This window comes from Myodes glareolus, chromosome 2, assembly GCF_982192425.1.
Source record: "Myodes glareolus chromosome 2, mMyoGla1.1, whole genome shotgun sequence".
Classification (NCBI taxonomy): Eukaryota; Metazoa; Chordata; class Mammalia; order Rodentia; family Cricetidae; genus Myodes; species Myodes glareolus.
In genome coordinates this window covers 56957166-57101344 of record NC_142027.1, presented here as the reverse complement: position 1 = coordinate 57101344, position 144179 = coordinate 56957166, and the positions used below count along the sequence as shown (strand labels likewise).

Here is a 144179-nt window from a genome sequence, read left to right as displayed (position 1 = left end):
CTCACTGCTCAGCTCCTGCCAAGAAATCTGCCCACCTCTCTGTCCCCTCTGCCACCTCCATCCTATTTGCTTCTCTCTTCGTGGTGTGGATGTCCAATCCCCAGTGGAAACTGATAGTGAGGACAATAAAAAATGGAAGAGAGAAAAGGAGAAACTGAAAAGGTCTCAGGCCACTGTATGTAGAGACGTATGTGCGTGTGTGTGCGTGTGTGTGTGTGTGTGTGTGTGTGTGTGTGTGTGTGTGGTGTATGTGGGGTGCACTTTCTTAAAAACAAAGAAAGGAAATACAAAGATTAGAACAAATACATTATGAATATTCTTCAAGCCAGAAAAGAAAAACCACAAGTCTATTGAACATGTAATTTGAATCCCCAGTAGCCATGTGAAATGAAATGAGCAAAGGTAAATAATAATAAAATACATGATAAGATAATGAACAATAAATACAATCGTAAGCTTAACAAACCACGTAAAACAAAATCAAATCTGGGTGTGGGGGGTGCAAACCTACAATCCTAGTGCTGGGGAGGCAGAGGCAAGAGCATCCCTGGGGCTCATTGACCAGCTAGTCTTGTAGAACTGGTGAGGCTTAATGAGAGACTTACCTTAAAACATTAAACAGAAAGCAACACAGGAAGATATCAGCTCCTGGCCCCCACAGGCACATCTGCATGCCCGTGAGCATGCACGCCACCCACCCACCCACACAGGATAGTAAGCTTGTCACACATGAGGGCTTCCGTTACTCAGAACCCAAGCTGCTTCAGGAAGGCAGGAACGTATGGATCAGCGTTTATGAAAATAAATAATGCACATGTAAGATTTGATTTTTAGATTATAGATCAATTACTTGCTCATTATAGGAATGTCAATAAGTGGCAATATTAAAAAGCAAAGGAAATGAGATAAAAACGCAACCATAATCTTATCACACAGAGATAATTTTTCATTGGTTTCCCATTTCCATGCATAATATACACAGCTTTAGAGTTGAGAATTTATGTTGAACAGTAAAATTTACTAGCTTGCTTTTTTTCTTAAAAATTATAGATGGGTGTATCCCAATAACAGAAAATCCCCTTTACAATTATAACGTTAATAGTTCCACTGCAAACATAATGTAGATTTTTACTGTTTCAAGCTCCTGACAGAGTGCATGTAGACTGATAAACGCTTTTTTACCTTTGTAAGCCATATGCTGGGAAGCTTCTGCCTAGACGCTGCATTCAGTATTATTTCCTTCAAGGTGGGTTTGTAAGGCTGAAACTACTGGGCAAGAAGTAAAATTGAATTCAACATTCATGAGTTTTATATTGGCAACCTTTCCTCTCTAGAAATGATATTGCTTTATCTTTCCAACATTTTTGTATAGAAATGGATAACAGAACCAGATGATGTGGGCCCCGCCTGCAACCCCAGTCCTCACGAACCAGAGGCAGGAGGATTACTGCAAGTTTGAGGCTAGACTGGCCTACATACTGAATTTTAGGCTGACTATGTCTCCATAGGGAGACCATTGTAAAGGTGTCTAACAATATATTAAGGGGTGACAACCAACTGCAGACAGTTTGTGACTTATGCTGGCTTGATCTAATGTGTTTTTCCTTTATGGATTGTTCAGAAGTGACCTTCATTCTGGAAAGGCCGTACTTGGAGTATTTATCTTTTTCTAGTCCACTGATACACAGGAAGAAAATATCCTGTATGTAGGGAAAATGGGTTGCTACAGCCCCGGCCAGCTTCTTAATGATGAAGGGAAACGACCAACTGGCAATCTACAGTGGCGTGTGCCTAAAACATGCTTGACAGCCTAAGTAGATTAGATGTATTTTTGACTTACAGCTTTCTAATTTTATTTTATAATGGATTTATCACAATATAAGAGCAATGTAAGTCAAGCGAGTTTTCATAGGACTGGTTGAAAGGATGCTTGTCCAAGCCACACCACAATTCAGCTTTCCTTAGAGAAGTCATGAGGAGAAACTCCTTGAGTACTTGGCTTGGTCCCAGATAGCTCCCGAATCCCTAGCCATCTCTAGGGCCTACTAGACATACGAACCTACGGTGACATAGTGCTTGTGGAGAAGAAGTACACGATGTTACTGCCAAAGACGGCTCTTGTGCACCATCCCACTGGCCAGAGAATGAAGTCCTTGATGTACAGAGAGTCTCGGGAGCTTGTGTGGATCCATCTTCTACCCATCTCACTGGAAATGCTCCTTGTCTTCTAACCTGTGATCAATTTCTTCTCTCCATACCGAACACCTGCCTCTGACGTGAGAGACAGCAATTCCGCCCCAAGGTAGGCTGCCAGTTTCAGAGCAGTGATATTTTGTACCTGTGGGTGGCTTTGTGTCCCTTATTCCTGTTGTGACTATTACTTGTGCTGTTACACAGCCCTTCCCCTCTTTGTTAATGGAACCGGTTCCAATCAGGCCAACCTGGCATCTATTATTGAACTTCCGTGGTTAAGGAAGTTATCTCTTGCCTCAGTTGTTTCGCTCCTAATTGGAGGGGACATTGATTGCTCTATTGTGTAAATTGCAGAATCTAGAGGGAATGGAGGCATATGGAAGGAAACCTCGTCTGCATCTGAGGTCAGAGAGAGCCAGGGCTCAGTGTTCATCCTCAGAATTCACAGTCTTTTCCTTGCCTTTGAGGCTCCTTGGTCCCTGTGTGAATGACTGCTTAAGGTTTGTCGTCTTGGTATTCCAAGAGTTTTCAACATCAGCTCTTACTGGATCCTCTGTTACAGGCCACTTATCATAAAAGTATTGTTTAAATCCAGTCCGTTCTCTAAAAAAATTATCTTTTTCCTTCTCTTTTTGTGGAAGAATCAGCCTGATTCTCTATCTTTTGCTAATCCTTATGTTTAATTCAGATATCAGTCTGTGTCAAAACGGCCATTGCTTTAATCTTAGTAATTTTTTCATTAATTGAAAAAGAACCCTGAGTATGTATCTCTGAGTGCTAACACTTGGCATCTGGCAATATGCGAGAGTTTTGATTTCTCTGCCTTCAGTGGCCAGAACATGGTGACTTTAAGGCTCAAAGTCTGAAAAGCACAGTTGGAAAAGGTTGTGGGTGGATTTTAAAGTCTGAGCCACAGTGTCAGTCATTCCCATGGGGTACAGATCCTAAGAGGTTTGCTGTTTCACTAGGCTAATTCTCATGATCATGGGCCCCCTTCCCTGGTCTCAGACACTCTGGGTCCAAAGCCACAGCAATGAATAGAAATCACTCATCAAGATATCTTCTTGACTTTTTTTTTTTAATGAAACAAAAAGATGAAAGAAAAGAAAGTCCATCACCGAGGTAGCCCACATAGGTAAACAATCCACCTCAATGGACGTTTAGACTAAATTCAAATTATCTCTTTTAGAGGATTTTTTCCCTCATGTTATCAATATTATTAAATTTTATTATGAAATAATAAGCAAATGGTTTGCAAATAATAAAGTTTATTAAAAGTAACCCGCAACTCACCAAAGACAAGACATCTGATTTTTGGCATGTACCAAATTAAATCAAATCCAGCCCAATTAAATAGGATCAAAAGTCAAGTTTTTTGTTGGACACTACCTGGGAGGCAGAAGGAAAAAGGATTGCTTGAACCCTGGACTTTTAGACCAGCTAAGACAATTTAATAAACTCTTATCTTAAAAATAAAAAAAGGATGTTACCGTTTGACAGGGTTTTTTTTTTTTTTTTTTTTGTAATGAATGTCAGCATTGGTTTTGAACATTCAAATCAAAACGAGAAGTTAAAGGGTTTTTTTTTTTTTTCCATAGGGAAGTGATATTTGGGCTTCCTTGGGTGGGCAGGCAAGAGGCAACAGTCCTGCAATTCTGGGAGGGGAGGCATTGATAACGTGCCTCAGGCTGGAGTGTTTGGTTCAGTCCTGTAACTACTGCTCTGAGTATGCGCTGTCAAGACACGAGCAGTGGTAACAGAAGTGCCAAGCAGGTAGGCGTCCCAGTTGCTGACAAGACGACTTCACTAGCCCCTTTGTGTTAGAATCCAGGATTTCACAGACTCCTTTCAGTGATGTCATTTGAGTTAATGGGCCTCTCTGCCATCAACTTAGGCAGTTTATAGAAGTCAGCTTGTTATAACACCCTACTTTTCTAATCATTGCGATTTATGTTTAAAAATACTTCCATGGCTGTATTGTCTGAGACATGGCTCACTTTTAGTTTAAAGACTAGTACTTTTATATAGCTTAGATCATCATACTCAGGCAAATATCAAATGAACGAATGTCAAAGTTTTTATTTAACGCATTAATTAATGAGAAAGTCAGTGAGATGCTCTACTGGGTTCAAATGAGAATTCAAAGCAAGCGTGTATATAAGCAATCATGAGTGTTGAAATGAATAGATGAATACCCACAGGGCAATATTCAATTTCGTTGTATAATTTGATTTCCTTTTTATGCACAAGAGAACCTTGCATTATGATCAGTTTCTAGAAGTGATAGATTTGTAAAATGTCTTGAAGACAATAAAATACAGGGATATCTCTAGACAGGACACTTAGTAAGTTATGCTTTTTCTCATTTAAAAATTTTTCAGATTTGAGGTTTGTATATCCCTGCTTAGCTGCACGACTCTCTTCAACGTACCTGGGTGCCATTGAGCAATGTTGGTTTTTGCAACAGAATAACCAGTGTTGTCATTACAGGAACGATGGTGACAAGCCAGAGGCCTGAGGGCAAATGTATTCGCCATACCAGAAAAGATACAGAAAGAGAACACACTGCCATTAGAGGCAGAGAAATAGAGACAGAAAGACAGAGAAAGACAGACTCACACAAAGACAGGAAGACAGAGAGAGGCACACAGACAGACAGACAGACACATACACACACATATGCAGAGAGAGAGAGGGGGAGATGGGTAGAGAGAGTGAGTTGTCCCCACCCCTGCCTGGAAATAGTAGTTCTTTTACAACAGTTAAGAAAACTATTCTTTGGTCTTGTGCCAGTTGTTCATATTTAGATGGATAAGCTGGTATCTCACTATCTTGTTTAGCAGTGAATAAACTTTGATACTACTTGATTCTTTGTTTCTTTTCCTTCTTTGTTTTTTATATTTTGTTTTGTTTTGTTTTGAGGTTGGTCATTTGGAGTTGGGTACTATAATGGGTAATTAAGAATTAACCTTAAAATATTTGTATAAGACATCACAAGTCACTGGGGTGAGGCTCCATACAGTCAAGATGATTATCAACTCATGGAAATTCCAAATTTTATTTTTGCTTTCAATTTTTTTGTTGTCGTTTCTACAAGTATGCAATGAAGAAGCCACTTTGTACCAAATGTATTTTGATTAGCTGTAGATCATAAGCTAGTTGGTTCAGGCAAAGGTGGAGAAAGGAACTAGAAGAAGGCTGCCTTCCTGGGTCAGTTCCCTGAGTGACAGCCAAGGGCTCCAGGGAGCGCTGGAGGCAGAAATCCAAAGGCCACCCAACAATTTACAGCTTCTTCTTCCAGCTGCCTTTCCCAGCAGGATGGGGATCTGTTTCCATGCCATGACTTCTGAGGTCAGGAGGCTACACTTGGCAGAGCCAGGGGGATGAAACACAAGGCAGCTGAGGTCACGGGATTTGGATGTTGGTTTTGGTGTTGGTGGTGTTGGTATCAAAACCAGACCTTGCATGTGCTCCAAAATCAGTTTTATTTCACACACATTTCCAGCTTCGAGACTTGGACTATTCAAATCGTCCCTGTGAGTATCGGTTTCACTGAGTGTAATTCATTAGCCAACTTTAGCCAGTTTCGATAAAAAATTCAAATTGAGGCCCTGAATGCTCAGCAGACAGTGTGGATACAGATAGCAGCATCTGGAAAGTCTCGAGCTAAAGCATGGTGGCCTTTCTGGTCAGGAGCAGCCACCAAGCTGTCAAGAGGGTCCTGGTCTACTGGGGAAGATCAGCCCTCTTCGATGGAGGTGGGGTTCTCACAAAGTACGTCAGCTAGTTTTTGGTCAATCTCTGGGTAGTCGCTAGGACTCATTTCCTCTAAATCATTTTGATTCTAACTTGAATGAAGCAAAACACCTTCCCCTGCATTGTTTCCCTAACTGAGAGAGCTCTGTGTATCCAAGAAAGAGCCGGGCCAAAGCAAAGCTCTGTCATTCGGAGACCTAGGAATCTGTTTTCCTAGGAAGGCACAGGCTTCACAGAAGAATTGCACAAGGGCCATTGGGTAAATATTATACAACTTCCTGGCTGTTTGTGAGTCAGGTCGTTATTATGCAGCTTCATCATTTTGTTTAAAGGGGATTCCCAGGATTGCTCAAGTTCATATGTGAGTCTGAAAAGCCCTTCCAAACTAACAAACGCTGTCACTGAGACTTGAGACGTCCCATTTCCTCATTTCCATTAATAAATTTATGCATGCTGTATAAACACAATGTGTTAGGGTATACATTTGCATCTTGTATGTGGTCTGGTAGACACCCTCAAGTTGTATCTGTGGGCTCATAAGCCTTATAAGCCTTGTGATTATGGCAAGTTGCCCCCTGGCTTTGTGTCAGGGCACTCATCTGTTAACGAAGGGAAGGGGGACCAGATGGTCTTTCACCTCCCTCTGACTCCATGCATACACTTTCATCTTCAAACTAAGTGTGAATTCTAAAAGGAAGGGTTGCCAAGAACCCTGTGCCTGCCCAAACTCTTGGAGGACGATTGCATCGCACTTAATCCAGTCATTCAAGTAAAGACAAATATCACATACATTAGTATTTAATTAAGGCCCATCTCTTTTTGCTAGACACTAACCCCTGTGCAGACAGGGTTGATGTTTTTCTCACCCTGGGCTCTAACCACAGGATCTTGGGCTGGCCCAGTCATGTCAGTACCTCTGGAGTTCTGCCCACAGGTTAGATGATTCTCTACTCGCCCCTCACAGGGGTGGGTAGGCAACCCACTCCTCAACCACCAGCTCTGAGCCCTTTACAACTCTCCTATCCACGGGCTAAGCAGGCCTGACCCTGCCTAGCTTTTGAGACCACAGGAGATTAAGGTGCATTCAGAGGGGTATGGCCTTGGACCTTTCCTAATGCAGCTTCAGCAAGTCTAAGCCACTGCAAAGACATCCGGATGAACGCTAGTGGTGCCTGGAACCGCATCATATTCTCCTTACCAGGGTGAACCCTTCCAGGTGCTAAACATTTGGTCTTTGTCCTTTTTAAAGTTGTATTTTATTTTCATTTTCCTTGTATGTGTGAGTGTCTGCCCGTAGGTTTGTGTACCTATCACGTCTCAGATAGCCTGGCCCTGAAGTTACAAGTGGTTGCAAGCCTCCATGAGGATGCTGAGAACCAAGCCCAGGAACCCTGCAAGAGCAGCAAGGGTTCTTACCCACTGAACCATCTCTCCATCCCCCTGCTCTGGAGTTTACCTAGAGGAAAGAAAATTTTGAGTAGTTTTGTCAAACTAAAGTATACCAGGAGAGTAATGTACAAGATTTTGAATAAATGCAGCCCTGTCAGAAGTAGTCTATCTTTGTTTCCCTTTAATCTCCCCTTGTCTGATATGAGACAGTCCATTTATTTATTTCTTTTTTGAGACAAAGTCTTGCTCTATAGGTCTGGAACTCACTTAATAGCCCAGACAGACTTCTAACGCTCTCCTCGCTTCCCCAGTGTTGGAGTTACAGGTGTGTGTCATCATGCCTGACTTTTTTCTTTTTGTTTCTGTTTTTCCTCCCTTTTCCAGCCCTGGATTTTCGATTCCTCTCTTCTTTTGATATTTTTGGTTTTTTTGCATTTATTGCATGTGTGTGTAAGTGTGTGTGTGCGTGCGTGCGTGCGTGTGTGTGTGTGTGTGTGTGTGTATGTGTACACAGGAGTCTGTTCCCTCCTTCTGCCATGTGGATTCCAGAGATCAAACTTGCACCCTCAGTCTCGGCATCAGGCACCTTTACTCACTGAACTGATTTTTCGGCCCTCCTCTTCTCTTCTTTAGCACTGAAGAGCTTGGCCCATATATGCAGGAAACTCAATACATTTATATAAAAATGCAGAACCTGAGCATTTATATAAAGTGAAGGACTTGTTCTGTTTAGCTCTGCCTGGAGTAGCAGACCCAGCCACCCTTCCTGCTTCTTCATGGATCAACTCAGGGGTGGGAAGAAATTGGAAGAAGTTCCGTAAGAGGCTCCAGCGCTACTTGCACACTCAGCACCGTATCTGACAGGAGCGAGCCAGGCTTGATGAACATACGTATCCTCTCGCCAGCATGTGAACCAAGGTATTTCACCTGCCATGAAGCTAAACTTGAACGACAGTTTTAAGCTTAGAAACATCCCTTACGATTTCTACTGTGTTCTCTTTCATCCTGAAGTCTGTGATCTCCACCGGAGAGCTCTGAGAACATACAAAACTAGGAACAGCCACGGTCGGAGGTCACTTCTAGCAGTGTGATTGCCTGTGGCAGAGAGAGACTTCAGCTGTGTTTTGACAGACTCCCTTCATGCCTCTGGGGCTTACATGCTTCCTAGGACTAAACTATCTGGCTAATTTTTTTTAAATAAACACTGTCCACAAATTACGATCAAAGCCAGTGGGCTCGCAAAGACGTATGCTAATGAGCGCAGTTTCTTCCTCTTGCTCAGTACCCAGTCTTAGGGGCATACTTGGCCGTGTCAACATCCATTTTCAAATGCCTGCCCATTTATCTACATCACCAGGAAGGAATAAAAATGAACAGAATATGTCTCTTTTATAAATTGCTGAACAGAAGATTTGTAATCATAACAGGTATTTGAAGGTCACTTAGAAAAAAAAGCATTTACTCAAAATCTACAGGGAACAAAGACATTAGATTTGAAGAGCAAGAGAGAGTATGTGCAAATTCCACAAAATGGGGGAGGGAAGAATTACAGATGATAGTAAAAAATCCCTTCTATTTCTATTGATGGGTAGCAGAATGGAGAAGATTTGATCTGGGAATCCCCACTCGATTTTTTCTCTCAAAGCCCTTTGTATATTGCTAAGTCATTTGCATACTTACAGGGGCAGCCAGGTCCCTGCCCAGCCCTCCCCAGGCCTGTTTTCTAGTTCCTGCTTCTGCCTTCTTCTTCCACTAGGAATATAGGACTAATTAAGCTAGCAGGAAACACGGAGAAAAGACACAGGGATGGCTCTCAAAGTCACCTCCTCCTTTGAACTTCATAAAGATCTGGGGACAGATCTGCTCTGTCAGCTTCTCGGGAGAAGAGCCCGCCAACACTCTTTTCTCTCTTCTAGAAAGGAAACCCATTCGAGGGATTATGAATGCTATCCTGTGTCTCTGTCTGAAGTTTAAATCTTTTCAAGCATGTAGTTATTACGATGCCAAGCTACCTCACTTAATTACAACCTTCATTACAGTGTTGAATGCCTTAAACACACTATTTATCACACCTGAAGAGAAGAGTAGCTCTGCTTTAACGGACCACTCTCAGTGGGCCATCTACCTATTATCTTCTCTTCCGAATTAATTCCTAGTAATCACCCAGTGAGCAGTCATTACGGGAAGTGCTTGCTGTGTGCTCAGGGCTGGGTTGAAGGAATCTGATGGGCCTCTCAAATAACAGCAGTTTTGGTTTGAATGAAAATGGCCTCCATAGGCTCATGAGTCTGAATGTTTGGTCCTCAGTCAGTGGAACTGTTTGTGAAGGATTGGGAGGAATGGCCTTGTCAAGAGGAAGTGTGTCACTAGGGACAGTCTTTGAGATTTCAAAAGCCTGTACCTGTGGGAGAATTGTCTGTATTCTGTCAATCATATTTTAAATAAATGCTTATTGGCCAGGCAGGAAGTATAGACGAGAAAACCAGACAGGAAGTAGAGGTGGAGCAAAGAGAACGGGAGAATTCTGGGAAGCTGGAAGCTCCCTCCGCAGTTCCTGCCCAGACCACCAGAGAGGCAAGATGTAAGCTGCCCCACTGAGAAAGGTACTGAGATGTGTGGCTAACATAGATAAAAATAATGGGCTAACTTAAGTTATAAGAGCTAATAAGTAGCCTGAGCTAATGGGCCAATCAGTTTATAATCTTATGGAGTCCTCTGTGTGATTTTCTTTGGGACTTGCCGACTGTGGGACAGAAACCCCAATAAGCAGGCCCTCATATTACATGTACCATTCCCATTTGGAACTCTCTCTGCCTTGTGATGGCTGATCTTTCAGGATGTGAGCACTGAGCAGAAGCTCCAATGCAGCCATGATCCTCATCACAGTGGTCATGGATTTACCTTTGGAGATTGTAAGCCCCAAATAAAGCTGTGTTTCTTTTAGGCAGACTTGGTTATGGGGTTTGATCACTGCACTAGAAAAGTAACTAAGACAGCTTTCCTTGTGTTATCTGAACCCTTGCCCTTAGAGAACTGAAGAGTCCTAGGCCTGGGAGAAAAGCTCTGTCAAGAAAGTATTTGCCTTGCAGTCATGAATCCTTCTAGATAACAGATGGCAATGGTGTCATACACTTGTAATCCCAGCCCTGGAGAGTTGAAGACAGGATTCCCGGACCTAGCTAGGCAGCCAGCCTAGCCTATTCAGAGTGGTCCAAATCAGTGAGACCTCCTATCACAAAAAGCAAGGAGAGGAGGTGAATTTGGGGTAGTGGTTCAATTGATAAAACACTTGTCATTGCAGGCATGAGGGACTGAGTTCAGATCTCCAGAGCCCAGGAAAAACTAAACTTGACTAGGAGACTCCTAGCAGCTGCAACCCCAAGGGAGGGGCTGTAGAGCTCGACAGGTCCCTCTGGCCAGCCTAGTCATTTAGCCTAGTCATTCAAAAACCAAGGTGCAGAATGGGCAAAAAAGAAATTTTGAAATCAATTTCTGGCCTACACAGGCAAATACACAGGTGTGTGTACACATACACACACACACACACACACACACACACACACACGTATGTGAAAAATAAATAAATAAATAAATAATCCAAGTGGTTGGCTTCTGGTCTCTGCACAGACATGTGCACATGTGAATGTACACCTGCACACATGAACATGTGCACAAAGAATGGAATACCTTCATCTACAAGTAGCCCCACCAATACAGAGCAAACACTTCCTTAATGACTTTGTCTAACCAAGTCACCTGTGCTATTGTCCCTGGTGACAGATCCCTCTGACACTGAAGCAGAGACTGGAAATCTGGCCCCAGTTCAGCTAGTGGTTTTGGAATTTTCACCATGGCAAGGGGACAGGGGTGGAGCTTACAGGACATTGGCCTCATTTCATTGACTTTAATCCAGTCATTGAATGAGGCCCTTGCTCAAGACGCAGACTTCAAAGGGCTCAATATCAGTCCCGTTTTGCAAAAGAGCTCCCGGAGGGTCAGCATGGTGCTGTGTGATGTCGGCCAAGCAGATAGTAGCTGGTAGGTGGTAGCTCTGTCCTAGTTCAGAGGAGACTGATTTCGTAAAACAGCATGCCAATGAGAGAGACAGGAAGGTCAAGTCCACAGCTACTGTCCCTGCCTTTCCCCAGTGAAGGACAGGGGTCCCCACAGACCCAGGATCTCCCTGACGACCTGCATTCTCTTGTGCTTTTGTGTCTCCCATCCAGCAGCCACTGTGTAGGATTGTGTGGAACCTGCCCACCACAGGCACCCCAGCCTTTTATAAATGAACTGTCTCCTCTGATTAAATTCCAGTGCAGAGCCGGCAGCAGCCGGAGCAGAAACACATTTGCAAAGCTGAGTAAGGAGTTGTCTAGTTGGCTGTTTCTTTCAAATTTCTCTTTTTGCTTCGGAGAACCACACCCAGAAAGACCACTCCCTTCTTAGACTTCCTTTTCAGAGCTAAGTGGAAAAGAGTTTTGCAAAGAATGTCATTTGTTGGCCCAGCAGATTGCGATGTTTGCCCAGGGTTCTCAAGTCTTCCAGAGACCACATTCAGAAGAATGAAAAATTGGTGGACTTAAATGTCACCCCCCTGTAATGCTTCTCACTTCTTCCTCCCTGCAACCTCGCCTCTCCTTATGACATCGTACAATAGCAACAATGATGGCAATTTAAAAGGAAAAAGAAACCCCCCACTTATTAAACGTTTACTAATGTGTGAAGCCCAGAGCTTCACATATTATTTTATTTAATTCTGACAACTCCCTGAGTCAGGCATGGTCATCTCCTTACTAATGAGATTCTGTGTGTGTCAGTTGTTGCTGCATATTATAATCATCTGACTTTTAGCTGCCCAGCCACAGAGCCTAACAACCCATGGTTCCTAAGGGGAGCTGCCGTTGAAAGGCCAAAAATTCCATTTCTGTGCTGGGCCCGTTTGGGACCTTGAACTATACCCCAGTCCCCAGGATAAACTGAAGGCTGCAGAAGAGCTGAAGGCTGCTCCCAGCCCCCAGAATAAACTGAAGGCTATAGGACTCTCTCTTTAGGGGAAGTATTAGCTAATGGAGAAACCTAAGTTACATAAAGTTGCTGACTGCAGCCCATTTCCCCACCCAGCTTCCCCTATCAGCTGGGTGATATCGGCTGGGAAATATCGGCTGTGGGATTAGCACAGGGTCAGCAGATGTCTGGAGGACATCTCCAAGGGGGCTATGCTATCCCCCTTAGATACTAATAGCCTAACAGGAACTAATAGCTGAGCTTTACCTCACCCTTAGTGAATTGTGATATTGAATAAGTAATTTTGTATTTTGAGACTGTAACCTTGTATCTGCTTTGTGGTTTTTGTCTTTATAAAGCCTTACAAAAGTAGATGGGGGTCCTTCTTCCTCCATCCGCTGTGTCAGACTATGAGGCAGAGGACCTGTGCTAGCCTGTACTTAATAAACAAAATCTTGTTTCTGCATTTGGAAGTGTGGCTCCATGGTGGTCTTCACCGGGATCCTAGGACTCATACACCACATTTGGGGGCTCATCCGGGATCCCTGAAACCCCCAGACCCTCACCCAGAAGGTTTCTGGACCTCTAGTGAGTGATATTGTCAGATGTTTGTAGCTGTGATTTCTGTCTGACCTCTGTTCTGCGTGAGTCTGGTAGCCTGATAGAAGTCAGTTCCTGGGGTTCCCCTTGATTTGTGGGCTGAAAATCCTTTTTCCTTTCAAAGCATCCCGTGTTGGTGTCTGTAGTCGCATGATGTGTTTAAGCCTGTGAGGTGTCTGGTAATGGTTGATGTCTGGGACAGCTCAGAGACGTGTCAGTAGGTCCGAGGTCACGGGCATCCATTAGGACGTTCTGGAGACCACTGGGGGAGCAGGCCTCGTCTAGAGGAAATTGGGTCCTCCTCGTTGTCCAGAGCCCCAGCAAGGAGTCTGGAGTCTGTGCAGAGTAGAGAAGCAGGTTCTGACCAGGTTCCTCTGTAGGAGGGCTTGGAGCTCTGTCTGGAGGAGAGTAAGTCCTCAGTAACCCCGAGCCTCCACAGGGAGCCAGGGTCTGGAATGGTGAATGCACCCCAAGCCCGGGGAAGTAGCCACAGTTTCAGACCTCTAACTGAGTTTTTGAGGCCTCGCTGTTTTCTTCCTGTAGCTTTCGTTTGCTGTCTGATTGTTGTCTCTTTGTTTATTGTGTCTGAGACTGGGCTGATGAAGACTGAAAAAGTGGGACAGAGCTTAAATGTGGGGAGGAAAAAGGGAGCGCACAACAGAAACAATGGGCCCTCAGCTGCTGCTTCTGGCATGGCAGCAGCCCATCTAGGGTCTGCACCCCTAGCTCTGAGCCAGGTCTGATGCAGGAAACACACTGCCCGGGCGCCGAGAGCCAAGCCATGAGACTGCAGGAAGTACAATGTGGCAGTAGACCTGGAACTCAGTGGTGACAAACTGTGCATGCTGGAAGTACGCCCCAAAAGGCCCTGAGGTCCCTCAGGGGGTGGTGACTCAGGCAAGGCTGGGGTGGAGGTCGGCTTTCAGCTCTTCTGCAGCCTCCAAAAAGGCCCAGCACAGAAATGGAATCTTTTCTGGCCTTCATTTCAACATCGTGGAAAAGGGTAAGGTTGACCCCCTCATCCCACCCTCGCTGAACTTGATTTGATTTGTCTTGGTTGAAGTTCAGGTGTTGGCAACTACTTAAGTGTCTCTCGATGCATGAAAGGAACGGTATAAGCAGTGGGTTTGAATAATGTGCCTGAGATCTTCGGGAATCAGGAGGTGAGGTAGGAGCTGGTTAGCTCCGGCTTGTGAGCTCCTGCTATGCCTAACCCTTTTGCTATCCATCTAACACGGGTGGGGAAGCCATTCATTATTTATAACCGCATACTGGTGCGTTTGGTAGTGTTTAAAATTCCCCTTTACTGTTTGTAGAAGGGAAGCCTCTGCACACCATGAGAAGCATTTTAGGTCTCTGGAGGTTGGTGGAAGCGGTTATCAGAAACCAGGGCCCCGCTGCTTCATTGCCGGAGCTGCGTTTGTGCCTGACACCAAGGTCATAAATCCTAGGGGTGTCTTGGGGCTGGTAGGATTACAGTAGAGACTCTGAGTGTGTGTGTGTGTGTGTGCCGGGACCCAGGGCAAAACGCTGACCTCCTGAGTGACTCATCCTGATTAGCATAGCTGCTCTCATTTTGCAACTTAATCCTTAAAGGAAAAAAAATTACAGTAAATTTTTTTTAAATAAAAAGTGCTTCTATCTCAGTATTTTAGCCTTTTTGGGATTCCACTGCATAGTGGAGATCTACACTATTCCTCTTATCCCAAATCTGTCCCTGCCATTTGTTATTCCAGCCCTACCTGGGGGCTATCCTGCTGTGTGTGGATCCCTGAGTGTGCATGTTTGGTTCTTTGCAAGTTTTCCTTGGAGCATGCAACCTGTCTCTACCTGAAAACCCCATATTTTCTGAAAGGCTCACACGGTCTATGCTTCCTTGGCTGTTAGTCCCTGGGTGCAGGCATGCAGTTCCTATTCTCATGCATTTCCAGGAGCTTGAGGCATGTCCTGCATCCTCCAGCCAAGGCTTTAGTCAGTTTTGAAAATCTCTAACTCTTTTCTTCTCCCTGGGCAGTGGGCAAGGAGGTGTCACAGCTGGGTACTGCTCAGGGAGGAAAACCCACAAAGTTATTGGAATTATTAATTAAATGTGTTCATTTGGGCCTGGCAAGATAGCTTCGCAGTTAAGAGTGCATACTGTTCTTGCAGTGGCCCTGTTTGGTTCCTACACCCATATGGGGGTGGGGATGGCTAACAATCTTCAGTTTCACAGTGATCTGGAGCCTCTGGCCCCATGATCACATGTACTTATGTGCCCATATATTCATGCAAACACACACATACATATAATTTAAAAATAATCAAAATAAATCTTTAGATTTGTCCTTTGACGTTTTCACACACGTATAAAATGCATCCAAATTACTCTCATCTCCCACCCCTGTCAACACCCCATCACCCCTACAAATCCTTTTCCTGTGCTCATGTCTCTTTGTTTTGTGACCCATTGAGTTAAAGGTAGTTATTTTTTCTTATTGATTTTATTGAGCTCTATATTTTTCTCTGCTCCCCTCCCTGCCTCTGCCCTCCTCTTCAATCCTCTCCCATTGTCCTAATGCTCCCAATTTACTCAGAAGATCTTGTCTTTTTCTACTTCCCATGTAGACTAGATCCATGTATGTCTCTCTTAAGTTCCTCATTGTTGTCTAGGTTCTCTGGGATTGTGGTTTGTAGGCTTGTTGTCTTTGCTTTATGTTTTAAAACCACTTATAAGTGAGTACATATGATAATTGTCTTTCCGGGTCTGGTTACCTCACTAAAAATGATGTTTTCTAGCTCCATCCATCTGCCTGCAAATTTCAAGATGTTGTTATTTTTTTCTGCCTGTGTAATACTCCATTGTGTAAATGTACCACATTTTTCTTTTCCATTATTAGGCCGAGGGGCATTTAGGTTGTTTCCAGGTCCTGGCTATGACAAACACTGCTGCTCTGAACATAGTTCAGCACATGTCCTTGTGGCACCATTGAACATCCTTTGGATATATACCCAAAGGTGGTATTGCTGGGTTTTGAGGAAGGTTGTAATCATCTAATTAGATGCCGAAAAAGCTTTCAACAAAATGCAACATCCCTTCATGATAAAGGTCTTGAAGAGAGCAGGGATACCAGGAACATACCTAAACATAATAAAGGCAATATACAGTAAGCCAACAGCCACCATCAAACTAAATAGAGAGAAACTCACAGATGATAGGGGAGTTCAGCCACAATATCCATAAATGGATAAAAACAGGATTGTCTTATCTTGCCAAGACAGGGTAAGAGAATTCTAAAGGTTTCTTGCCTTTGAAAATGACATGTCAGTTACATCAGGTCTTAGCCAAAGTTGGTTGACTCAACATTGCATACGAGACTTTGGGTGATTGCCCAGGTAATCAGTTGTCTCTTTCATTTGTTGCACATTTCAGAAGTTTCTCGCTTGTACTTCCGGGCTGCTTGAGTAAAATTATTTCCCTTCTCAGATCTTTGATGGAGTTGAAGATTAGATAGTTGTAGTTACCCTCTACATTATTTAGACTCTTTGAAATAGAATGTTTAATAAAACTTTTGTTATATATTTCTTGCTTAATATTGTTTGTTGTTTGTAATTTTATATTTATTATTTGTTTCTATTATATACAGTTGTATTTGGTTTTGTTCTGTCTTATTTTAGAAAAAAAGGGGAGGTGATAGGGGAGTTCAGCCAATCACATTCTGTCCGTGGGGCGTGTTGCCCTAAGGCAAAAATTTACCTATAAACCTGGCAGGTGTGCTTCCCCAGGCTCGCTCTCTCTCTCTCTCTCTTTCTCTCTCTCTCTCTCTCTCTCTCTCTCTCTCGGCTCCTGCGTTTTGGACGGCCCATTGGGATTCTGGTGTAAGTCTTCCTTCTGTTTATTAAAGCTGTATCTTTTGTATTAAGCTAGTCTGGCTGATCTTTAATTAGCGATCGACCTCGCCCCATCACATAGCAATTCCACTGCAATCAGGAACAAGACAAGCTTTTCCACTCTCTCTATATCTATTCAAATAGTTCTTGAGGTCCTAGCTAGAGCATTAAGATAACAAAAGGAGATCAAGGGGATACAAATCAGAAAAGAAGAAGTCAAACTCTCACTATTTGCTGATATGATAGTTTACATAAGCAACCCCAAAATTTTTATTAAGAAGCTTCTACAACTCATAAACACTTTCAGTAATGTAGCAGTATACAATATTAACTCAAAAAAAGTCAGTAGCCCTTCTTTACACACATGATAAATGGGCCAAGAAAGAAATCAGAGAAACATCACCCTTCATAATAGCCACAAATAGCATAAAATATCTAAAAGTGACTCTAACCAAACAAGTGGAAGACTTATATGACAAGAGTTTTAAATCTTTGAAGAAAGAAATTGAAGAAGACACCGGAAAGTGGAAAGATCTCCCATGCTCTTGGGTAAGTAGAATTAACATAGTGAAAATGGCAATCTTACCAAAAGCAATCTATAGATTCAATGCAATGCCCATCAAAATTCCAGCAAAATTCTTCACAAACCTCGAAAGATCGGTACTCAACTTCATATGGAAAAGCAAAAAACCCAAGTCAAAATAATCCTGTACAATAAAAGAACTTCTGGAGACATCACAATCCTGACTTCAAACTCTACTGCAGAGCCACAGTACTGAAAACAGTCTGGTATTGGCATAAAAACAGACAGGAGGACCAATAGAACTGAATCAAAGACCCGGATATTAATCCACACACCTTCGAACATCTGATTTTTGACAAAGAGGTAAAAAAAAAATCAAATGGAAAAAAAGAAAGCATATTTAACAAGTGGTGTTCACATAACTGGATACCAAATGTAGATGAATAAAAATAGACCCATATCTATTACCATGCACAAAACTCAAGTCCAAATGGATCAAAGACCTCAACATAAAGCCAGCCACACTGAACCTGATAGAAGAGAAAGTGGGAAGTACACTTGAATGTGTTGGCACAGGAGACCACTTCCTAAATGTAACCCCAGAAGCACAGACACTGGGAGAAACAATTAATAAATGGGTCCTCCTGAAACTGAAAAGCTTCTATAAAGCAAAGGACATGATCAACAAGGCAAAATGACAGCCTACAGAATGGGAAAACATCTTCACTAACCCCACATCAGACAGAGGTCTGATTTCCAAAATATACAAAGAATTCAATAAATTGGTCATCAATAATAAATAATCAAATAAAAATGGGGTACAAACCTAAACAGAGAACTCTCAACAGAGGAATTTAAAATGTCTGAAAGACACTTAAGGAAATGCTCAACATCCTTAGGCATCAGAGAAATGCAAATCAAAACAACTCTGAGATTCGATCTTACACCTGTAAGAATGGCCAAGATCAAAAACACTGATGACAACTTATGCTGGAGAGGTTGTGGAGTAAAGGGAACACTTCTGCATTGCTGGCGGGAGTGCAAGTTGGTACAGCGCCTTTAGATATCAGTATGGCGATTTCTCAGACCCATTGAGTTTATCCAAGGTGAGTTGTTTCTGGGCATGTAACTATCCATAGTAGTTCAGTGGGCTCTACCAACGGGTCCACAGCTCAAGACAATGATTCCCCTTCTCTAGAATCTTTCTGTACCAGTAGTTCAGCAGGGTTAGGGCTGGAGAACAGTGCCATGGGTGGGCGTCTTCCTGTCTGTAAATGATCACTGGCAGGACCAGTATTGTGAGGCCCAGTGCAGGGAACCTGAGCTTCTGAGGTTGTAAGATTTCACTGGCTCTCACGGCCAGAAGACAGCGTTTTACAGCTCTTGTCCATGCCTTGCAGCTTTTGAGCTCTTGTTTCCTCCTCTCCCACAGTGTTCTCCGAGTGATTTGAATAGAACTTGCTCTCTTCCCGATGTTCTTCATGCCCTTCTCTCTGGGAGTCAGAGGTCAGTGGAGACTAGGGCTAAGGACAAACCAGACCTTGCACATGTTCACAGTGAAGTCCACTGGTGACTAACGTGACCCATCTGCTGACCCTTCCTTTGCTTCGGAAATGACTCGGTTTATTGGGCGCAAGTGGCAGGTGACTTCAGCGGAAGTATGCTCTGGACACAGCCTTCGAATTGACCTCAGCTATAAAGGCTGTCAGCCTTCAGAGTCCCCAAGCCTACAGCAGCACTGCTGGAAGAAAAGCATGCTGGAGTGTTAGCTAAAGGAGACTGAGTATACCAGCTGCGTATTTGCAGTTTCTTACCATCTCAGCCTGCCTTCCTTCCTCACCTCCCGCAAGGCACCTAATCCTGAGGGTTCAGCCTTCAGAGTCTGTTGGGAATAACACCATATCTCATCATCTCAACTCTTCCCCCATGGCCCAAAATATCATCTTCTTTTCTGCCAACACCAACACTTCTCTTTTGTCTTCCTTTTGTTGCTTTTGATCAAAATTGAATCAGATCACATCACCCCACTGCTCAGTAGCTTCCTACCACCGGCTTTCCAAGTCACCCGGAATGAAATCAAATCTGACCACTGAGGTAACCCTTTGAATGCCTCCCCTGCTTTCTCCAGTTAACTCTTCTTCAGGCGCAGGGCATCTGGAATCCTCTGTCAGCAGTGTTTCCCAAACTATTAATTTGAATAAGCACTCAATTGTTTTGCATTGAGTTCCAAATTCAGATTTATAACTTTAAGTCTTTGCTTTCTCATTTATCAACTGAAGCCATGTGAAAGATCACTGGCAACGACCCCAGAAGAAATCATCACAGGTAGTTCCCCTTTTGTATTTGGCTCAGGCAGGTTATAGATTATGATGAGTGGAAGAAACGTGTTCACTTGCTAATAAGAATATCTCAAAGGAATATCTAGATGAACCCTGGGCAAGGTTTGACAACCATTTATGACCACTAAGAAGCAACTGAAGTGTGAATTTACTTTGAAAAACGACTACTAGTAATGAAAATGTCAAGCAGACACTGACATTCTGTAACGGGAGTCGATAGATTCACCTTTTTGCCAGGCCACAGCACTCAAAATGAACAGGCTCTGCTCTTTCCCCAGGATTAAAGCCTATTTAAGACTGTGGCTGGAAGCCGGCATAGCAGTAGCCCAGAAAGGAGCTATGGTGCTATTTAAATTACGGCTCTAGATGTCTCTAAATTATTCTTAGAGTCTGAGCAGGGCCAGCCTGACCAGTTGAATGTACTTGTTTTTCTTGTGGGAATATTTCAGAGATTGGCTGTGATGGGGAGAAACAAAATTTGCATGCATACGTGAAGCATGCGCTTTGGTGCCATCCCCGTTAACTGTTTATATAGTATATGCTTATCTAGGATTAAGCAAGAAGACATTTAAGAATGCTGGCTTGGTGCCCGCTTGAATGATAGACCAGAGGTTAAGGCAGGGTTTACTACTCGTAGACTCTCAACCTCCTCTCGCGCTCTTGACCCATTGGTTGAGTGTCCCTGCGTATTTTCTTAATTATCTCGATTCCTTCAAGCTCGGCATTCTCTCAGACTTTGCTGCTGGAATTTAAATGTATCAAGTTTTATGAGCTGACTGACTTTTAAGAACTCCTGGCTCTATATTCTCAAAGTCTGAGGTGAGGAACAAACACTAACCCGTGTTTATCTCTACAGATGCGTATCCTACCCTTGACCAAATCCTCCCCAGCTTTCTCCGAGCTGCATATTCAAAAGGAAGAGAATGTTAAGAGTTTCCCCCTTCGCTTCGTGCCCTCGCTAGCACACACTCAGGATGTTCTTCCATACAGCAGCCAGGTTGCCAGCGGAGATGTCTTTGAGAAGGAAGGCATACTATACTCTTCAGGATAAACCATGTCAAAAGAAAGGGCCAGCTGCTTGCCCCTGGCTGAGCCAAAAGAGGAAATTAAACTGTAGCCATTTGTCTATTGGCAGCTGCCTCTCACCTCTGTTTTTACTCTTTGTTTGCGCCTTCTCCTCTCTCTCTTCCAAATGGGGGCTGAAAATTGAAAAAGATGGAAATAAACTGGGGGAAGAAAGGCCCTGAAACTCGTAGGGGGGTCTTCCTGGGTTATTTCTGAGTCACTCCTGTGCATATCTGCTAGCTTTCAAATTCAGTGAGTGCCATCACTTCCGCCACCTATGCTGTGCTAGGCCTAATGCTAATCTGTCGCTGAAGATGTTTAGGAAAGTAAGCAGAATATCCCTTCAGAGGGATTATTTGTAATATGGTGTCATTCACGGAAGCAATCATTTTCTATGACAAGTCACCGAAGCTACATGCAATTAAAACTCAGTCATATGCCCGTCGTACTATAAGAAAGGAAGAAGTGGTAATTTCAACTTGCTTCTAAGAATTAAACATCTTCAGTGTTCTAGACTTTTCCGGTGCATGTATAAATGCAGCTTATGTTCTAGAAGGACTTCAGTATATAGTTTTATTCCCCAGTTAAGATTTATTACAATGAAAAGATAGAACAAGATCAACCAAGGTAAAAGGCTCATGAGGCAAAGTCTGGAAGAGGCCAAGTACCAAGTTCCAGTGGAACTGTCCCAGCTCAATTCTCTAAGATGGCGCGGGGAATGCCATCTACTAGGAAAGCACTTTAGAGACTCGTTCAGTATTTGAGTTGGGGGTTGATATCGTGGGCAGTCCCGCTCTGACCAGTACATATCAAAGTTTTAGACTCCCAGAGGGAAAGCAGAGGGTCAACATAAAAACTCCCATTTTATCCATAGAAGCAGGCATAATGTGCCATTCTATCTGGTGGGAAGCATGCTCCTCAGTTTCAAGTTCTCTGACGCTATCCTAATTTATAAACCATGATGTCAGTAATGTGGATCTGGGATGTGGACCTTCCAGGGTATAGCAACAGAGCCTTCTGTATCGATTCTTTCCTGTACATTTCTCCAATTTATTTCACGCCATGCCATTGTGCTCCGTCTGCAACTTTTAAAAGATAACACCCAATTACGGACTCGTTTCCATGTCAGTTCCTGTAGCCTAGCTAATTCTCTGCCATGGTTTTAGCACGTTCCATTTCCTAGACACTCAATGCATTTGTCATTCTTGTATTATCAGAGATTTTTTTTGAAAATGGTAATATAATGACCAGTCCTATGCTTACATTCTTTATGGATATGTTTGTTACTTCTGTTACACAGACTTCTAGAAATAATATTCCTGGTGTGATTCAATGTGATGAGGAAGAAAAGTCACTGTGTTGGAATTTTAGTGGATATTTGAGAGTATAGGAAGAGTCTAGGAAAGAGGAGAGTCAGGAGGCAGATGACAAGGTCCAAACTAAACTGTGGAATGGAACTTTGAGCAGAAATGCTGTGGACTCCATTGGAAGGTTCTATGACAATCCCGAATGGTGGATGGAAAGGGAGAGTGAGCAGGGAGTAGCTGAAGGTGACTCTTAGTTATACGACCCCAAAGCCGACAAGCAAAAGGGCTGTAAGACCCTCAACTCTGGAGCAGTTACATGACTCAGAGGAACAATATGGGCATGCAGATTTTCAGTTGCTCACCCATCCATCCATTCATTCATACTTGATGGGCATCTGTGATGTGGCAGTCACTCTGTTTATACTTAACATTAGCACAATTTTTGTCTTTTCCTTTTTTTGTTTTGCTAAAAACACTGAGCTAGCAACGATATTCAATATAGATTCTAGATAACGTGGCCATTAATTAACTTCATTGCTATTCTTTTGTGACTGGCACAAAGCACAATGAAAGCTGTAGAGAGTGGTGATGAGTCGGGTCCCAGATGCTTGAATAATTTGCACACACTTGAGACTCAAAACATGAGAAGGGAAGGGGGAAATGAATTATGAAAACTGAGAAGATCTCTCTAGTGTCTGGGTTTCAATATAGGCTCTTTCCAGAGCTCCCATTTCAGACAAATGCCTTTCGTAAACATGCGCAGGTGATTGGCCTCCCTCCTGCCCACCAGAGTCTTCTTTCCTTCACACTTCCAAGTTTGCCTGTGAGCGCATCAGTATGATATGGAAGGGAGGACTGGTAGGCAGCTCTCTATTCTGTTCATTCATTTTCTCTCACTTTCATATTTGTCTCACCTCCCTGCCCTGGAAGCCGGAAATGCACCCATCACCTGAAGCCACGCACGACTTGAAGGATAAGGAAAAGGCTATCCTTGTAGGGCTTTATGCAGGAGTTAGTAGAAATCGAGCACCGTATGCTTTATATTTGGTGACTTGTTTGAGTTTGTATTGGAGTCTGTGTCTGGATGCAGTTTAGTTGACTGGGCAGAGTGCCTCCATTCTGTGTTCACTTGTACGCAGTATGTGTAGGGCATGGGATCGCATACCTTCTTTAGAAGAGACAATTTCCTTTCCTGAAATTCAAATTAGGGAAAAAGATATCTTTCTTTCTCCTCAGTTACATGAGTGTCTTTACTCTCCTTTTCATTCATGTTCAAAGCCACGTTACATTCTCCAAAGAAGATACATAAATAACCTGTAAATATTTGACAGGATGTTCAACATCATTGATTATTAGGGAAATGCAAATCAAAATCACAATGAGGTATCAATTCCCACCCACTAGGATAGCTCTTATCAAAACAGCGGACAACAGCAAGTTTAGGTAGGATGTGGAGAAATTGGAACGCTTGTACATTGCTGGCTGGAACATAAAAGAATCCTGTTGCTGTCGAAAACAGAGTAGTAGTTCCCTAAAATTAAACCTAGAGTCACCCTGGTTTATTCCAGATGAAACTAGTCTTGACCCCAAAGAAAAAGTACATCACAGTTCTGTTGTCTAGGTTCTTAGACTGTAAGATTCAGAGAGACGGGAGTAAGATGGAGACCACCAGGGGTAGGAATTGGAGGACACGGGTGGCTAGTTATTGTACAATTGGAAGAACATTTCAGTTTGCGGAAACAGGAAAAGTTCTGAGGTTGGACGTGGTGATCCCAGCTCCAGGAAAATTAAGACAGGAGAATTATGCCCTTGAGGTCAGTGGGCTACATGGTGAGAATTTATCTAAAGACTAAGGGGAGATGTCTGAAAGTGGGCCGTGATGACTGTACAACAATGTGAATGTGCTTAGTGCCACCAAACCATCCTCTGAAAAACGGTTAAAGTGGCTGTGAAGTGGGAGATAGCAAAGTAGTCGTTGTCATGCATGAGGACATGAGTTTGACCTTCAGTTAAAAGAAAAAAATCCGAGTGGTTGCGGGCACTTGGGAGGTGGAGAGAGACAGAGCTCAAAGACTAGACAGCCTAGTCCATGAATTCCAGATAAGGGAAAGATGGTCTCAGTAAACTGAGTAGTGCCTGATTGCTGACAACATATACTTTATTTCAAGGTGTTTTACTACTATGTTAAAAACTAAGTAAGTTGGTACAGTCAGGACTTGCCTAGTTATGGTTACCATTGCGGTGATGAAACACAATGACCAAAACCAACTTGGGTAGGAAAGGGATTATTTGACTTACATAATTGTAAGTCACAGTCCATTGAGAGAAACAAAGCAAGAACTCAAACCAGGAGTGAACCTAGAAACCGGAGCTCATGTGGAGGCCATGAAGGAGTGCTGCTTACTGGCTTGCTCCTCATGGCTTGCTTTTGTAGAACCCAAGACCACCAGCCTCAGGTGGGAACAGCCACAATGGGCTTTACCTTCCTACACCAACCACTAATTAAACCGTCCTACAGGCTTGCTTACAGCCCCACCTTACAGAGGCTTTTTCCCAATGAGGTTTCCTTCTCTCACGACAGCTCACATTGAGTTGACATAAAACTGGCCAGAACACTGAACAAGAGTGCTCTTTGTACAGATTCTTTCCTTTCCTCTTACCCCTAGGGGCACTTCCTCTAAGAACAAGCTCTGAAGCAATCACTGATCTCAAGAGAGGCTATGGGGGCCTAGATGCTAGGCCTTCCTGTGTTATCATTAAAGCTTATCTGTAATTTTACAGGTAAGGTTCTATTTCTTAATGAAGAACGTATCCTTGAGCTCATAAAACTCTGCTCCTGATACCCTCACACCTTCCCATGGAACTGATACCATGAACAAGACATCATAGTAGGTATCTCAAGTAAAGAAAAATTTAATTTAGAGATGAAGTTTGGAGTGGGGGCATCACCACAGACACTGGGTACTGAAGTCTTCCTTTCCAGCTGCCATAGGAACCGACATGCCTCTGAGCCCGTGGGACTCTACCCCTGTTGCCTACTCAGATGTTACCCAAGCCAGCAGTCACTGGCCTTGGCCCTGGACAGATATTCTACCCTTGGCACATCTGTGGAGACAGCAATTAATGTTTGCTTCCCAACGGAAGACTGAAAAAGAGCCCTTGCTACCCACGAGGGTATTTCTTGGGCATAGTTTATGCTGGAACCCACTGGCAGAGGAGGCTGAGAAACAAAATTTGCAGGTTTCTAGCCCTTGTGATTCCAGAGAGCACATAAAGGTGGCTGCTGCACACGGCAGGCCAATTTCCTGCAGGAACCCAATCCTGTGCAACAGGTAGAGGGATTGCTTTTCATAGCTGAGGCGGGCTGTGCTCTGCAAGGATCACGGATCCCCAGGCACACAGGCATGTCTTGTGATCCCGGTGTCCTTGGGCAACAGCAGCAGAAGCTATTTCCCCAGCTCCTCCAGGAAGACACACGTGCTCTGTGGCATGCTTTAAAGCTTATACCAGCCAGCCGGCCAGGGAAGGTTAGTATCTGCGTTTTAAAGATTTGGTTGGACAAGGAACAGAGTAACTGTTTGGTGAGGCTGGCGTCCAAATCCAAGCCTGATTGACTGCTATCGTATCTTCCTTTTTTGAGCTTCAGTTTTTAACTCCCAGGGCTCCTGGTTTTTCACCATGATCCTGGGTGGTCAGTTTAATGTTTAGACCCCAGGAATGTGCATTCACTCACTCTTCTATTGACTCCTGCTTCCTCCTTCCCTCCATTGTATATAGTATATATTATATAGATAGGGCATTCTGGTTATTGTCACCCCATATCTTTCTTCTCTGTCCCCACTTGTCCTGACATGTCCCTTTCCCACATCCATATCCATGTCTTTTTGTGACCCATTGAACTTAACCAAGGCCATCTGTGTGACCACAGAACAGTTTGGAAGTATCCACTGGAAGGTGGTGGGCTCATCAGTGGGAATGAAACTAAGGATTGTGACTGTCCCCTCTTTGAAACCATCAGTACTGGTTCTTATTTTCAATGGGTTCTTTTGTCAAGAACAAGCCCTGTAGGGTCTCATTTGGTTCTGAAACTCTACCCTCCTCTGAAGAGAAGATACAATCAACAGTACTGCCTCTTTGGTTCTTGGGAATGCACCCGGTCCTGGACATAAGAGAGAAACCAGGAAACTTCTCGCGATTTCTGCTACCAAGCAATGCTGTCATTATCACCTGTTTGTCATCAGTTGACAGTGTCTGCAGTAAGGAACAACCCTCTGCTTGGTAACTTCCCAAAGAGAAATACCTGCTCTTCTGATTCTTGGGGATAGGAGCCTGAAATGTAGGTCTCAGTACTCACTCTGGAGGACTATCTTCTGCCTTCATGGTGGCTCCAGGCATGGCTGTGGGTTCTCCCTTCCCCTGCACACCATCCTTTCTACTTGTCTAATCTCCTGTGTGCTCTGGTAAGGCTACTTCTGGTGATTTCTGGTCTTACCTGGATGATCCAGGATAATCTCTTCTCAAGATCTTTAACTTAATTCCACTTCCAAAGACCCTTTTAACAAGGTCCTAAGATTTGTTTGTGGTTATAGCTTCCGGGATGCCACTTAGCCTACTCTTCGTTCCTGGGGAACCTAGGAAGAAAGGCTGGCTGCTTCCTCCTCCCTGGATTGGTCTTGGATATGGGCCTATCTACTTTTTTTCTCTTTCTGTTTTGCTCAGTTATTTCTGTACAATACCACTGTAGGAGCCAGCCATGATAAGCTAAATGTGAAAGATCACCCAAAGGAAGTTTTTACTTCCAACTATTATCACCTGCCAGAGTAGGACTCAGCCATATATAAGTTTAATGGAGGCCTGAGTCTCAGTAGTTTACCCTGAGGCAATACCTGGTTGCAGGAAGGACCATAAACTAAGTTTACCCAGAGCAAGCACTGTCCAAGAACAGACCATCCAAAGGAAATGCCTAAGGACCAACAGCTGTAGATAGAGTCACCTGCCAGCACACACTCACCAGTCCTGGACCCTAGATAAAAGTCAGCCAATCAAGAGCCCTGAACCTCAGAAACCCCTCACTCCCACCTTTACTACTATAAAAACCCAACTCTAACTGAGCTTGGGGCTCTCCATTTATTCCAATACGTTGGGCATGCGGAGAGACCGAGTTTGCAAATTTGCATAAAATAAAGGCTCTTTGTTTTTACATATGGGACTCGGTCTCCTTGTTGATTTTTGTGGGGACTTCATGGATTTGGGCATAACACCACCAGGGAGAGAAAATCAACTCTCTTTAGGCACCCATTTGAATGTCTGGTGTTTATAAATGCAACATTGTTTTCCTGCTCAGTTATACAAAATTAAGCTCAATCCAACCTCATTTCCAGCCACTCAGTCATCAAGAAACTTCCAGATCGTCAGCGTGAGTCACTCCTGCACTGTCCCCACCCCTCACAGAAACTGCTCAGAAGACCTTCTTTGCTTGCGGCACACAAACACCACATTCCATGCTACTTCCCTCTTTCTGGACGGTATTTCACAACAGCCATTTCCCCATCATTCTCTCACCTGGTTCTGAATTACTTCACTGTTAACGCTCCGGGGTGAATACCCAGAGCCAAACTTCCTGGTTCCTCCGGCTCAGCCCAGCATAGTGCACCGTGTTGTCCTTTCTTGTTCCTTCCCAGACAGTCATCAGTGTGTAGTTAGGGCCCAGCACTGAAGTCGATGACGTCCTCCCACACAGGGGAGAAGAGCAGAGGTTACTCTTCCGTGAAGAATGTAGGAGAAGGGATTTCCGCTCTCCAGAATTTCAGAGCAAAGATGGCTTCCTATGTCCACCTCCAGAAACACCTGGTTACCCCTCTTTCGGTGGTCAGTTCCACAAGCCTCACAGGCTCTCACTGTCCAGCCTTTTATCCCACTTAGGGACTCATTTAGGAACTCGCCAAGTACCCCTCCTGCAACTAAATATAATGTTCTGGAGGGTCTGACTTTGTATCTTTACCCACACACGGGCCACTCGGCAAAGCTACTCTAAACTCCAAGCAATAGCTGCCATTTGTACATCTCCAGCTTCGGGGATTGAAAAGCATGGAGCAGCTGACCGGAGACCTCAACCTTCAGTTTGCAAACTGAGAATCCACGGGTAGATGATTGGTACCCTGGAAGTAGCAAAGCTGTAACCTAGGAATCTTGACTGCGTGTTGGGAGCCACCTGGAGGCACAGGTGGTCCTGCAGTTTGGAGGTAGCCACGTGGGGCTGAGCAACCCTGCCTGCACCCTTGCCTGCACATGCTCAGACCAGCAGAATGGCATTAACCAATCAGGACAGCGTTCAAGCCGCTCCACCGTTTAAAAGCAGCTGCCTCGGGGCCCAACGCTCTCTCTCTAAGCTTTCTCTCGTCCCTGCTCTATCTTCCCTTCCCCCAATTTTCCTCAAGGGAATGCTCCAAATAAAGATGTGACCAGAGAAGGAATTCTCGTTTTTGGTGGGGTTCATTCCTGCTGGACAGGATGGCGCCCCGCAACTGGTGCTCGAAACCCCGGGACGCTGAGGGACCCTGACAACTACGCCGGGGGACCCTGAGAAAGCCCGGGAGAAAAAGCCAAGATCAGACACCAGCACAGAGAGCCTTGAATTTCAGAACTCTGAGAACATGGAGCGGTGAGTGACGTCGGTTGAAATCCCCAGAAAGGGGAGGAAAAGAAATGTAAAAAGGAATTTCAAAGGATAGGCCTAAATAGAAAAGAAAATACAAAAAAAAAAAATCAAAGTTAAGGTATCTGAAAGAAGGTACAGAAAGCAACGGGGAAGAAAAATCCCTTAAGTTCAGTGCAGGAGGGATGTGAACAGCAGCAAAAAAGGCGAGGTAACTAAGGCGGGACTTTGAGGACGATGGGGTACGGGAGACCGCGGCTTCCGCTCCCTCTCCGTCCACCTGCGTACTCGCTGTTAGAGACTGGAGGCAACAGTCTCGTAGGGAGGCGAGCTTGATCACTGCCTTCCCTGTTCTTAAAGAGCCACAGAGTTTCTGAGGTGATTTTCGCCTAATTTTGATAAGAGAGCTCAGTCTCTGGCTCTCACGTACAAAAAACTTTAATTTTTGACTGAGAAAGACAAGCTGCTTGATCGTGCTGAGAGTGCTGGCGGCAGCCGGCCCGCCTTTGAGCGGTAATGCCTGATTAAAAACACGGAAGTGGGCCAGGCACGGTGGTGCACACCTGTAATCCCAGCTACTCAGGAGGGAGACGCAAAATTGCACTCTCCAGTGCTAGCTCGTTCGGGAGGCGTGGCCATGCTAACCAGTTGCTGGCGGGGAGTTTGCTGGAGGCCTACGAACAGCCTGCTGGCGGGGAGTTTGCTGGAGGCCTACGAACAGCCAGGTCCGACGGGCGGGCTAAAGTCCGTGTGACATCAGAGGCTATATGTCCCGGCCTTCTGGCGGGGCTATGGTTTTTGGAGGACTTTTTCAGCACCTGAGCGGACTCGCCTGACTGAGGCGGAAGCTGCGTGGTGAGCAGCGGCGCCATAGAAAGCAGAGAGGAGCTGAATCGGCTCTGCGGAAAAACTGTGTTTCCATAGCAACATGGGCGAGCGGGGAGGTGAGTTCCCAGAGAACGGGGCTCTGCGCGCGGGCGGACCGGGCAGGAGAAGCCCCTCCACGGGTGGGCGGATGACCCCCTCGCCGGAGCTTGGAAAAGGCTCACAGCCGGCGGTGCGAATTCAATGCCTGAGGTGAGGCTGAGGTACAGTTCGCAGTTACGGGATAACCGGCGAGCCCGCCCACGGCCCGGGGCGGAGCCATGCCTTCGGGCCATGCGGAGCGCGCCATAATGGGCTTCAGAGGCGGAGCTGTGGCAGCCGCCGCCTCCGCTGCTGCCGCCCTCAGCCAAGGTCGCTAAGAATTTAGTCAGATAAAAACATTTGTCGCCAAAAATTCAGTCAGATAAAAACATTTATCCCCCAAACATCGCCCCTTTGTCAGCAGGAAGTAGCCAGATGATCGACGTCCATTCTCCCTCAAAGAACTGGTCCTAATTATCATAATAAAGGCGCGTCAACCTGGTTATCATTACCTATTGCCCCTGGCAACGGGTGAAATAAACAATGTTACCTAGAGGTTTTTCCATCTGAATAGGGGAGCTGGAGAGATGGCTCAGAGGTTAAGAGCACTGACTGCTCTTCCAAAGGTCCTGAGTTCAATTCCCAGTGACAACTGCTTTGGTTTTTAAACAATAGAGGGGGACTACACTACCAGTGACAGCTTCCCCCAGAGAAAGGATTTCTCTTGCATTCTATACACTTAATTTTTAATTCAAAATTTTGCTGGTACAGGCAAACAAGATTTGCTTTTTGAAACAGAGACCTGCAGATCTCTAAGTTCAAAACCAGCCTACTTCCAGTACTGATTGTGCTGAATTTTTACACTGAGAGTTTTTAATACTCTTAAATGTTAATTTGGGAGGAGAGTTTTGTTTATGTTTTTCTAGGAATGCTGACATACATCTGGATGCCAGCGAGACCGACCAGAGAGATAAAGAAGATGACCCAGTGGATGCTGAGTGTCCTGCTGTGGAAGATTCATGCGGAGACAGCAGAGATGACCTTCTGGGCGGTGCCAAGAGCAGCTGTTTCACACCATCGACTTGAGCAACACCCTGTGCAACCTCTTATCTCTTACTCTACTTTGCCTTTTCCTTCCTTAGGAATGGGTGGGAGCAGAGATATCCTTGGCATGCTGCGTCTAGGTGGGGACCAGATTGGAAAATAGTTTTGCCTTATTGCTCTTAAAGACAATAATTAGGGGGAGATGTTGGGAGCCACCTGGAGGCACAGGTGGTCCTGCAGTTTGGAGGTAGCCACGTGGGGCTGAGCAACCCTGCCTGCACCCTTGCCTGCACATGCTCAGACCAGCAGAATGGCATTAACCAATCAGGACAGCGTTCAAGCCGCTCCACCGTTTAAAAGCAGCTGCCTCGGGGCCCAACGCTCTCTCTCTAAGCTTTCTCTCGTCCCTGCTCTATCTTCCCTTCCCCCAATTTTCCTCAAGGGAATGCTCCAAATAAAGATGTGACCAGAGAAGGAATTCTCGTTTTTGGTGGGGTTCATTCCTGCTGGACAGGATGGCGCCCCGCAACTGCGAAGCTAATTGACTTCCTATACTTGGACTATTCCTTGTAGTCTTGCTTCCTGTTTGGCCTTCTTTCTTTTCCATTGTGGTGATAAGCACTGACGAAAACCAGCTTGGGGACGGAAAGGGTTATTTTGTCTTCCAGGTTACAATCCATCATTGAGGGATTCCAAGGCAGGAGCTTAGAGGCTGGAACTGATGCAGAAGGCCTGGAGGAAAGCTGGCTTACACAGCTACTTTTAATGCATAGCACAGGTCAGTCTTCCTAGGGCTGGCACCTCCCAAAGCGATCTGGGCCCTCCCACATGAATTAACAATGAAGAAAATACCATCGACATATCCACAGGCCTTCCATAGGGACGATTCCTCAATTGGATGTTCCCTTTCCCCAGGTGACTGTAACTTATGTCAAGTTGACAAAAGGTAATCACCACACCCCTTTCTGTTATCCCTGCTCCCTTCTGAGCTCCGTTCTCTGCCATCCACCTCTCTCTGTTCTTGCTGCTACAACTCCCGGACCTCCTGTACGCTGACCTCACTAATACCTGTAGAGTCGGAGGCACATTTCCTAACATCTCTGAGTTTCAGTTTCTTGGTCTGAGAAGAGAAATATTATTAATGTATTAGATAAAAACATGAAGAGAGATGAGGAAAAAGAGGATTTAGAGAAACTACATGTGTGTAATTAAAGCTCATCGACCTGGTTGGAAATCAGCAGACATTGTTCTCCTCCATCTTTGACTCATAGCTAAGATGGTATATGTTTATCCCCCATTCACCTCAATCACCATCATCGTAGAACTCTTGTATCTGATTTATCAGGAGACCCCAGCTGTGCCGTTCTGACGATAAACTGTGACCAAATGAGAAAAGCCTCACAGATGCGGGCAGAGTGATTAATAGCAGCCAGGCTCTAGAGCTGTGGGAGCGGCCAGTGATCCACTGTGCCCTGACTCCCTTTCTAATTCTGTATCATCATTTGCAGTTGTTTGGCCGAGCAAAAGGCCCTCCATCTCAGCACCATGTCTGGCTGTGGGCCTTGGATTTCCTGGATCACCAAGATAGATTCTCTGGGCACTGGCATTTCCCAGAGCAGAGTATGAGCAAGGGGTGTGTGTGCAACTGCGTGTCTGCACTTGCCTGATGGCCTCTCGGGACAAAGTGCGGGTCAGAGGAGTCACGGCCGAGTCACGCCTGTGAATGCCCCGCCGCTGCTCCTGCAATGCCGCTGTCTGGAGCTTCTGTGATGAGCAATCCATCAGAAGCACCCATGCCAAGCCGTTTTGAGAGCCGAGTTAAGTCAGAGAAGAGACAGGTCTCATTTTCAGTTGTTGTAGTAGCTGACAGTGATACATCTTCTGAGAAATGAAATAATAGTCTCTTGCTGAGCCTGGTACTTACCAACTCCCCTTCTGCAGACCTTCAGATGCCTCTAGTCTGAGGTCAGGGGGATTAAACAGAAAACAGCAGCAACCCCAACAAACAAACAAACAAACCAAAATCCAACTCAGTGCCCTATTAAAGTTAGTGCGCACACACACACACACACACGCATCTTGACTGCTACCATTAGAGCACTGATTTTTATTCAAGGGGAAAGCAGCAGTGAAAATGGCTCTTTTTCTTCCCCAAGCCAGTTGTTAAATAAAAAACGGATTTTGTGGGGCTGCAGTCTGTCAGGAATGGGGAAGTTGAGGTCCTGCCCTGCTGGGCCAGCCTTCCTGATCTCACCCCCACCCCCAGAAGAGCTGGAAAAAACACAGCGGTTCCTATTTCAAATTACACAGTTGGATGATGTTTCTCTTGGCTTCAAGTAGAAAGGCTTGTGCCCAGAGCCATCTTTTTTGGCAAAAGATACAGTGTACGAAGTTTTTCTTCCCTTCTGACATTCTCAGCATCACTCTTAATCACTTTTCTTTGGATCTCTATCCAAGTTTCCCTAGACTGTTTTTTTTTTCTCTTTTCCTCGTTGCCTCATCTGCTTGTGAACTCTGAGGGAGCCGAAACAGTCTCTCCCTCTCTACAGTGTGGAGCAGTGTTTCACAACTGTCGTGTGTGTGTGTGTGTGTGTGTGTGTGTGTGTGAACCTGCTCTACTTAGTCCTGTTTTGAGAACAAAATTCTTGAGACTCAATAACTTAAATAAGTTAGGAAGAGATGTTGCTCTAACCTAGTTGCAGTGTGGAAGGCTGATAGTTCAAAGAGTATTGTACCAGTTCTGGGGAAGGGCCCTCCTGGCTACATTGTATCATAGTGATAGTAACAGCAGGGATCTCTTCTATGAGAGGAAGCCAGAGGGCAGAGAGGGACCAGGATTGCTTTGTTATGTCAATTTCTTCCCAGAGCTAACCCAGTGTTCATAGAGAGGCGTTATTTCCTTCCATTCCTTTTATATCCTTTATATATCTTTTATATCTTGGTTACCTAATTTCTCGCTATTAGACTCCACTACCTCCCAGTGGTATGGCATCCTGGCTAGACATACACAAAACAACAGCCAAACTATAGATTTACTAAAACGAAAACTTTATCCAGTAGTTCTGGAGGTGAGTCTGAGTTTGTATCTCTAACAACCTCTTGGCCAGGGTGATGTTGCCGGTCTAAGATCTGTACTTTGAACATAAGATCTGTACTTTGAACAGCAAAGCCATAAACCAAGGCCAGATGAAGGCACCTAGAATAGCTGTGGCAATATTTAAGACAGGGAAGAGGAAGTTGAGACAGGTGCTGAAATCACTGGTAAAAGTGACAATGGCCAAGGCCTGGGCTCTTGCAGGTTATTCGAGTCCGGGAATTAAGAAGTGGCTGCTCACACTTCTAGCTTCGCGAGGCTCACACTCGGGAAACATCACCAGCTGGACACCTCCATTCTGAACGTCCCCGGGGAAGGAGGACGAGATCAGACCTCATTCCACCGTGATTGAAATGCTTCAGGAATGGGATTTCTGAATAAATTAGCTATTCATCATGAACAAGGTATTATAGATAAATATCATACCTCATTGCTATTCTAAGGTGCCCACCAGCCATCTCTGTTAAGAAGAAAAATAGAAGAATTAATGTGATTCTGAACAGCGATCTGCTTAATGATTTCAAGGTTTTTTATCTGAAGAGGATTTCAATAAACTACTTTAAAAGAAGTGGAAGAAAAAAAAATGTGTGAAGGGCTCATATAATTGCTAAAAGGTTGGTTCTCTAGGACGAGAAATCAAGAAAACAGGTGAATGTTATAGGAAGATATTTAAGTACTTATTCAGGAAAACTAAATAGAAAATCAATCAGAAAAAAATAAAAAATTCATAAATCCAATTGCTTCTAATTGGCTTAGCACATAGTACAGAATTTCAAATGTTTGCCTGTGAACGACTCACTCTCTTGAAATGATGCCTCTTAGCACAGGAGAGACTATTTGGGTCACACTTCTTTTCCTGTCAAAGAACCCTCATCAAGCCCATAGCAGTCCTTCAAAGGCCTGAAAAACTCCTTGTGGTCGCTATTTATGGAGAAATTCCCACTAAGATTTACTTAAGTCAGAGAAGAACACATTTTCATTTCTGGTCTTTTATACATTTATTAATTTCCTAGTTTCTACACAGCTCTAGACTCGGTCCCTCAGGAGAGACACCATATTGAGCAATGATTCTTAGAAATTTGTGATTTTATTTTTGAAGGGGGAAGAGATGGAAGCCTAATTAACTGAGAAATGAGATTGATGTAAGCGATTACTAACAGAGATCGCACACACTGTGTGAGGAGAGATGGGGATGATTTCTGAGAAAGGGAGTTGCAAAGGTCATTTGAAGGACGTGAAACTGACTTCAGTAGGTATGAAGATATTTCACAGTGGAGAAAACCATACATCTCCTTGAACAAATGTGCGGTAGAAACGTGAGGTAGGCTCGGAGAATGCAGACAGACTTGTGACTTAGCAAACTATATCGTGAAAGCCTGAAGAAATGTCATCAATTTCCAACCTCCGTGCCTGCCTCTCCATCTCTAACTTGCGTGGACATTCAGACTTTTCCCACTTCCTTAGTTTCTTTCTCTTGTCAAAACAAAAGCCTCCCACTATGACTGGAGAGACAGTGGGCAGAGCACAAACTGCTATTTTAAAGGACTAGAGTGGGATTGCTGGTACCCACATCTGGTAGTTCACAGCCCCCTAAAACCCCAGTTCTGCTGTAGTCAACAATTTTGGCCTCTGTGTACATCTGCATTATATGCGCAAATCCCCATACAGACACTTACACATACAAATAATTAAAAAGAAAAGTAAACATTTTAATGAAATATCCCAGCAAGCACCCTTGTTGTTGACAAAGTAAGGCTGTCCTTTCCAAGGAGTATTTGTTTTACTTAAAAAAAAAAAAAGAAGAAAGAAAGAAAAGTATTTTTTCACTCTGTGTTTGTTTAAGAAACAGAAGAATTCAAGATAGAGGAGTATTTATAATGTAAACAGTAAAAACAACTTTATGAAGCTTCTGGCTCTCCCCACTCCATCCCCTTTTTGTCTTGAGCATTTTTATTATTCCAGACCTTGCTCAGTGTCTGTTTTTATAGTGGAGACATGGGAAAGCTGTAGATGGAAGTTTCTGTCCTGCCAGGTCCCACAGCTGTTAAGTCCCAAAAAAACACACAGAGGCTTATATTAATTATAAACTATTTGACCTGTTGCTCAGACTTATTACTAACTAGCTCTTACAACTTAAATTAACCCATAATTCTTATCTATGTTTAACCACGTGGCTAGGTACCTTTTCTCAGTTAGGCATTCTCATCTTGCTTCCTCTGCATCTGACTTGTGACTATGTCTTTGCTGTTCTTTCCTCTTTCCAGAATTCTCCGAGACTGGTTACCCTGCCTAAACTTCCTGCTTGGTGTTTTATTAAACCAATATGAGTGAAAAAAATCTTTACAGTGTACAAGGGCATTATTCCACAACATTAAACAGTCACACTGTTTACTAAGTTACAAACTTTGCCTACTCGAGGAATTTCTGGCCACTGTGTGATGGTCCCATTTTCAGATCAGAAGATTTACCAAAGGCCATCCTCAGAGTACTTTCAAAGAGCATGCATTTTAGAAATGGAAGTCCCCAGATTTGATTCTAACCCCACCATTCAGAGCTCTGACTCTGGGTCAAAGTGCTCTGCTTCTCAGTGCTGAGACATCTTTCCATGCAAACTGGAAGTGTTTAGTTATGACCAAGGCCAGGGTACAACACAAGGCCCCCTCCGATCATGACAGGAGATGGCAGGTGTAATATTACCCACAAGCAGGGTGATCTTCAGCATGAATGCAGTAGAAATGGCTTACCAGAGGGCTGCAGGCAGCTGGAATGTAGGTTCTGGGGTCCTCTGTTGGCCTCTAGCTCAGAAGAGCTTCACATGCCCCTGACACAGCTCTTGATAACTCCACACCACTCTCCTTGTCCAGTTACTGCAGGGTGGAGTGGTCATCTCTTGCCTCTCAGGGGAAGATTGCTTCTTCCAGGAGATCAACCCACACAGAGCAGGCAGGGGCTGATCTCCTCTTACTCCTATGGCAACTTCTAATTTACCAACATCAGTGTCTTTGCTCTTTAGAACATTCTCATGGTTAAGTACTAGCCTGGTCTGTAGTGGATGAGCACAAACATTCTTGAGTGAGTTAAAAGATAAAAGGAGAAGATTAGGGAGAGAGGGGGGGATGAAGGGAGGGAGGAAGAAAGAGCCTGTTAAAATTCACTGCGCTACAACCAAATAGACCAGTGTTGGGGAGTGAAGGACGGTGTGTTCAAACTCAGTTGGCAGCCACCAAGGAAGAATCAGAGGCAGCCCCCATTAACATGCTATGATCTTTCTGAAAACAACAGAAAGACAGCACAGGGGCTCGCTCATTCCTACAGGCGTTAGCTTTGCTTTTCACACGGTTCTCGCTAATATTTAACCGCCATCACCACAATCCCGGGGCCTCATGAACTTCACGCAATAAAGTTTCACAGACTGACATTCTTCTGTGGCTCAAGAGAGAGCTTCATAGGCTCATTCCCCTGCTTTACGAACTGGTCGCCTTTTACTAAGTAGAGTAGATGAATATTTTAGAGTAGTCTTTCAGGAAAATACAATAGAATATTCTATCATAGGGCATTCTGCTTCTGTTTGCAATGCAAAATATTTGATGGTCTCTGAGATGGGGATTTTGAAAGGCTCTTCTCATTTTTATCTTGGTTGCATACTGGAAGTCCTGGCAAGAAGGGGATGAGGTTACAGAGAGGTGAAGACGCTCAGCAGGGATTTAGAGCTCAATGTCAGGAACACCTATGAAGCATTTAATATACGAGCAGCTCAAAATAATGCCAAGCATCAGATACCTACCATGTTAATAATTAAAACACATTACGCAATTGTGGTGCTGGGTATTAAATTGTCTCACTCAATCCTGTCACCTCTACCCTTGCTAGCATTCTGCTCTTGTTCTAGATTTACCAGACACAGCAATCGATTTAAAGCGTGTACAAACAAACATACTGAAGGGGCTCCTAGTACTTAAATGGCAAATTCAAGAACTAAGAAGGACAGCTGCTTCCCCTGCGCTGGGCAATGCAGGTTAGGAGGCAGGACTGGAGGGAGAGAGGAGTGGATAGGCAGTACTCATCTTGGAGAAGCTTGAGCCAGCCGAGTCCATGGCAAGAAGAACTCACACTTTGATGGTTTCATCCTCCTCAAGACACAGAACCTCCCTTTTGGAGTTAGAGAGCAGCCTGTGGTTTGCTTTGCACCAGCTGGTTCGATAATCCTTCCTTGTCCCTCCAATCCAGCGGCTACAGTTGACTGGCCTGCCAATACTGAGGAAAGAAAACATTTTCTAGGCAAAGGTGCCTGTTGCAATAATGCCTCAGACCTCACAAGGCAGATACAGAAAGAAGGCAAAAGAAGAGACAGAGCTAAGGCCAGACTCAAGCGCTGTCTAGTCCTGCAGCCCAACAGCTCGGCAAACTTTAGAATGCTATCCTTTAAATATTTATTCAGCATTTGTTTAAACGGGAGGCTGAGATCTGCCGGGTAAAAGGGCAGAAGGAGGTCATACCCATCTGTCCCACAGTTCTGGCTTAGCTCTGATCTCAAACAACGTGTTAACCCATCAAGGCTGAGGCTCTATGCTAGAGAAGATCAGCTGCTCCATATCTCCCCACCCCTTCCTCATTTCTTACCCTTCCCTGTCATCACATCCGGAGGGGCTGATCCTCCACCCACTTCCAAGTGCCTTAAGCTTTCAAACGCCTGTGGTGCTCTCTGAGAAGAGTTGCTTCTTTGTAACCATTTGGTACCAAACTACATTGAGATTTTCTCCTCCAACAGTGTTTCTCAACCTGTGACTCCCACCCCCACGGGGGTCACATATTAGGTATTCTGCATATCAAATATTTACATTATGATTCATAATGGTAGCAAAATTACAATTATAAAGTACCAAGAAAATAATTTTAGGGTTGAAGGTCACTACACCATGAGGAACTGTATAAAAGGATCTTATCATTAGGCAGGTTGAAAAACACTCTAGAACATTCTCTACTAGAATTGACCCAAGTCTGTTGCTCATCTCTGAGAGAAGGAGCTGTACATTAAAAAAGTGAGTTGGTGACTGCACAGGGCCTTGGCCTAAGGACAATGGGAGCCACTGGAAGTTTTAAAGGGAACTAATGAAGTTTGTGTTCTACCGAGACTGCTGGAAACAGGACGCTGCGCTGGCTGGGATCGGAGGCTCTGAAACACTGAGGCTTGCAATGCTAAAAACTCTCCATCCCCTCAGAGACATGACTTTGGCATTTCTCTTTTTAGTAGCAGTCATTGTCATAGTGGTCACTTTGGTCTTTCTAATTCGGAGGGCCCAGAACAAAATGGAAATTCAGGCTCTCTTAAGAATTTGAATATAGAGGGCTCAGGGGTTAAGAATACTGGCTGTTCTTCCAGAGGTCCCTGGTTCAGTTCCCTGGCAGTTCACAACTGTCTGCAACTCCAGTTCCAGGGACCCGGCACTCTCACACAGATATACATGCAGGGAAAATTCCAATGCACATAAAATAAATAAATCTTAAAGAATTCCAAGACAAATATCGGCTAGGCGAGAGCTGGTTTGAGCTCAGAGCCCATGAAGCCTGCCATGTTTTTTGTTCTAAAATGTACAGTTGCAATCCAGCTGTTTCCTGCTTCAACATCTCCATTCTATACTCGCTGACTTTACTGTGCCCTTTTCTGCCTCATCATCTGCGTCCTGCTCTTCTGAATGTCACTGTCCTACTGGTGATTGTGTCTCAATAATTCATGCTCAGCCCCCGCACAAGACAGAGCTTGAAAAAAACTCAAATAGATAGCATCCAATAGGGATTGCTTTTTGCTAAATGAATACGAGCAATAATTAATCTCAAAGTCATAGGTTGACCTCGACTCATCCATTCACTACTGGCCAGGCTGGCAGGAGCATATGGCAGAGAGGAGCTGGGTGTGTGTGTGTGAAATGCAGGCATGCTTGTGTAATAGACTACGCTCTTATTAAAGCAGGATAGAGATGAGCCCTCCTCCAGACTCTAAAACCCACAAAGAATAGTAAGAAAGACAATAGAGGGGCCACCAATGATTAAAGTAAGTGCTTGCTGCTCTCTTGAATGAAGTGGGTTTGTTTCCTGGCACCCACTTGGTGGTTCACAGCTATCCATGACACAAGTTCCAGGGGATTTGACTCCCTCTTCTGATCTCTATGGGTACCATATGGTATATATGTATGTGTGTGTGTGTATGTATGTATATACCATATGTAGATATACCATATATATATATGTATGTGTGTATGTATGTTCAGGTAAAAGACTGGTACACAAGAAAAAGAAAATAAATACATCTCTCAAAAGAAAGGAGAAATATAATAGACTCCTTGAACTCCGAAAGGCTTGGAAAATTACAGGGATTAACTGCTTTTTCTAACTGTAACACTGTATCTGAGACTGACTGATTTACAGAGAAACTTAGTTTCTTTGGTTCAGTGCCTCAGAAGTCCAAGGGTATGATGAGGGCATCTGGTTAGATCTGTAATAAACTTTGTTTTCACCTCAGAACTCTCTGTGTCTACTGGCTACCCATGAGGAAAAGACCCACCCAGCTACTGACAGGAAGACAGGCCTCCCACTACTCTCATGCCCATCTCTTGCCCTCCTGGTACAGGCTGGGAGGTCACCTTGCCCACACTGTCACCTGGCCTATCACCTGCTGTGCTGTCTCAGGCGTGCATGTTTCTTCATCTCTGGGGGCCTCCGCTTTTCTCAAGTTATACCATTGGTACAGTAGTTGTGAGCCCTAAAGTCACAGAGTTTTGTGGGATGGAACGAGAGAGCACGACCTCCTGGCTCAGTAAATGATTTAACTTAAGGCTTTTTACCATAAACTGCCCCCTCTTTTGTCACCAAGTTTCTGAGCCTCTGTTGAATAGGCAGTCTGATGTCTTTCTCTTGGGAAGAGTCATACTCCTTTTCAGCTCTTGGGGTTCACAGTTTCCTCACCACGCAGGTATTCTCCTTTCTCTTCACCCATTGTGGCCTTCATGAAACTATCTTTGACTGTTTTAACCTCAAGACAGATTCAGAAGGCAGCGTCGAGCACCACAGCCCACAGACCTCGGAGTGCAAACTCTCCGCCATCAAGGAATTTGATGTTGGCCAACTCCAAAGTCGAATGCTTCTTTCCCAACCTCCTGCTTACATCCTTCTTGTAATCACACATCACGACACTTAATCACCATTGCCTCTGCTCTTCCTGCTTCCTGTTTTAAAAGCTGCTCAGCCTTCAGTGCTCAGATCAAAGGGATCTTTCAACTTTTCTTTTGTGCCCCAGAACAGACTAATCTCGACAGCTAGCCTCTCTCAGGCTACCAGTTCTTCTTATTGGCGGACTTCTCCAAAGAGCACTGGGGAGTGAGGGCTGCAGTTAGACAGCTAATGCCCATCTCCCTCCATCCCTGGAATGAGAGCTGCTACTTTTAAAGATCAAATGTTTCCTGAGTGCCTACTGCATGTACTGTGCTGACTACTAATGATTCAATGGTCACCCAAGCGATTTGCTGCCTGTCTTCATGAATTCTATATAAAACTACACAACTGAAAATTGGGAACAAGTTCCTAAGATTTATGGGCTCTCTCGCAAGCTGCAAGTACCTCTTAAAAAATAAAAAGAGATCTGGGGATTCCCCCCTCTAAATTGAAGTGAAACAGTGATGGAATTTCTACAGTCAAACAAAAACTGAACGAAATATCTCATGCTTCTTTTTTTTTTTTTTTTAAAAAATGGAAATACCCCATTCTTTACAAAAGGTTTTGGGTTTGGGGCTCAAGAGGGATACTGAAGTTGGCTGTCCGTTTATATAAGAGATTTACTCCAAGAGTTATCTGTGCAATAGACAAGCAGACAGTAGCAAGCACAGTGAGGACTCTGGGAAGTGTGGCATCCTCCTTTATAAGTGTCAGGGAAAGGGGGCTTCTATGCACTATGATTGTTAGCAGTCCATAGTACACCATCACAGTCAGACTGTCTCTAATCAGCTATGAGGGTGGGGAGGGCAGGAATCGGAAAACTGTCACATTTTGACCAAAATGGAGGCTTACAAAATAGCATGTGATATAAGACGAATACTTTGCATTGATATGGATCTTGGTCTATTGATACAAATTTAAGGTCGATTTCGTTACACTGTGTGTGTGTGTGTGTGTTTAAGGTAGTATGTTTATATAAATCTTTTAAAAATGTAATATATAATTAAAAATTACGAATTGGTAATCATTTACAACAGTCAAACTTGTAGTCATGTTAGATTTTTCTAGATAAACAGTTATATTTCAGTTAGATAGATAATCTTTATTACTTCAAAGATCTATGAAATATTGCATTTAAAAATGTTTTAAGAACTTAGTCTTTTCTCAACAATGAGACATGTCTGCTTCTGGCAGCACCAATTACTTCAGAGAGATTGATGGGCATTGAAGAATTTCGTTATGGAATTTGTCTTCAATATAACAAGGCTAGACAGTTGGGCAAGAAAGTGCTCTTGCCTGGACTACTTGATGGTATGTTGTATGAACTGGACATGCAGGATCCACAGGAAAAAAAAAACTACTAAACTTTTTAAAAGATGGGACGGTCTTTTCAGGATTCCTGCTTCATGAAAGAGTCTGCCAGACATTCTGCAGGAGACAAGAAACTGCCAATATAGGTGAAACACTCTTCCAAATTTCCTGCTTCATGAGAAAATCTGCCAGATACTATAGGTCTGTAGGCTGAAGATGGATGCCCTAATGTTGGAGAGGAACTTTGGGTGACTGTCCAGGCAGCATGATGTCTCTGTCAATTCTAGAGTTTTGGAAGTTGCTTACAATGCACTTCCTGTTTACTTAGATAATAAAAGACCTTCTGGGGTCTTTGAAGAGTTGAAGACAAATAGTTATAGTTATAGTTTTCCTTAGTTATGATAAATGATAAATTAGATATAGGACTTTAGACTCACAACGATAGGATAGATGGTAGAGTATTTTCCTTATTTTGCCAAATACAAACAGACTAAATATTGTAACTATAATTCTTGCTTGATAACTGTTTTGTATATGTAATTTTATGTTAAAGTTAAAGCCTTCCTTTTTATTTAGACAGAAAAGGGGAGATGATGTGGGATGGTCTTCTGTATGTGTGTGGCTTTTATTGGTAGATGAATAAAGATGTTTGGGCCAATGGCTTAGCAGAGTAAAGTCAGGTAGGAAATCATAACAGAGAGGGGGGTAGGTGGAGTCAAGGAGAAACCATGTAGCTGCTGAAGAAGAAGCCAGGAATGCCAGAACCTTACTGGTGAGGCCATAGCCTTGTGGTGACACATAGATTAATAGAAATTAGTTAATTTCTATTAATTTCTCAGGAAATATGCCTGAGTCATTGGCCAGACAGCCTTGTAATTAGTATAGTTTTTATGTGATTATTCAGGTCTGAGCAACTGGGAAATGAACAAGCAGTCACTGCTTACAGGCATGGCCCTGTCTCACACATGGGGAGTCTACAAGTGAGGGTCCTTTTCTGAAGAATGAGACTCAATGTTTGTTTTCACTTTAGCTTAGTGCCACTCTCTTCCCCCTATACTGCTTGTTCTGTGAGGCACAGCCTGGTGCTCTGTGAGGAAGACGGTTGTACGGAGCATCTGAGCCTTAATCTTCCTTTGTTAACTGACATGAAGGTAAACAAAGTTCCTCGCTGAAGTTCCAGAGTTTCCTTTTCTGACTTGTTAAAACATCTACAGTCTTGGTATACGACACCCATTTATGAGCATCCTACCCACCAAAAGTAGAGTTTTCTAGGCTCCAGATTGTGCACTTAAGGAAGCTTCCTTCATCTGGTGAGCTTGTTTGGAAATGTTCTCTCTAGGGCTTAGGATGTTTGCAACATCTCCAACTAGAGGTTCTGGTGGCCTAGTGGTCGGTTCTGCTTAGCTCTGGGCAGAGAGCTCTGTATCAATAGTGCCGAATGGAAAATGATCTTTTCTCTTATTTTCAGCACTTCTGAATGACTCCTCCGCATTAGAAATCTGAGACCTGTTCCTCACTCCCTATTCAAAGGTAGAAGCTGCCGTTTTGACCTAAATACTGTTAGAATGACTTTGACCTGTTTTCCACTCCTCTTTTTCCCTCCTTCCTCACTCACCTAGACTGACGACCGATGCCATTATGCTGCTATTACAGGAAAAGGCACTTGGTCTTCCTTGCTTTCTGGATGTCATGGTGCCTGTTTGTTTTGCCTGGTTTTTTGTTTGTTTTTTTCCTGAATCCCATCTACTTAGGTCAGCTCTCTTTGCAGTTACTGCTCTGCCACTTCCCAGTCACACTCAGCACTTTCTTTCAAGAGGATGGGGTCCTTTGAAGCATCAGGAGGGTCATGTTTCTGGCATGTCTATCACACTGTAAAACATTAAGCCCCGCCCACTCCGGGCCATGCTGAAAATCAGTGCATGTAGACCCATTTCCAAATATGCCTTGGTATCACTTTTTCTTTGCATCAGGTTCTTGCTTCTCAACCACAAGGGCATGGGGCACATGAATGGGGAGCAAGAGGGATTTTTATCAAGAGAAAGAACACTCTCAGAAAGATAAGTTGTGGCAAAGAAACTGTATGTGTCTAGCGCTGTGGTTCTCAACCTTCCTAATGCCATGACCTTTTTATACAGCTCCCCATGTTATGGTGATCCCCAACCATAAAATTATTTTTATTGCTACCTTATAACTGTAATTTTGCTACTGAAATATAATGTAAATATCTGATATGCAGGATATCTGATATGTGACCTCTGTAAAACGGTTGTTTTACTCCCTAAAGGGTTGCGACCCACAGGCTGCGAAGTCCTGGTCTAGTGCCCACGTGAGGGAATAGGCCTGATTGGTTTGTATATATGCAACTTAGGTAAAAGTAAGGATCAAGCAAGAGATAGCTTACCAAACCAGTAAGGGTTCTTCATGAAATCCACAGAGGGTTCCATTCCTCCCCATCTCTTGATATTACAGTGTTTGTGAGGGAACCTGAAGAAAGAAGCGGGTCTTTGATTGTCTTAAGGCCTGGAGTGCAGAGTAAAACACCTTGTATCCCATGGTTCTTATAAAGGCCCCAAAGTTGAAGTTTCCACGTTTAGAGAGCTGAATGTTTCTGATCATCTGCCAACAGCACAGAGAAAGGAAGTCATCCTGACTAGCCAGGAGCCCTTTCCATCTGTTTTATTTAAAGGGTCCATCTACCCCTTACTTCTATCGTTATCCAGTTGGTAATTTCCTCTAAGAGAAAAATCAGACCATTTATTGGACTCCAACACCCTCTAACAGCTGGCCCCTGGATTTCACATGCTGTGCCCTAGCGCACATTTGATTACTGTCCACAGTGAACTGCTGTGCTCTTCTGCACCCCGGCATCACCTCCTTCTTCCTCACTTAAATAGCTCCTCATTCTTCGAGGCACAGGTCAGGATCTTCTTCCAGAAGTCTTCCTTCTTGCCTTCATTTCTTGTTCCTACTTTGTTTCCCCGAGTGTCAGCCTGCACCCTTCCTGACTCCAGTAATGATGGGAAAAGTGTTTCTCCGGGCACATTCAACAGCACAGTGCCGCTCACAATGCCGAGCTTTAGCAGGTTACAGCGACCTGTTTTGGCCTGATAACACGCCATCAGTATTTTTGGGACAGATGTATCTTCCAGACTTTATTTCAAGGGGGCCTTTGGTGTCTATATTAGTTTTCTATAGCTGGCATAACAAAGTGTAACCACTGATGTGAATTTCAGAACCGTTATGGAGATCTGAAGTTCACAATCAAGGTTTCGACAGGGCTCTTCTCCTGCTGACAGCTCTAAGGGAGCATCCTTCTTCGTTTCGTTCAGCCCCTGCTGACTCCAGGGGTTTCCCGGCTGGTGGCCACATGATGCTAATCGTTGCTTCGTTTCTTTTATGTCCTTTCTGTCCTCACAAGTCCCCTTGTCATTGGGCTTAGGGACTTCTGGTCAGTTCAAAATAATCTTATCTCAAGGGTATTACCTGTGGTTAGAACCTGAGTTGGATGTTCCTGGGTTTATATCCAAAGAGTTGAAATAAAGTTTCATAAATATTAAAAAGTAGCAAGGAAACTTTACTCAAAGAAAAGTGTACAGATAGAGCATCTCAAAAAAAAAAAAACAAAAAACAAAAACATGCTGTCATGGAGTAAAAGAAGACCACATGAGTGAAACTATTCTAAGACCCAATTTTTGTTTGGAAATGTCTTTAATTGAATATATATTAGTTGCTTTGCTATTACTATGATGAATCACCAGGATCAAGGCAACTTATAAAATGAAAAGTTTATTCTTAACGTACAATTCCACAGGGTAATAGTCCATGCATGATGGTGGAGTGGATGCAGCAGGGGGCCGGTGTCTGAAGAGCAGCTGATACATCTCACATCTCCAGTCACAAAGAGGAGGCAGAGACTGCAATGGTCATGGTGCATGGCTTTTCAAACAGCAAAGCCTGCCCCCAGTGACACATCTTGTTCAATAAGTTCACACATCCTAATTCTTCCCAAACAGCATCACCAACCTGGTGACCAAGTATTCAAATACATAAGTCTGTGAGACTTATTCTTGTTCATACCAGCACAGGGTCTGAGTTTAGTTTTTAAGGGGTGTGATAATAGTGTGCTTGGTCCTCTGTTTTGGTTGATATGTTTGGATTATGTAAGCCTTGGTGTACATGCATGGGACTTTCCACAAAGCATCTGATTGTTTTGTTTTGTTTTTTTCCTTTGGGAACATAGTTTTGTGTTACATAGTTTTTATAAGCTCTTTGTGAGTTCATGCAATGTGTTTGATCTTATTCATTCCTCATTTCCCAACTCTTTCCAGATGGCCCCTTCCTTACCCACCCAAGCTAGTATCATATGGTTTTAATCCTTCAAGATCAATTTATGCTGCTCAAACACTCTTAGACGTATAGCTTTCAAATGGAGAGTGGTCAACTTACTACTACGTCTATCTCTACCTCTCTCAGCAGCTAACAGTGAGGCCACCTGGTTTCAATCGTATGCATACCCAATCATAAGTAGGGTTCTCTCCAAAGGGTCACTCAGAGGACATAGTTTACCTCATTGATATGCATCCAAAACTGGTGCAGCCTGGATTGACCCATTGCTCATAGGTCCCATATGTGTTCCCGGATGTGTTTGAGTAGAAATGGGCATCACCTAGGGAGCACTAAGGGAAATAGCTTACTTACATTTTTTAAAGCAGGTATATACAGCCTGGTGCAGGTGAGAGTCCCAGGTTGCCATCATGTTTCTATACACATTGTTAGAAGAGGGCTATGCCTCTCTCTGTGCTTGCCTGCCTCAAAGGCTTAGCTTAATTACATTTTCAACTATTCCTTTTACAGAAGAAAGAAAGAAGAAAGAAAGAAAGAAAGAAAGAAAGAAAGAAAGAAAGAAAGAAGGAAGGAAGGAAGGAAGAAGGACAAACAAACAACTACAAAATAAGCTAAAAACTATCACAATGTCAGGTCCCAAAGAGTAGGAGAAGGTATATTTTGAGAGGGTCCATTACCCAACTGTGCAGACCAGGCTGTGCCCTGCTGTGAGTTACTGTCTTTCTCTAAGTTGTGAGAGGCAGTGGCTTTCATACTGTGCCTTGCCCTGAGAGACTCCATTTTACAAAGCATCATTTGACTCCATGTTGGGTCTGAATGAATCCGCATCTCATTTATGCATATATTTGCCATCTGTCCAGCAGCAACCACGAGGAACTAATAACTGATAACTTTTTACTACAAACAAAAAGTTATTGCCTATAAACTTAACAAAATAGATCAGAAACACATGGGTATATGGGCATATGAAAGCCACGTGAGCCAAACCAGGCTTCTGAACTTACCAAACACACTAGACCGACAGAGAATATAACATCCTGAAGGAAAAGTCTGTAAAAAGAAAGACAGCAAACATAGCTGTCCTGGTTGATTTTGTCATCTTGATACAAACCTACACATACCTGGGCACAGGATCTTAACTGAGACTGGGCTGTAGGAAAGTCTGTGGAATATTGTCTTGGTTAATGATTGATGTAGGAAGGCACTGTGGGCAGTACCACCCTCGACAGATGGTCCTGGGTTGTATAAGAAAGTAAGGTAAGCAAGCCATGGGGTTCAAGCCAGTTAGTTATTGTGACGGTTTGAATGAGAATGGCCTTGGCCTCCATAGGCTCATATGTTTGAACGCTTGGTCCCCATTTGGTGGGACTGTTTGACAAGGATTAGAAAGGGTAGCTTTGTTGGAGGTGTGTCCTGGGGAAGGGCTTTGAGATTTCAAAAGACTTGTGCCATTCCCAGTGTGCACTCTGTCTTCTGCTTGCTGTCTGAGATCCGAGCTCTCAGCCAAGCCTGCCGCCATGTATTGACTCCACCATCACGAAGTCTAACCCTCTGGAACTATAAACCCAACTGAGCACATTCTTTTATAAATTGCCTCGATCGTGATGTTTTAGCGCAGCCATAGAAAAGCAACTCATACAGCAGGGTTCCTCCATGGCCCCTTCTTCCAGGCTCCTGCCTTGGTTTCTTGCCAGGCTTCTGTCAGTGAGAGACCACAAGTTGTAGGCTGAAATAAACCCTTTCCTCCCTGAGTTGCTTCTGGTCATGCTGTTTCTCATGGTAGTAGGCAGCAAATGAACACAGCTGCAATCATGATGGGCACAATGACCCGTCATGATTCTGCCTGCTGTGCTGTGCTGTGCTGTCTGTGTGGTCAGCGGACTGATGGGCAGAAATCCTGCCTCTGAGGAGTCAGCTTAGTAGTTCCCATTGTCTGACATAGTTCGCTCTAGCATCTATCAAATATCCTTCCTTTCAGTCCTGGCCTCCATTGCAAATCTCTGAAGCTTTGGTTTAATTCCCCCAACCTCTAGCAGAACTCCAACTGACTTCATTAATACCCCAACCACTTGCAGTGACTTTTTCTGTATCTTCTTCAACCAGCTTCCTCCCTCCAGCTTTAAGTAATCTTTAATTTTTTTTGTGGCCATTCCACAGTGTGTGTGAAGAGCTGATATTAGGATTTAAGATTGAAAAAGAAGAGCCAGGCGGTAGTGACGTGCACTCCCAGAACTCGGGACGCAGAGGCAGGTGGAGCTCTGTGAGTCTGAGGTTAGCCTGGTCTACAAGAGCTAGTTCTAGGACAGGCTCCAAAGCTACAGAGAAACCCTGTCTCAAAAAAAACCAAAAAAGAAAGAAAGAAAGAAAGAAAGAAAGAAAGAAAGAAAGAAAGAAAGAAAGAGGGAGGGAGGAAGGGAGGGAGGGAGGAAAGAAGAGAAGAGAAGAAAAGAAAAGAAAAGAAAAGAAAAGAAAAGAAAAGAAAGAAAATAAAGAAAGTGTGATTGTGGATAGCCACAGTGTCAAGGGAAATTGTGATTAGCTGGTACATTGTAACTAGTGAAACCAACATGAACTTATTGTTATCCAATAAATTCTGATATTCTGTAGAGACACAGACGGGCCTATGCTTCTGGGAGAGAGTACTCCTGATCCCAGGATACTTTCCGATGGCAGGGTATTCCTGTTATCAGTTCCGGAAAATTCATGTCAGTCTGGATCACCTGATGGTTATTAGGATGAGTCACTGAGAGCTAGTCAGTCTCCTTCTGTCTGAGAAATGACTGGGAATACCCAGGGCCAAACACATTCTCGTCTGTTTTGCTTCCTTATGCCTGCATGACTCACTTTCTCTGAGCTCCTTTCAGTGTAAAATTTCTTGAAATCCTTTAAGTCTCTCATCTGAGGTGCTGTGGTTGCCAGGGGAGGCAGCAGGTAATAGGTTTCCTGCTCCTTCCGGGCCAACCCTCAGGATGGGAAAGCCTTGATTACTTATGACGAGCAGTAAAGTATGGCTTTAGGGAGGGAGAAAGGTGAAGTTCTTTGGGGTTCAGTTTCCAGGACAGTGAAGTCAGATTGTCCTTTGATGTCTCAAAGTTTTCAGCACCAGCTTCGTCTCTACATGTGTGTAGGCTGAATTCACGAAGAAAAGTTTCCTGTGTGCTGTGGGCCCCCACAGGCCTCTACAGCGAGAAGGACCTTCAGCAGAGATGGGGTGGGGTGGGGGTGGGTGGGGGTAGAAGGAATCCTCTAGCTTGGCAATCTAGGGGGCAGAGGAGACTGGCATCTAGATGAAGAGGGATGGGGCTTCCCTGCATAGAACAGAAAGAATCGTCCTTGAGAACGGAAGAGCAGGAGCAGCCTGTGTGAGGCAGAGCCTGGAGGAGTTCCCAAAGCAGTGGGAGAAGTCAGAGCTGAACTTTTAAATTATCTTTTTTTTTTTTTTCGTTTTTAGGACAGAGAGGAGTATGTCTTATGGCAGAGCTTTTGTCTGACCTACACAAGGTCCTGGGTTTGACCCCAACCATAACAAAACAAAAACTGTTTTGCTTTTAGGGAGATTGTTGAAAACACTATGAAAAAAGAGGAAGCCACTGGGCAGTAGTGGTGCAGGCCTTTAATACCAGCACTCAGGAAGTAGAGGCGGGGTGGGTCTCTGTGAGTTCAAGGTCAACCTGGTCTACAGAGTTAGTTCCAGGACTTCTAGGGCAGTCAACTACACAGAAAAACCCTATTTCAAAAAAAAAAAAGTGTGAAAAAAACAAAACAAAAGCAAGAGAGGGAAAGAGGGAGGGGGAGAGAGAGAGGGGGTGTGTGAGAAGCCACCCCTGCAGTACTCAGATATTAGACGGGCCAGGACTCAGAGGTGCCATTGCTGTTAGAAATCCCTGTGGGTTGTTGATTTATTAACCGATGTGAACTTTAAAGGAAGAGAAACCTCAGATCACTCCAAACTGAAGCGCCTGGGAGACATTTGAAAGTACAGCCTTTCTTTTTTTTCAAGATGCATTTGCTTTGGGACATGTTGACCTGCCTTAATGTCATGAAATTCAAATAGAAATGCCCAGCTGTTTGTTAGAGACGCCTCGTGGCTGCCCTGTCACTGCTGCGGGTTTGTCCTGTCACAGGCTGGCCTAACGGGCTGTCTCTCGGGGAGACAGCTTCCTGTTAACTCCACAAAAGCTTCCTCTGTCTTATCTTGAATGTGACCTTTTCTTAATTTATAATATCTACTCTGGAATCTTTCATTACGGTAGTATCCATTTTCTGCCCTCTTGTAGCAGGAAGAAGGTCAGGACAACACACATTATTTGTTCAGCAGAATGTTTCTCAACCCTTTTTGAGCCAGGCACTGTGTTAGGACTAGATGGGCAAGAATGAATACAGCAAACATGATCCCTATACGGTGGGGCAGGTAAAAGACAGATAAGGGTGACAGGCATGAAAGGGAAGGGCAGGATCCTTAACTGTGCAATGGGAAACATGGAGAACCCAAATGTTCAGTATGCATCGTAGTCAGGTCTTGCAGGAATCTGTGAGCCAGTCAGAAATGATTTCCCCTCCTTCTAACTTAGCTTAGGAGACATTAATAATCATACACCCACTTATCTGTTTGTTAATTTTCTTGTGGAATTAGAGTATCAGTCACGAAGACCAAAGATTGACAACCTAGAGGTGCTGACTCATGCTAAGTAAATTCCCTAGGCATAAATATATGCAAGCCAGCATGCCCATATGCTAATTTTCGATGAGAACCAGAGCCTGTCTGTCAAGCAGACCTGAGATTGACAGTCTGCCCTCTTTCTGTATGGAGGGCTCCCCGGGAAGCTTAATTATCCTAGCGCTTCGTGGTGAGGCTGGAATCAGAATCAAGAACAAATAGTTACATGACCTGCAGATTTATGGACCTCAGCCTCTCTGTCAGATGCGCTGGTCTCTCGCGGGGACAGGCTCAGTGGGCTTGTCAAGAAGAGCAGCAATCTGGGGGCACAGGGCGACCTCCACATCGGTGTTGCCGAGCTCATTAGCCCGCCTGGTTCCTACACGCCTCTTCCTGGGCTTAATGTGCTTATTACATAATTTAATCAAATCAATAGTGTGTTGATTTAGTGGTTTAGTCCTATTGGTCACGTTCTTGTGTGGCTTTCCTGCTGTCCTTAGGCCTCCCCATATCTAGACGCTCATTTGAAACCTTAGTGTTTGGTTCCCCAAAGCTCACACGTTTAGTCTTCAACGTAACTGTTGAGAAATGAGACCTAAAGGAAGGTGGCTGGGCCATGAGAATTTGACCCTCAGAAAAGGAATTAATGCTGTTCTAACAGGAGGTGGGTAGTTGTTGCCAGAGCGGGTAGCAGTGAATCTGTGCTCCGTCCGCCTTCGTAAATACAAGACGTCCCATCCTTCTGTGCTCTGTCACGGTATGTCGCAGTCAGGTGATCCTCTATAGGCGTGGGCCCTTACCCTGGGCTGCTAGTCCCTCTCTTCTTCATAAATTTCTCATCCTCAGACTTTCTGTGAGAACACTGCAAAACAGGCTAAGCAGCCGCAGGGATTGTGTGGGAAGCTGAATGGGAAGCCACCCACAACCAGGGGAAAGGCAAGAGTCACCTTGGGATGTCAATTAAGTCATCTTGTCAGAGAAGAACTCACACCTCCAGACCTCCTGCGAGGACCAGTGTAGGCCTGGTACACACCACCAGGCTCTGGCCTTCTGTGTACTCAGTCCTGCTCAGCCACAGACTTAGTCTGGTAGGATGAATAAGGCCTTTCTCTTATTCTGTTTTGAGTTGCTATAACAAACCACAATAAGTTATGAGCACCTCGAGTCTGTTCATTTCATGGTTCTCGAGGCTGGGAAGTCCAAGAGTCAGGGGCCACATCTGGTGCTGCATCCTAAAGTGGCACAAAGCATCCACAGAGGAGAGCACACAGACCCTGTGATAGTTCATATTGATTCCTGACTTGGCATGATCAAGAATCAAGTTGGAGACAGACGTGGGCATATTTGTGAGAGTCTCTAGATCAACTTAACTGAGGTAGGAGGACCCATTCTGCAAATGAGCACAACATTCCAGGGTTGTCCCAAACTGATCTGGACATCAGGATCTGATACTTCCTGCTTCCCAACTGTGGATTCAGTGTGGTTAGGGCCCCATACTCCTGTTACCAAACCTTCTCTGCCATGGTGGACTCTAAACTGTGAGCCCAATCAACCCTTCTTTCCTTAAGTTGTGTATGTCAGGGTTCTTATTAGAGCAACAAGAAAAGTGACCAGTGCCTACACTTGAATCACCAACTGATACCTCCCAAGGCCTCAACGTCACCTCGGCCATTGCATTTCAAGATGATGAGATCTGGAGGAGATGCGCAAGCCACCACGTGACCCCCAAACATACACACCCAAATCCCTACAATCTGCAAACGTAATCTTACCTTATAAAGGGGCCTTGCCCTGGGGATTAAGCTAAGAAAAGTTGAGTAGGGGAGCAGGTTGTGAACCCAGTGGAATCCCAGTGGAATCCCAGTGGTCCCTGGAAGGAAAGGATTCAATAATAGGAAGAGCTGAGGGTTTAAAAGCTCAGGTCAAAGATTTAAAAATGCTGTTCTGCTGGCTTGGAAGATGCATAAAAGGATCATGCTCCCGGGAGCATGACAGCATTTAGAAGCCAGAAGAGGCAGGAAAACAGATTCAGTCCTGGAGTCTATGGAAGGAATGCAAACCTGTTGACATCTTGGTTTTGGCACAGCTAACACGGAACTGCCAGACAATATGTTTGTATTGTTTTATGCCATGTTTGGGGTTGTTACAACTACTGGAGGAAATGTGTACTGGTAGCATCTCTCGTCTTCCGGACTCGCATGGCACTGTCCACTGTACCGCCCAAGTCTCTGATCACTGTACCCACTGGAGGTCAGTTTGGTGGGAGACAAATCATCAGTGTCTGTACAGGGCAGAGCCTTATTTCTTATGAATGGTGCAGCAGCGCTAAACCACCAGCTCACTGTTGCCTGGGTGTAAGGGGCGACTCCATGCCCTGGACCATGAGTACAGGGTGGTCCACCTGTGTCTGACACAGTTCCCCTGGAGTGCTGATGAAGTTGTGGGCTTCCTTTGAAGCTACTTGTTTGGTTCAGCACTATGGGGCGCCTGAAGCAAGATGAGAAATAGGTCCCTGATCCTCATCATGATGCGGGTTTCATATCAAAATGCACAATCAACTGACTGGAACAGGAAATAATTAATCAGGACATTACAAAGTAGTTAAGTATAATTAATTCATACAAAAGAATGTGAGTGTATGCAGTTTTAGCTGCCAGAGTGACTTTATTTCCCTGCAAATTTAACTCAAGATAAATAAACATCAGAATAATCTTCTCACTTTTTTCATGACTCATGCGTTATTACTTCCTTTTTAGTTACCCAGAATATTAGCAAACTCATATACAAACAAATACCTTAAGGTTGGCCATACAGTCCTAAACAGCTCTCTGTTCTAGGCATGGGAAGCTAATTCTGTAAAAGAAATCATGTTTTAGTTATATTAATGCCCTTTTGTGTGTGTGGGGTGTGTGCGTGTGTGCATGTGTGGGGTGTGTGTGTGTGTGTGTGCGCGCACGCGCGCACGTGTGGGTATGTGTGTGGGGGGGGGTATGTGTGTGTGCGTGTGTGAGGGGGTATTGTGTGTGTGTGCGTGTGTTGGATGGAAGCTATGCTGTGGGTGCTGAATAAAATCCAGAGGGAAGTTTTTATTTCTGCACAAACAACTTAAAATCTGAGCAAAAATGCATAAAAATTTATGCTGTGAAAACATCATCTGAGAAAGAGACTTGATCCCAAGGGTAAACTTGCTGATAGTATGTGGATTTTCCTTCCTCTTATCTTTTTTTTCTCCCTTTCCCCAGAGCTGGGAGCTCTTTATAAAGAAAGAGGTGAAGAATGGGGGGCATCCTGAGTTGGCTGCAGCAGCAATATTATCGGTCTTCAACACGGCCCTCTTGTCACAGTACGGACTCCAGCAGCCAAAAAGCCACGCCCCGTACAGAGGCTTTTATGTAGAGGTGGCAAAATTCATCATGCATGAGTGTTTGTGGGGATGATTTCCTCCCCTTTGCGACTTCAGAGAGCCACAGTGAGCTCTCCCGAGCTGGAGCTGGAGAAATAGAACCGGTTTGGGGTGATGAACAGTTACTGTGTGGAGGTGCAGATCCATCAAGGCCTGAAAGGGAAAGGCAGGGTGCAGACAGTTAGCAATGGACCAGTGGGCACCTCTCTCCCTGGCGGATGTCTGCAGGGTCTTGATCTACTTCCCTGATTCACCTGATCACAAGTTATACACAAAGGGCTTCTCTGATCACCGGGGTCACACAGGAGTGTCCTGTCATGTGGCAAATATAGTGGTGTTCCAGTTTCTGGCCCCCACCCACAGCGCACGATGCTCATTTCTTTCCTGGCTTACTTCTTGCAGCTGGAATCCCTCTGGTACCCAAGGACTTTGCTTTGATATCTTCAGTCTCTACCTTCACTGTTGGATGTGCCTTTCAAGATGAAAGTTATGACCCACCTGAGCGTTTTAAAATACATTTAGTGGGTCACAACCAGCATTTTTATTTTATTTTATTTTTTTTGTACAAAGAAGTAGAACAGAAAAGACAGTGTCAGATATGTCGCACCTCACAGCAATGATAGTGTTTAAACCTTAGTTTCAAAGAAAATGTGTGCTCTTATCTGTCTATGCCACCTTATACACATGTGCTTACACACTTACAGGTCGCATTTACATAATGAAAACTAACTTGTGATGAGCCAAACATTATTAGAAAGTTCCCGCTCTATTTGTGTAGCCCTACTGTATCTCCTGCAGTAGGAGGTTTGTAGTATGCAGACCAAATGTGATGAAATTAGTTATATAAATAGGGGAAATCGTGGGTACAGACAAAAGGATGGGAATGTTCAGAGACACAGTCAAGGCCTCTACAACTGCCTCTGACCCTGCTGAGGTTTCTATATCTGCTCACAGACACGACTCTCTCCCTAAATGCCTAGGACAAGCCTTTCACACTTTTTACTATACATATACATGGCATGTATGAGTTTTAACTTGCCAAATGGGATATAATGGTAAGTTAGGGAGGTGTGTACAGGCTCTCTCAAGATGAACACAGAAGGAGATTGTGTCTGGAGAAGGAGGAGCCTGATGCTTCCATACGACAACTCCTTTGTTGTGTTAAAAATAATGAAACCCTACGAGATGTGCTATACCACTGACGGCCTTGCGCATGACTGCTGACCGGGGGCTACTTGCAGTCACTCACTGTATCTTTGTTTTATGTGTTCAGGTATTCGCTCGTCTTGTACACTCAGAACGGTGAGCAAAGGTTTTGTTACAGAAATTCTTGCAGTCTCTGCCACCTCTTTATTTCTGGTTACCTGAAATAAAGGTTCGCATGATGTTGTTTGGCTTAAATGTGGTTCTGTGAACCCACTATGCTTGTCACCGCAGAGCATGCTGAGGTGTGAACAGAAGGTATCATTCTCCCTTGTAATTGAAAGCATCAAATTCCGAACGGAAGGCATAGCTAGCATCTCGACCTCACCATTGTAAGGGATATCTGGGGTAGTTTTAGAATGTAGGTAGCCATATCAAAAGTACTGATTATGAGGAAAGCTAAGAAATCAGCAATACCGAACAACAACCAGGCATTACACACCTCCTGTCAGATGCATGGTGTGCGCACACAGACGTGGACACACACACACACACACACACACACACAGTTAGCCATGCATATCCTTACAACAGCCGATACTCACATACAGGAACCATGGGGGAAGAGGACATGTATTTGCTAATGTTGCACAGGTTCAAGGAAGTGAAGCCGCAACGTGGGACTCTCTCCTCATCATAAGACCTGGCTTCTTTAACAACAACGAACAGGGAAACGAGTGTGGGACTTATTTGGATCTCAAAAAAAAAAATAACTTCAAAAAGGAAAAATGATAGAGGTTAGGAATAGGCGAAAAAGGGCAATATTACAGTGCTATGGAAGGATTTATTAATATCCATTTTAGGGACCGGTGATGATGTTATGGTTGTATGTTAATGTTGCAACAGCATTTTTAAAATTACTTTTTACAGATACAGCCCCAAATATTTATTAACGAGAGGCCCTGACAGCTGGGATTTGCTTCAAAATTTATCTGGAGCAGAGAGGTTGTGGATGGGGACAGGGGAGGTGAGCCAGCCCATGCATTCAGAATACAAGAGCTGCACAAAGCACACATCCAATTCTTCAGAACCTGTTTGACAGTTTTTCTAATGAAAAACTTGGGTGTCTATTTTGCTGAGGTATTTGTTCTTCTAACAAGCATATTTTGAAATCATATTGCACGCCAGGTATTGATGTTCTGGTCAGACATTGCTTCAGTTTCTCTTCCTAAGATGTCATTGATCTTTGGGATATACAATTATTTTAATTGCAATTTTTTAATTCTCCTGACCTGAAACTGAATGATTCTTCATGGAGAAAAAGAGATAGGGAGAAAGGAAAAAAATAAAAAAAAATAATATAAAATAAACCACCACATTGAAATTATACACTGACTTTTAAGGTACATGCTGGGTTTAGTAGATGCCTCTTTTTGTCCCCCTTTGACCCTATAGTAAATTTCACTGTTTATGTATTCGTTTTTCAATGTGTCAGAATGTAGCTGTCAAGTCTAAATGGGTCAATCTGCTCTTACTGCCACCAGGTCTGTCCGTCCGTCCTCCGGAAGATGAGGCCGCAGGAAGTCACTCTGGTACACTCTCCAAGCAGACAACTGTAGAAAGCATGCTTGCAGCTGGTGTAAACTGCTTCCCAGAAGCCAAGGGAGATTGAGTGGTCTGAAATCCAGGCAGCTTTCCTTGGCACTGCGGGGAACAGAGTGGAGCTCTGAGTCAGAGGAACTGACTTGAAGTCTGCCACCGTCTGCTATCAACAGGGTGACCTTGGATAGCGTTTTTCCCTCCTCTCCAAATCCTGTCTGACTCGTGGATAAAATGTGTCTGAAAGAATCTTCCAGTGTGCTGTGAGCCATAAAGGAACGATACAAATTCCAAGCACTCAACAGAACGTTAGGATCCGGTAGAAGCTTTAGGAACTATTGCAAACAACTTCTGGAGCCAGGAGTGAGCTTCCATCAGCCTACACGCTGGGTAGAAATTTTGTCTCGGATTTCTAAAGGGCACTTTCAATTACTGGTCATTCTATTGGGCTATTGCTATGTGAATTCATTCCCATAGAATGCCTATGGGTCATATTAACTCAGGCTGCTGAATCAGTGTCATGTGAACTATGGAGCTCAAAGCACACACATTTATTTCTCACTTTTGGGATGTTGGGAAGACACAGGTGCAATAGTTCTTGTGTCTGGTTATTCCTCCTTCCTGATTTGTAGACAGCTGTCAGAAAGGCCCCACCCTTACGACCCAGTCTAACTCCCCATCGCTGAGACCACAGGCCCAGCGTCATCATAGTGGGGGTTTGGTTTCAATCTGACTTTGGAAGAGGGATGCAAACGTTCAGCTGATAGTAGGATGTTTCCACCTGACTTAGGGCTGCAGGCACTGAAGCCTTGAGACACCTTCAGATCGTCTTCCTGATAGGATTCACACACCCACACCCACACACCCACACCCACACACCCACACCCACACACACACACACAGCAAAGAAGCATCTGTGGCCTGAATGGCCATAGACAGGGGCTGTGGATTGTCTGTGTTTGTCGAAGAACCTAACACATAGTATGTGCTCGTCAAATAGACCTGGTGACGGTGACTAGTGAGAAAAATCCCAGAGTTCTCTGCTTGCCCTGTACTTCATCACTACTAGTAACAATCGTGTGGGTTTTCTTTTTTTCTGAGGATGTGTGCACACTATTAGCATCTCATCCCCAGGGGATGCACTAAGTCCCAGATAGTACTCAATCATGTATGGGTTTTCTTCTCACTGAAACCCACCTAGGAGAAAGTTTATAAAGAAGGCATAGTAAGAGACTAATAGATAATAACAGAGCAACACAGCGGTCAAACCTTGTGTGCTTACGTGAGAGGAGAGGACGAGGGTAGTGCAGTACGTGAGCGAGGCTGCCCACAGTAAGATTCGTTGAACAAAACACTGTAATACCATAGCCCTTAGTCAAGCAACACAAGTAGCTACTAAGCAACGGGAGGTAATGTGTATAGCTTGGAAACCCTGGACAAAGGGGTCATTCAGTCACGAGCAGGATATTGCAAGATGTCATTACGCTACTCAGGACCGTGAGCAATTTCAAGCCTTTGAATTTTTGTTATTTCTGAAGTTTCCCATCTAGCATTTTCAGACTAGAGTTGCCCAGGGGCAACTGAAACCGTGGAAATTGGGACCATACCTAAGAGTGGGCAGGGGCTACTGCACACCCTCCACGTGCTGTGATATTACTAATTCAGTAAATTGGTCTAAGCCACACGGCAGCTCCAGAAAGTGTATTCATTTCCGTCTCCAGCCCTTCCTGCTGGGATCCAGGCAGAACAGCGGAGCCGGAAGCAGAAAAGGGAGGTGGCTTCTAGTTGTTCCTGTTCCCAGGCAACTGGTGTTCTCCTCAGGACTTTCAGACCTGGCTTGCATGGTCAGGCTGTGCTAGCGGTGCTAGCGGTGGCCACCTCATCAGGCTGCAGCCACCTGGCTCCTCTGTGTGCCTCGCTCCACCCGCTAGATGGAGGAGCTAGCTGGTGCACACACTGCAGGCAGACTGGGAGAAGAGGGAAGGGGACCACTAGGGAATCTCCTTGTCCTTCCCAGGAAAGGAAGCAAGGACAAGTTCACATCGAGAGCAGCAGGTGCTCCACTTCCACCCTTTGGGCAAATTGTTTGCCTGTCTGAGCCTGTATTTCCTTATGTCTGTGAACGAGGGGAAGAGACAGAAATAGCTACGCATGCTCTTATCCTTCCAAGCAAACAAGCTAAAGGTTAGCTTCCCAAATCCCACCCCTTGGAGCACCAATGGCTGAGGTTGGCTAAGTTTGCTGCAGGCAATGAAGCAAGCAAGGGCTGAGGAGGATTCTAGAACTGCTGCTACACCGATGCCAATGTAATCCCACCATGACCCACGGAGGAGGAAGGGTTTGGAGGAACAATTGCAGACTGTCTGCCGATTTCTACCCTCCAACTTTCCCAGAGAGAAGCAAAAAACAGAACCAGTAGAAGCCAGTGTAGGTAATGTAAATGAGCCTAGAGTGCTGGGGGTTTGTTCAGTAAGCATTAGCATTATTCTTGCTTCCAAAATGATGCTGGCTGGGAGAGCCCCTGTGGGTATGTGCTTTGTTTTCTCAAATTTTGTAGATTCAGAGGCACAGAGTAATACTTCTGTACTTAGGATAAGCACAACACTGAAATATGTGCTCAAATTGCAACTGTGAGGAAGGACCCATGGAGATCATCACTTTTACCAACCGGCCAAGCTATGCAACTACCGCTGAGCACTGGGGGAGGGGTCATGCAGGCCCAGTACAGCCAAGTCTTGCATTTTTGTTGTTGGTTTAATTTTTCATAGAAGTTTGAAATTAGGAATTGTTTTAAAATGCAGGATCTTCTCTTTTTTGCTACTTGTTTTTCAACTTCACTTCTTTTAATATTCAAATATATACATATGAATGAATGTATATATGTATGTATGTATATATATATATTAATTCAAACAACTTTGCATGCCTATACCCTATTTGCATGCCATCTTGTACACAGTCCTCCAAATGTCAAAGAGTCTTTGCTGAGTCTTTCTGAAGCTATTCTGGCCTCTTCAAACTGACCCTGAATGATCAGGAAGGCATGCCTTTGCACTTGATTAAGCCTGATTTCCTCTGGGCAAAAGCAGCCTGGGTGGAAGCGATATCTGCTTTATCCACCAGACTTCCCCTCCTCCTTTTTTGTGTCAACTGAGGTAGGGCTGGGACCCTGGTTTCTTCCTAAACCACTCCTGACCTCTACCTGAGGTCATGAGAAGGAAAGGCCTGCAGCCCTGGAGTACTGAGCACACGGCAGAGGTGACTGATGAGCAGAGTTGGATGAGACAGATGCAGGAAGCCCTACGCCTATTACAGGCCTGCAGCTCATCAACTAGCGATGGAACGAGACACTGGATGGTACATTGAGTGGCCCCTGCCAACACCATGGATATTCAGGGTCTGCCAGCCTTCCCTGGAGTACAGTCATGATTCAAACAGAGTAAACAGCTGAACTTCAGAGCTGAAGTCGGGGGAAATGCCCTAAGACCTTGAAGATCTGGGGTGACTGGGGTGTAGTGGTGAGGGTTTAAACAGATTTTGAGAGATTTGTTTCTCTTTCCATCTAGCCAAAACAAAACCATTCTGTTCCTGAGTTTGTTTGCTGTGAGCAATATGTGCCCATGGTGTCTATGAGACGTGAGGACCTGGCTTGGGCATGACCGTGCCTGTCTTTCTGTTTGCTGAGTGGCTGTCATTGGCAACAAGGAAGGTCATTGCCAGGAATCCAGATTGTGGGTTCCACTTCCCAAAGACTTTTCCTCCTTCTCAGAGCCTAGAGGTCTTTGGGTTTCTGGGGATTCGAATGGGCCCATTGTTCACTGTTGGTGAAGCATTTACCCAAGAAAGCTGCCCTTGAACTCATCTTGGTTCTGGGATCTCTGGACTGTGAACAGTTGTTTGGAGCTGAATAAGTCATCTTTCCTTTTTCTAATATTAGAAAGTTCGACTTCTATCCAACATGACCCGTAAAATAATTAAGAAATGGGAGGGGCTACAGAGACGGCTCAGCATTTAAGAGCTTTTGTTACTTTTGTAGAAGACCTGGGTTTGGTTCTCAAGATCCACATGGTGGGCTCACAAGCATCCAGAACTTCAATTTCAGGAGAGCTCTTTTGACCTCTGAATGACCTCTTTTGACCTCTGAATGCACCAGGCATGCACTTGGCACACACACATACATGCAGGTGAAAACACATACACGTTAAATAAAAGTAAGTATAAAAACATTAAGAAATGGGAGAAGGTGTGGATGTAGGTTTTTCTTCTCTTCCTCTTTGTGAGTGGTAGGGGAAGTGAGTACAATTTGTTGAGTTCCCCATTATGTCTCATTAGACACTTTTATGTGTAAACGAATTACCTGAAGTACAATAAAACCGTAGAGTTCATTTGAATAGGAAGCAGTTTATGAACTGGGGAATGCCAAAGTGAGAGAGAGGTTTGCTGTTCTGCTAGATTAGCAGAGGCAAGAATTTACAAGGAAAATTAGAAGCAGAACGAAGACATCATTTGATTAACTGAATCCAAAATTCCCTTTGCCCCTTGCCTGTCGGAAATTCCCTGGCCACATCATCTGACATCGGCTCCCATGCATGGGTGTGCCTGAGTTTTATTTCCATCTGACATTTCGAAGCGATGACTAACAATTGCCCAAATGAAGAGCTGCTTCTCTTTGCAGTTTAACCAAGAGCAAAGTTATGTTTGAGGCCTAGTTGTGTTTGCGTAAGAATTTTCTAGTCCTTGTTTACATTTTGTTTTTGCCATAACCGCACCTTACAAAATTCAAAGCATGGCTACAAAAGGAAAAAGGATGTTATCCCTTTATTTGTTTTTTTTTATGTGTTAAAAAATGAGGGGTTTAGTGTATACAGAAGGTATGAAAACCCTCTAAAGTTTTACATTCTGTCTTGGAAGAACCCCAATTTTGCCTGTATTTTCAGTCTCTTTTAGTCTATCCAACACAGGGCACGATTGCTGATAATGTCATTTCCAGGGAGAGTGAGTCGCTCAATGGAGGAGGGGAATGCGTGGGATAAAGATGACAGGAATGAAGTCGATGCAATTAACAGCGACATATGAGGTGACACTGATTTCTGTCTCGCCCCACCTTTCTGGGATTTTACGGTATTCGGCAGGCCATCTCGCCTCTCTATCCACCAGTGCGGGAAATAGCCCTGAAAAGGGGAAACACACGTGGAATGATTTGGTGAGGGCCAAACATGTGACTCTCTAGGGCTAAGCAGTATCCCCTCCTGCTCCTGGTCTTGTTCGTCTCCTGCTCTGAGCTTTCCAGGATGGAAGGAAGAGGGAGGTCTACGTCTCCCCACCTCGTCCTGCCACCTACTCACCTTTCTGTCATTTTGCAAAGGTCAACACGGGTATCACCCTTGGTGCTTAAGTTCACGAAGGAGACGGAAAGGAAGCAGCCTAGAAAATGAATCACGGTAAGACAAGTAGACAAAGCAGCTGGGGGGAAACTCTGGAGTCTGATGCTGAACGAATGCGCACTGCAGCACTAAGATTATCACAAAACTCTAAGCAAAAGCAAAGGTATCAAGTGAATTCTTTGCTGGGCATTCCCAGGGTGTGCCTACTGGCAGAGAAACGCCATGCTAATCATTTTAGCTGCAGTTGTAGCTCAAAAGGGTGCTTTTCTTCATCAGAGCCACAGACTGAAGGGTACAGAAGAGATAGCTTACATTTTTTTTTCTTTTGCTGTGTTTGTATGCAGGTGGATGTACGTGTGTTTGCATGTGTATATCAGAATATGTGGAGGCTGGAAGCCAAATCAGTGTCGTCCTCTGGAGAACTCCACTTCATCGGCTTTGAGAGACCTGGAATCCGCAAGTTGCTTTTCAGTGATCTTCAAGGATCAGCCCATGTCTGTGTCCCCTCCTGTTGTACCCGGATGTCATGTGGGTGCTGGTCCTCACTGTGGCACAGTAAGCACTCTCCCCACTGAGCCACCTCTTCACTCCAGAAACAGTGTCACAGTCACAGCTCTGGACACTTTATCCAGAGCGGAGATCAACAGGCCTGGGCACCGACACACAGAGGACGTCTGCAGGAGAGTCCAGCCCCACTACCACCTGTTTTAAGAGCCCGAGATGACGAATCTTGATTAAATGCAGAAGATAAAAAGCTCTGAGTTGATTTTTTTCTCATTTCACATGAGACTCCCTTGATTTAAACAGCTCAGAAGGAGTATAACATAATTCAGACTCACTTTTAACTATGCATATAGATATTTATTTACTAATTCCAGTGAGATATTGCTTAATTCTCATTAATGCCGTTGACTTCTATCTTCCTGTAGAACATTCTTGCTAATGTTGCTTGAATGCAGTTAGTTCCGTGTTTATCTAGATGGTTCCGTCATTAGTTCCGCTTGGAACCAGTGCTTTTATATTCTTGCTGATGGGCACATCCCTCTCGCTGTGAATTCCCTGATAAAGCCACTTTATCACAGTCCACTCCTGTTTCTGGGAGGAAAGGAATGAGTGATAGGTTTGGAGGAAGACACGAGAGGGAAATGTGTGTAACACTCCATTTGGAACATTAGAACTGCCATGTTCCCAACAGAGGACACAAGAGGCCACCCTTTGTTATGACTACGGTACTGTGGTTGGCTCTCTGCATCACTCTCTGTTCTACGAAGCATCTCTTAGCGTACCATGAGCCACAGACTCTTCCTAACAGCCTGTCCAAACCGGGAGCTAGGGGCCAAACACTGACATAGGGCAGTTCAGCTTCTTCTCAACGGGCGGTACACAGTGCTGTAAGCCTCGAGCGCGCAACAGAAAACCATGCTGCACATGGAATGTGGGCCTATGAGTCAAGCACTCTTCTAAAACAAGTTCTATGCTGTGCTGAGGGACGCTGCCAACATGATGCCTTAGTCCTACTTGACCTGGGCACCACCCCTGGCCATAGAAATAGGCAGAAAAAAAGTAAACAGAAGCCACTTCCAGCCCACGGCAGCTCCCTAGGTGCCTTTCCTCGCTCCCCGATGCACTCGAGAGGGTGGATGGAGCAAAGGTGTCAGTCATTTTCGGAGAAGGGAGCAGGCTGATTTCTGTGTAACTGAAACCTCAGCAAAACTTGCAGCCATAAATGCTTCCATTTGTGAAGTAGTATAATGAGGCTTCAATTTCTTCAATATGTAGCTCCACTCCCATACACTCTGATTTGGTTTCTGCTGGTTATTAGGCTAAGACAGCTCCGTGTTCTTAATCACATTCTGTCTAGCATGATTGGAGGATCCGCTCTTCACATATTTTTCAGAAGTCTTGAGAATCAGTCACTGGTGTGAAGGAATAAATTAGGTTGAGTGCTGCTGGCGGAAGTGGAGGCCCAAGTACTCTCCCTGTATCACAGCAATGGGCCTCTCCTTCCTCAGTTCTTTGCATTCAAGTATAAGAAGAATTATCTGCTGCCTAATGTTCCTTCCGGCCGCTGGGTTCACTAGCCAGCATATTGGGGTTGGGACTGGTGTTTAAGTTAAGCCGTGACGGTGGTTTATCCCGACGGTCACTCCTGTCCTACTTGGTTCTTCGCCAGTAACAGCAAAGCCATACAGACTTCAGTGTATGTGTGCTCATTGCTAGATTCGGCCATGGCCGATAAACAAGAAGAGGAAGAAAGGAAATTGCTTCCACTTTTGGGGGGTTTACATGGAGCCTGGTAGTGTGTAAACTATACCGCTTCTCACCGAACCTCATATTTAATCTTCACTTGTAAATGGAGAGGCACAGAGAAGATAACTGTACAAGGTGACACAGCTGGGGGGATACAGGGCCCTGGAACCCTCACTGTGCATGTCACACCCACACAGCAAGGACTCCCATGAGATGCTCAGGAGATGGGAACATAGGAAGCATCCGTCTTCCACACATAAAGCAACTATTATCGGAGACACTGAAGCTGCCGTGGCCTTCCTCCAAGGGCAGTAACGTATGCGATGAACCATCCTTTATGGCACTAATAACTGGGCTTCTGTGCACCACCATGGCTATTACTGTTTTCTATTTGACACTTGGCCAGGTCTTTCTCTTCTTTACTTCCAGGCTAATAATTAGATTTAAATCCCTGACAGAACTCTAAACATCACCACAGGGAGTTCTACGTTTCCTTACTATTGCCTACAAAGATTTCATTTTAAAAAGGTCCTTTGAAATTATCAGTCAGTTAGTCCAGGCAATAGCTTTTTAAGAAATCTGTTCTCTTACCAAGTCTTTTGAAAAACACATGCTGCTCTCTCCCATTTTGCCAAGAGAGACCATCCCTTCTTTTTAATTTCCAGCTGGAAGAATTAAAATGCCCCTGAGGAACAAGGTGGATTGATCTAGACAGCATCTATGGTCCTAGAAAGTGTGAATTCAGGAAGCCTGTCCTCATTTCATTACAAAACAAATTTCTTTTCTATACCTAGTGAAACTGTGCTGGTTTTGTCTCTTAGGGGAAACACGAAAAACAAACTGTTCATTACAAATGAATTTCTCAACCTCTGGATCTCAGTTGTATGGAGCGTAGCTGGAGAAGACTGTGCACAGGGGTGTCAGCCTGGCACCATTCTGTTCTCTCTGTACCCACCTATCCATCTCCAGTGAGGCTATGATCACGGGAAGTCACTTTCCAGTCCTTTGAGGAACAAGACAGAGTCATATGAGGAAACCAGGAGTGGCAACATGGGCCTCATTAAGACATACACAGGCAGATGAGTGTCCTCCCTGGAGACTCACCAGTCGAAGAAGATTCTCCTCTAAGTCCTTCTTAGTAGGACTGAGTGCTTATGAGGAAACTAGTTGCTCTTTCGAGGCTTGCTACTAAGTCTAGTAGTGCTGGCTAGTTTTATGTCAACTTGACACAAGCCGGGGTCACTGGAAAAAAAGGGAGCCTCAATTGAGAAAATGTTTCTATAAGATCTGGCTGAAGACATTTTCTTAATTTGTGATTGATAGGGGAGGGTCGAGCCCATTGTGGGTGGGGTCATCCCTAGGCTGGAGTTCCTGGATTCTATATAAAGCAAGTTAAGCAAGCCATAGGGAGCAAGGCAGTAAGCAGCACCCCTCCTTGGCTTCTACGTCAGCTCCTGTTTCCAGGCTCCTGTCCTTTGATGATGAACTGTGCTATGGAAGCTAAGTTGAATAAACCCTTTCCTCCCCAAGGTGCTTTGGTCATTGTGTTTTTATCACAGCAATAGTAACCCTAAGATACCAGTCTATCCACACAACAACAACAACAACAAAATATTGTATCCAGAAGCCCAAGGATGGAATGTGGTTTATTATTCCAGTCAAATCCTTTAGTCAGATGTTTCTCTTGAAGAATGTAAATACATATTTAACATTTTTTCAAGGCAGACAAATACAAGAACATTTAATTTTACTAAGTCCGGCTTTAAAAAACATATATGTGGAAAAACTGTATAATTTTAATGCACATATTTTTTTAGGCAATTCAATGTCCCACTGTCAGTTGACTTAAAGCATAAGACTTCTATAGTTTGTTGGACAGCTTTCTTTGAGCAGAAACGTGAAGCTTTGCAAAAGTATTATCTTTGGATGCTTCAAGTATTTTCAACTAGGAGGCTTTTAATTCGAACCTAGGACTTTGCACATGTAGGGGAGAAGTACACTGGATTGGCATCTGCAGCCTGACCCAGGATAATCTGTTCTGTGACGTTAGCAATAGTTGCTACTAGAACCACTTCCATCAACCGGCAGATGAAGGACATTGGTACTACTGAATCCATGATTCTCAAACGAAAGATTATATATCTATCCAGCCCATGCAACCGTGAGAGGAGCACAATAACACTGGGGTGAGTAAAGGTTTCTTTAGGTATCAAATATACGCCTCTGCAAACTTGCAAATGGGAGGATTATGAACATCACCTTCTAAAATCTCCTAAGTGAGCTGGGGGTGGAACTCCTGGGAGAGCATGAGAAGCCTTCCTAGAAAGGGTTGTCTAGGAAGTAGGGTTCAAGGTTAGTCCATGTAGGACTCTCACCTAAGGTGATCTGGAAGCTATTCCTACAGAGAGGTGTTGGAGGTCAAGTTAGGGGACTGACAAGCTGCTCTTAGCAAGACTGAGTTCTCCTACCCTTTACTAAGAAAGCTTGCTAGTGTCTAGGTTGTCCCTTCAACCTGGAGGAATTTCTCAGGTACTTGAGACAACTTGAAAGCATTCTATAGTAATCAGCTGGGTGTGGGTCCTCAATTTTAGCACATGAGAGACTGAAGCAGGTTTGAGCTAAGCCTGGTCTAAACAGCAAGTTTGATGGGGAATCTGTTTCAAAGAACAAAGTGGTGTGTGTGTGTGTGTGTGTGTGTGTGTATGTGTGTGGTGTTTGAAAGCAAACACCACCAAGTGGGCAACCTCAGCTATTACCCCAGCCCATTGTTTTGTAAAGTTGTCAAACTCAAGGCCTTGGGTGGGAAGGTGCCACACAAAAGTGAAACCCAGTTCCACTTGAAGCCTACACCTCAGTGGGAGTTCTAATCAGGTTGAGTACAGTTCTGTACTTCGTGGGGCAGCTTTCAGTGCAGGAGGTAGGCCATTAAATGCTTTCTGAATTCCATTAGTTACTCCTGCTGAGAATGAAAACGTCCTCCTAAGTACATAAAAATTAAATTGCCTATGATGTAGGGAACAAGACGGTACTTTGCTGCCAAATATTATTTTCCATTTAAATGGCCGACAATCACACATGTAATGTAGACTTGTAAGAAGGACCTGAAGGGATGTGGCACTGACTGGGGACCTGTGCCTCGAATCTAATCACTTTAATTGTCTGGTAACGACCCAGTTCTGCTTCAAGAGAATTTACCCTCTGTTCTCCAACTCCCAACTGGGCTAATGCACTGTGGACACAGCCTACGACCTCTGTTTCAGGCTGGATGTGGACGTGAGTCTGGCCAAATCAGAACAAGAAATGCTTGGCCTCCGTGACTCAGAGACGTACACTGTGGCAGGTTAATAACACCAGTGTGACAGGATCTAACTGCACCCAGGAGGTAAGACTCGGGCATGTCTGTTCTGAGAGGGATTATTTAGATTAGGCTGTGACAGGAAGACCCATCCTAACTACTGAGAAGAATGGGGAGAAAAGGAAATGGAGCAATAGCTTTCACCCGCAACTCTGCTTCCCGACTACGGAGGTAAGCCGCCAGCTTCCTCAAGACCTGGATGCCATGACTTCCTCACCCGATGGACTGTCAACCTTGAACTGTGAGTCAAGGACAACCCTCTCTTCCTTCAGTTGAGTTTGTCAAAGTATTTCATCATGGGGACGAGACCCGCAACTGATACGTCCATCCTGTTCTCCTAGCTGTTGGGTCCTTTAGTGTTACATGGAATGGGGCAGATGGAGTTCACAAAGGGAAAAGCTGAAAGATGGCAGAATCCCAGCTCCTTGACTGTCTCAGAGGTCCAGACTCCAGCTGTAATAGCTGAATTTTCAGGTTACACTGGCCAAAAGATCTGCACCTCCTACTAAAGTTTGAGTTTTTTTTTTAATTGCAATAAAATAACTCAACTGAGGAAAAGTTAAAATGGAAAACCATACATTTCAGTTTGGGCAGGGGCTAGCCTCATCTTGCTTCAGAGGTACAGGCTAAGTGCTTTGCCGGGGTCTTTCGCTTGGAAGCAGTCCTGCCAGTACTAGAACCCAGGACCCGTTTCTCCTGATGTTTACACCCCATTGTGGGAAAGTAACCAATAACACACACTGCATATGTCTCAAACTTCTGATTAAAACTCAGAAGATTCCTATATTGATTATACTTAAACAGTTAAGTTCTTTTTAAAAAAAAATCATCCTTTCTATGACATAGAATTTTGAAAACTAGAAAAATGTATTAAACAGAAAATGTCTCAGAAATGTGCTTGCAGTCTGCCGTCGCAGCAACATAAATAGCCCAACAAAATAGCTTAAAATGTTTTATTAAGTATATATAATATTACAGGGTAATATTTACACAGTTATTTTTTTAAATAAAAAAGTATCTTGGTAAAGATTGCAGGTATTCAAAGCTTCAAACAGTGATAAATTGATTTAATACATATAAAAAAAAACCTTTAAGGGTAACACAGCTGTAAAAGAACTTTGGTCTTTAAATTACTGCAAAAAAATGGCTACTGACAAATAGCACACCTTTAATTGCTATGCAGAAAGGCCCCAGGAGAGTGCCTTGCGCATAGCAACACTGGAGTCCTCTTACAATTTAGAATGGTTAATGGATATTTATATGATGTGGGAACTAATTCTCAACAATGGCTTTCTGTAAATAATGCTCTGTTTAATAAAAATCAGGCCTGTTTTCCTCCATCATCCATCACGACGACAACTCTCTGAAGACTCCACGGACACCACACGCACACCATCTTACAGAGATGCTTCCTAAAAACGCCCGTTCTTTTCCAGATTCATGGGAAACTCAGCATTCAACAGTCAGAATTCAGGGCAATCAAAGCCAAAGGCAGGACGACTGCCTGGGCACTGCTCATCTCTACAAAGTTAGCGCATCGTTTCAGCCACAGAAAATGACTTAACAAGACCCCTGGTGGGCATGGCGATTGAGAGATTTTAAAAATGCTCTCTACATAAACCCTCTGTTAAATACAGTGAAAAGACAAAGCGTTGCCAGACACTTTCTTTTCTCTAGTTCCCAACACCAGGCAAAGGCAGGCGCCTGTATTTACACAGCCTCTGGCGGCCATCTTTGAATACCCATTGTAAGGCAAGATAAACCTAGACAATGATACACAGCTGAATTCTCATGAATGAGATGACAACAGAGTGAATGCTTCACTTTTTGAGCTTTATTAACTCGGATACAATTTGGCCACTATATGGACCACAACAGCTTGAAAGAAAGCCTCTTATGTATGATACAGCCCCATGACTTTTAGTCTGATACTCTCAATGGTTTAAACAGACCAGACCTGGAATTTTCAGGTGAATCACCACCTCTTATAATTTTCAAAGCATGTGAATTCTGACAAAAAAAAAAAAAGAAAGAAAGAAAGAAAAGAAGGAGAAAAACTCTCTAGCTCACCCTATTAAGAAGAGAAATCTAAGTGCAGGCAACTCTTGCCATCAAAATTCTGTACTGAGTGTCTACTAATGTACGCAGAACACTGCGGGAAGAAAAGGAGAAAGGGAAGCCACGCGTTTGCTGTGGGAGGAATTTCTTTAAAGAAGTCCAGTGAGAAGACAGAAAACCCAACAGAGCTAGGCGGAGACACATGAAGCACCAGAAAGGGTAAGGGAGAGATGAAAGGGGCCCCAGACAGACGGGGACGGACTGCAAAGTACAGTCAGTGATGGATGAGCTGGAGCACATCCGTTTGAGAGAGAAGAAAAATGGGACTCAGCCATAAAGGCTGGGAAAGTGTTGCGGAAAATGACAAATGGCATCCCTCCGTACTGTTGTATAAATGGCGAGCAGACAATAAACAAAAGCCGAATAGAGGATATGACGGCGGAAATTGGGATCAGGAAGAAGAGAGCACTCTGGGGGGGCAAAACAGACGCATGCTGCCCACGACGCCGTTAGCAATTTAAATCTGCTACGATGAGAGCCAGGTTTGATTTCAAGAGGGTGAACTGGCCCAATGATGCCCAGGCAGGAGGACTCTTTGCCGCTGCGGTCCCTCATACAGAGAAGCTGATAACTAAGAACACCAGTGAGTTCGTCTTGTGTTTCCCTGGCCATCACCACCTAGTGGCATTGTCTAGGGTACGCAACGCCTCAAACGGCAGGCAGCAAAGAGAGCATGGCAGCTGGTTAAGACTGAACCCCGAGCGGAGGGGCACTGACTACATATTAAAAGGTACAACTTTAGTTCATTAAAAAAAAAAATTGACTATAAAGATTTTCACACCTGACTCTCTTAATAGAGAATAGGAAAATTTGGATCGGTTCCAAGTCTGTCTGCTTTTTACTCTCTTCATCAAAACTGATTTCAAAGTAACCAACAAAATGAGCAAGGTATAAATATTTTCAAAAGGAAACAGAAAAACATCAGGAGCCATCAGTTTTGTATAAAGGCATCTAGCTCCCTCTCTGTACAAAGACTATTTTGAACAGCTACGGGATCAGGGAGGAAGCCTACTTTTCTTTAGAAGCACTATCTTGGCAGCATGGTCAGTTTTCTGAGAGGCCTCAGCAGGTCATAGGTTTAGGTTTGCCATGGACAAACCAATTGGTCCCCACATGAAAGATGACAGTAAGTTTGGCATACAAGAGGCACACGGAAATGTTCAGTGGACTAAGGAGAAATGACCATTAGTAATGCAAACACAAAATACGAATGCCTTCTTACACAAACAGGGAAAATTACTGGTGTTTTTTTTTTTTTTGCTTTTTGTTTTTTTTTAAAGAGGGCATTGGTGAGCAGTCAAAAAAGCTTGGCACATTACCTAGTTTTAAAGTGATCAAACATTTGCATCAAATATAATTCCACCGAATAAGGACCTTTGTTTTTAAATGTATTTACTAAAAGCACAAAGTTAGCATTTGCTCTTCTGTAGGATGCCTCCCTTTTGTTGGTACAGAAGACGCATGTGCCTATCTTATACATGTGCACATACAAACACGCCCACAAACGGGATAAAAAACAAGTGCTAATAATCTAAAAGTACTCCATGCGATCACAACTGTCAGGACGTTGGTTTCTTCTAACCAGGTAGGGAACGTGGTGGTTTTGTTTTACTTTTCAAACTTAGGGGAAGAGGAGGAGGCAGAGGCGGGATACAGGAGGAAGGTGATGAGTGTTCATCATGCAACAAAGAGACAACAGGCGTAAAACCTCCTCCCCCTGGCCTTGCTAGGGCCTGATGGAGACACATGTTGCCATGCAGGAGACGCATAGTTCAGATCTCAGTCTTGCTTGGTCATGCCTCCGGATCAGAAAACACGGGAAGAAACACTGTAGCTTTTTTGCCTTCAAACCAGAGGTCTTGAATACATATGTTACAACCAGAGCTATTTTTTGCTGAAGAGCGTGAGTGAGCACAGTGCTTTGAGAGTAAGTCTGGCTCCCTTCTGCGACTGACACTACCGTGCCACAGGACCATGTCCGAAGAGGAGAAAAGGTACTGCATCTTGTACCGCAAACGCAAGTAGCAGGACAGGACAGGGGGCAAAGAAATCCACATTTATAAAGAAAAAAAAAAAAGAATCCAAAATCTGGGTGCACATTATATCGAAGCGGGGGGGGGGGGATTGTGGATGGAGGCAAGCCCCAAGAATGAAGACACTAGTGCTATCGATATCATAGCACACATAGCGGGCATACAGGATTCGCCCCGCCAAATTCACTTTTCTCCTTTAGTCTCTGTCCCTATGATCTGGAAGTGGCAGTCACATGATACAGCTAGCAGCACGAATGACAAAGCTGCTGGGAACCTGAGTTTACTAAGGCTTGCTGGATACCACTGTTGGTCACGGGTATCTCTGGATAACCATCAGGTTAATGCTAGGCAAGTCTCATACAGAATTGATTTAAACCCAGTGTCCAGAGACTCGAGGATCTAGCAAACATCATTCTTGGAAGTTGCCCCTGATTCTTTTGCCCCAAGTTGAGTAGAAACAATAGAAAAATGGATTTCAATTGGTTACACAACACAATCATGATTCTTTTATTAAGTAAATTACAGCTGCTTTGATTATCATCTATGGGCCAACGCGTCTTCCATAGATGAAAGTCAGTTACTGCTGTTTACGTTTTCTTCTCAGAGTCAGCAGGGCCGTGGTGCTTAGACACACTGTGTTCCTTCGCATCTGACTCTCCAGGCACAGTCCATCACTGCCCCTCACTTATTCTGGAAAATAGAAACATCGATATTTTGTCACCACTCATGCCTACTTCCTACGCATTAAGACATGATCTGTTTCTAAACGTGGAACTGTTTCAGATATATTATATCAAAAATAATGAGAACGGATCTGTAAAGGTCACAGGGAGAAATCAGGCAAATCACTACTCTTTTCAGTTTGCTAAGCAAAATGCCAATGACAAATGAAAATACAGTGAACACAGACTGATCATCTCGGCTTGCTGGGTTGGCTCCACAAAAGGCGAGCGAGGGATGGTGGTTTTTCAAAGCAGAAGTTATTGATCCAAGAATAGTATTCTATCACATTCACTTTCGATTTACACCATTCAGTTAACAGAAGTGAAACAGACTTGTGATCTGGCGTAGGTAAAGGGATGGCACCTTGAACCTCATCCAGTGTGACAAGGCACCCAGAGAGGATGTTAGAAGACTGGGCCTATCAACAGATATTTGAAAAGGAAATTGTGATCAGCTCAATGTGGCCAAAATTCAGGGCATTTCCAAGATCGTCACAGATCTCACGTGCTATACAAACAAACAAAAATCAAAACATTAGTTCTTTAAGCTATCTGCTGATACAGTGACTTAAAAAAAAGTCACATTTTAAAGAAAACTAACCAAGAGGCCCTGGAGGATTTTTACACTGGTTCTCTGTAAATGGGGAAAGGTTTATTTCTTTACTTTTTAGTCTACTTACAGAAAAATTACACCATGGTAGGTAAAAGCCAGATGAGAATATTTGAAAACAGGACACAGAGGGTAAACATGATAAAAACCAGGCCTGGCATTCTTTACACTTACTCCCACTAAAACCACCATATTTAGGTAGCAGTGGCTTGTGTAGCAAAACACACATTTAAAAGCTACGACAAAAGCCTGTAACTATGGGACCATTCTGGACTTCCCGTTAAACACACGCCTGAGCACCGTTTTAAATTTAGCTCACCCAACACGATGGAAGTGTTTTTTTAATCTTATGCAGAAGTTAATTGTGCTCTGGGGAAGATGGCCTCCTGTGTTACTGGCACCTCTTTGTTATAGAGGTGAACTGGAAGGTCACAGGCTTTACAACAGCAACGTCTGGAGTATGGAGTGGTTTCAAGGACCAATGGCGTGAAGACATTTTTGAAAACAGGATAAATATAAATGTAGTTCCCAAATACTCATGGAGCTAGAGAATCACAGTATATGAAGGATACATTAGGGGCAAGAGTCAGACTTCTTAGGTTAGAATTATAACAAGCACATGTGTTGGTCATATTCAGGAAACATGCTGCTATTGAGCTGATGTTCAGAGAAAAGGGAAAGGCTTGGGGGAGTAAGGAAGTCTCTCTCTCTCTCTTTGGTCCTTTCCTACAAGATTGGGGTTAAGTTCTTGCTTAGGAAAGCAGATATATCACCCCCAGTGTCACATGCAACGAAATCATCTCCATGAATATAGGAGCAACCCCACCAGAGTATCTGCACACGTCATAAAAAAAATGTTAAAAGTTCAACAAAGGGACGCATGACCTGAAACACGCTTATCAAAGGTGGCAACTGCTCTGCGAGGAACCACGAGGTTCCAATGTCTGATACCCCACAGGGTTTTATTCTTATCCACCTACAGAAAAATGACACCATGGCAGGCAGAAGAAAAGAATCTAAAACTAGATCTGTTTTAAACATCAAGAAACGTGGGCATTCATGGCGGACAGTGCCCCTTTTATTTTCTAAAGAAGCTGTCATTTCAAGGAGCTCTCTGCTTTCTTTTTAATGTCCAGGAATCAATCAGCATACAACGACGAGAGAATTTCAGACTTACCATCATTCATCATTCCTTTTGATTCTTTAAATGCTAAGGATTAGTAACAAGCAGGCAATTAGTAAAAAGTTAGTATGACTTCATAGAAATAATCTCAAGATAAACAAATATGCAACAACACAACTATCCCTCGGCTAGACAGCTAGACTCATTTGAGGCTATCATTCTTTGGGATGCATTTCTCGGGCTCACATCCACAGCATCCACAAAAAGCAAACAAACTTACTGGGGAATCCAGGTCTAGATTTACATAGGAAGCAAGTGAGACATTTTTGGTATTACGCCAGGTGGCAACCTGTATGTTTCTAAAATTGACAAATTAGAAATTGGAAGCCACCATGATTTTTCTCTATACTGAGGGTGAAACACTTCACCTTGACCAAGGTCAATGGTCTCCTTGCCCAATGTCACTTTGCAAAAGTAAGCAACTACTATAGCACAGGACAGTGAGAACATTACAAAAGCAACACTATCAATTTCTGATGAATAATCAAGGAAGAATCAAGAGATTAAGGCAAGAGAGCATACGGACCAAAAATTAAGCAAACAAACAATACTCCCAAACCAGATTCTTCCCAAGGCATGCATGGGTATTCTAATGCCTTTAACGATCAGTTCAAATTATGATCTGCTAATGGACCAAGACTACTAAGTTTATAATAATCACATACCGTTAAGGGGTTCCTCTACAGCTTTCTGGAAAATATTTAAAATATTTATATAAAATACATGTTATTTTATAGTTTTTATGTTAAAACTTACACTATCATTAAACCTGTATTATAAACAGAGACTCCTAGGGTCTAAAAGCAAAATAAGACAAGAAAAGCTAATGAAACAAGGCTTCCCAAGGCTACTTAATAGTTTAATAACAACCACATGATTCTCTTAGTATTTTTTTCTGTGCAAAATTTCCCACTCCACCCATCACTCTCAGTTCAAGAAATCTCATGAAAGTATTAATGTACAAACATGCAAATTGCAGCAAGAGATAGAAAATACAGTTAAATAAGAGATGGCAGCGAAGCAGAATCATCTTCACATCATGCAAATTGAACTTAGTAGCAGCAAGAAATTGTTAGGATTTAATGGTCCATTGATCAGGTTATCTCCACGAGGCACCAGGAAAGCCGCGGGCTGCTTGTGAGGAACACAGCTACGACACTACTCAGAGGAAAACGCTGAGGTAAATGAACACATTCTGCCCTGGCCTGCCCTTTGGGTGTGTCCTGTGAGGAGGCCAGATTTATCTGTCAGCCGTTATTTACAGGAAGCTGAGTACAACTTGTGAGAACTCTCAGGCCTGTCACTATGCTGACTCAAAACGGTAGTTTGTGCTTCTTCTCCCCCTCGTAATCTTCTCCAGAATTTGCTCCTTTTCTTAGAAACACCCCCCACCCCCAAAGAGCTTATGGAAGCAGGAAAACACAATGAGGCCTCTAGCGCACTTAGGGGAAGAAGAGTGCTGATAAAACGGGGAGTCGTTATTTGGAACAGATTTCTTTTCCGACAGCATACACTTTATATCTTTAAATGAAGTCAGCTTAGCACAAACTTCTCTTCCTGAAGATCATGCTTGAAACTGTCACGTCAAGCAACACCAACAGTTGGGGAGACATATTGCAATCAGCTTCCTTCTGATGGAAGCGATGACCACACTCCTTCTCAGAGACTTTCCAATTCTGGATATATAAACTGAGCACAATCTTACAGGGTCATTTCTCCTAACTCATAGGTGTATAAAGGCCCCAAGAGAAGTTTTACAATAGAATCAGCCCCACTCACTCATGCACAGGCCCTGAACTTCAGCATTGTCTTCATTGGATGTCACATTAAGCGGAAAACAAAACAGTTCAATATTCCAATTATCAACCTCTCATTTTAATTCATCAAGCAATCATTCTTAATTCATTTAACAAATTTGAACTTACCCTAGGAGGTTGTATAGTCCTCTGGTTGGAAGCTGGTATAAATAAAAATATAAATTCAATAAATAAAATAAATGAAGCAATGCAATACTTAATTTTAAGATAACAAGTTCAGGGCTAAAACTAGAAGGTGCTAGATGCTCCAGAGAAGGAGTCCTAGCTTTGGTGGTCTGTACGAAAACTAGAGGACTCTTGATTATATACATTAACAGGAGAAAAGGAAGCAAATAAGATGCTTACAGCAACTTATAAACACAGAGTCGGTTGTGTGCACACTCTCTCTCTTGTCAGTTACCCGTTACACATCATGGTGAAAGATTTTGTCAACTACTCTCTCCTAACAGGGTCCCATCTCTGCCTACTCCTCAGTCAGGAGGGACAGAACATGGCAATGAGGAACTTTCCCTGGAGACTATCTCCCATAACACACTGTTCTTGTTCCTAGTCTAGGGGCCTTCTCTTCCTTTCTCTCCTTTCCAGTCTTCAAAGTTCTAGAAACCTAACAAAAAACCAAAGAATACATGATGATCCTGCCAAGCTTAGAGCTATCCCAGACAGTCAGTGTCAGACCAACCAGGTCCTCTTCTGTGTATTCCTCCTTGGCATTCTGAGTTGCTCCCTTCTGACCAGCTTAGCTAAAGAAGGTGCAAGACTAGGGGGCAAGACACGAGGGAAAAGAACAACTCTGGATTGGTGGGAAAGAAAACTTCCTTATAAAATCAGGCAAGGAAACCCTAGAACAACTACAGCTATCCTGTCACACATGTCTGTGTCCCCAAGACAGGAGAACATGACCAGCATCAGTCTTTCAATGACTCAACATTCTTTTACTAGCCATAATTTCCTACCACACCCCTCTATCTCAGTTCAAGAAATCCAAACTTCTCAAGATAATTTTTACAGTACAAACATTCAAGAGCAACAGCAGAATGCACAATGTAGTTTTAAGATGGGGGTGAAGCAGAATCATTTCCAAGTCATGTGGCCTGCTGGAAAACAGGGTTAGGGCTTGTAAGGTTCTACTGAAACCCTACTGGCTACCAGACAAAGGTGGGCCCGGGACAGCCAAGATCCCCCACCCTGCCCTTGCAAATTCAGTAAGCTCCTAAAGCTGACTGGGACCAGGCTTTCTCAAACAGAGAAACTACAGCTGACAGGCCACTAAATATCACATTACCACTAGATTAGAGAAGGATAAATAAAACCAACTAGAAACTTGGTGGTGGGAAGGAGAGGTAAAAATAAACAAGTAAACAAGGAAGAGGTTGGAATACAGAGCTACAGGTAGGAAAAGTACCTACAGGAAGAGAGCAGCTATGGAATGTATCACACAGTTAAGTAGGAAATGGGAGCAAAACATGATCATTCTTAAATTATATAAATTGAACTCAGTCACAGGAATAAGTAAGTGTTCAGCTATAAAAGGCATCCGCACACCCTCTACCAAGGTTCAGGGGACCCTGGGAAGAGAGGCAGAAAGAATATAGGAGCTGGAAGACAGGAGGCAGAGCTACAGAATGCTGTTCTGGACATGATATACACATTTTGATCAGGAACTCAATACAACTACACTTGCCTGCAATGTACTTAAATAAGAATGAGCCTGTCAGAAGCCAGGCACTGATGGTGGTGGGACTCAAGGGGCCTAAGTCCCCACCATCAAACCAATGACCAATATTAGATTCTGAGAACTGGAAAATTACTTCCTCGGTTTAGTTAATACACACGAACCCACCAGGCTCCAAAAGAGAGTTCCAAAATCATGGTCAGACAGAGGGCCCTGGTTAAACTCACTAGGTCTTCAAACAAAACAGTAACTCATGAATATGGCACAGAGACTTTCAGGGGTCTGATGGGGGCGGGTGATAGGAATGAGAATGTGTGTGCGTGTGTATGTGTTTGTGTGTGTGTGTGTGTGTGAAAATGTCAAAATACACATTTAATAATAAAATGTAAAAGAGATTGAGATAGCACTCTAGTGTACGCATATATTAAAAAACAATCGAAAAAGGATGTATAACAGAGAGTATGTGTGGAAGGCAGATTTGTGCCACTCTGAACCTTGGTCAGAGAAGATTCTTTCTGCAGTTGTTTGGTTAGCACGTAACTGACTCACAACTAGTCAGAGCACCGAGAATCAGGGACTGAGAAAGCCCAGCCACGGATGGACTCACTACATCAGCATCTCTGCTCACTGAACATACTGGAAGAGAGACTAGGAAGAATTTAAGAGTTGGAGGATGGGAAGGAGGGCTGTGAAATGCTGCCTTCTGGACATGACGTCACTGACAGGCACACCGACTCACAGCACAGGCAGTTGCTTATACAAGAACCGTGCAAAGCTCAGGCCAACCAGAATTCCAGCATGGTTGGGCAGGGGCTCATAGGCCCTCCACCCCTAGATGAAGAGTTACTGGAAAGTATGGTCACCGAGGGACAGGGAAACCAGTTTTCTCCGGGGACATGGCTCTACTAATTGAACTCAGGAGACTATCATTATCATTATTATTATTATTATTATTATTATTATTATTATTATTATTATTATTGGCAAAAATATTGCCCATGCATATGGTCAGCACTAACTGGACTTGGGAGACTACTACTACTACTACTACTACTACTACTACTACTATTTTTAAAATTATTTTTAAAAAGGACATGGAGACAGGAAGAAAATAGGTTAATAGGTCCCAGGGATGGTGGGGGGGGGGGATAGTTGGGGACTTATATGATCAACATACATTTGAATACATATACAAAAATTTCAAAGCATATATAGGGATCAATAACCATAAAGATTTTTGGAAAAGTCATAGGGAATTATTATTTTATGTTTATTACAATTATGTGTGTATATGCACACATAAAGTTTAAAGGAAGCCATGCCACTTGGGGTGACAATGTTCCCCTAAAGCCATACTATGTACTCAAAACATCACTACCAGGCACGGGAGACCTCCTTCCAAGTTGATCATTAGGGGAGTTCAAGGATTCCCAAAACATTATAGGCTGTTGAGGTTACGTCTTCAAAATTGAAGTTAAGATGCTATAGCTGAAGACAGACACACTTTGGATAGAGACTTGGAGGAATCAAGCTCGACCAACCTAGAAGCCTCTTTCTTATGAATCACAATGACCATAACAGCACGATACAGCCACAGGTGTGATCCTGGTACTTCTATACTGGGGATAATCAGCAGCTATCACATTGAACTTCAGGCCTGCTCAACAGAAGGGAATTCACACTTTACATTGTTAAACCTAGTCAATGGCTTGTGGCTAGGGAGGTGGAGGACCCAGAAGTGAACTGACTACTGTCACTTCCCCTAAAGTACAACAGTGTTCTAAATGATTATCCTTACACCCAAAGATAAATGAGGCTCCCACCCCTCATTAAAAAAAAAACTCCTTTCTGAAGCAAATGGAGGTGATTACAGAAATATCTGGTCAGTATGCAGAGAACAACTCACCATTGACTGCTCAACCTCAACTACTTCATCTGTAACATAATCCCTATGCCAACAGTTCAGCAGAGAACAATTTAGCTTACTCCTTATACCTACATCATGATCCCTATACCTACATCTTAGCAGAGAGCATTGGGTGCTCAAAAACCCAATGCCTACAGCTTAGTATACAGTTCAGCAATCATTGAAGAGGAGGGGGCAGAAAGACTGTGAAAGCCAGGTGACTAGGATGTTTGCTGCCACATTTTGTATAATGACACTTAGAGAGTCTTTTACATGATAGGGTAGTAGCACCCATGAAATCTCAACAGTATGGTTGCCTAAACAGGACCTGCAGAATGACACCTATCAGTTGACATGACAATGTAGAAGGGGAAAATCTCATAAGGCTCTGCCCCCAAAATTAAGAGCAACAGGCAAGCCATGACTGCTGAGAGAAGGCAGATCAATCTTCTCTGGGGATAAGGCTTGTAAGATGATCGAATCCCAAGGAGTCAGTCATAAACACATAGACGTATGAGCAACACTTAATGAATTCAGTAGGTTGTGCTTATAAATTTACACTTACATCAATATGTGTGTGTACTGTGTGTGTAACAATAATAATTAAAGAGTATGAGGCTATGAATTTGAGGAGGGGTGCCAGAAGAGCTGGAGAAAGAAGAGGTAGGGCAGAAATGTGAATACGGTACTCAAAATACAAGAGTACTACTTAAAGACAGAGAGGAACGAGCTATATCCTAAAGATAACTCCTCAGCTTTTGCTGGTGTGTACCGCTAAGATGATAATGCTAAAATATTCGGACCTGAGGACGACTAAATAGCATGAATCTTTCCTACTAGTAAGTAAACATCTTTGAGAATGAAATCAATTAAAACTTCCGTTTCTTAAAAAGAAGTCACTGGCACCTGCAAGATTTTGGAGTAACTGTCAATTCTCAAGAAGAAATTTGTTTGTTGATTTAAGAAGGACCATTGAATTAAAGCTCTTTATTTAGAAAAAGGAAGAGAAGCTAGACACACACATCACATAAACACACACATACTGCATACAAACTTCACACACAGTGAACACATACATCACACACACACACACACACACACACATTCACATACGCAGTGTTTCACTCTGATTACCATATAAATATCTCAGAAGAGATTCTTTCCAAGCTGCTCTAACTTAATTCACTCACCACGAGCAAAGGATACCATAAATTACTGCTGACTTCTAAGTTTTGTGTAATGTACATGCCTGACTACTAAAAGTGAAACATAAATCAAATTTTGGAAAACAAAACAGGAACCTTTAATGGTGAAGATAAGATAGCTGCTAACAATGAAGAATGCAGGGCAGGGTGCCAGTGACCGTTAAGGACAAAAGAGCAGCCACCACTGCTATTTGCTGAAAGCAATGGGGTGGTGCAACTGTGCTGTGTTCTGCCAATACCGAAGCCACATTCTGGCCTACTCCATGAAAGCATCTATGCACCTGCCCTAATGAGCCCTACGTCTCTGTGAAAAGTCATGGGTGGCTTTAAATAAAAGACCCTCATGATGGCGGTCCTCGGGGTATGCTTATTCCTCACATTCAAGCAAAAAGGTAACCTCTTTTCTAAGTGGTAGAGAGTGAAGCAGCCGCCCCAGCAAACTAAGCCGAGTTAGAACGTTGTGAATGACCAACAAGACACTGAATCTACAACGTACAAGTACCAACCCCTATATTTATGCTTTATAAAGCAAAGGTGCTGTCTACATTTCTGGTTGGTAATATGAAGGATTGTTGCTTAGCAGTTTTCTCTGAGGTGAAAACCTCCACCATCCTGAGAAGAAGTTGCTTTAGTTCAAGGGGTAAAGAATCAAAATTGCTTCTGGAAGTCCACGAAACTGGTCAGATTCATGAGGCGCCTCCCTCTGCACACTTACATGAGCAGTAAAGACTGCAGCGAGTCTCTCTCAGACAAGCTGAGGGCAGATGAGCTACCTGGAGGAAGCATCGTCTGGAAGAAGCAGCTCAGACCCACTGAGCTCTCTCAGAGGACTCTCCAACCCACCATGCTGCCTGTGGGCTGAGTAGGGTTTCAGCTTTCATGTGCTGTTTGCCACCCCAGGCTGGAGAGGGTTTTTGGTTTTGAGACATTCATTCCTGCTCCTGAAAGTAACCCCAATAAACTCACTGGTTCACCAAACTGGATTCTGGGATTATTCATGTTTTGATCTGACACTTTTTTCTAATTGGGAAGAGGAGATTTTTCATCTCCCCAAGAATACTGCAAACTATTTTAAAGTTACATTCAAGCTCATAAATATGTTCACCGTAATGAATACCAAGAAGAGATCTTCTGTGCTTCCACTGTCCTTAGCAGCACAAGACGGCTGCTAAGTTCTCACTGCCCGGTCTGACTTGCCCAGCTCATTCTGAAACAAAACTACAGGACCATCGTACACTATGAAGGACACTAGTCAGTCACGTCCTCGGGCATTGTAGAACTAGTTGCACAGGAGTTAATTTTACCTGACTTAATTCTCTCCAGTGGGGATATAAGCCATGTGAGGGAGAGTGGGGATGACTGGTCAGTTGCTGTCGTGTGTCATGAGCGTGGGCAATGGTAGTCATCTTTTTTTTTTTTTTTATCAAAATCCATACTTGCAATGATTCTTGCTACGTTGCTCACTCTGAAATACCTGACTACATGTCATCAATATATTTTCAGGCTTTCAACTCCTCACGATCAGTTTTTCTAGCGATTTGTACATAGCTTGTACACAATGGACAAGAAAATACATCTGAACAAATACACACAATATATGTGTGTTTCTGTATCATTTCAGAACCCCGAGATGTTGTGCCAGGCCTGGTTCTGACCACCACCAAGTTGATTTGAACCAGAGCGGTTGTATCTGTCCTAACACTGCATGAAAAGGTGATGGCTTTAAAAACAACTCTTGTGCCACCTAAAATAATGACATCAGGCGTCCTACACAAAACCAGGCTCTGCTGTAGGGGGTAAAGTTAGTTCCCTTTCATCTTTCTTATGTGCTCATATTAAGTTATTATAATTTTTTGACTTCATAAAATTAAAATACTTCTCATAAGAAAACATATAATTCAGAAATTATATTTGTCATAGAAAGCAAAAGTTAAAATCACATCCCTTAAAACTGCAATTAAGGTTACAAATTTAAACTCAGAAATAATGAAAAATATAAATGTTATCGTTCTCACAGGGATATTAACTCCCTTTAGAAAGAGAGCTTTTTTTTTTTAAAGTAAGGGTTTTACTGCATTAAAATCAAAAGTCACCCATTTCTACAATGGTGTCTGCAATGAGCAGAAATTATTTTGGAAACACAACTTTCACTTCCTGATAGAGATGCTCAAATTTGCAACCTTAATGCTACATATGTTCAGATTTACACAGTCAGAACACATAGCAAAACATTCATTGTCCTAGTCTACCACAGTATCTAGAAAGCGGCCATCCTGTACCTTTTCTTCTTGCCCTTCAACTGACCGAAGGTGTCTCTCTCCACTCTGGGGTCAGAGAAGTTGATGTAAAAAGTTAATTTAGGATAGTCTCAAAGTGTCAATAAAACTGGAAGAAATTCTTAACTTAGAGTGTATTTATCTAGTAAGTCATCACAAAGAAAGAATCTTTGGGTGCTCTGATTTCACTTTTACCACAACAATGTACAACTCGAGTGGCTTTACAGGCTCCATGAGGACATGAGCCATGGAGAAAAGGCGGGAGCAGAGGCACAAATGTCAGGGCAGCTATACTGAGCATCGCTCATGATCAGTTACGGGAGCCTCGGAACAAAAGGATGCAGCCCAGATAGAAAGTGGGAAATAAGAGCTGAGAGCTATCCCATTGCATCCTTATGTGAATCCTGCAGGTCACATACTGTTCTTAGCATTCATGGGAGCAACCAAATCAGCACTGTCAGCCTTCAAGTCCAGACACAGGCTGATTAGAAGACTAACAAAAATAGACTATGCATCAGAATTCAAGGCATCAGAGTCAGCTCCTGAGTGCCAGCCTGCTACAGATGTCTTAGTTGTGTTTAATGGGTTTATGTGGCATAGTGTCAGGAAAATTCAGTAAGCAACAACTAATACTTCTCAACATAAAAACTAAAAGTAAGTAGACTTTGGAGTATTTTAGTTGTTTACATTAAAACACTAACTAAAGAGAAAAGAATATATATATATATATATATATATATATATATATATATATATATATGTAATAGATCAACTTTCATGATCAGAGGTTAAGCAATGAAGTTCAAAATTAAAGGCAAAATTTCTTTGAGTCTTGGGTAAATAGTATGAAAAATTTATTGACTATAATAACTATCTTTTGTATTAATTTTCAGAAAATGTCCACCTGATACCATATTGAAAATACTGATTTGTTTCGATGAGTTTTAACTTTGGATTTTCTTGTTATGCAGTGAGGACTTTGCTGTAGTACAGAGAAATATCAAACTGCTTCTTTTAAGGGAGACAGTCATAGATCAGATGGCTGGGGACAGGTGTGGCTTAGGTAAGGCACATTCTAGTTCAGACACCATGAAAAACACCTGTCTATGTGTATACACATCCATAAAATGAAGAAACCACAGAGCTGAGATTGGCAGGTTAGACACCAAATGGCAAGAGCAAGTACCAAAAACCAGCCAAAAATGGATTTAAAGGCCCAAACATCTCGAATTTAAAGATCTCTTTTACTATACTGATTTTTCACTAGAAGTGTCTTACAGTAGTGCATTGGAAGTCACTGCACATTAAATTATAGATGTGACACGTTTAATTTTCAGTTTCTGTCTCTTCAGGGTTGTCTGTATGTACAAGCAGCATACACAAAGGACAGAGGGACAAAGAGCTCCACAAGAGGACCCTGGAACAAGGAATGAACCTTTTATACCAATTTAAAATGGAACCTTCAAAGCTGTCTTCTTTTGCTTATAAAAATAAAGTCTAAACTTTATAATACACAAAACCATTCTCTTCCTTAATTTGCAATTCAAACCGCGTGAGCACACAAGCCTCCTCCCTCTTTAACTGCCATCTCTCCAATTATATTTTCTCGTTTTTGGAGACACCAGGAGATGTCTACCCTCAGCTGGAGGAACTGGCTATACTACCTTTCTAAGCTATATATCTGGAATTCTTTGCAGAGGCTTAAGAAGTAAGATCAACTTACCAACAAATTTCATATAAACTAGGCCAAGTAGTTCTGCTAGAGCTATGATACCCAGACCTGAAATCAAAAGGGGGCCATGCACTGGCTCACAAGCTGTAAAACAAACGAAATTTTGTTAGAAATGCATATAAAGTAAACAGATTTTAATTTCAAAGAATCAATAATAACTAATAATATAAGGTTTTTTTTTTTTGGTGTATTTGGTGGATCTAGGTTCCCGACTCTGTAGATTTATATACTATGCAAATAGTGCTCTCACTGAGCTATACTCCAGTCTATGCCAGCTTTAAAGATAGCATTTTCTGTTCTGATGATTAGTAAAAACATTACCTACATGCATACAGTATAAGAATGTCTTTATAAATAACTCAATAAAATAGCTTAATTCTTTTAAAAAAATTTTTACGTAGTGTGCTGCTATATCAAGATTAGTGAAAAAGAGCGTGTAAAGGCCAAGGTGTCGCTCAAGTACATCCTGGTTATTCAACAAGTTCTCCCACAGATACGGGCACTATAGTTGGACTATTTGAACAGTCATGCCACAAGCCATATAGAGGCAACGTTCTTTTAGCAAAGGGGAAAACGCTATTTACACTGGTGTGTGTGTGTGTGTGTGTGTGTGTGTGTGTGTGTGTGAGAGAGAGAGAGAGAGAGAGAGAGAGAGAGAGAGAGAGAGAGAGAGAGCGTATTTGTGGGGGGGGGGGTGAAAAAGAACGGCTCACAACTCCAAATGCTGAAAAATGGGCTGAGACGCAAAATCACCGCTCCCTGATGGTGTTACCAAACAGAGTTTGCCAGTTTGCTACAAAAATTAACTGTACCTTCACCACACAATGCAAAAATTACAGCCCTTGGTATTTAGCCAACTAGAGCTGGAAATTTATATCCACACAAACACATGCTCATTGATGTTTACAGTAGCTCTATGCGTCTGTCACAAAAAGAGGAAAAGAACCAGGATGGCCCCTCAGTAGGTGAATGCAAAATACTAAACACATTATGGCAACAGTATTTTTTTCTGCACTAATGAGCTATCAAGCTATAAAAAAAGACATGGATGAAACTTAAGACACAGTTAAAAAGGAAGGAAGCCTGCATGAGAAAGCACAATGTAAGCTCTGTGCTGTGTGTGGACACGATCTGTGCTTTTCACACAGTATAAATCTAGCTCTAAGGCATTTTGGAAAATGCAAAGCTGTGTGGAAAGTTAAAAGGCCAGGGATGACAGGGGTTATGGAGAGGGACAGATGAACAAGCAGAACACGGAGATTATTCCATGTGATACCACAATGGGCATACGTGTCGGCTGCACATTCATCACAGCCACAGAATGTCCTGTGCAGCACCAGTAACCAACCATGATGTAAGCTCTTAATTTGGGTTGGTAAGGATGCCATGTGGGTTCACCCACTATATGGGTGTGAAATGCTGAGGAAAGCTGTGGGTGGACAGGAACAGAAAAGACTGGGGTCTATGGTAAGTCTCTGTACTTTTCACTAGGTTTTCCTATGAATCCACGATTGGTATAAGAAAAGCCCATACAGTTTAAAAAAGAAGAAGACGAAGAAGATAAAGACAACAAAAGGGAAGAGGAAGTAAGAGCTCTAACCTGACTGAAATGAAACCACACACACAAGAGAATATGACTCACCCATGATGCAGAGACACAGTCCAACCAGAGCAAGGACGTAGCCCAGCACTTGAGTGATCAATATGGCAATGGTGAAAGAGGCCATTCCAAACGCTGAGGGAGGAGAAGGACACAATAGGAGCGTGCCGAGAACACAGAAGAAGCGATTACTCCTGCTGGCATTTGACACATTCAGAGCTGGACTGCAGTTCCTCATCAGATGTCACGTTCTCCAGCTAACCTTTCCACAGGACTGCCAGCTCCAGAATCACACATTCTGCAAGCTTATATTGCCGGTCATCTGAGAGGGACTGGCAGTTTTTACCAAACTCTCAAAACAATGTCGTTGTTACATTTATAAACTGTAGAGTCTGAATGACTTGTTATGCATGGCTTATCCACATGCACACAACTGTTCTGGGGATAACATGTGTGTGTGTGTGTGTAAGATCTGTGCTTTCCTAACTAACCTTTAAATATAGCGTAAGGACCTAAGCCTCAGTGCTACATAAGACTCTTAACAATAACAAAAATCTGACCCAACAATAACAAAAACATAACCTAAATGCATAAAAACAGTACTGATTATAGTTGGAATAGCCATACCTTTCAGGGTCACCAACAATAAGAAACTGTGTTTCTAAAATCTGTGACTTATAACCCCATCTGATAGAACCTGTCTTCTTATTGCAAAGGGGTTAGTAAAAGAGGAAAAAGAATGCTTTGAATACTGACTTATAGCTACAAAAAACTAAAATTAGAATATGCAATTAACCATTTAAAATTATACAGCGCACTTTAAAATTACAACAATTCCATCAAATATGCAAGAAAATTTCTTTTCATAAAATAATTGTTGAGAAGACCTGGCAACCTGAAAATCAATCTGTATAGGAATGTCACTAAATATACAATGGACAGTCTAATAAACCAATTTCTATTGAACTTTTAAAACCACACAAGAGTATTTTCATCAAAGTACTGGTTGTTTTTTAAGGGAAATGGCAACAATCAGACTGTAAGAATAAACACTCACCTGTCATAAACACATTGTACTGAAGCGGTATTAATATTCCTATAGAGATGACAATGAGGCCAAGTCCAGAAGCACTTTTTACAGGGTTTTCTCCTGTTATAAATAAATACATTTAAAATATTTTCTTATATACTTCGGTGTGAAGTTATATACTTATTCTACTAAATGTTTTAATCTTAATGCTACCTTATACACTGAAAAAGGCTTAAGATGTTTTCCCCAAGTTCACACAAAATAAGTAATTCTTATTTTAACATTTAAGGCCAAGCTAAAGGATCTATATCTTAACATGTTGAATGCTTTCTTTGGTTTTAACTCTTTAGCTGCCGTAAATCTTCCAGGTGATGAACTTAACCTCGCTCTCCACCGTTCATTCATTCTCAGTGTTCAGCCTGTCCCCAAGCCAAATCACCCGCTCTTTCACATCGCCTTCTGAGTTCATCAGCTCCTCAGGCCCATACCAGTCCTGGATGCAAACCCGGCTGCCAAATCTGTGTTCTAAAGATCTGCCTGTGCCTCAGTCTCCCTAACAGAGGTAGTGGTGTTCTGCGGTCTGCCGTGGTAAATCCCAATCTTCGCTTTTCTTCCCATCTGCCCCCTGCCACAATTTCCCATTCGTATTTCCACCTCTCATTGGCAATGCCCACTTCAGAAGGACATGGCTCCTATGTGTATGCCTATTTCCACATCTCCGCCAGTGAAGTCTACCTCCATAGTAGATTGAATGGGTGCCCTAGTTAAATATTCCACCATCCTGGTCCTAGAAACTATGAGTACTACCCCAAGTGGCAGAATAAATATTGAATGGGTAAAAAAATATGCTACTAAGTCAAGGATGTAGAAGGAAGACCTTACCCAAACTGAGTGAGCGCCTGAATACTTCCTGATGAGTGTCAGGGCAGAGAGGAGAAGGGAGAGGGACCTCGCACAGACACAGTGGACACAGGGCAGGAGGAGGCAGTGATGGGGCCGCTCTACTAGCTGGGCAGTTCTAAGCACTGCCTGTAAACAGGAAAGCTAGTAGAGGTATGGCAAGGGTTCTTCCCCAGAGGGAACTACAGCCCTTGAGAGAGACTTCAAGTCCTCCAGAGAATTTCTATTGCTTGAGATCACATCATTTGCCACAATGGGTCACAAGAGCCCTGCAAGCCGATACATGACCCCCCGGGACGCCTCTCCCATCAGTCCCACAGCCCTGATCCCGGTACCCATGCAGCCTACCTGGTATGAGAAGAATGGCTCCAACAATGACGATGACAGTGAGCACCGACCCGGCGACGAGCAGCAGAATGATCTTCTTATTCGTTCGAGTGGATTTATATTTAAGTGCTTGAAAGAAAAACAAAGAATTGCATAACTCAGTCACAAGTGATGCCATTTTGGTAATCCACGAGTGAGGGAAACGGCCAACTCCGCATATGTGAGTAGCCTCAGAAGCATAACTCCTTATCAAGTCACCTCCTACCCCCTGCGTTTCTGTAAGCCATGGCCATGTAAATGTGCATTCTGAAGGTGTAGGAGACATTTTATTCCCTGCGCTTGATACAATAAAACTACATATAATAGGCTTTCTAAATTGAAGCATCATTAAGTCTTTTTCACATTTTCACCTTAGCACTGGATCTGTGCAAAGAAAATTGCAGAATCCCTGCACTCCACATACTAGACGCCAGTAAGGGTTCCCCACTTCCCTAGCTATCAATAAAAGTGTTTTCAGACCTTTTCAGTGTTCCCAGAGGAGCAAAATCATCCCAAATAACACAGCAGAGGACACACAATGCTGATAAGGCATAACTATTTAAAGAGCAACACTGAGAAAATGAATACACATTTTTAAAACTTAGTAGGACATCTAAAAGTCGGGGTCATTTAACTTGAAAATGGAGATAAAAGAACATTAAGCAAATCATATCCTTGCAAAACTCCTATGGAATTAAATGCCTAAAACTTTCAACTAAGATACGGAAATAGAAAACAATGCCAGGGTTCAAGGGGATTCATGGCAGACATCACTGGTCCTGATGCAGGTTCCTTAGGTGCCACTATCCTCCCTGAGAACACAGGCTGTGATAGAGCATCACAACATTGTCTTTTGATCTCTTTTAGCCTTTTTGTTTGGTTAATGTTGAAATTATTTTTTCACCAGAGAGGGAGAGAGAGAGAGAGAGAGAGAGAGAGAGAGAGAGAGAGAAAATTCAAGGCCACCTGAGATCAGTCTGAAGAGAAGAGAGTCCCCAGAGGTGAGGCAGGCACGCTGCTGGTGCCACCTACACACTGATGCTCTGCTTGCTGGCATCCTGCAGTTTGTGCTGGTTTGAATGAGAAATGCCTCCCGGAAGCTCATACATTAGAACACTTAGTGGTGCTGTTTGGGGGAGGTAATGACACTTTTAGGGCACAGAGTCTTGTTGGAGGATACAGGTCATTAAAAGCAGGCTTTGGGAATTTATCTCCCTATTTCCAGTTCTCTCTCTCTCTCTCTCTCTCTCTCTCTCTCTCTCTCTCTCTCTCTGCTTTGCGTTGGACGTTGAAGATAGGATCTCTCTGCTTCATGGCCGCCATGTATTTCTGCCATTCTGGACTTTCCCTTTAGAACCATAAGCCAAGATAAACATCTCTTTTTTAAATTGCTTTTGGTCATGATATTTTATCACAGCAACAGAAAAGTAGCTAATACAGTGGGGAATTATTTTTAAATGTTGTATTTGCTTTTAATTTTCTTCTACGGAGATGATGAACAGATTAAACATAGCGGAATTGGAAAAGTACTTAATGACCATAATAAAAATCTATCATGAAGACACCTGAAGACTTTTATTGCTCTACTGTTCTAGCTCATTTTCTGGTGTGATAAAACACTCTTTCCAAAAACATGGCTTAGGAGAGGGAAGGGCTTATTTTACCTTACTGATCACAGCCTTTCACTGGGGAACCTCAGGGCAGGCACTCAAGCAGGAACCACGGAGAACATGGCTTGCCGGCTCATGCTTAGCTACATTTCTTCCAAAGCCCAGGAGCACCTATCTGTACACGGAATAGTGCTGCCCATAGTGGGCTGGGCCCTCCTAAATGAATTATCAATCAAGACAATTCACCACAGGCCAATCTGATCTGGGCAACCCTTCAAGTGTCCCTTCTCAGATGTCTCTAGGCTGTGTGTTCAGCTGACAGTGAAAGCTAATGAGGACAGCCTCCTACCCACTCTTTTGATGACAACCCCAGTTCTAGCCACCTCAGGAGGAGACAGTGGTCTAAACAATGACAAGCCACAAAGCTGAGTAGCTGACACTCCTAGGAAGCAGAGTGTATTGTGTAGCAAGATCCTGGGCTTTGGTTTGGTTGGTTACCTCTATCCACCCTTGCATCCTCAGAAGGAGGAGTTTTTACAGCTTCCCTACTTTCAAATCTCGACTATCAGCTAGGAAAAAACTGAGCGTTTGAGTCACAAAAGACAAAGACCTATTTCAGAAATGTAGAAACACGCATTTCTCTAGGCATATGGTTCATTTTCCACTTAATCCCATATATATCGCTCTCTAAATAGAGCATGAAAAGTCTGCAAAAGTTACAACATAAAAGCCGCTTCAAACGTACCACACAATCAATCAAGCATTCATTAGAGACACTTCCAGGTTTAATACAAAAAAAAAAAAAAGAGTCATTAAAAGTAAAAATAAGAGTCTGAACAACACATAAACTCCATCCTGTTCAGGCTAAGCAGGCAGAGCTTCTGAAAGGGAAATAAATTCAACAATAGCAATAAAAATAGAACACCACAAAATATTACAACAAAAGGTCTTGTAAGTAACCTATGTGCTGGAGGTAGGCTCAGTTCGTGGTGACCGTTTCAGCTCCTATTTTCCAGGCTACCTATGTTGCTCTTAAACAGCTACTGAAGCACATATATTAATGGGCCTTAAGTAATCCCAGGCAATGGAAGAACATCTGTGGGTTCCTGAGCAAACACCCAGAGGGAATCTCTTCTGCCCCACATTCTTTGCTCACAATGGTTACATTCAGCCAGGCCCCACAGCAGGGAGAGAAGGTATCTGGCTGGCCCAGTTATCAGTGTCCTCAGCGACAATGAGATTCCACAGAACTCAACAATTTCAAGGGTTTTTGCTGGTGATTTCTTCTTGTTACTTAATAAGTGGGTTTACCCTTATTTACCCAATTTATCAAGTCATTAGACACAACAAAGACAACATAGATGCAAGTAATTTCTAGAACACTTGGGATGAAAATAAATAATTTTAGGGTTTCCTTCCTTCCTTCCTTCCTTCTTTCCTTCCTTCTTTCCTTCCTTCCTTCCTTCCTTCCTTCCTTCCTTTCTTTCTTTTTTGAGACAAGGTCTCACTATGTAGCCCTGGCTGTCCTGGAATTCTCTATGTAGACCAAGCTGGCCTTACATTCACTAAGATCCACCTGTCTCTGCCTCCTGAGTACTAAGATTAAAGGCCTGCACCACTACACCCAGGTTAATTTAATATATTCTTAACAACAGGGCTTTTATCAAACTTCGTAGTATAATTTTATAGCTTAGCAAAATAATCCACATGATTTTAATAACGTGCACACTTTAAAAGACTCCCCTCAGCTAAAATACTGAAACCAATACTTACAATACACAAGAAATAAAAACACTTACATTCTTTCGTTTTGTTTTTGGAGACAGAGTCTCACCACATAGGCCTGGATGGTCTGGGACTCACTTTGCAGACCGGTCTGGGATTAGCGTGTGCTACCATGCCCCACCCAGAATTTACAGTTTTACCAAAAAGTTTCTAACTTTACTGCTACTGGATACAGGAAAACCAAGCATCGGGGGAAACCATATGGCGGCATTTTGTTTTGTGATACAGACCCACAATGTATCCTACGAATCCGCATCCCTCCTGCCCCTGTCTCTCAAGTGCTGGCATTGCAGGAGTGCACCACAGTGCCTGGTACAATGTGACAGTATTAAGCATGACATTAGGTATTCTTCTAATTCAAATATATATTGTATAATTTCACGTCACATGTAATATAAAACTAGTGACTCTTTCAGATTATCAAGTGTTAGGTGGGCTTATTCACAAATGTTTACCATGTGTGTACTCTGCAACATACCCTTTTAAGAGTCCAAATCAAGGAATAAAGAGCGGATAGCTCTATTTGACAAGAATCGAGTGATTCCAACCCAAACAACCCATGGAAAGCACAGGTCTAGCCTAGTCTTAGTTTCCTGTGTACTAAACCTTCCAGCGAGCAGAGAAGCTGCATGCTCTTCCCGAGACCTGCACAAGGAGCTAATGTTATGAACAGACACAGTGTTTCTGGTCTCTGCCACTGACACAGAGCTCATATTAAGATGGCATCTGAGTTGTGGCTGATGAAACCTCGTAAAATAATCAGGCCAATTTGATCTGAAACATAAAATCTATCATGTTAAACTTTTATGATCCTCTAAAAATGAGATACAGAATACCCACAAAAGCCCACACAGACTGTATGCTACCTAGAAAAACCCAACGCTTGCTCAGACGTGACATTCAGACAATCCCTAGCCACAAGACTACGGTGAAGAGACAGAAGGTAGACTATTGAGATAGAATTGATATCAGATTGAGAGTAAATGATAAAGGGAGATAAAACCATCAATTCAATTTTTATAGTGTTTTTATTCTGATAACTCTGTCAGAGTAATTTAGAATCCTTTGGCGTCTGTCGGGCTCTAAACCAATATTATTTTCAACATAATCTGATAAAGTACATGTGATAACTTTTAAAAATCAAAGAGAAATTTGATTTTTAAAACACACACACAGATGAAGGCCTTGTGGAGATGGTGCTGGAGAAAACTTAACTGCCAAGTACAAAGTGTTTTACTGGCTATGCGTGTGGAAGATGACTGTAAGAGTCCACGTCCTAGCCGCCTTCTCTGAGGAAGAAAGTTTTCCAGGATGAATACTACCAAAGAGCACACTCCCTGTCCAGAGGGCACAACCGAGGGGAATGCCCAGCAGACGTCTACGTCTACTGACTACTGACGACAAATTACTCTGGCTCGATGGAAGGCTCCAGAATTCTAGAGTACATTCAAGAGTAGTGATGTCTGGAGTTTGACACCAGAAAGGAACTGGTGCCTCCATCCCCATAAGAGTAAAATGCTGGGCCACAGCTTGGCCCGATTGCTCTCCCAGTAAAGCTAGTGAACAACATGGCGGAGGAATCAGAAGAGCACTACAGGGTAAGGCTCAAGCGCAGCACTATTGGATACAATTACACTTAGCATTTATGATTAGGGCCACCGAGCAGGCCACAGGCTGACTTTCTGCAATAATATTTATCAGAATGATATTCTGTTTTCTTGCTTGAATAGAACGTAGTGCTTGTCCTCGTTTCTTCAGAGTTATTTTTCCTATTCACTGAGAAAAATCCCCGTACCATCACTTCTTTTCCATGTGCTCCCAAGGCCTTGCTGCTTTCATTAAGCTAGGCCCCAGGGACTTAGTGAGACCTCAAGGTTCTTGTCAATGACAACAGTTTTCTTGGAATTTCCCAGCAATGGCCTTCATAGCAACACTTGCCCCAATACCACTAAGTAATAACCAAAATATCCACGAGGGATTCTTAAATGGGGATGAGAAAGAAAAGGAAATGAAGATGTTTAGAATACACAGAAATAAATTCCAGAAGCCCTCACTTTACACAGTTCTGACACAGTTCCATGGTTTACTTACATAACTCAAGTCCTCCAAACACAGGTGGAAGATTCATTACCAAAATGCAACATGAGAGTAGTAACCAAAATATGTTTCATGCTATATCTATAATCCAAAAATCACAACATAATATATATATAGAAGAATCATCATGCCACAACTACTGAAGAATGGTCCTGACAGTCGCCTCATGCTGCTTCTCCAGTTCATGCCCAGACAGCCAAGTGTGTAGTTCTCGCTCCCCGTCTCCCAGTGATAAACCCACAGGCCACTCTACAACGCATTACCAAAAACGAAAACTGGTCAAGAGATGTGGAGGAGGCAGGATATGACAAGTGTGAGTGCTGGCTGTGACATCCAGACCATAGCGGAGTTCCGGGAGAGCCACTGTGGCGATGGTGACACTATCACAGTGGAGGCCGCTCAAGAGACAGCCCAGCAGCTCAGGGAAGGTGAACTCTGGGACATGAATGAAAAGGTAAGGGCCGTGTAACAGTGAGAATGTCCCCGAGGATGGGACTCTGGTAAGCAAACAAATAAAACAAGAAACGACAACAAAAACATCATATAAAAACTACACCACAGAACTCTGAGATGTTTCACTGAAAGTACGAAGATGAAACGTTGCAGGCTGACATGTACTAAGAAGGGAGCCTGATGATTTGCTTGCTCTATTCCCGTTACAGGGCAACACCAAAAGCGTCACTCAAACCTCACTATGACACTTTAAATACCGACTTTTTAATCGTCTGACTCGCCATGCAGCAATTACTAACTTTACTATTATTTCCATGTTCCAAAAACTAGGAAAGTTTTTCTATTTTCAAGGACTTTTGCATAAGACAGGTTCTTGCAACGTCGCTCTGTTTTGTCTGTACTTGCTCTGCAGTGCTAGGATCGCAGGACTGCGCCGCCAAGCCAGCTTGTTTTGACAACAGGTTTTGAAGGCCACTGCATGACAGTAATTTTCCTTCCTATTATCAAGACTGTTTTGCAGAGCTCAGCTTCCATGGTCAGGTTCATGGTCACGCAGCTGAGTGCAAAGCAAAAGATCAGCTGTCTAGGACAAGGGTTAAAGGAAAGGAAAACAAAGAAGAGATATGTCTGTACAGAGAACCCGAGACAACAGCCAGATCTTTCTAAACAGCTGGGCCTCAAGCCTGGCAGAACCACAGCACCGTGTGCAGCACCTGAGGGCACCCACCAGCCAGCTGAATGTAGGAACTTTTGTTACCTCTGGGTACATGAAGAACCCTGAAAATCAGCCAGGAGCCTGTGAACAACAGGACTGACTGGGTTGGGATCTGCCTTGCGGTTTCTACTACTGTGAACAAAACAACTAAGCAGCTTAGAAGTCTCAGGTTCCACCCTGTCTTCTGAGACTTGGGCTTCTTCTCACAGCAGAACAGATTTGCATGCAGTGCCAGAGAGACCACTAGGAGACATGTCCTGTGATCGAGTATGGACCAGGGTGCAAAGGTAAGAAGAACCAGAAAACCAGAACAGAAATTTTTTGGGTCTGTGTTACCATTAACGCACGACCTCACAGGTGGGACAGCAGGTGAGAACCAAGGAGCCTTTTACAGGGTGGAAGGGACTGATTGACTGATTGATTGATTGACTCAGGTGAAGTACAAGGCAGGCAACCATCTTGCTTGCACTGACTGGCATGCTGTGGCCTCAGAGCCAGCAAACATGGACACTCACTTCCACGCCTCAAACCTTTAGGTCAGTGCCCCACAGTTACCAGGCATCCCGCCAGGAGGTCCGGGACGGGGTGGGAGCGATCAACATGAGCCCAACATTCTGCTCTAGCACTAACAGTGGCACAGGTCAAAGTGGTACACTAGATACGCATCCATCCTTCTTGCATATAAACTCAAAACAGACAATCTAGTGGCTAACAGCACTGTCCAAAGCCAGGCTTACCCAGAAACCACTGGGTGACTGTGGACAAACTGCCTGTTTTTTATCTTCAAAACAGGAACAGCAACAGTCAGGGCACTGACAGAAGCCCTGTGGGAAATAAATGGTGGAGAGCACTTGGCACAGTGAGTGGTCGCTCCTCAGAGCAAGAGTTCCACAAATATTCAGCCGCTACTATAACAACTCAACTTTAAGTGTGAGGCCTGTCTGGCTGAGTCAAATACAGAGGTTTGTCTTCCACACGCCCACTCTTATGCTCCTTCAGGCTCCCCCTTTGTTTCAGATGGACCCAAATCAAATATTCCCCTTAAATATAAGTTCATACATATACTCTTTGAAATGCAACTGGCATAATAAAAACATTAAAAAGAAGGTCCAAGCTCACTAACACAACACTGACAATTCTGTTTTCTTTCACATATCAAATTAGCAAAGGTTTCTGGGACTGTACAATAACACCGTCAGGACCCTGAGATGAACAGGGGACATTCTCGTCAGTGGGAGCAGTAATTGAGGGGGTGGATCTGGAACACACGGTGGTGGAATTTATCTGTAGGCTTAAAATATCACTGCCGCCCCAAAGCTCATATACTTCCATCCGGTTCACAGTATCTCCTAATTCCCATTAAGGTGAAAGTTCAATAGGACACGACCCAGCTGTAACAGGAGAACACAAGCAGTCATGGCAACACTCTGAAGACATCAGGACACGGGGATGCACAAATACATAAGCTGTATGAGCACATTTACAGCTTCCTTTTATAGAAGGAAAACAGGAAAAAACAGAGAAAGACAGAAAGGGAAGCTGGAAGGTTACTAGAACCAAACACAAAAAACAAAACAATCCTTCCTTCTAGCCTTCTAGATATAGAGTCAACAGATGGCTTATTTTCTTGATAGCTTCTTTATTAATGCATTCCATAGTCAGGAAAGAAATCATTTATTTTCTTCTGTACAAATATGGGTGATCATAAAGAGAATCATTTCTGAACCATTCCACTGAAAATGGTGTTGCTAATGATAACATCACAACCAGGAAACTTCTGTCAACCCAACTTCAACAGCACTGCTGTGAAAACACTGTCTGATCCTTAAAAGGCTGTTTTCTCCCTGAGTCACGTGACTCGGTCCTGCCTGCCTGGCTCTGCCAATGCGGCTGAAAGCTTTCCTTAATGCCAGTGATTACGGGGCAGGGCCCGAGGCCGCATCAGTTCTTTCCTTACAATAAGAGGCTTTCTGGAAGTCTGAGACAACTTCCAATAGCACCTCACTGTCTTGGAGGAACGGGCTTGGGTGTCTCCTTGGTCTCCTCTTTTCCATTTACACACAACCTGGGAACGTTTCTGCAGTCACTAAGCACTTCCAGAGCCCCATGCACTGGGCAAAGCTCCTCAAATAAACCGCTCGTCACGTCACATCTGTTTTCATACCTCACTGAGGACACACACAGCCTCGCCCTTCCTGGGAAAGAACTTCCTTCCTGGGAAAGAACTTCCTTCCTGGGAAAGAACTTCCTTCCTGGGAAAGAACTTCCTTCCTGGGAAAGAACTTCCTTCCTGGGAAAGAACTTCATGAACGACCCAGCAGGCATCCTCTGGAGTGCATCACTAGCCTGGACCTCTCTAAAGGCTGCACAGCAAATTTAATGAGCAGCGTTTTTCTCCTCACCAGAAGAGGTGTTCCCTGGTCTTCAGTGGCTATGTCAGGAGGCACAGGGGGTGAGTAGATCGTACAGGTCTTACAGGTCTGAAAGTTTAGTCTATCACCTCAGAACTTCACAAATGTAGCTGATCTCTCTGACTACATTGGGATGGAGATACTGAGGAGAGACTGGAACATTCCTAATGGAATGGCTATAGTATGTGGGTACTACTGAGTGTAAACCTGATGTAGAACGCATTAGCAGATTACCCTGTGGTAATAATCCTACGCTACTGAGGCAGATCAGACACAGCACCAGGTTTGGCCTTCAGAGGTTTGGTTACGTGGCTGTCAAAGCAAGATCACAGAGTACAACCCCCATCGGGACTGCAGAGCGGTACAACGCACACAAACAGGCCTTTTGTCTACAGAAGACAAGCTTACACCGCAGAAATGGGGCAGAGCATCCCAGGGCCCCAGAGCAGAGCAATCTGTCTTCACACTTAAGTAGTCTACGACCATCTCTTTACCAAATACATAAGGTGTTGTAACCAACATTTCTACTCCTCCCTCCCACAGAGGTCTCAAAACTCCACTCAGAACCAAACACCTTAAACTTAAATCCGAGCTGTAGCACAATATGGGAAGCAGTAGACGCTTTAACAAAACTGTACATAAACTGGTTATTCTTATACAATACCAACATGTTTCCAATGCAGGCTAGTCAGATAGACTATTATTCCACGGTCAATGCCCTAGAAATAACCATCGCATCACTAAAGCATACATGAGAAAAATCCATTTGAATACTTACTTAAAATACCGAACTTTCCCCAGAACAGGAGTATAGCCAAAATTGGGAAAATAACAATGAGGATCTTTTCATTTGGAGAAAACCATGACGCTGTGGAGAAAGAAAACAAAAACCATAATTAGTGTTTACCATACTCAGTGCTAATGCTCTCAAACACATCCTTGTTACTCTAGTAGAAGAGAGAAACAATTAAACCTGTGGGCCATAGTTTGCACACACACGCATGCGCACACACACACACGCACACGCACATTAACAAAAAAACCACAGTTCCTACGTGCAATTGTGTGGAGTCAAGGCTAAGGTCTGCTGCCTTCCTCAACAGCTTTCCATCTTCTCTGAGTCAGGGTCTCTCCCAAACCTGGGGATCACTGGGTCGTGGACACTGAGCTCCAGGGGCAGAGCCGGCTCCATGTCTCCAGTGCTGTGCTGTGGCCTTCTGTGTGGATGCTGGGGATCACTTGTGGTGCAAGGCCTTTACCCACTGATCGAGTCACCCGGTCCCATAGAACACACATGTTATTTAGGAAGCTCCAGCTCTGGACTTGGACACATATCACTGCACTCCCCTGTCCTGGGCTCTGCGGAAGGGCAGGTGGCAGTGGAGAACGGGCTCTGGCCACACTACCACGTGGGAAAGTCAATTCTGACTCAAAGCTATGTGACGGCAGACGGTGGCTGAAAACCTCCATGCTTGAATGACACAGGCTTTATTTGTTGGACAATTTCTATAACTAATGAAAATTAAATATGTAAAGGGCTTAAGGCACATGCTCAGGAACTGTGAACTGCAGTTATCGTATGTTTGTTTGTTGAATACCTGTGTGTGCATAGTGCCAAAATCACCACTGAGGAACAGAACACGTTCTTGTAAAGTCTGACTGGGAGACCAGGTGAAGGAGCTCTGGGGACTACCAGACCCTTCTGCTGACTAAGAAAAACACAGGTGTCCCTGGCCTTTTCTCAAACTGACTCTCGAAGAGAAGACTTAACTCACAAACCACAGACTTCAAAAGGACAGTTGTGTATAAACAGGAGGGACCTTAGGTCATGAAGGAAGCTGTTCAGGTGCATACTAAGACCCCAAATAACACCCGTTCAGAAGTTTTAAAGCGTTACGTCTGACTGCCATTGATAATCTCATACACTGGAATTGTATGCATGAGATCTGTGTGTTTTTCTCACAGCGAAGCCAAGTACACGTACTGGAAGAATTTCAAAGTTGCCTGCATGGGGATGTGTGCTAGTTAAAGGGCCCCTTTGCTCCTGGCTTCTGTCCTAAGCAAGCACTGACACTCTTCTGAGGTCAACCCCACGTAGCCCTTCTGCCCTTGGTGTCAATGTGGAAGTTCATGGGCTTTCACTCAGAATGACAGTTATGTGCTTCTTACTAAGCTTACAAACTAAATACTGCTAAAATGTTTATATTAATCTCCATAATGCAACAACAAATTGTAAATTCTGTCTTGGAGATATCAGTGTTTCAGAATCTAATGTTCTAACTGTATTCACAGTAGATTCAACATATTTGCTGTTGAAGATAACACATATTCCAAATCAGCAAGTGAAAATAACCCGATTTTCTTAAAAATGTAATGTAATTAATTAATCAGTTCCCTGCGCACGTGCATGTGTGTGGGGGAAATAACATCTTTCAGAATTGGATTCTCTCCTTCTACCATGTGTCCCAGGGATTGGGTTCATGTAGTTGGCTCTGGCAGTTTCTTTACCTGCTGAGCCATCTCCATACCCTACACTAAATTAAAATGTCTGTCAGTGCTGCAGGATGGAGTACAGGATCACAGGGAAGCTGACTTGTCAGAAGGTCACAGCCTCAATGATGCATGAGAGAGAACCATGTGACCGACAATCACTACCCTGGGTTCAGTTTCACTTGTCACATTTGAAGTCGAAACAGAGAACTGACCAAAGGAAGGGCCCAGAGTAAGAATCTAGCAGCATCAGCAATGGCTGAGTGAACCCAGCCACAGACAAGAAGTTGGGAGAACAGTGACAGCCCTCCCAGCAGAGGAGAAATCCCAGCACAGCAAGTCCCAGCTGGACGGAAGGAAGACCTGAACTGTGACCTCAGCAGATCCCTGGGAAGTAAGGTGACTCTGTGCACCGAGCAGTTAGGCAGCAAGCTGGAATGGCCACAAGAAGCAAGCAGCCTGGCACAAGAGGAATCGGGAATGAGCTGCTGTGACAGTCAGTGACTACTCAAGGACTGGAAGATTCTATGAAGAAGTAATGAAAAATGAAAGAGGACAGTTCAATGACAGAAAGAAAGCAATACACGGGAAAAAATAGAACGATCTAAGAGTCTCAGTCGGAACATGGAAGACTCTCCCGGGGGTTGATACAAACCTCACACACTTTGCCCTCATTACCACACCAACATGTTAGCATGTTCCCTGGTGGTAAGGATGGGGGGTGGTGGCGGGGAGGATGCCTACTGTTGCTGGATTTCTGCTGGAGTCTAGCTCCTGTTGCTGACACGAAAGTGTCATCTTTCTCTAATCTGTGATGCTCGGGAAATGCTGAGTCACTGAACTGGACGTTTAAAAATCAATGGAGCTGACTCAATTGAGCCAGGCATGGTGGTGGTACACTTCAATAGGTTGAGGTAGGAGAATCATGAGTTCAAGGCCAGCCTGAACTATATAGCTAGAGCCTGTCAAAAGAATGCTAGGGGAAAACCTCCAATGTTTTATATAAACCCACTTAGATGTCCATTAAGCTACTGATTTACAGGAGTGTCAGGTGCCATTAACTCTTCCTCCCTAAAGGGAGTGAAAGACTAGGCACTTCTCTAAGATCCATTTCAGCTCTGACTTTCTATGGCATTAAGGAAATTAATTAAGCATAAAATGATCTAAGAACAGTATCTCAGTATTAGGAAAGATACTCCAAGGGCATTCACTTTGATTCCGCCCAAGCCCCGACTGACAACTCGCCCCTCACGCTCGCAAGCTCCCATTCCTCATCAGGAAGATGACACCCAGGAAAATGAACTTATTACTAAAAAGACAGAAATGATACTGAGGAAGGTGCGGAAAGTGTTTAACCCTTGCTTCCTGTTACTGACACCCAGGATGCCACTTCTGCAAAAAGGACCTGGCTAAAGGGGTGAAGGGACCGCTCCTCTTCTTCAAATACATTTGCAACATACATACACATATACTTTGAGTGAAATTTCCCTTCCGGCCTGATAATGCTCTCACAAAGGCCACAGACTATGTATCAAAAGCACCAACACCCCTTTTGAGTTGTTGGTAAAAGCTGTTCAAGAGATTCCCCACCACATTATGGGCTACTGCTGTTGTACGTGGTTACCTCCCAGAGGCAGAAGGTGAGACCCTATTGCTGAAGACATTATGAACTTCAGACACAGGACTTAGAGAACCTGAGCTGGATCTGGCCTGGAAGCCTCCTCCCTGAGGATAACTACCATGGTACTAGAAGGTGCTTGCGAGCTTCCAAAGGAGGAAAGCAATCGATCCTTGATACCCATGAACCACTACAACAACCAGCATGGCAAATAATCCTAGGGGTACAATAGGGGCATGTATAACTTGGTGGTAAACAAAAGCTCTTTAAATGTAGCTCAGAAAGAGGGAAATGCTGCCTGGTACTGGAAGCCTAGCCAACTACACAGGGCTAGTGGAGCCCTGGATCTTGTGGTGAATCTACAATCCACTTTACTAACCTAGTGTAAGCCCTGAAAGCATTCTAATATTTATCCTTATGTGCACAAATAAGGGATCTCACTTCTCAATAAAGAAACTTTCTTTGCAACAGCGATCACCACGAAAATCACAGCTGGTCAAAAATGCAGAAAACAAGAAGTCGTGTGATGGATGCCCAGTCCCAAGAGATGCATCTGCGACACAGTTCCTGCATGTAAGCCTCGTATTACTGCTAAAGTGGGTATGGAAAGATTTTTAAAAGCCAGAGAAACAGGAAGTTTTCTGTGAGAGTGTGTTTCATAGAAACTATAAAGAGACTACACCCATGAAGTCTCATCAACATGGCTGCCTAAACAATGACAACACCATTGGACATGCTAACCCCAAAGTTAAAGTTCATAGAAAAGCTCACGGAACTGGTGTAGGAGGTCCTTCTGTATTTGTGTTGTTTTCGTTGGTTTTTAAAGAAATTGCCTTGGTCTAGTTGATAGGGTGGATCTCAGGTAGGCAAAGAAGACAGAACAGAATTCTGGGAGAAAGAAGGCAGTGTGGCAGACGCCTTGGTTTTCCTGCTCGAGACGGACGCTGGTTAGACTCATACCGGTAAGCCACAGTCAAGTGGCAATACACATTAATGAAGATGGGTTAAACTAATATGTGAGAGCTAGCCAATAAGGGGCTGGAAATAATGGGCCAGGTAGTGTTTGAATTAATATAATTTCTGTGTGGTTATTTTGGGAATTTAAGCTAGCCGGGTGGCAGGATGCGGCCCGCTCCCTTCTTGTTGTATGGAACCACAGCTGCAGACGAAGAACTGGCAACTAGAGAATGCTGAGGGTGAGTGGGAGAAATAGAGTTCCTCAATTGGTCATATTCTATAAATAAGTTCTATATATTAGAACTATATAATAAAAGAATTCAATAAGATAAAGAGTCCCTTTTCCTGACTTTGCAAATGAGCAGGGCCACATTGCAAAGATTAGGTGAACCTGCAAGAGTAGAGGAAAGACCCTCCTGGCAGACACCCAGAAAAATCAGGACCTCAGTCTTGCTATATCAAGGAGCTGAATTCTGTATTAGTTATGTGAGCTTGCAACAGGATCACAAAATCTCAATGAAACACACTGTGGTCAATATCTTGTTTTAGTCCTAGAGCTGAGAGCGAACTGAGCATGGGGCAATAGTCACATTATGATCAGAACTAATAGATATGTAAGCTTGAAACTTCAGAGCCTATGGCGATTTGCTATCCAGCACCACAAAACTAACAAAAGAACCCTGCAGAACCTTCATGGCATCACTGTGAACCGAGTTTATAGCAGGATGATGACTAGAGAATTGACAACAGTGTTAAGCTGATCTTTAAACACAAAATCCTAATAGCTTAAGTCCTTAGAATAAATTAATTTTTCTAACTTTTCTGTACCACTGATAACAGAAGTATTAATAACTAATTTTAAGTATTACCATTTACATATTTATATAATATTTTCATAGAAATCACAGATTATGCTATTTTTTTCAAACCAGGGAAATCTAGGTTAAAACCCAAAAGTGTGATTGACCTTGAACACATTACTTGACTCTCATTTGTTTTCCGTACTGAGAAGAGATAACACCTACATCTGTGTCCTAGAGTTCTGAGAAAAGTGCAGCACATGACATTAATAATGCATCTGGGATGCACTCAGGGAAGTGGGAGGTCACTCCACTCTAGCTGTCTGTCCTGCAAGCACTTCCTATAACTTTGGAGCAGCATCTTTCTCATTATGGAATCCACACTGCTCGCCTCAGCACCCGACCAACAGTCAGTGCCCAACAAATCTTCGTGAAGGAGAAACCTTACTTCTAACTCCGACAATCCTGGGACGGAGATGGTAGCCTCGTTTTTTTCTGATAAAAATTTAAGAACCAAAGATTCCGAGAGTATGTGACTACTGAATGCTCAGCAGTAAATGGGGTGCTGTATCACCATCTCCAAAGCTCAGTAACTATCACTGAAGAGGGAACAAAGGTAATGTACAAGTCTGAGGACAGGGCCTGGTATTGTGGCATGCTGTCTTCTATGCATGACAGGGCCATTGTTCTATTGAACTCACAGCAGCTCTAATTCCATGCACAAGATCGGCACAAGATTGGAGTGTCGGAGAATGTGCAGGTAGGTAACAGCTGCTGGAGTTAAGGGAGAGACTCTTCTGTGGTACTGTGTCACATCCTTGCATGACCTCAGGGACTTTACTGGACTGAGGTGGCAGGAGAACGAAGAAAACACAAACACACGGAGACAGACAGACAGACAAAGACATTGGGGTTGGGTGGAATGGGCTCTCTGGCGGAGAAACCTCAGGACTCTGGAAGCTCAGAATGTTTGCTTTATGCAGTTGAATAAGAAGGCAAAGATATAATCTACAACTAAGAAGGAGGCAAGCATATTACATACAACGAAACAAGGAATCTGTGCCATTACATACAGATAAACAAGGGGTAGGTTAGCTAATCTGGGTAGGAGCGGTTTCCATAAGGGGAGCAATCTTCAGGCTGCGATACACTAGGGGGAGGGCCGAAAGTTATGGTGGACATTTTCTGCACACACTTTCAGCGTCCGCACATGCCAGATGAAGGTTTTGCCATTACTGAGCTTCACATCCCCTCCCCCAGGGCTGAAGGAAGGCTTTGTCATTGTCCTATGGGTCTGAGGCTATGACCATGTCAACAGCACACCTTCACTCAAGGCTTCATCACTCAGGTGTGCACGACACCTCACAGTGTAGTCACTGGCACGGTTTTCCTGCTCTCGAAAATAACCCATCAGGAACATTTCCATAAGCAAACCTAATAAAAGTCATTGGATCACATACACATAACTAAAAAAGGCCATGAACGTGGATGGGAGACTACTCGGGACGGAGAATGGAGATCAGTGGGAACGGGAGGACAGGGAGGGTAATGGGGGTGAATATACATGACTGAGAACATCAGAATGAAACCCACTATTACAATATATATAATAAATATATAAATAGTATATATATTTAGTATATATTAAAGAGAGAGATATAGATAGACAAATAGACAGACAGACAGACGATCTTGAAGACCAGAAGCTGATTCTCTTAAGTTTTTTTTTGGGGGGGGGGAAATGATATATAAAACATGATATATAATGATATATAAAAATGATATATAAAATGACATATAAAACAAGAATCAAAACAAAAAGCTCTCTCTAAAGTCAAGTCCTGAGGCGCTGGCCTAGAAACACATGAATGTCATACAGTGTTTACAGATAGTCAGGCCCCTTGTTCCAAAGCAACAAATAGTCATCATTCCCTGTGTTCTACTGAGTGGAATTCAATTACATCCTGGACAATTTCTATTTCTCATTTATGCTTACATTTCCAAAACAAACACAACACAGTAAAAATGATTTCTGATACCTAAATCTCCAAATCCACAAAATAAGTTATCACTGTAATAACAAACATATATTCTCCCCCAAATAATTTTGTATGCCAAGGTTTATTTTATTGACTTCTCCCTGCACTCAAAAACAGCTCCATGAACAAAGAAACAACCTACAAGATGGGAGAATATCTTTTGCAAATATACACTGGACAGGGAATTATCACCTAGAACCTATAAATAATTCCAAAAATTAAACATTAAAAAGTTCCCAATTTATCTAGTCAAGAAATGGGCTAGCGAACTGAACAGAGAGTTCTCGGAAAGAGAAATCACCCAATCAACAAATCATTCAAACCAACCACTTAGCAAATGAGCTTCTGACCCGAATAGTTTTCAGAGGAAGAGCAACAAAAAAAGTCAAAGAACATTTGAAGCAATGCTAAATATCCTTAGCTTTGAGATTCCATCTCCATTCTGGCAGAATGGCTACCATTAGGAAAACAAACAATAACGTTGGTAAGGATGTAAGGAAAATGGAGCCTTTATACATGGTGGGAGAATACAATGTTGTCACAGGCACAATGGAAACCAGTAAACATGTCCCTCCAGAAACTAAAAGTGGAACTACTATAAGATCTATCTATACCAGCCCTAAGTAAACCTGAAGGATTCATGTATTGTTGCACTACTCACAATAACCAAGCTGAGGAAATAGCCTACATGTTCATCAATGGATATAAACATGTGTGTATGTGTGTGTCTGTACACAGAAAATGAAGTTTTATTCAGCTGTAAGGAAGAATAAAATTATGACATCTGTGGGAAATTAGATAGGCCTGGGGATCATTATGTTAAGTGAAAAAAGCCATACTCTTTTGTTTTACACAAATCATACATATTTGAAAATAAATATGTATATATAAAACATGACAACAGAAGACTATGGGGAGAGAGAAACAGGTCTTAAGGGAGGGAGAGGCAGGAGAATGAGGTTATGATGAACTATATGTGACGTGAAAGCAGAGATGGAGACCAACTGCGGGGAAGAAATGGACCAGCAAGAGGAGATTGAGATCAGAGGAGAACAGTAAGGGGGCAAATAAGAACAAAATTAAAGGTAAAGATCCTCCTGCCTCTGTCTCCTGAGGGGTGGGATTAAAGGTGTGTGCCACCACCATTTGGTTAACATAAAAAGCTTTATAGAAGAAACCTTGTGAAACGTAGAGAATGAAATAGACATTCAAACCCAAGAGGCATGTAGAATTCCAAGCAGATGTGACCAGAGAACAGCTTCTCCATGATACATCATAGTCAAGATATCAAAAGTACGAGTGATGACACAATACTAAAAGTGGTACGAAAAAAACACCACCTAGCATCCAATGATGGGAATACTGGAATAACCTCAGACCTTTCCTCAGAAACCCTAATAGTCAAAGCTGCAAAAATGATCAATTTTAAGTTGTAGAAATAACTATGAACCAAGAATCATATACCCAGCAAACTTATCTTTTAAATTGATGGATAAAGAGATTTCAAGACAAACACTAACTAAGATTATTGACAAAGAAGTCAGTACTGCTAAATATTCTTTATTTTTTTTTGGGGGGGGGAGCGGGGTTGAGATAGCGTTTCTCTGTAGATTTGAAGCCTGTCCTGAAACTAGCTCTTGTAGACCAGGCTGGCCCTGCTAAATGTTCTTAAAGGAAGACTACATAGGGAGAAATTGAAAGGCAGCCTCCCTTTAAAAGAACACTGAAAATACATGCTCTATGAAAGGAAAAGAACAAAGACGAGGGAGGAAAGAATTAACTACATGCAACACAGCAAACTCACAACACTAAGAGGAGGAAGGAAAAGAAACTCCAACAACAGAGCACTACAGAAAATCACCTAACAAAAATCTTAGGAAACAGAAAACTCCTTTCAGTAATAACGTTAACTATAAATGACCTTAACTCATTAATAAAAAGAAGCAGACTAACAAAGTAGATTAAAAAGCAAGAACTACTATCTGTTGTATCCGAAGGGAGGGACACCACAGAGAAACAAACAAACAAACAAACAAACAACCCTCAGAAACTGATTACTAGAGTATGGAGAACAAACAAACTACCAGGCAGACAGGATCCATTAACAAGCAAGCATATCCTCATACATGATAAAGAAGACTCCAAACGAAGACTAATCAGAAGTGAAAAAGAAAAAAAAATACATATTAATAAAGGGAACAATCCATCAAGAACTTCTAACAACTATAAACATTTATGTATCGAAAATTAGAACCCCCAGTTTTACAAACCAAACACTAGAAGACATAAAAGGCCATGTAATTCCTGACATAATAACAGTGGGAGACTTCAATAGATACTGTCATAGTTAGACAGGTCTTCCAAACTAAAACTAAGCAAAGAAATTTCAGATTTAACAGATATACAGAGACTATTCCATCCAACAGAAAAGGAATACACATTCTCAGCAACACATGAATTATTTCCAAAACTGATTACGTAATCAAACTAAAACAACAGCTGTGATAATTCCTTGTCTCTTATCAGAACACCAGGACATAAAAGTAGTCATCAACAGGAGGAGCAACCACAGAAATAGTCAGACAAGACAATGCATTTTTAAGCCAGAGAGGAAATTTAGAAATTGCTACAGTCAAATAAAAATGAGAACACAATCTACCAGAACCTTCGGGTACAGACAAGGGAGTCAGCCCTAAGACCACACTGTATACAGTGATGAGCACTTATGGTAAAAAGCGAGAAACATCTCAAATAAACAACACAACAACGCACCTCAAGGCTCCAGACGAGCAAGAGGACAACCCCAAACACAAAGATGGCAGAAAATAATAAAGACTGTGGAAGAAAATAACAATAAAGGGATTAAAAAGAGCAATACCCAATGTCAATCAAAGTCTTGGTTCTTTGAAACAGTTAGTGAGATTGATAAACTTCTAGCTAAAGTGGCAAAAATGAAGAGGGAGAGACCCATATTAATCAAACTAGAAAGGAGAAAGAGATTAAAACAGACTCCAGTGAAATCCAGAACATCCATTAAAGAATGCTTTGAGAATATATACTCTAAAAAGCTAGAAAAATCTAAAAGAAATAAATTTCTATATGGATATATCTATCAAAATTAAAAGACAGAAGATATAGGTAATTTAAATAGTCCTATTACAAGTAATGAGATTGAAGCTGTAATCAAAGTCCCCATACAAAGAAAAGCCTAGAATAACCTGGAGTCACTGCTGAATTCTATCCATTGGAATTACAATGGAAGATCCATTCCAACAGTCTATTTGTTCCACAGAATAGAAAGGGAATGAACACCACCAAACCAGTCCCACAAAGTCATCTTTATGCTGGTATCAAAGACATGAAAAACAAAAGAAAGAAAGAAAAAAAATTACAGAGAAATTTCCCTGAGGAACTTACATACAAAACTTCAAATTTCTGAAATTCAAATCTCTTAAAGTTAAGAACACATTAAGATCTTACATCATGACCAAGTGAGCTTCATCCAATGGATGCAGGGGTGGTTCAACATATACAAATCATTAAGTGTATAACATATAAGTAAACTTTAGGACAGTGATTAATTATATCATCACCTTAAAAGATGCAGATATCTGACTAACTTCAGCATGCCTTTAAGGTAAAAAGTCCTGGAGACATTAAAAATATATATGTATGGCAAATAATGAAACCTAGAACCAACATTATAGTAAACAGGCAATAGCAGAGAACATTTTCTCTAAAATCAGGAAGGAGACAGTGATACCCACTTTACTGTTCTGATTCAATGTGGTGCTGGAAGTTTTAGCAGCAAGACAGGAGAAAGATATGAAAAGAGTAAAACCAGGAAGGGAAGAGGGAAACTAGCCCTGTTTGCACAAGGCACGAGGCTATATTTGAAAGACCATACACAATCTACCATAAAATCCTTGGATTTAATAAACACTTTTAGTAAAGTTGTAAGACACAAGATAAATATATGAAAATCAGTAGCCTTAACAAAGAACCATAGAGAAAGAAATTAGGAAAAATATGTTACTTTGTCATTCAATATGGTTAGGAGTGAACTAAGCAAGGGTGAAAAATATCAACAATGAAAACTTCAAAATATCTACAAAAGACATTCAAGACAATGCTACATGATGGAAAGATCATCCCATGATCCTGGTGTGATGAAATCAGTATCATGAAAATGTCTCATCATCAAAAGTAATTGACAGATTCAGTGCAACTCACATCAAAATCTGATGTTATTCTTCAAAGAACTAGACAGAGAAAAAAAACAATGTGAGTGTCCACATGGAACGACAGAAGAGCACACAGAGCCACAGCAAGCCTAAGGAGGAAAGCAAGGCTGGAGGTATTGTGGTTATGACTTCAGATCACACTACAGAGATATAGACAAATACAGCAAACACACCAGACAGGGAGACCAGCAGAACAGAACAAAGAAACCAACAAAGGTGTCAAAATACGCAGCTGAAAACAAAGACAGTCTATTCAAAAGAGCGGTGACAGCCAAACTGGATATCTCCCTGTAGAACCTTCCAGATAAAAGTGGATCAAAGGCCTTAATTTAAAAGCTAAAACACGGGAACTGCTAGAGGAACATTTAGGGAATATGTTTCAAGATAAATGCTTAGGTGAGGACCTTCTGAACAGACCTCTAAGAGTGCAAGAACCATCTCCAAGAATCAACAGAGGGAACGAGGTAAAACTGAAGTTTCTGCACAGCAGAGGGAAGCTACCAGCCAAGGAAACAGACAGCCTGCAGAACGGGAGAAGATCTTTAACAGCTACATTCAAATAGGGGGCTCATATCAGAATTTACAGAGGGAAAACTAAAGAATTAAAAAAAAAACTCTGTCAATCAATAAATAGGCTATTAAAAGAACAGTTCTCAAAAGAGGAAACACAAACGGCCAACAGGTATTTTTAAAAGTGTTCAATGTCCTTAGTCATTGGGGAATTGCAAATGAAAGCCACTGAGATACCATCTCATCCTAGTCAGAATGACTATCACCAAGCAACCTCACAAAAGATTCTCACATAGGATGCAGAGAAAGAAGAAACCTTATTCATTCCTGGTGGGAAGTCAAACAAGTGTGGCCATTATGGAAATAAACATGGACATTTCTCAAAATATCTGAATAAAGAAGTACTGTATGACCCAGTATAACTCTTAGCTATATATCCAAATGATTGCATATCCTACTACAGACACACGTGTACTACCGCGCTACACACAATAGCAAGGAAAGGGAACCAGCCGAAATGAAAAATGAATAGATAATGAAAACATGGTACATACACACAATAGGATTTTATTCAGTTGTAAAATATAAAACAATGAAGCTTGCAGGAAAATCGATAGCTCTGGAGAGACAAAAGACAATGTTCTCTTTCCAATGCAGACCCTAGCCTGGTTTGTGTGTGTGGTGGAGTGTACCAGCATACATGTGGGGAAAGCTTCAAATGCTACAAAAGAGACCAAGACATAAATGACAAAAACAGGTGATCAGAAAAGACGAGGAGTAGGTAAAAGGGCACAGGGGACATGAAAAAGGCAGAGACGGGGGGAGGAGTTACAAGGATGGGATTAGGAGTACTGGGGGCAGGGATACAAGGGGGTAAGAGAGACTACTAAACATACTTCGATAATGCCATGATGATATTTAATACCTTGTATGATAATTTAAAAAGTAAGACCCCCCACGATTCTTAAAAGGGGGAAAGGCTGACAAACAGTGGCAGCAGATCACAGCAAAGATGCAGAGAAATCGGGCCCCTCATCCTGCTGGCAACAGTGTAATGAACACCAACTCTGGAAACCTGTTCCTGGTTTCCTCAAACACTAGGAATACACCGAATGGGGAATCCCAAACTGAAAAGGCTCACAATCTTGCAGAGGTGAATGATTAAGCAGGCTATGAGAACGCCACAGAATAAACCTTAGTGGAAAACCCACCGGGTTAATATGTGTCATGGACATGTGTTACCTTGTCAAACAAGCAAACAAACAAACGCCATCAAATACAAAAAACCCCACTGTCTCAAGAGCACCATGCCGAGTGGGTACACCTTAGCAGATCGTCTGTTAATGGTTTCCTTGATGATTTCTTATTGAATTAATGAAGTCACAGATACAGATGGCACATTAGCGCCTGAGAGTCAGGAGTACCTGAAAGTCTGGTGAGTGAGTGAAGGGTTAGCCTTGGGATGCTGTGCTGACAGAACAGCTCTGAATGGCCATCACAACAGTGGTTAGCCAAGTGTAACAGAATGACAGAGAGCCTCCTGTACACAGGACAACTGTGGACTTCCTGGTTCTGATACCACGGCACAGCTACATGGGATACAACCACTGGGAAAGACTGAATTGGGGATACACAGAATTCTCTGTCTCTGATTCATGCAATGCTAGTTATTAAATATATGTTATATATTATGTTATATAGTTATTAAATATATACACACAAATATTTTTTAAATGGGGAAAAAGTCAGAAACTTCAAGTTTCTGGTAAAATTTCCCTACAACAAAATTTTCTCATCTTATGGCACAAAACAAAGCCTGTCTCTTAGTTCTCTGGGGGTATTTGAAGACAGGATAAGACAATGACATGCGAAATAATCTGCCTCCATCCCAGACTCTGGGATGCCCTTCCTACTCACCTCTATTCCATTTCCGGCTTTTTCACTCTCAAACTCAGAGGTTTTATCAATTTTCTTCTCAGTGACCCACATTACCTTGCAAGTCACTGCTCCTATGTCTGTCTGGCCCTTTACTCCCATGAACCTATCCACTTTCTCAGAAAACCTCCGACTAGGTACTGGATGGCCTCTTCCTGTGTCTCTTCCTGTGCACACTGCACACTGACTAGACTGCCCTGAAAGACAGATATTTAAAGAGAGAGCTCTTTAACCCAAATTAACATCAATCACAAAGGAACGGTATATGTGAAATTCTGACAGAAAGACCTTTTAAATTCTCCTTGCCTCCTAAGCCATTCCTTCCTTTCTCAGCAGACTTCCAGGGACATTTGATGAAAACACACAGAATAAACCCCCGCAAGGAAATAAGATTTCCATCCTCGTTTTAGAGATATGCAGCTTGGTCTCAGTGAAGTACCTTCCATGAAGACACAGGTGAACAGTGAGTCCTGAATAAGGTAACTCAGACTGCCTGATTAGAGTAATCGCTAATCCTACGTCAGAATATTTAATCAAGCCACCTTCCCCCTCCCGTCTGCTACCAGACATTTTGTCATTTTGAAAGAGAGAACAGATGGAAAGCAGCTGACCTAATTCAGCCGTGCTGATCCCACCCAGAGCTGGTTCTCAAAGTGCCATCAACCCTGAGATCAGTAGTACATCTGGTGGTTTAAATAGCGCTCAAGATGCACTCTTTAAAAACTGTTAGGATTCTCTGTATGTATTAAGAAAAAAAAAAAATCAACCAGCACAGCAGAAACTAGAAAACAAAGTGTTTACTTCAGATAACAGCGGTGCTGTCCACAACTCACCAACTCATTCATGAAAAGAGACTCTTTTCATGGCTGTCACCAAGCCTGAATTCAATTCGGGTAGGGTGGATCCCCATTTCCCCAGTGTGCTGGCAAGTGGAGCAAGGCTGGCCACAGAAGCCCTCGGGAATCAGCATGATTACCTAATGTGCAACCTCCTTTCTCCTTCTTGTCCCCTGCCGGGGTAGTGTGGTTAGAACAGTCTGCTCCGTGGCTAGAGTTGGAGTCTATAAGACCACAAAAAGATGAAATAACCAGGAGGAACTACACAAATTAATTGAATAATTTTTAAAAAGTACATTTTTTTTTGCAAGTTTATTTTGGTTTGATGATGTGGGGGCCATGCCCTGGAGCTCTGGGTTGTCTGAAACTAACTATGTAGTAGAGGCTGGCCTAATTTGCTGCGATCCTCCTCAGTCTCTCTAGTGCTGATCAGCCTTGGGCCACCACACAGGTGAAGCACATCTGATGAGAACAAACAGAACCACCTATTATATTACCTCAATAGAAAAGTCCCATGACCAAGAGGGGGAGCCACACAACATTCAAGAGAAGGGAAAGCAAAAGTAGGCAAGACAGAAGTAGGCAAGACAGAACTCCTGGAAGTCACCAACCAGTATGTCCGCATTTATTAATGGTCAGCTCTCTTTTGGTTCAAAGGAATTTCTACTTCACTTTTCTTCTTTCCTCCCCCACTTTCCGTTGCTTTTGAAGAGCAGTCTCCTGTTGCCCAGGCTGGCCTCCAACTTGTTATATAGCTGAGGCTGGTCTTGCTCCTGCGTGACGGGGCTAATAGATGTGAGCCAAGCCACCTGGTCACTATTGTGCTCTCTTTCTAATAGGGTCAGTTTCATCAGGATACAGGAGGCCTTTTGATAGGTCCTACTCTGTTACTCAGTCTGTTTTCTCATGCTGTAACCGTACTGGGAGTAGGTGATCTATAAGCAGCTAAATTTGCTTCCTAGTACTGGGACTGAGAAGCTCCACCCACCCCAGCATTGGCACCACCCAGCCTCTGGTAAGAGTCTTTGTGATGCCTCACAATGCAGTGGAAGGGCAGGATGAAGAGTGTGTATATGTCAAAGAGAAAAAACCAAGACTGCCATGCTTGCTTTCTCTGGGGAATCTCCCGTAGTGACGTCCTAATCTCTTGTAGTGACTTCCACAAGGTCCCACCTCAAAGCACTCCCACAGTGGCCATGATATTTCAACACCAGTTTTCATACAGGCAAACTGCATCACTTACCCATACGGTGTTTCAGCTCTATAACTGTTTTGCCTTCTCTGGATAATTCTGTGACTTCACACGTGTAGTTTCCCACGACGGCCTGAGTCCTACTCATTTTCAAAGAGGCATCGCCTTTCAGTAAGTCTGAGACTGAGATTTTCGCACTGCTGAAGTTGGCCTCTACGGTAAAGTTGTTTTTACTTCCGTCATAGATGAAAATATATGTTTCGTTTAACTTCCACTTCACGTACATTTCTTCGGTGCTTTGTGGCTCCACATTAGTGACGTGGCAAGGGATGACGACAGTTTCATTGCACTTGGTGTATTCTGCAGATTTGACTGTTCTAAATAGTAGTTGAGCTGAACCTGGAAAACAGACGCAAAAATATTTCATTATAATCTGCTATATATTGTTCATATATAATCTATGATATATTATCTTAGGTGTTCATGTAAACAAGCAGTATAAGAACAAGGTGAAAATAGCAACAATTATTTGTATACCAGCTGGCAGACTGTAAGTTTTCTTTATTCAGTCTTAATAATACAAGGTATACATCACCATGCATCTTGGGGATAAATTCACCAATTGTGTTGGAAAATGCAAGGTATAACATCTGCTTTGAAAGCTCTGAAACCATCATATCTGCTTACTGATATATGTAGGAAAATACTGTCCTTACCATGGGAACATTCGGAACAAAAAGCTAAGTATTATATTTGGGCTTGACTTCTATATACTTCTTCTAGATGGAACTTGCTAAAGTGATATGAAATTTATCTCTACACTCAGGCTGCATAACCAAAAAAAAAAAGTGGCCAGTTCTATTATACTTTAATATACAAAGCAACTCGAATGAATCAAATCTTATCTTTCCAAGAGGATGGAAAGTCTTAGAATACTAACGAGAAAAAAAAAATGTTCTCAGTGGCTATTTCCCACTGCAAAAGAGAGAGCGATAGACATTTTGTATGCAAGTCTCAGAAAGGATTACACACAATTGAATGGCATTTTCCTACCCCGACATTTCATTGAATCTACAGAACAATTTTGAAATGTAGATTAGAGGTATTTCTTCCTCCAATAAACCATAAACTACTCAAAAATCCCAGAAAGAAGAAAGCAGGAGCAGATGCTGCTAACAAGTAGAGTATACTCATCGGGTCTTCTCAACGGCATAAGGCGCCAGCAGCAGCCTTGCCTCGGTGCCTGAGTGACTAGCGTAAATGGAAGGGTCACCATTTAACTCAAACAACAAGATGTGGAGATACTCCTGCTGTACTTCACAACTGGGCCATTTATCAAAGCTCTTCTCCAAGGAGCTTGCTGACTTTTCTTTCAAGACCCAAAGTACCAATGAATATAAAACATTAACTTTGTTAATCTTTAATACTTTCTCCTTCTGTGTAAACTAGAAATAAAGTCAAGGGTTTAAGATGTTATTGTAACAGTGTGATTATTAATAAATATCTGTCGAGTTAAATATAAAGACATACACTAGAATACAATTTGGACTGTGTTCAAGAAAACTCAAGCCCAAGCCGCCTGCTTGGCACACTCTGGAGTGTAGTCTTAAGGAATTCATTTTTCTATAGCATGGTTTAATAAGGAGGATCAGAGCAAATGATGGGTGGCTTCTAAGAAATGTTCCCTAAGCAACAGTATGCCACACAAACACAGGGCAATAACGTAAAACTGGACACTGTGGCGCCTTCTGTGATGAGCTGGGTCTTCTGAGTGTTCCTGGCAATGTGCCACTTGAAGCAGCCTTGGGGCATCCACGGCTCACCTTTCCCAGTTCTCTAGATTCTTAGCCACCAAATATTAGGAAGCCCCAGGCAAAACCTGATTGTCCAGTTATGTTTTCTACACCCTTGGAATTTTGAGTTATTTCCCTGGAGAAAGAGCCATTGAGGGCAAGGAACCATATTGAATGAAGAGAGACTGGGGCAGAGGGTGAGGTCCCAACAACAAAGGAAGGCAAGTGTCAGAAAAAAATCTGTGAAGATTTTGAAATGGACAGAAAGTTCCCAGGGTGTCCTGTCCGTGGGTGCTGGGGACTATCTAGTGGAACTTCTGCAATCATCAGATTCTAGAGGGGCTCTGCTTCCGCAGACTTCGACTTGGGTATCTACAACTGTGTAAGCTATTGGAATTGACGGTTATGAAGATTTGTCTTGATATAAAATTTTGTTTTAAAAACAATTTATACCTCCTGGAAGAGAGTTCCAAACAACCTCACTTAAAAAAAAAAAACTAAAGATACTAACCAATTTTATATCCATCAATAAATTGTTCCAGCATTCTTGCTTGACTATGCGTCTGCTCTACCAATTTGCCTTCAAATGTAATTTTGTCTACTTTCTGATTTGTTCTTTAAGGATTAAAATTAAAACTCTGATGTATGTCCATTTTATAGCAGCATGAATCATTTCAAAGTTTAAAAATTGTTTTCATATGAGTCATTTCAAAATTATTCTTCTCTAGAAGACACAGTCAATGGCTCAGCATCCTGTGAGATTTTCTTCCCCCAGAAGACCCCAGGTAAGAATGAGGTGGCTAGGAAACAGACTACAGGTTTGTAACTTGTTATATATATTTCAAGGAACACACGGAGTACTAAGTGTATTGTGTTACTTCTTGCAGTAAAAACATTTCATAGCTGAAGCCATTTATGCAGAATAAATGCTATCAATAAAAGGGAAAAGTAAATTTGACCTGGGTAACCAAGGCAACCTTCACACTAATAACTAGTAAATAAGAGTAGCCCAAAACATTCCTCCAGATGTTAAATGCAGATTCTTTATGTACAAACATGCTATTAAAAACACTAAGTAACATCATCTGATATGGGCTTTTATCTTTTGCCCATTGCATCTTGATGGAATAGGAAAGTGAGGAAAAACTAGCAACCCAGGGAGTCAATGACCATGAATAGTGAACATAAGAAAATTTACATATATAAGATATGCTGTAGCAGTCTATTCCACAGAGTAGGGAAACTTAACCAAGAATGATGCCAGAGTTACAGGCAAATTATCAAATACGCTGGGAGGATTAGTTTTTATCAAACGCCAAAAGTAGTAGATGTCACAACTTTCATGAACACAGCATCAACAGAAACCTCCCAGCTCGGTCCTGAGCACAGCCGTGCAGTGGCAGAGGTCTGGTCCATATGGTACAGTAAACGTGCTGTAACAATGTGCTGTTGTTAAGAATAACCTGGATGAAACACTGACGGGGTGGGGGATATGACAACGGAAAAGGAAAGTGCTACGTATCTTGAGGCGCTAAGAATCCTCATTATGGGATGTGTAAGCAGATGATACAACACAAGGTCACAAGTGGGGCTCTTTTTGTATGAACTAAGTGCTGTGGAGGCCAGAAAATCAACCAGTCTTGCAGGTTTCTAAGAAAATTTACATAGCGACTGGAGAACAGGAGGCTGTCCTACAGTCACTGCTCATCAAGGCCCCTAATGTTTCCAGACATTCCTTGTAAAATTTATTCCCTTTTAATGACTCTTAAACAGCTCACCTCTTCTCAGCCTGTACTCTCCAGCAGTCTCTCCCTCCCTAATTCAAATTGAGTCTTTCTGAGAAGCCAGAAGCTCAGAATACAGCCCACATAAACTTACCTGCAGCCTCAATTATCCATAGATTTTTTCCCCTCCCTTCCAGAAATGAATTCCTTGACTCTGAGCTTGTTTCAATTGCTGACTCTAGTCTCTCATAGTCTCTCATCTAGAGGACTCAAGCCGCCAGCCTCCACATCCCATAATTCCATTAGGGAATGTTTGTTTTTTAAGTCATCTTTTAATAATTGTATATACATCAAATTTAACTAGTCCCACACACTCGCCTCTATTTCCCAGCGTCCTAAGATAATGATCTCTGTGCATATCTTGACCTCAGTGCACTCCCAAACTCTGTGTCAACAGTACTCCACTCTATGTCCTATTCATCTACCATCGCTACAGCTCTTGCTCAAATCACCAATGACATCATATGAACAATCTAGTTCACACAGTTCACTTTGTCTTGACTTCCCTATTAATACTCGAGCCAGAGAGCAGTTCCTCATTTTCTTTTCTTACTTTGTTCCTCCACCCTAGCAATCCTGTTGATTAGAAATTTCCTCCACCTTGCCCCTACCTTTTAAAATCCAGCCTTTGGCACATTCATGTTCCTAATGTGTGGTGGTTTTTAACGAGAATGGATCCATAGGTTCCTATGCTTGAAAGCTTGGTCCCTAGTTGGTGGAACTGTTTGGGAAGGATTAGAAGGTGTGGCCTTATTGGAGATGTGTCCCTGGGGATGAGCTTTGACGTTTCAAAAACCCAAACCATTTTAGTTGAGTCTCTCTTTCCACCTCCTGGTGTCAACATGCAAGCCCTCAGCTACGGCTCCAGAGCCATGTCTGCATGCTGCCATCATGTTCCCCATCACAGCAGCCATGGATTCATCCCCTGGAATTGTAAGCAACTAAAGGCTTTTTAAAAATAACCTGCCTTAGTCATGGTGTCTCATCATGGCAATAGAACAACAACTAAGACATAAAGGTTTCATGGACAGCAACCTCTTGCCAAGTATTCCCCCTTATTCCAATAGTTTTAACAATCAGCACCTTGTCTTACTCAGCCAGACCCCACCTTTCTTCTAAACTGTAGATTTTAATCAATGGTCTGTTAGGCATGCCAGTGGGAGTTACTACAATCTGTGAAAAATTAATAATGTCCCCAAATTATATACCTGTATTTCCCAATCTTCACCTCCCTGAAATATTTTACGGTTATTTACTAGTCAATCAGAGTTTGACCCATAGTTTGACTCAAGTTGGAGTCCTCTGTTTCTTTAGTCACAGAGAATTCTTCTTAAGATAACCTATCCAATAGTTTCTAAACCCAAAGTCTTCTGACTGAGTGAATTATACCCTCACCCTTATCCCTTGAAGCATTGCCAGACCTCCACATTGGCTCCCTGCCTCTATCTTCCATACTGTTCCATGCCAATGCCGATGCATTTCCCACAGTCCTCAAAATAACTGTTCTAAATGCAAATGTGTACTCCTTTGCCCAGTGACACCCCACCACCCTCGTTCTCAAGCCAAATTCTAAGTGCATTAGCATGGAAAACAAACAAGGTTCTCTGAGATCCTTTCCGGCCTCACATTTTGTACTCTCATTTCCAGAGAAATCTCCCATCATAATGACCTTCCTGCAACCCCATGAATAGGCAAAATGCGTTTCTATAAACAGGGCTTAGGATATACTGATTCCCAGCATAGGGAGGGCCACACCCTTCTCTGGCCATAAAGTGTGTGCTGTGGTTAAGAGTACATCATTTGGGGCTAGATCCCTCATCGTAGCTGTAGCACCTTAAGCAATCATTTAACTTTTGGACCTCAGTGTCCTCGTCTTCAACGTGTGAACAGTAGCAATATCTACTCCACAGAGATTGTGCGAGGCTTTAATGAGAAGGCGAACATGAAACTGTCATTGTTACCTTTCACATACTTAGCAACCACGTAATAAAGCTGTAACTACAGTCTGTCGACTTCACTCTTCTTGTCACAGCACTGTTGAGATGACAATTTCTGTCCCCTTGCTTGCTATCAACCGCCACTCAACTGCTGTTGTCCTTTCTTACTGGCCTTTGCTGCCTGTTCAAATGCTCTGACTAGACTGTCTTATATATCTTTCTCCTGTTCTCAGAAGGTAGGAAGATGACTTCATTGGTATCCTAAGGGTCTTTGCAAGCACCCAGAAATGATTCACTACTTTCCATATGAATGCAAACTTTGAAGAAAGTATTAAAAAAAATAAAGGAAGGAAGGAAAGTTTGCAAGTTACATGGGAAAGGAATTACTACTTTTCATATGTCAGGAGAATTCCCAATACTTCTACCAGTCTGTCTGTGGATTTGCAAAGCTGCCTGTTCTAACAGAAAAATCTCAAGTCAGCTGCATATATGGAAAGAAAAATTCCTCAAAAAAAAGTCACTTGCATATGCTTAAGAGAGGCCTCAGGAAGGAGATATCAAAGCTGGGGCTGAAGCTTGAGCAGGGATGTGTTGAGAAAGAAAGGACATGTTCCTTAAGCCACCTAGACAGTATGTAGAGAAGGGAAAAAATAACTGAAAGCCGGAAATTATTCAGGTGAGCTCTAGGAAAGGCGATTGGGAAGATGACTGAGAAAACCTGCAAAGGCTTCCTTGAATGCCGTGTTGAAGAGTTTAGACTTGACAGGAGACGGTTCAATTCAGGTTTATTTTAACTTTATGAAAGATAACATTGGACAGCAGCATGGAAGGGGGATTAATGGCAGGAAGGGGAGACGAGAAACCTATTAAGAACCAACTGAAACAGTCCAGGTAAATGAGAAGTAGGGGAAAAAAAGGCCTTAAAAAATGGCATTAAAAATCAAAGCGGCAAAATCAACAGAAGTCAGATGTGGGAGGTGAGGGAGATAAAAAAGGAAAAATGAAAATTGGAAACTAAAATAGTCTGTGGAACTAGCTGGTTGTAGATTAATTACATGGAAAAGAGGCTGAAGATTTAGGGGAGTTATCCTTTCAGGGTTTCGGACTAAGCATTAAAAGTGTCAGTGGTATAGTGAAGTGGTCATGTTCAGTAGATCCTACAGTTTATGACTTTGGATTTCAGAGGAAAGGTCGGAGCTATAAAGACTCGGGAATCAGCAGGAATATCGCTGGCAGATGAAATCGCCGGCATAAAAAAGACTGGCCACACAGGGTGCTTGTAGAGCAAACAGCAGAGAACAAATGTTGGGTACGTCAATATTCATGGAGACAATAATCAAAGAGAATAAGTCAGGGGAGAGGAAGAAGTGAGAGAAGCGGGAAAAGCAAGCAAAACAAGCCATCACGCCAATATGGCAGACTACAGGCAGGGCTGGAGTTCATGCGGACAAAGGAGATGCTAAACCGGATGTCAAACACTGAAGAAGCAAACCGAGGACTCAAAAGTAGCTGCTTTCCATGTAAGGATGTCAACGGACGGGACCACGTGGGAGCTGCACTCGGGAGGTGATGAGACGCTGCAGTCTTGAGCCTTTAAATAAACCTCTCAGTCAGAAAGCAAAGAAGTCCAACAAGTGTCGAGGTGAGGACAAGGGCGAGGAGTTTTTGGGTCTTTTCAGGCTTCGGTTTTCCTTTTTAATTACGAGGTAAACCGTGATAACCGGCTGCAAGCTAAGGGGAAGAAATCAATGGGAAGGGCAAGGTCCCTTCCCATTATAAGACAGAGGAATAAGATCTGGGAGTAGGTCTCCAGGGTGGTGGATATGAAAGAGAGGCTGTCATCCCCTTGGGAAAGTAAACGGGGCTTCTTCTGGAGCTAGGTGAAAAGGGGCAAGATGGCAGTCTATGAAGTGTTGGAAGGGCAGCTGGGAGGTGAACACCATCCTGCCACTTCTCACAGAGGAGTAAGTAGTGAGTTATGACCTTGGAGTGATGCTCATGAATGGGTTGGAAAGCCCCAATGGCTGCTGAGGTCACTGAAGCATCCCTGATGAAACCCAACAGCTCTGCCCTTAGAACCAACCAGCCTCTGCCAGGAACAACCTGGGTCTGAGACTAAAATGAAGTCAGGGTGGGAGAAGGAGAGAGTCCAAGCTCTTCTTGGTAGATGCTAAAATAAAGGTCAGGGGTCCAGTGTGGAGTCCACAGCTTAACTCAGTCTGACTCGAAGCGACCCTGCCCTGTTCGCTGCCTTTAAGTGTTCTTAGAAGGATAGAACCAGGAGATCTAGAATTACAGGGGTGAGGGCAGTTTTAAGCTGGTAACATCCTGAAGTCTGACCTTATCGTGACCTGAAGTGGACCAAGTGCCACTGAAAGATAAGCATTTTCTCCTTTCCATAAACCACACAGTGAGTAAGATGTGCTGAAGTTTGAAGTCTGTCTCTACGCCTTTAAGACTCTAGTGGAGAATGGAGTGGAGTGCAGCATGAGCTCACACTTGCTAAAAGGGAGAAAAGTAAATTTTTTTTTTTTTGCACATGAATTCTCTTAGCCTTCCCCCTCCCCCAATCTGGCTGAACAGACTCTAAATCTTATGCAATGCTCCACGGGGTGTGGAATGAAATATCCAACCAAAGAAGGGTGGAGCCTCTCATTGAAATTTCAATTCCATGGAACCACAAAGAGGGAAACTCCACACCTGGAGTCTGGCTAAGACAGCGGTTCTCAACCGGTGGGTCGCGACCCTTGTGGGGTGGCACTGATCAGATGTCCTGTATATCAGATATTTGCATCACAACTCAACAGCAGCAAAATTACAGTTGGGAAGTGGCAACCAAAATAATCTGCTGTTTGGGGGGGGGTCGTCACCCCAGTATGAAGAGCTGCAGTATGAAGGGTTGCAGCATTAGGAAGGTTGAGAACCACTGGTCTAGGCAAATAAGAACCACGTTTGCACTACAGCAACTTGAGCCAAACTGAATCTACAATATCATCCTTGTTGTTTTCCCAACGACTGACTGCACTCATATGCAAAGTGAAAGCAACTTTATCATCCAGTAGACACTCGATTAGTCTGAGACACAAGCTGTCAAAAGGTAGAATTTTGTATTTTATCTAAAACTCTATGACAGGAAAAACCTCAAAGACAGGTAAAATGGTCCTCTATACATGGTAACACAAAAAGAACACTGCAGAAATAAAAACATGAATTGTGGTGATTGTTGTATATGGAACATGTATCAATGGAGGGGGTGGGTATCTCTTTTTTTCCCTTTAGAACGAGGTCTTCCAAACTTTTATTAGAGCTTTACTGATGAAGTTGAGCTATCTGCCAAAACTCAGGTGACAGGAGAAGTGTCCCAGTGTAGACGCTGCATGCAAGGCCCGAGCTGCTCTAGCCTGCTGCTGCAGCCCCACAGACCAGGGAACGCACAGAGGCACTTATTCCTTTAAAATGCCAACTTGCTCTTCAAAATAATATATTCTTCAAGAGAAAAGAAAACATTTTTACCTGAGCAGCTACATGACTGCTATATTTAGATAATAAAACATTTTTAACTCAATCATGTGCAAGTCTGACTTTTAAAAGTCACTTGGAACAAAGAAAAATCATTCAACCATCACAGAAATTATTGGTTCACATTCACGACTGACATTATTTATTTAAGGTTGTATTTACTAGTTAGTGATTACCCGGAAACTGTTATTCCCGTAAAGGAAATGTGATTGGACATGCGGGGGAGGAGTAGGGACATTCATTCCACATCTTGTAAGCCATCACAGAGGGCTGCACTTGGTTTTAATTGGCTGAAGGGGGTGTTAGAAAGCCCCGCACACTCCCCTTTTAACCACAGAGGTCACTGAAACTGCAAGGATTACAATGGCATGGCCCCTGGCTGCCCGGTTCATTGTAAATGAAACTGAAAATAAGATCAACCCCAGCACAAATGAACGTTAGAAATCCACGACTTTCATACTCGCTCTAGATTCTAAATCTACTCTCTTGGGTCCTTGATAACTGCTTGTGTTCTCAGACTGTTAGCATGTTTTCATATGTGTTCTTTTCAACCTACATATGATAGACACACAACAGTCCAATTTATCATTGACAAACATTCATTTCTTGATTTACATGTCTAACAACTCAAAAGCCTAATGCCTGTATTCTGGGTTTGGATTTCTATTTTGTTTTGGTTTTTGTTTGTTTGCTAGTTAATAGCAAATACAATAAAAACAGTGCAAGTTCTGAATTTTGCCACTTCTTGTAGATTCAGATGTGTTAACATTGGACAAAATGAGCGTTAATTAATGTGATCATAACTGTTGCTAACATGGGCCTAACACAATTCCTATCACCAAAACTACTGTTCTAACAGTTTTGTTTTTTAAATCTACTTGAAAATAGGGCTTAAAAAAACACAGTATATGCCTTATATTTTTACTTTTCAGACAAACAAGCTTTACCCTCCATCATCTGAATCAGTGACATTTTGTTGCAAATTTATACCTGGCTCACTATGAAAGCTCTCTGATTATACAACAGGTATTTGAAAACAGTGTTATAATGATAGCAACGGCAACAAGCATAGTAAAGATGACTGAGATCGGAAAACACCTACTACTAACAATTTAGATAACACACATCTTTATTATTATCAGCTATCACATGCAAGACACTTAGGGAGGGGAAAGTGATGAGCAGGGAATAAGGGTATCTTGGAAACAGTTCCCAGACACGGGCCTTTATGAATGGCACACTGAGGTTAACCATCAGTTTAACGCTGAATTAATTTATCATCACCCTAAGTCAAATTTAACATTTGCTGTTTTCCTTGCTTCAAGCCTGTTCTGATTCTTACAAAAAAAGTTCGCTGAGGAATCTATGGATATGAAGCTCGACGGTCAGTATATGGTCAAAAAAATAAATAAATAAAAATAAAAAAGCCTATTCTTCACTCAGCTTTTACAAGGGAGATACACGTTTAAAAACAGCAAAAATACTTTACAGAGATGGGGAGAAGGATGCATCTTTGGCATCTAAGGACCAGTCTGCTGCATATGTGTTTTGATTTGTTATTGCTGTCTTTAGACCGCTGGCAACATCTGAGTAAATTCAAAAGAAAAAAGAAAACGTTTCCCCAAAGGAGGGGGAAAAAAAAACTTTAATCTACAATAAGGAATACATTAAAATGCTGGCGGGGGGGGGGGGGGAGGGTGGTGGCGGCGGGGGTGTCAGGAGAAAAGTGTTTCCAGGAAGCTTGTTTTTAGGATTCAGAACAACAACCACCAAAATACGCAGCCAGAAAAGAAAAAAAAATCTTTGAAAAATGCTGGTTGGGAAATGAAACTTAGGTTCAACGCGTCTCCTCCGCTCCAGCCAGTGCTAACGCGGTAGGGCAAAAGCCTTTCAGATCGACTTCACCAAAATGCGCACTTCATCACAAGAGGCCAGGCCCTCCCACTCCAGACCTTGAGCCCCAAATGCTGTGTGGAAGCACCGAGAAGGGAGAGGGGTACAAGAGGAGGGGGTTCCTGGCAACTGCCCCCCCCTCGCTTTCTTTGCAGTTCAGGCTTGCACAGTTGCGGTTGTTCCTAGTCTTTCCTACGTGTGCGCACTGGAGAGTGAGAAGCTTCAGCCCGCTCTCCCTGGGGGGAAAAGGGGGACCATGGAAGGAGAGCGGAGGAAGGGGGGCAGGCAGGGGCGCCGATGCCCCGCGGGGCCCTCCCACGGGGGCGCTCGGGGTGCGCAGGGCTCGCGCATCCCGCCACCCTCTCCTCTCCTCTTTGCTCTTCTCCCGGGCGTCGCCTGACCGACGGGGGTGCAATCCACACTCCTGCGGGGGCGCCCGGGTGCTGCGCACCAGTCCGAGAGCCGCCGGGATCCCCGAGCCACTCACCGCAGCAGCAGGAGCCCAGCAACAGCGCCGCCACCAAAGGCCACATCTCCGTGCCGCCGCCGGGGGGTCGCCGCCGCAGGTGTCTGGAGCCGCCACCGCCTCCGCTGCCTTCAGGGGAACGACCAGCGAGCAGCGCCGCAGCAGTGACAAGCTGAAACGGCCGCCCAGGCTGCCCGGGTGCGCGCGCGCGCGTGTCCGCCGCCCCGAGCCCGCTCCCACGCCCCGCGAGCGAGCGAGCCGCGCACGCGCACTCCGCCCCGCCTGGCCGCCTCTGCTCGTTGACGTGACGCCAGGCTCACACCCAAGCTCTGGGCAGGCTCCGGCGGAGAGCGCCAAGACCTAGCCTGCTCCCGGGCTGGGCGAGTTGGATTCCCCCCGCTAATCACAGCCCCCACTCGGCAGCTCTCTTCCGGCTTCGTGTCCTGGACCGGCCTGGAAGATGGAGTGTGGGGCACACGCGCTCGCCCGGACTCACGGCACGCGCCCCCGTGCAGCCGGGCTGTCCCCTCTCGGTGGCCAGCTCACCCGGACCTCCGAGGCGCCCAGCCCAGTCCTCCTCCTCTCCGGGAGTGGGCGCTGCTTCTGCTTTTACTATGTTCCCTCCCAAGGCACCGCCTCCTCTTCTGCGGCCCTTGGAGCCCCGGGGCGGGGGCCGTGACCAGGGCCAGGCTCCCGAGGAGCTCCTTCCCTCTGGCTTTTCCTGGCCCTAGGCTCTCCCTGCCTGACTTGTTCTGGAAGCAGTCCTCGTCCAAAGGACGAGTTCTTTTTACTTTGTTGGCTAATGTTTCAGCCCCCATTCAGGCTTAGCCAAACAAGTTCCATGCGTGATGAGTAGTTTCAAATGTGAAGAGCAAAACCCATGAGATCCATCCACCGCGGGTGGGGTGGAGGTGGGGGCACGGACACAGGGATTGTGGCAGACCGACGCTAGTGTGAGTAAACAGATCCATGACGCTGCCAACAGTGTTGAAAACCTGGAGTTTGTCACATCTTTATTTAGATCTCTTCCCTGTTTGGGTTCAATTCTAGAACGATGAAATTTTAAAAAAAAAAAAGTGTAGCTCTAAGCCACACCCTTCATCCTGAAGCAAGAGTTAGCTAACATCTACCTTTATCGAAGTAATAAGAGGTGGACATTCTGCCCACTCACTGGTGATATTGGTTATCACACTATTCCATTTCTTCAAATCTCCTGTCAGAGCCATCTTCTAAATATCCAGTGTGACAGTAATAGAATTCGGGATTTAAAAAAAATGCCACTGACTGGGCAGTGGTGGAGCACGCCTTTAATCCCAACACTCGGGAGGCAGAGGCAGGCAGATCTCTGTGAGTTCGAGGCCAGCCTGGTCTACAAGAGCTAGTTCCAGGACAGGCACCAAAGCTACAGAGAAACCTTGTCTCAAAAAACCAAAAAAAAAAAAAAGCCACTGTCTTTGATACTGTGACAGTGTGTGTGTGCGTGTGTGTCCTTATTTCATGATATTTTCATTGGGAGACACCCACTCCTTCCAGATAGGGTACCAACAGCAAAGGAGGATTCTACCCAACTCAGTCTTGAGCCAAAAGGTTGATTGGGCTTTCAGTAAGGGATTACTTCCGGTCCAGCAGCACAGAAGATCTCAAAGCAACCGCACCTGAAATTTTTAGGGCATCACAAGTGCCTTCCTCATTCCTTTGTTACCTTCCGGTAGGCTGTGCACTCTAGTACCAACTTAGAGTTGGCTGAGAGGTGTAGGAGTGGTGGCTGGAATCTCAAAGGAAAGTTCAATGGCCCTTCTCACATCCTCCTTCCACGAGGGAGCTTCCACTGTCAGCCGACCCTACCTCGAGAGTCACAAGTAGTCACAGCTGCTCTGAAGAAGATGATGGCTGTTATGCTCAATGAATAGCACTCAACATCCTTTAATATACAATTCTCAGTTTTCAGTGTGTGTGTGTGTGTGTGTGTGTGTGTGTGTGTGTGTGAGAGAGAGAGAGAGAGAGAGAGAGAGAGAGAGAGAGAGATACTTTCCTCCACATTAGCAATTCCATAGAACTAGAAAGTCTTCCCATCTTTCCACTGACTTAGGCAATGGAAATTATATAGTAAGTGTATAATAAATGTGTTGATGTGACTTGAGGGTTGGAGTTATGATGCTAATGATTTGAATGGCAGCCTGGACAGCCTGAGGCTATCAAATGAACCAGTTGATTCTAGTCTACCCACTACTGATAGGGATACAAAACAAGCTACAAAACAATCCTCACCCACCAGACTGTGAGCATGAGGGACACTATGTATCAGAGAGCAGCTGCTTGGCTAAAAAAGGCTGTCAGCTGTCCCTGGAAGCAGCTAACTGGGTAGAGCTGAGGACTGACCGGGAAGGACTGTGCCCAACCTGCAGAGGTAGTGATCCAGTGATGTTCTGATGCTATGCTAGGAGCTACTGGGGCCGTGTGTTTAAGTCTTTTTGTGCAGAAATTGGAGTGAACTCAAATCAGGTGGGTCAGAGCCATCTGGGTGGTAACTGTCCTCTCAGGCATTTGAGATGGGACATGTTGGAGTTGGGGTGGGGGATATCCCAGAAAAAAAATCCACAGCAGCTTGCTCAGATTTGATAGCTTCTCTCTGAAATAGCTTTAAACTCCAACTCCAGAACTTAAAGTCCTTGAGAGTTCTCTTTCAATGAATCCAAGCATTTGTCCAGACTCTGAGCTCTGCCGTGGGACCGGAGAATGGTACACATTAGAAATTTTGAACATGGGTAGCCCACATTAACTATACTAACTAAATGAGTCTTCGCACAAGCCATGGAAAGGGTGTTGCCATGTCCAGTTTAGGTGAGGAAATAGGAAAAGAGGCACAAGGGGCAGGTGTCCTGTAGTTATATTTGCTGATGCTCTCCGTAGAGCCAACCTATGCCCTTTCCCTGCATTTTCTTTTAAATTCCAGACATGTGTTTTCCCCTTCGTGTGCACAGCAAATCACGTCTGACCTTGTAGACGAGGAATGTGGAGCTTGGTTACAAGGTCAGAGAAGGGGCTATGATCAGAAACCAAGCTACCCCAAGGCCAGTGGGAAAGTCACAGCCTTCTTTCCCAATTCAGGACTAGTTCCTCTTCTCTCACTTTCTGTCTCAACCTCACATCTCCCTTCCTTTTTCTCTCAGCTGCCCTGACCCTGTCTAAAATCCTATGTTGACACAGTCATATACTTTTTGTTGCCTTTCATGTAACAAATTTCTTGCTCCATTTACACAAGGCACACAGTGACAAGAGAGACACAGAGCTGTCTCAGGTTCCCCTGAAAGTCAGCTGACCACTCTTGAGTGTCTAGCAAGACATGGTCTGTGCTTTTGGTAGGGCAAGATGCAGTTTTCTTCCCAAATGGATCTACTACGATCTCACAGAAGACCAAAGTTCAAGAGAAGGCCATCTAAGTCAAATGGCCATCTCTTAGTTTCCATGCTGTTACCACTGAAATGATCTGTTTCTGTTGCTGTCTTTTTGGTTAGTGCAAACTCATGCCTAGACAAAATGAGAGAGAGAGCCTTTGGGTCATTCACACCGCCAGTCTCATTGCCCGACACACATTTACTGCTCAAGGAATAGTCACTGAAAGAATAAAGGGGTGTTCATAAACATCCGTGAGTAATTCTTGCACTACGCTTGAAACCTATCTGACATCAGACCTTCTTAGCATCATTGAGTTTCTGCATCTGGCTCTTTAGTGACCTTTTATCAGATGTTTGCAGTTCTTGATGCTTCTGATTATTTATGTATATGTGGGTGATGCATGTTCATGCATGTATGGGTTCAAGTGCACATGTCTGTTCCTTTGTGTAGAGTTCATAAAACAAACTTGGGTGTCATCTCTCAGAAACTATTTAGAAAAAAATGGTTCAAAGATGAAACATCTTCCCAGACATTCTAATTATTTTTCAAATGAAGACTGCTATATTTTTAACATGTCTGGCCCAGAATTTGCTATGTTGGCCAGACTGACTGATCAGTGAACTTCAGGAATCGTCTCTTTCTCCTCAGTGCGAGGAATAGAAGATACCATAGGAAGATCCTTGAGCTCACAGATAATCACTAGGAAAATCTGGAATGTTAAACAAACAGAGTTGTCACTCCAAAGGAATCTATAATCTGTTTTCCACCCAGAAGACTGAGAATGGAGTTAGCCTGGAGCCTGGGTGACCGCTGTGCAGCACAAACAATAAAAACCCAAAGTCAGATCTCGGGGCTCAAGCTGAAGAACAGAAAAGCAAAACAGCCAAGCCACTAGAAAAGTCTCACCTCTACCAAGGTTTTATATTCCCCTTTCATATTCCCCTTTAGTACTAGAATTAAAGGTGTGACTCTGTAGTACTGGAATTAAAGGTGTAAGCCACCACCACCTGGGTCTGTTTCTGCACTGGTCTTGTGTAGCCCAGGGTGGCCTTGAACTCACAGAGATCCATCTGCCTCTGTCTCCCAAAGCCTGGGATTAAAAGTGTGTGAAACCGCTTCCTGGCCTCTAGTGACTTGTTTTTCCTTCTGATCTTCAGACAAGTCTTATTTATTAAAATATAAATAAAGCATCACTATGCCCCTGTGCTATCTGTAGAGACCGGAGGTGGCTAATAGCCTAAGTGACCTCTGCATTATCTGTATGGCTGAAACCACACTAGATCCACCCCCAGATCCTTAAGATAACACATGTAGCCTATCTATAGAACCCATCTTTATGGAAGAAGTGACACGTTCTTTGAAAAGAGTTTTGATGTAATTTTGCACATGGAATTGTGTACCAGGAAACTTTTTTTCAGAATTGTACCGTACTTAAATATGTCTAAAATAAACTTCCCAGTGTCAGATTCTCCAAGTTTGAACCAACACTGGCTACTGAGTCTTACTGAACCAGAATTTCTTCTTGCACATGGTTACTTTGCCAGCTATGATGTTTGCAAAACCCTCCCATGTCTGGATGTGTAGACTGTGTTGTGTGTGTACATATTATGGCTTATTGAGGGGGCTTCTAAGCTATGTTCCATGCATTCCAACAATGATGCTCTCCCAATAGAAAGGTCAAACAGGAGATTGGATGTGGCAGCAGTGTCAGTATGGTGCTGGAGTCCCAGGTGGGTCCTAGAGGGATTCTGGTCTTCTGTCTGTATTGGAATTCTGGAAGAGTAGGTTCTAACACCAATAGTAATCAAGAAAATCTCCAAGGGCCTTCCCAGATACTTGAGTTTCAGGTGATTCCAGATGTAGTCAAGTTGACAACCAACATTAGACGTGACATGATGATTCTGCGGACTGAACTTGGGTCCTCTTGTTCACAAGCACTTTAGTGACTGAGCTTTCTCCACAGTCCGTCTGATCTTTGCAGAGGGGGATGACATTTTTAACACCCTGGCCAATGTCATCCCAGCTCACTTCTCGATGATCAGGCATTTATTTATGCTAGCAACACAGGATCGTTATTGTACTTTCTCGTTCCTGTGCACCATTCAGGATGCTCCCTCTACTCATGTGTTCTTCCAATGTTCTCTTCTCTTCTCATCCAATGGATTCCAAACCAACCTTCAAGGCTGAGATTAAACATTACCTTCAAAAAGTCTTTCTTAACCCTATACTGTCCTTAGTATAACTCAGCTTCTTTACAGATTGAATTACTTGTCTCCTGACTCCTGGTTCACCTTGTCAATAGATATTTATTTCTCTATGTGTGTCTCTTCTTCCACCACATTAGCTCAGAGGAGTTTATCCGGGGTATGTTTGTATCTCTGTATGAGCTAGGGCGATGCAGAAATACAGACCTGGCAGGCTGTCATATACTCATCACTTGGTGTTTGTGGAAGACTGGCTACAGGATTTCAGAAACTAAGAATTCTCAGGTCCTTTATATAAAACAATGTACTAGTCAAGGTTATCGAAAGGAACAGAACCAACAAAATAAACATATTCCAAAAAGAGTTTTATTAGAATTGCTCACATCACAGGGACAGGGTAGCCAAAAATGGAGAGTGTGTATGAATGATATGAAAATATACCATTTATGATGATTCATCTGAACTGGATCTGGAATCAGCTAAAAGCACACCTCTGGGCAGATCTGTGAGGGTATTTCTAAGAAGACTAACTAGGGAAGCTAACTCCTGTAGAGTGGGTAGCACCTTTGGACTACAGCCCAATTATAGACAGGTCACAGGAAAAACAGGGGTGCTTTGCCTGCCTGTTTTTGCTCCTTGCTGGTGAATGCATCTACTGTTATTACTGCTGCCCTCCTTCACTGCATCAGAACCCCATGTCTTTGACCTTCTGACATGGATTAAAGACCAGAAGCTCTCCAGGAATCCTCCAGACTTTCAGTGCCAGATGGGGACTGCTGAGACATCCAGTCTCCTTGATTGCTCAGCAACAGGTTTCTCAACACAAATAATGTATTTGCATTTAAGTTATTCCATCATCTCTAGATGCTCCAATGCAATATATGTAACATGCAAATACAGTGTATATGATGTAAATACATGTAACATATAATATGCAAATACTATGTATATAACATATAAATCAATGTTATCCTGTATTCATTAGAAAATTAATGAGAAAAAATATCTATTTTTGACGAATATTTTCCACACAACATTGATTGAATGTGTGAATGCAGAACTGTGAATACACAGAGTCTACTCTGGATATATATATATGTGTGCGTGTGCATGTGTGTGTGTGTGTGTGTGTGTGTGTGTGTGTGTGTGTGCGTGCATAGATAAGTAAATAGAAAAATAGCTGTCTGGGATGATGGATGGATAGATGGTCAGATAGATGAAGAAATTTATTGGAGGGATTTGACTGTGTGATTGTAGATGCTGGGAAGCCCCATGACAGACCTGCAAGCTAAGAATCATGAAGCTCGTAGCATGATTCATCCCAAAGGGAAGTCAATGATGTAACTTGCAGTACAAAGCTGAAGATCTGAAAACTTGGTGGACTTCTGGTCTCCTTGCTAATGTCTGAAGGCCAGTGGATATGGAGTTCTGATATCCAAGTGCAGGGGAAGTGAAGTGTCCTGGTTCCAAAGCCACAGAAGCCCTTTCTCTTCCTTTTTGTTGGTTTTTGGTCTCCAGCTGATGCCCACTCTGTCTATCAACCCGCATGCCAGTCTCTTCTCAAAAGCAGAACTAGGAGGAGCAGAAACTGCTTCAACACAGGGCCAGAGGACTGAGAGAGGTCTCTCCTGCCACAGAGGTGGTAATCTGATCTTCTGTGCACTTCCCTCTGGATGACAGACACTAGCAGATGCTTGATTTTCCCTCGGCCATGCAGGATAGTGATTCTTGTTCCTGCCTCTGCTCTCCCCGCTACTGCTACTATTCACACAGGGAACCCACAGTCGTAGAAGTATAAAAGCACCCAAGAGAGTCCCCTTCCAAGTAGACTTTAAAATCAAAGAGCACACAAGTCTTTGAAAACTGGTAGTGTTTGGGGTCTAGAAGCCCTTTGGTATCTAACTCTACACTTTGAGGGTAGATAACATACATGTAGTTGATGTATACAAGAATATTTATTTGTCCTTTACTGCTGTAGCAAAGAGTAATGGACGTGAAGGTTTAAAATCGCACATTATCTGGAAGTTCCATGGAGCAGAACTCCAAGGGACTCAGCTGGTCTCACTGATTGAGTCTCACAAGGCTGAAATCAAGGCCCCGACTGGGCTGCTGTCCCTTCTGGAGGCTCCAAAGAACAATCTGTTTCCAACTTCACCTAGGCGGCAGACAGGCTTCAGCATGTGTAGGATCAGGGTCCCTGCTGCCTTGTTTACTGCAATCTGGAGTTCTTCCTTCTCTAAACATCTCAGAACTCACACTGCACACTGATTCCTTGGGGTCTCATATTGCCTCTGTCTCCCCTCTTCTTCCCGTGTCTTCAATTTCTAAGCCTACTTTCTTCCCTTTCCTTTGAAGTCCTCAAATGATTGGATGGAGCCTACTTGGTAATCTAGGATAATCCTCCTTTTGTAAGATCTGTAAGCACTGTCTCATCCACACAGTCTCTTTTCCTTTACCAGATAACACATTCATATACTCCTGGGGATTTGGGTTTAAAAGTCTTTGGGGGAACATTATTCTGCTCGTTATAGATAGGTTCTTTTTCATATACGTCCCATATTAATTCTCACAACATTCGTCCCAGAAGAGCATAGTCATATCCACTGTTCATGAACAGAAGCGAGGTTCTGAGAGTTTCCTATCACAACTAGTAAGTGGCATAGCCAGCCTTTGAATCCTGTGCCAGAGCTGAGATCCTGCCTAGTCAGAGTGAGGGAGGAGCGAAATCCAGGGGATCTATCCACCTGCCACTCTGTTTTTACCTCTTCTGCTTCGGTGGTGCCGGTTCTCAGCAAGGCTGTCACTGTCCTCTGGAGACGCGCAGTCACCTCTGACGGATGGCATTCGTGTGCTTTCTGTGTCCCGGCAGAAAACAGATGGCATGCTTCAATGAAATTACTAAGAAATGAATAACCAGATTGTAGACAAGGCTGTGGGTGGGGTTACAGAACACCAAGAAAACAGGCAAGCCACCTCAGTAGGCATCAGTTGCTGCACCCTCGCCTTGCAGGAATGCAGTCATCAGACACCTGAGAGGATGTAGAAACTGCAGGTAGGGCATGCGTGACTGGAGCCATGACCTTCACAGCAAACAGAGCCAGCCTGGCTTTGCAGAGAAAGGGTTGTAAGGAAGACTGACCTCTTTCTCTGCCCCTAGCTCCCATTACTGGCAAGTCTCAAACAGAACCCAGAAGTAAAGGGGCTATCGGTGCATGTGAATTTTATCAAGTTTATCTTTGTTGGCCTAGGGCACAGGCTAGAGGGGTAGAGAGAAAGGGCTTAAAGGGAGCCATCAGTCCAGCAGGATCACCCCCACAGCCACTCTTTAGGAACTGGCGGTGACACAGCCTCACTTTGCCAAGGGTGCTGGTTCCTATGGCTGGCAAAACAAATTACCATAGATGAGAGGTTTACAGCCAGAGATCATTGTGTGCGCTTCTGGAGGCCAGACGTTCAGAGTCAGGTGTTGACTGGGCCCTCGTCCCCATGAGGCCTGGAGAAGAACCCTCCCTTGCATCTTCCTAGCCCCTGACAGAGGGTCCTGGCAGCCATGGCTCTCCCTGACTCAAACTGCACCACTCCAGGCTCTGCCCCTGCCTGCGCATGCCCTTTGTCTCCATATCCTCTCTCTTCCTCACATCAGGGCACAAATCCCTGGTTTTAGGTTCACTCTAAGGTCGCTATCACCTCACAACCCTTAACCATTTACAACTGCAAAAGACCCATTCCCAAATGAAAGCCATAGTCTAAGATTCTAGGTGGACAGGAATTTGCACAGGAGCCAGTCATAACTAGCGAAATGGGTGATTTCCGAACAGAAGCTTTTGGTCCCTAGCATGCAATGTGCCTCTGCCACGGCGATCAGCAAGACCCTGAGGATTGCTGTTCCCTCAGGCTGGGTCCCGGAGTGAGGATGAAACAGAAGATGGAACCCCAGCTGACCTGCTGAGGAAGCACAAGAATATAAATAAACATGTCATCTTTCCTGGCAGATGTCTCGTGCAGTGTTCAACCACAGTCCTGCTCTTCAGAGATATCCCCAGATGAATAAAATTCCCTGCCTCCTTATATTTACACACAAACATCTTCAAATGAGCCAAACCATGGCAACTGTGTAGTTTCCTAATGCTCCTCTTCTAAGGCGAAGATATAAAAGACACTGACTTTAAAGACAGCTGAGGGTCAAGTTCTCCAGGGCAAGCGGCATGGATGTTGTCTCAGTTCCTATTCCTGAGAAGAGATACCGTGTGGTGGTTTGTAAGAAAATGGCCCCCAAAGACAGTGGCACTATTAGGACCTGTGACCTTGTTGGAGGGGGTATGTAGTCTTGTTGAAGGAAGTGTGTCACTGTGGAGGTGGACTTTGAGGTCTCATATATGCTCAAGCATCGGCCAGTGAGACAGGCCAGTTCCTCATGCCTGTGAGTCAAGATGTAAGAACCCTCAGCTCCTTCTCTAGCACCATGTCTGCCTGCATGCTGCCTTGCCTTCCACCATGAAGATAATGGACTAAACCTCTGAACTGTAAGCCAGTCACCACAAACAAATGTTTCCCTTTATAAGAGCTGCCATGCTTACGGTGTCTCTTCATAGCAATGGAAACTCTAAGACAGTGACCAAGGCAACTTATTATAGAAGAAGTTTGTTGGGAGCTTACAGTTTCCGAGGGTTAATCCATGGCCATCATGGTGAGGGCCATGATAGCAGGTAGGCAGGCACTGCTCTGGAACAGTAACTGGGTGCTTAAGTCTGATCTGAGAATTGGAAGTAGGTGGGAGGTGATTAATTGGGTATGGCATGGGCTATTGAAACCTCAAAGCCACCCCCAGTGACACACCTCCTCCAACAAAGTCCACATCTCCTATTCTTTCCCAAATAGTTCCGCTAACTTGGGACCAAGTATTCAAACTTATAAGTGCATGAGGATCGCAGGCACATAACACACAAGTGTTCTTTGTAGCTGACTATAGAGTAGCTGTCTACATGTTGGACTGATAGTCCTTTCTCCAGTTTCTCCATCAGCCGTCAGAAAAGTCAGGAGAGGACTCCCTTTACTGTCTATATCAAGGCTTTCCGATGTGTCTCTCCTGCCCTTCTGTGTTCCCTTGTGCAAAAACTATCAAAAAAAAAAAAAGCACCTCACAAAGATCACTCACCTGTGAGTTTTCTTGGGTACATCTACCAATCGATTGAGCCCCTCTCTAAGTCTGGGCCAGAGGCTGTGGGCCAGGACACACAGGTTTGTCAGGAAGCCACTGTGAAAGCAAAGTGCATGAACTAGGTCCATACTTCCTGAAGAGACTCCTACATATCTGGAATTCGGAGAAAGGTTGGTGGGTCCATGTCTCTTTAACCTTTATTATCTGTATTGAATGAAACACGGGCTTGACAGCCCCACACGCCAGCTGCTCCTGCAGAAGTTGAAATGTTATCTCTCCACCCATCACAACTTCCTGCACCACGACGGTACAGGAAGCCAGTTAGATGTACCATGTGACCTGAGAATGTGGTTCCCCAGAGTGGCACCTCCATCAACAGCAGCCCTGAGAGTTTGCAAGGAATGCCATTCCTGTACCCAACCGCCTAAGTGAGACATCTGGGAGGGCCCAGAGGTTTCAGTTTTCGTGAGTCTTCCAAGGGATTCTACACCCAAACCTATGACATCCTCTGGCCTAACGTAGAACTGACACAGGAAGGTGACTTGCTTTCAGAGGAATATGAAGTCTTCAAATGTTCTGACTTCTCTCTGCCCTTTGTTTCAGTGAAAGTTATGTTGTGGTGGGAAGGGGGAGTACAGACCCTGAGCGCTCCTTGTCTTCTGAGTATTTTGTACTTTCTGCGGTGCTGCGGTGCTGCAGCCAGTAGCCTTTAAGATGGGCGGGGCCTCATATGCTATGTAAGCTGATGTAGAGTGTTTGTCCGCTCTCTCTCTTTCAGCTGAGGTATTTGGTTTGCTGTTCCCCGTTCAAGCAGAGCATTGTGATCTGTGCATCCACCCCTAGATAAATAACCCTCTATTATATTCAATTCTGAACTAGTGTGGAATTTCTTTCAAGCATCGTTCTTCACTGTAGGTTATAAATGTCTAAATGTCAGCTGGGGTGGTTTTTTGTTTTGTTTTTTTTTTTTTCAGAACTCGGTAGGCCACCAATGAGGCCGCTCTATGAACAGCAGGATCTCCAGCATCTCATGTTAAAGGAGTTGATCACATGTCTGGACCTACATAAACCAACATGCGCTTCCAAATGGCATGAAGAATCCCTGATCTCTCTCTGTAGTCAGTCTAGATTCAGTGTGGGAGACGGGGTTTTCTGTAGTTACAAAATACCTTTTTATGTGTTCCTCAAGGAACTAAGTGTCTGAAATCTACACTCAAGTCTCCTGAGTTTCCATTTAGAAGATGACATTTCGGTAAAACTTGGAAAGCTTCTATAGGCAGTGCTCTTGTCCGGAGAATGGAATAAATAAAACCCGGGGTCTCCTGAAGATCCATACCCTGTCCACCCGGTGGCAAACTCAGAAGCCTGTGTGCTGTTGTGTGGATGAGAACAGAAGAAAACTGTACTCTAATTGGAAAGAAAACGTGCTCATTTTCAACAGTTGTGGGGGGACAGAACACCTGGAGCGCCTTCTGAGAAACCAGGCCAAATGGCCTAACCTGCTCTGTCTTGGAACATTTGGGAGCGTTCTAGACAGGTCACATGTCAGTATTGGTGATGGAAAAATACACTGTGCTTGTGGGTAGAGAAATCACTCTTCCTCTTTTGTTTGGGAGTCTGTCTTGTCTGACAGTGCTGGGGAGATCGCTTACCATTTGTGTTCCAATATTTGACCCCCTACCCAATTAGTTTTTCTTTCTTTGTACTCAGCCTACGCCTGTACAGTTTCTTTGCCTCTCCCAACAAGTGTTTTGTGGCAGCAGGATTGAAAGCTAAATGAAAAGCTATCGAAGCTCTAACGGGAGGAATCGATAGTACTATATGTAAGTGCATGCATGCACCACAAACGACAGCCTTATTTCTATGCAAGTTAAGATGTTCCCAGCACCTCTAATTGACTCCCTGCCTAGCCGTGGCATTCACGCTCTGAGGACTAGACATGGCTAGGCTCACCTTGCCGAGACAGGGTGGAGAGCTATGGATGGACTGTGGTTTGATGTTTCTCCAGGGACCTTTCTGTGGGTACCCTAGCTGGGCCAGGCCTAGGGCCTGCTGAGAATTCCCCCATCGCTTACCCCTTTGCATTCAGGCACTAAAAGTTGTTTAAATGCAAATTAATTTCCAGGCAGTAGAGACATTATTATTCATTAATATTTGGCCTCTAATGAGTTTATCAGCTTAGAAGAAAATGTGCTGGGGTCTTTAGGTAATAGAAACTAAGGAGATAGGTTTTAATAACGGTGGGTAGAAGCATATAGAGTAAGTTCCAATGCACTGTAGAAAAATAGAGCTGGAGACTCAAAGTATGGCGCGAGGAACGAAGGAAGGTGAAGGAGGCGAGTGTGAGCGTGGACATCGGACGCCGTCACAGAACTATAGGCTGTGTATGCCTGACATTGCCAGCATTTGGAACAAGACCATTTACAGAACCTATGCTGGGGTGTGGCTCAGTGCCACCTGGCATGGTGCATCATGGTCTTCAAGGCCTTGCTCATCTGTCATGCTCAGGTCCTGTGGGCATGTTTGAGAAACAAACTAGACCAAAATATGCGTTTGTGATGCTTCCAGACATTCTTTAAGGCAGACGGGGCAGGAAATGCAAGGCTCTGCCTCAGGGACACACCTGACTTATTTGAGGAAGTTTAGACTTAGGACAATGGGGGCCAGCAGGACACATCAGCTAGATAAGAGTGAAAGAAAGTGAGCAGAGACAGTCACGGGGTAATGGAAGCTCCAGGCCACGCAGGGTCTTCCTAGACCTTAGACTTTACCTTTTACCTTGATGAGGGGTTTTGAGGCCAATACTGGTCATCTCCCAACTTACCATACTGCTGGAAGCCTGAAATGGTGACTCATGCCTGTAATTCCCATACTTAAGTGGTCGATAAAGGAAGATCAGGGGACAGCCTTAGCTACATAGTAAGTTTGAGGCTATCCTGGGCTACATGAGACCCTGTTCAAAAACAATAGATGACTATTGCACACGCTGGAAAACTCAGTAAAGAGACAGAGATGGTGAATATTTTCAGTTAGGAGGTCTCTTCAGTGTACTGAATCATCTGTTGTTGCACTGAAAAAGTCAGCTAATGAGTGTGGCCATGGACCAGTGAAACATCAGTCACCAAATAGACAGCTATTATATTTGGAACTTACTGCCTTCTGTGCCATTGCGTTGGTCCAAAGGAAAGACTTACTATTTTATAAGATTACTTAAAATATGTATGTAGTATATATAGATACATATATTGTTTATGTATATAGATAAATGGAGTTACCTACACAAAAAGATAGCATGCCCCCAGGAGCAATAGATTATTTAACAAAAATTCCAGTACCAGGCAAGAGACATTGCTCTTCAAATTGTTGGTCAGGGGGCCAAGAGGCCCACAAAGGTGTAGACTGTTGCCATTGCTCTTGGCTGCCTCCCAAAGCCTGGTGCTAAGATGACAGTCACAGACTTGGAGAGTTTAAGCTAGCGCTGACCTGGAAGTCTCCTCCTGAAGGACTAACTCTCCTCGTGTTGGAAGCTGTCATGACAACTGCGGAAGGAGAAAAGGACTGCCGAGTCCTATGCGGCTGTAAATCCTAAGCCCACAATAGTGACAAGTCCAGCAACACACCCCCAACAGCTCCATGGTAGGGCTTACACCGTGTGGAACCAACTGACCTCTCATTGGACTTAAAGCTAATTCAGTAAGAGGGAACTCAGGCTTGGCACTGTAAGCCTAGCCAAGAACCCATGACTGGACATACATTTTAGCTCATAGACCCTAAAGGAGACCTTCAACTGCCGTTTTCTAAGCTAATATAATTGCCTTCTAAATATTTATCCTTCTATCTATACATTAGTGCAGCTCTCACCCTTCATTTAAACACGTCTTTTGGCAGCAGATGGGGACTATTACAGAGAGCTACAACTGGTCAGAATGACCCTGGGGTGCCCGACCACAGCCCAACTGGTTCGTCTGCAATACCATCCCTACATCTAAGACTCGGAAAATCATAGGAAAAGATGGTGGAAAGATTGCAGACGCCAGAGGACCAGGACAATGCTGTGAGACAGTGTCTTCTGGACATGACCGGAATGTTGCTCCCACAAACTCACAACAACGTAATTGCCATATAACACCTGCTTAAGACTATGTCAGTTAATATACCAGCACAGCTGGGGGTAAGTTCACAAGTCTCCACGCCTACATTGTGTATGTGGTGTGTTATCTCTGAAACCTTCATGGGCAGCAGAGCCATGAGCTGCAGGAGGCAAGAAGGCATTTGGCACATCGGAACTCAGTAGCCAGGATTGGTTCAAATTCCCAGAGTCCAACTCTGAGTGGTTTATTTTAGGCACTTTGAAACACATTCCAATCTGGTGAAAATTAATCTTGTGATAATTAACTCAGTCCCGTGTGTGCAACAAAACATACATAAATCTCCTTGAGGAACAAAGCCATCTAAATCCGGATAAGACATGACTACATGGAGAATCTTTGCAAACCACCTGGGACCCCTTCCATAAAGATGGGTTCTATAGATTGAAAGAGAAAAACAAATTTTTATAATTAGGGTCTGGAGGAGGGTCTCCAGCCACATGGTTTCCACAAAGGTCACCAGTCCAGACGCCATGTCAGCTCTAGACCTCTGGGCAGAAAGCAGCTCTGCATCCTTTTCCTAGAAGGAACCCTGTGTGCCAGGGACATTTCAGGTTTCCAAGTGCACGTGCGTGAGCACAAAGACTTCTGTGTCCTGCACACTACAGGAAGAAATACAGGCAGCCAATGACTGCTGAGGGAGGGGGAGTCAGTTTTCTTCCGGGATGAGCCTAAGATCAGGCCTAACCCTACCTGTATATATAGGAGACACTCACTGGGCTCAGTAGGCTGTATCTCCTGTGGGTGTTTATATGCACTTGGGTATGAAACACTTTTTAAAAAATAAGATAAAATATGTGACTGCAGCTGTAGCAGAGAAGATAGAACATAAGCAGGGGCCAAGTCCTGCCTGTTGAAAGGAGAACCGATAGCATTTGCTATCAGACCAAATGTGGGGTAGAAGAGAAACTCGTGAGGTAAATGTAGTTCTGGGGTGTTTGGCTGCAAGTAAAGGTAGAGACCGCACTGCTGGGCGGCGGGAAACAAGGAAGAGAGACAATGGGGGAAGGACTCCTAGAAATCAGCTTGAGTCATGAGAATTTAAGATGCCTCTAAGATAAAGGAATTGGGCTGGATGTTCCCCAACCCCCCTTCTAGCTCTAATAGTCTGTGATCCCAAGACCATGAGAAGGTAACGCCCTGCTCTTTAGAAAGACCTTGCCCACAGTCTTAACTGTCTTTCCCAAAAGCAGTTGGTGGTTACGCTGACTAGAGAAAAGGGAAGTAATTTCACTTCCTTCCATCGTGTGGTCAAGATGAGCACACTCCAGATGCACTCTTTTCCGATCCTGCTAGCCTGTGGCACCAGTCAGACACAGCAGGAAGTTTGCCAGAAGCTCCACCCCACAATTTAAATTTTCTCCCACTTCCCTGTCTCTCATCTCTCTTCCCTGAGAGCCATCTTTTTCCCTCTGCGATTCTTTGTAAGCAAGCAGCAGCTAAGCCAGTGGGGTTGTCTGTGGCATAGGCCCCCACCCTTCTCCGTGGGCTGTTTGCAGCACGGAGCCCGCAAAGCCACACTGGGCGTATGCTGATTGTAATATATTTAAAATATGAGCATTTATCGGAGGCAGCAGATGGAGGCAGCAGAGTGGGGCTCCCAGAACCAAGGGCAGGGAGTGTTTCATTCAAGTGTAAAGCTCGCATCATCTAGACTCAGCTGGCACTGGCTCATAAAACCAGTGAAGAGAAAGGACGGTGGAAAAAAGCCACCTTTGTGCTAGGTTCGGAAGGTCACAGCATTCCCTGACCTTGAATCCTCCGTGCCTGAAAGACAGTATTCACTGAGGGAGGGGGAGAGCAAAACTAGAACAAAACTTCCTGACTGGCATCCTTAATACATTATACTTTCTTAAACTCCAATCGATCTAAGGAAAATTCAGAAGCTCACTGTAAACAGAAATCGAAATCATGTTACTTATGTTCATGTACGTTCATTCTTCTGACAGTCGTTTGCTGTGTGCCTTACTCACTCTGGGACCAGGAATTCGGCCGGTCTCCTTACGGAGGCTCTTAAATATCGGAGATGTTCAGTGGATTTCAGCTTCAGTTTCTTTTTACTGATCTCCTCACAGTTTACCCTAAAAGCACAAATATATTCAAAGCCTACTCTATTGACAATTTGAACTAAGAAGTGTGTTTCGATGGTCAACTTCCTCTGGGCTCAAACACCAAATTCAATACATTAATGGTAGAAAGAAAGAAACAGAGAAAAAAAAAAGATAATATTTTAACACGTCTGCTTGAGGAAAGAGCCACGATTGTGCCGTCCTGTCAGGCAAAGTCAATTTTAACAGTTGATCTCAGGTTTGCAGAAGGGCTCAGAGTCACTCAGAAAAGGGCCAGTAGATTAGGCCAGAACAGTAAACCTCTGTGTGATGCTTGCCTTCCATTATGTTTTGAGAGGCACTGAGAAGCGAAGTGAGTAAATCACGTATTTCCTCCCAGTGCCCTTTCATGAGATCCTCGAGGAACCTTCGCACTATTATAGATGGACGGTACGGATCCCATCCTAGGCAGACCCCTTCCCCCTGCTGCCACCCAGTGCCCCAGTCAGAATTAATCACTCCTTCCCAATGGCACCACCAGGAAGGCATAATGTCACATTTAAATATACCACATTTT

At 43.5% G+C, this 144179-nt stretch overlaps 1 protein-coding gene, 2 long non-coding RNA genes and 1 pseudogene across 10 annotated transcripts; 3 read left to right on the top strand and 1 right to left on the bottom strand.

The window, feature by feature from the left end:
• Positions 1 to 28248: 28248 nt before the first annotated feature.
• LOC148122974 (uncharacterized) lies at positions 28249 to 31126 on the top strand. Its single transcript, XR_015736094.1, has 2 exons — positions 28249 to 29345; positions 29383 to 31126. It is a non-coding gene; the product is annotated as an uncharacterized LOC148122974 (long non-coding RNA).
• Positions 29594 to 29812, top strand: LOC148122975 (Nuclear RNase P; annotated as a pseudogene).
• Positions 31127 to 73028: 41902 nt separating the features above from the next.
• On the bottom strand, positions 73029 to 127203 carry LOC125413179 (leukocyte surface antigen CD47). Of its 8 annotated transcripts, XR_015736073.1 has the most exons (13): positions 126670 to 127203; positions 115308 to 115655; positions 114205 to 114288; positions 99414 to 99503; positions 89547 to 89654; positions 88326 to 88418; positions 87311 to 87403; positions 85660 to 85752; positions 83940 to 83984; positions 76986 to 77017; positions 75726 to 75750; positions 75055 to 75087; positions 73029 to 73235 (listed from the first exon to the last, which is right to left on the bottom strand). XR_015736073.1 is itself a non-coding variant. In XM_085685547.2 (12 exons), the coding sequence occupies exons 1-12, from the start codon at positions 126713 to 126715 to the stop codon at positions 73231 to 73233; spliced, it is 1050 nt and encodes a 349-aa protein (XP_085541673.1). In that variant the 5' UTR covers positions 126716 to 127203; the 3' UTR covers positions 73029 to 73230. The 8 variants fall into 8 exon arrangements, 6 of the variants coding, with proteins under 6 accessions (XP_085541673.1, XP_087756825.1, XP_085541674.1 ...); XR_015736074.1 differs by lacking the exon at positions 75055 to 75087; XM_085685547.2 differs by lacking the exon at positions 83940 to 83984.
• A 10520-nt stretch (positions 127204 to 137723) lies between these two features.
• LOC125413117 (uncharacterized) lies at positions 137724 to 139000 on the top strand. Its single transcript, XR_007235838.3, has 2 exons — positions 137724 to 137943; positions 138381 to 139000. It is a non-coding gene; the product is annotated as an uncharacterized LOC125413117 (long non-coding RNA).
• Positions 139001 to 144179: the final 5179 nt, after the last annotated feature.

What these genes read in the sequence shown, in the direction of transcription:
- LOC125413179 (XM_085685547.2), bottom strand. Translation starts at nt 126,715, where the DNA reads ATGTGGCCTTTGGTGGCGGCGCTGTTGCTGGGCTCCTGCTGCTGCG. An exon ending in GCTGGGCTCCTGCTGCTGCG is followed by an intron (nt 115,656 to 126,669) that starts GTGAGTGGCTCG and finishes TCTGTTTTCCAG; the next exon opens with GTTCAGCTCAACTACTATTT. An exon ending in TGTAGAGGAACCCCTTAACG is followed by an intron (nt 75,088 to 75,725) that starts GTATGTGATTAT and finishes ACTAATCCTTAG; the next exon opens with CATTTAAAGAATCAAAAGGA.